Source organism: Suncus etruscus, chromosome 13, assembly GCF_024139225.1.
Source record: "Suncus etruscus isolate mSunEtr1 chromosome 13, mSunEtr1.pri.cur, whole genome shotgun sequence".
NCBI classification, from domain to species: Eukaryota; Metazoa; Chordata; class Mammalia; order Eulipotyphla; family Soricidae; genus Suncus; species Suncus etruscus.
In genome coordinates this window covers 94,233,335-94,376,815 of record NC_064860.1, presented here as the reverse complement: position 1 = coordinate 94,376,815, position 143,481 = coordinate 94,233,335, and the positions used below count along the sequence as shown (strand labels likewise).

General features: G+C 46.2%; 3 protein-coding genes and 1 pseudogene across 3 annotated transcripts; 3 read left to right on the top strand and 1 right to left on the bottom strand.

Moving 5' to 3' along the window:
• Window positions 1–11,429: 11,429 nt before the first annotated feature.
• LOC126025621 (thymosin beta-10-like) lies at window positions 11,430–11,691 on the top strand (annotated as a pseudogene).
• A 5,794-nt stretch (window positions 11,692–17,485) lies between these two features.
• On the top strand, window positions 17,486–27,869 carry VPS26C (VPS26 endosomal protein sorting factor C). Its single transcript, XM_049785402.1, has 8 exons — window positions 17,486–17,573; window positions 22,658–22,801; window positions 23,716–23,865; window positions 24,902–24,982; window positions 25,287–25,361; window positions 25,824–25,974; window positions 26,066–26,218; window positions 27,474–27,869. Exons 1-8 carry the CDS (start codon window positions 17,517–17,519, stop codon window positions 27,554–27,556), a joined length of 894 nt encoding a protein of 297 aa, XP_049641359.1. The 5' UTR covers window positions 17,486–17,516; the 3' UTR covers window positions 27,557–27,869.
• Window positions 27,870–41,389: 13,520 nt separating this feature from the next.
• On the bottom strand, window positions 41,390–110,012 carry TTC3 (tetratricopeptide repeat domain 3). The gene is made up of 46 exons (XM_049785616.1): window positions 109,848–110,012; window positions 108,897–108,939; window positions 108,427–108,577; window positions 104,197–104,284; window positions 103,139–103,192; window positions 101,662–101,782; window positions 96,018–96,103; window positions 94,057–94,151; window positions 93,884–93,946; window positions 87,899–87,953; window positions 85,508–85,670; window positions 84,236–84,281; window positions 82,973–83,093; window positions 81,448–81,511; window positions 80,912–80,972; window positions 78,506–78,593; window positions 77,252–77,386; window positions 76,956–77,036; window positions 75,268–75,380; window positions 73,876–73,996; window positions 72,741–72,863; window positions 72,126–72,227; window positions 71,493–71,585; window positions 70,880–70,944; window positions 69,165–69,304; window positions 66,694–67,011; window positions 64,567–64,818; window positions 64,069–64,115; window positions 62,453–62,509; window positions 61,070–61,143; window positions 59,933–60,097; window positions 57,661–58,642; window positions 56,645–56,710; window positions 54,192–54,341; window positions 51,960–52,099; window positions 50,951–50,961; window positions 50,658–50,715; window positions 50,070–50,166; window positions 48,031–48,131; window positions 46,450–46,540; window positions 45,769–45,870; window positions 44,525–44,814; window positions 44,288–44,402; window positions 44,039–44,158; window positions 43,386–43,484; window positions 41,390–42,010 (listed from the first exon to the last, which is right to left on the bottom strand). Exons 1-46 carry the CDS (start codon window positions 109,980–109,982, stop codon window positions 41,936–41,938), a joined length of 5,817 nt encoding a protein of 1,938 aa, XP_049641573.1. The 5' UTR covers window positions 109,983–110,012; the 3' UTR covers window positions 41,390–41,935.
• An 18,848-nt stretch (window positions 110,013–128,860) lies between these two features.
• On the top strand, window positions 128,861–138,524 carry PIGP (phosphatidylinositol glycan anchor biosynthesis class P). Its single transcript, XM_049785411.1, has 4 exons — window positions 128,861–129,127; window positions 134,635–134,707; window positions 137,383–137,501; window positions 138,306–138,524. Exons 1-4 carry the CDS (start codon window positions 128,962–128,964, stop codon window positions 138,434–138,436), a joined length of 489 nt encoding a protein of 162 aa, XP_049641368.1. The 5' UTR covers window positions 128,861–128,961; the 3' UTR covers window positions 138,437–138,524.
• The last annotated feature ends 4,957 nt before the right edge of the window (window positions 138,525–143,481 follow it).

Sequence of the window (143,481 nt, the reverse complement as noted above, 5' to 3'; positions counted from 1 at the left end):
TGAGTGAAACCATTCTGCGTTTTTCTCTCTCCCTCTGACTTACTTCACTCAGCATAATAGATTCCATGTACATCCATGTATAGGAAAATTTCATGACTTCATCTCTCCTGACGGCTGCATAGTATTTCATTGTGTATATGTACCACAGTTTCTTTAGCCACTCATCTGTTGAAGGGCATCTTGGTTGTTTCCAGAATCTGGCTATTATAAATAGCGCTGCAATGAATATAAGTGTGAGGAAGGGATTTTTGTATTGTATTTTTGTGTTCCTCGGGTATATTCCTAGGAGTGGTATAGCTGGATCGTATGGAAGCTCAATTTCCAGTTTGTGAAGGAATCTCCATATCGCTTTCCATAGAGGTTGTACTAAACGGCATTCCCACCAGCAGTGAAAAAGAGTTCCTTTCTCTCTACATCCTGCCAGCACTGCTTGTTTTCCTTTTTTGTAATGTGTGCCAATCTCAGCGACGTGAGGTGGTACCTCATAGTAGTTTTGATTTGCATCTCCCTGACGATTAGTGATGTTGAGCATCTTTTCATGTGCCTTTTGGCCATTTGCCTTTCTTCTTTTACAAAGTGTCTGTTCATTTCTTCTCCCCATTTTTTTTTTTTTTTTGGTTTTTGGGCCACACCTGGCGGTGCTCAGGGGTTACTCCTGGCTGTCTGCTCAGAAATAGCTCCTAGCAGGCACGGGGGACCATATGGGACACCGGGATTCAAACCAACCACCTTTGGTCCTGGATCGGCTGCTTGCAAGGCAAACACCGCTGTGCTATCTCTCCGGGCCCTTCTTCTCCCCATTTTTTGATGGGGTTAGATTTTTTTTCTTGTATAGTTCTGTCAGTACCTTGTAAATTTTGGATATTAGTCCTTTATCTGATGAGTATTGGGTGAATAATTTCTCCCACTCAGTGGGTGGCTTTTGTATTCTGGGCACTATCTCCTTTGAGATGCAGAAGCTTCTCAGCTTAATATAGTCCCATCTGTTTATCTCTGCTTCCACTTGTTTGGAGAGTGCTGTTTCCTCCTTAAAGATGCCTTTAGTCTCAATGTCATGGAGTGTTTTACCTACATGTTGTTCTATATACCTTATAGTTTCAGATCTGATATCAAGGTCTTTAATCCATTTGGATTTTACCTTTGTACATGATTTCTGAGCTAGGAGTAACCCCTGAGCATCACTAGGTGTGGCCCAATAACCAAAAAGAAAAAAAAAAGTCCCAATGGGTTGAAAAACACCCACAACTCTCCTCCAGTCCATACAAGCAGGGAATAGGAGGCATCGAAATGCCAAAACAAGCCCATCTCTGTTGGAAGGTCCCACATCTCTTACCCCAAAGCAGCTCTGCAGAAAGCCCCAGTTTTCCTGCCAAGAAGATCCGGGTGAGCTCTCTAGGCCTTGCTGCTGAGAGCTGAAACAAGCGCACACGCAGCCAGGGAAATAATCAGGGCTGCTGAGGACAAGTCAGAGGCAGGGCTCAAGGAATAGAACCCCTCAAGGGCCCCTTTATTCAGAGCCCAAAGAGATACCATTGGGAGTGAAGCTCTCAAAGTCAGTGGAGCCATGCAGGGACTCTGAATTGAGAGGTGAGTGCAGTCAGCTGGGGGTCTCCTTGTGAGACCCACCGTGTCCCAGCTACTCTTCAGGGGGAGAAAAAAGCAGAACTCAAGTCCCCCGGGTACTGGGGATCGAACCAGGATCAGTTGGTCGAACCTAAACGGCAGCCTATCTTCCAAACTCAGACTTAAAGACACAGCAGCCTATAATCACACTAGCTTCGGACCTTGGGAAGGACATGTAGCAGGGTGGGTGTACCACAGAGCACAAACAGATGAGTATGGGCTGTGCATGAAGGAGGGGGGGTTTCTGAGCACTGTTGGGTGTGACAGACCCCCCAAATAAACATTAAAAATAAATGGGGCTGGCGAGGTGGCGCTTGAGGTAAGGTGTCTGCCTTGCAAGCGCTAGCCAAGGAAGGACCACGGTTCGATCCCCCAGCGTCCCATATGGTCCCCCCAAGCCAGGGGCAATTTCTGAGTGCTTAGCCAGGAGTAACCCCTGAGCATCAGATGGGTGTGGCCCGAAAAAAAAAACCCATCAAAAATAACTAAAAAGGGGCCAGAGGGATAGCACAGCAGTAAGGTGTTTGCCTGGCACATGGCCAACTCAGGACAGACTCTAGTTTGAATTCCTGCATCCCATATGGTCCCCAAGCGTGCCAGGAGTGATTTCTGAGCGTAGAGCCAGGAGTAACCCCTGAGCACTGCTGGGTGTGATCCAAAAACCAAAAAAAAAAAAAAAGGAAAGAAAGAAAGAAAGAAAGAATAAAGAAAGCAAGAAAGCAAGCAAGAGAAAGAAAGAAAGAAAGAGAAAAAGAAAGAAAGAAAGGGGGCCCGGAGAGATAGCACAGCGGTGTTTGCCTTACAAGCAGATCCAGGACCAAAGGTGGTTGGTTTGAGTCCCGGTGTCCCATATGGTCCCCCGTGCCTGCCAGGAGCTATTTCTGAGCAGACAGCCAGGAGTAACCCCTGAGCACTGCCGGGTGTGACCCAAAAACCAAAAACCAAAAAAAAAAAAAAAAGAAAGAAAGGAAGGAAGGAAGGAAGGAAGGAAGGAAGGAAGGAAGGAAGGAAGGAAGGAAGGAAGGAAGGAAGGAAGGAAGGAAGGAAGGAAGGAAGGAAGGAAGGAAGGAAGGAAGAAAAGAAAGAAGAAAGAAAGCAAGAACGAGAAAGAAAGAGAAAACGAAAGAAAGAAAGGAAGAAAGAAAGAGAAAAAGAAAGAGAAAAAGAAGAAAGAAAGAAAGAAAGAAAGAAAGAAAGAAAGAAAGAAAGAAAGAAAGAAAGAAAGAAAGAAAGAAAGAAAGAAAGAAAGAAAGAAAGAAAAAGAAATCACTCCTGGCTCAACGGACCTTTGGGATGCAAGGATCAAACCCAGGTCCGTCATGGGTCAGCCGCATGCAAGGCAAACACCCTGCTTCTGCGGTATCGCTCTGGCCCCAAAGCACCTTTTTTTAGAACTGTTCATGCCATGCTGACCCATGCCTATGGTTAGGAACCACTTGCCACGGATAAAAACTCGAGTCATGCTGAGTCCAGAAGGTTCCATTCCTTCTTTTGCCTCTAAATGTGACCTAGTTCCTAACCACCATCCCCCCCACACACACACACACACCTTCCCCCCGTTTCTGTGGCACTAGAGGCAGGTTCAGGCAACACACAGCAGTTGTCACGGAAGGCATGCCTGTCATCTACGCCCTAAAAACCCTTCCTCTTCTTCAACAGCTGAGACAGAGTCAGAAAAGGCTCCAGGGCTCTCTGGGGGGGGGGCTGTCACACCCCATCACCCTCGATTAGGAAAATGACTCCTTTTTCTCCTGGAAGGACCTCAGCTTTGCGACTAGCCTTTCAGCATGGGCTTTGGAACCTGTATTCTCTGGGCTGGGAGTTCCACAACGAGCTCTGGGCATAGACTTGTTATGCATATCTATGTAACATAGAGGTTACATAGATATACATGTATATCTATCTATGAGGGCATAGCCAGGAGACAGTCACATCTTCGGGGGAAAGAATGGGAACTGGAACTTCTTATTTGGAAACGTCAGCAAGACTGCGTGGATGGACCAGGGTCTGGATGAGGAGGCGAGAATAGAGGAATAGTCTTCCTGGCCGGGCACAGTCTAAATCTGGTGAAAAGAATGACTTTTGGAGCCAGAGCGATAGCACAGCACGGAGGGTAGGGCGTTTGCCTTGCATATAGCCATCCAGGTTCAAGCCCCAGCATCCCATATGGTCCCCTGAGCCTGCTAGAAGTGATTCTTGAGTGCAAAGCCAGGAGTAACCCCTGAGTTCCACCAGGTGTGGCCTCAAAAAACCCCCAACAAAACAAAACAAAAAAGAATGACACTTTTTGGGGGGTCAGAAAGAAAGTACAACTGAGTGGGTACTTGCTTTGCATATGCTGCTGAACCAAGTTTGCTGCTCAGCTTCCCATAGAGTCCCCGACACTGCCTGATGTGTTTCCTGAGTGCAGAGTCAGTTGTAGCCCTGAGTACCACTAGATGTGATTTGCTCAAAACAAACAAACAGGGGCCGGGCAGTGGCGCAAGAGGTAAGGTGCCTGCCTTACCTGCGCTAGCCTTGGACGGACCACAGTTCGATCCCCCGGCATCCCATATGGTCCCCCAAGCCAGGAGCAACTTCTGAGAGCATAGCCAGGAGTAACCCCTGAGCGTTACCAGGTGTGGCCCAAAAACAAAACAAAAAACAAACAAACAAACAAGCAAACAACAGAATGAAAGCTTTGGAGAGAGAAATGATTCAATGGATCAGGCACTTGCCTTGTATGTGGCAGGCCAAGGTACAATCTCCGGCATTCCACATGGTCCCCCAAGCCTTGCCAGGAATGAGACCTGAATACAGAGCCAAAAGATAGCTCTGAGCACTGCCGGGTATATCCCAGACACAAAACCTGAAAGAACAACATCTTTAAACACACACCTGGGGCCAGAGTGCTACTACAGCAGGGCACGTGGTCATGGGTGGCAGCTTGGAAAACTGGTTGCCGAACACAGGGTTCATGGAGATCGAGCATCGCTTTTTTTCAAAGTGGGGTGACGCTGCTTCAAAGAAAGGCCTGTGCGTGCATTCGCTATGGAAATACTTTCTCCAAATACTTCGGGACTGGATCGGGCCTGCAGGAGCCGCAGCTCCGCCCCCTCCACCTTCCACTTCTGCCTGCAACGCTGAGAAGCAGGTGAGGTAGGCAGGATGGAGAGCACAGGCCCTGCGGGTCTGATTTTCACCAGTGTCATCTGGCGGCTCAGAAAAAAAAAAAAATCAGAGCTCCTTTCACAAGGGGAGCACTGCAGGGGCATGAGGCACTCCGTTTTCTAACCATTCCCTCATTAAAAAAGAAATCTCAGCTCCAGTTCTGTGCAAGGCCCATCCTTGAAGGCTCCAACCCCAGCACTAGGCCCCGAGTGTGGGTTTTAAGGTGCCCTCTCCCTCCCTGATGAAATCTAGAAACCTAGGGACCAGAGAGATCGCACAGCGGTAGAGCATTTGCCTTGCACGCAGCCGACCCAGGATGGATGGTGGTTTGAATCCCGGCATCCCATATGGTCCCCGAGCCTGCCAGGGGCAATTTCTGAGCACAGGAGCCAGAAGTGACCCCTGAGCGCCACTGGATGTGACCTCCCCCCCCCAAAAAAAAAAAAAAACAAAAAAAAAATCATCTAGAAACCTAAATGCAGGAGAGACAGACAGACAGACAGACAGACAGACAGACAGACACAGAGACTGAGACAGACAGGCACAGAGATAGAGACAGAGACAGAGTGCATGTTTTACAGGTGGGAGACCCCAGGTTCCATCCCTAGCACCTCATGGGCCCCTAAGCACCTTAACACCTGTGCAATCTTCCCAGCCCCAGAAATAGGACCACACTCAGTGCTCCCTGCACCATCCATGAAGGAGGAGAGCCCAAAGGGGAAAAAACAGCCCCAACAGAAAGGGGAATATATATATTTATGGTCCCCCAAGCCAGGAGCAATTTTGAGCAAATAACCGGAATAACCCCTGAGCGTCATCCGGAGTGATCCAAAAACAAACAAACAAAAAACAACAATCGGGGCCGGGCGGTGGCGCTGGAGGTAAGGTGCCTGCCTTGCCTGCGCTAGCCTAGGACGGACCGCGGTTCGAACCCCGGCGTCCCATATGGTCCCCATATGTTGCCAGGAGCAACTTCTGAGCGCATAGCCAGGAGTAACCCCTGAGCGTCACAGGGTGTGGCCCAAAAACCAAAAAAACAAAAAAAAAAAAACAAAAAAAAAAACAACAATCAACCAACCAACCGTGGCTAGGCAAGATTTCATCCCTGGTTTCTTGACAATGGGATAAGATTACCACATAAAAGCAAGATGCCCAGAATCTGAATGTCAGGGTCAGTATGTCTCAAATGTTTTAATTCTGGGACTAGAGTAAAAGCACAATGGAAGCAGCCGATCCAGGACCTAAGGTGGTTGGTTCGAATCCCGGTGTCCCATATGGTCCCCCGTGCCTGCCAGGAGCTATTTCTGAGCAGAAAGCCAGGAGTAATCCCTGAGCATCACCGGGTGCAGCCCAAAAACCAAAACAAAAAAAAAACAAAAAAAAAACACAATGGGACAATGGGTAGGGCATTTGCCTTGCACAAGGCTGGCCCGGTATCTCCTAGGGTCCCCTGAGTCCAGTAGGAGTAATTTCTGAGTGCAGAGCCAAGAGTAACCCCTGAGCACTCTTGGGTGGGCCCAAAAACAAAAAATTAATCCTAAAACTATAATTGCTTTTTGCTCTGAAATGCCAATTTAGCTGCAAATCTCGTGTTTTATCAGGAATTGCTGAATCTGGCTGATGCCACTGAACAGAGGCAATGTTGAGGGAAGGAAGGTTCGTGGGGGGTGGGGCAGAGTGATAGATAGCACAGCAGTAGGACATTTGCCTTGCACACGGCTGACCCAGGATAGACCTGGGTTCTATATGATCTATATGATTCCCCAAGCCAGAAGTGATTTCTGAGTGCATAGCCAGGAGTAACATCTGAGCATTGCCAGTTGTGGCCCAAAAATAAAAAATAAAAAAGAGGGGGAAGGTTCATGGGGTTGGAAGGGTTTTTCATCAGAAGCTTTGAGAAACCACACAGGGTCTGCCAGGCCCTGTGACAGAGAGTGCTAGTTTCTGTTCTCAGATGAAAAGATCTCACTCTCACTTTATGAGTCAAACCCATCACAGCAGGATTTTACAAGACCAGTTTTGAGGGGTGGTGCATATTACAGCCAGATAGGTGGTAATTCATGCCCCCCAATGAACAGGAAAAAGGGATGAGCAGTAAGGTGGGGCTCTGTGGGACTGGTTGAAAGGGGGTGACTTAGAGACTCCCAGAAAGAAACATTTGCTGGAAAGGCAGGCCCACTCTCTGAGTGTGGGGTCCTCAGGTGCCTGGAGAAGGTTAAGACTGTCCACTCAAGACATAGATTTTCCTCCCTTAAAAATTATCCTCCTCAAAAAAAATTTATCCTTTTCGGGGGCCAGAGCAATAGCACAGTTAGAGCGTTTGCCTTGCACACGACTGACCCTGGATGGACCTCAGTTCAATCCCCGGTATTCCATATGGTCCCCCAAGCCAGGAGCAATTTCTGAGCACATAGCCAGGAGTAACCCCTGAGTGTCATTGGGTGTGGCCTAAAAAAACAAACAAAATAAATTATCCTCTCAGGGGGCCAGAGTAATAGCATTTGGACCTGAGTTTGACCCTTGGCATCCCATATAGTCCTCTGAGCCCTCCAGGAGTGATTCCTGAGCACAGAGCCAGGATGAACACTCCCGGATGTGGCCCCCAAACAAACAAATGATCCTCCTCAATAAGAGAGAGTTCAAAGGGCTGAGCCCAGGCTTTGCATGCAGAAAGCCTGGTCTTTTTTGTTTGTTTTTTGTTTTTTTGGGGCACACTTGGCCGCGCTCAGGGGTTACTACTGGCTCTATGCTCAGAAATCGCTCCTGACAGGCTGGGGGACCATATGGGATGCCGGGATTCGAACCTTCTGCATGGTTCATGCTATCTCTCCGGCCCCAGGAAGCCTGGTCTTGATCCCTGGCATTATATGGTCTCCTGAGCACCTCAAGGGATCCCAAAGTGCAGGGCCAGGAGTAGCCCTCTCAGCCCTCCTGAGTATGCCCCAAAAACTAAACGTGAGAAAAAAAACAAATAAGCTTCCTTCCCTTCTGCAACAGGCCTCTGGGGTTTTCGCTGACCTCTCTGTCTCTTCTTTTTAGGGTAGGATGATATTTGAGGGTTCCCCTAGCTCAAAAGCAGGGATTCCACGTGCAAAATCCACTCCTTTCATTACTCTGTGTGTGTGTGTGTGTGTGTGTGTGTGTGTGTGTGTGTGTGTGTGTGTGTGTGTGTAGAGGTATTGGGCTACACCCAGTGGTGCTCAGGGCTTACTCCTGGCTCTGTGCTCAGGGATCTTTCCTGACAGGGCCCAGAGACCATATGGGATGCCAGAGATCAAAGCTGGGCTGGTTGCAGGCAGGGCAAGCCCCCTTCCCGCTGTGCTATTGCTCTGGTTCCCCATTCCATTTCTCGGGATACATAGCTCTCTAGCTTAATGGCGAGCTCACCATTTGTTTATCCATTCTCCACTCCATGAAGTCTTGGGTTGTTTCCAGTTCTTGTCTATTATGACTAACGCTGCTATGAATATGCAAGTTCAAGTTTTGAGCGTGGACATATGTTTTTATTTTCTTGGGCACATACTTAAGATGGAACATGCTGAGCCATATGGGAAAGTATATGTTTCACTTCATAAGGCAGCGCCAAACTGTTTTCCAAAACGACAATTTACATTCCCAGCACCTCATCCACACTTGGTGATATGAAACATTTTCATCTCAGTTCTAGTAATACATTATCTAATGTGTTTTTCATTTATCTCCCTAATGGTCAGTGATCCTATCATCTTTATGTATTTATGATCAACTTTAAATGTGCTGTGACCTATCTAATTTTTTCCTTTGGTGCAGTCCTCGAATCTTTGGATCATTCATAAATAAAATTGTATTACTATAAAGTTACACAGATGTTGTTGTTGTTTTAATTTGGGGGTGGGATCACGCCTGGCAGTAGTAAGGACTTACTTACTCCTGGCTCTGTGCTCAGGGATCACTCCTGAAAGTACTCAGGGAACCACATGGGATGCTGGGGATCAAATTGAGATTGGCAGCATAAAAGGAAAACAATTTAACCCCTATACTGTATCACCTATTCAAAAGTTTTATTTATTTATTTATTTATTTAGGTTTTTGGGTCACACCCAGCAGCGCTCAGGGGCTACTCCCGGCTCTACACTCAGAAATTGCCCCCAGCAGGCTCAGGGGACTATATGAGATGCCAGGATTTGAACCACCGACCGTCTGCATGCAAATGCCCTACCGATGTGCTATCTCTCCAGTCCCAGGTTTTATTGTTTAAATGCATGTTTTAGATGCAAATTCGAAATGAAAATGTTTACTGGGCCCGGAGAGATAGCACAGTGGCGTTTGCCTTGCAAGCAGCCAATCCAGGACCAAAGGTGGTTGGTTCAAATCCCGGTGTCCCATATGGTCCCCCGTGCCTGCCAGGAGCTATTTCTGAGCAGACAGCCAGGAGTAACCCCTGAGCAACGCAGGGTGTGGCCCAAAAACCAAAAAAAAAAAAAAAAAAAAAAGAAAATGTTTACTGATAATATTTCTCCTAGTACTTGTATTTTTAAATATACATATTATGTTTATAGATTCATTATTATATAATATTTACATATTATAAAATATACATATGTGTATGTATATGGCCACACCTGGCTGTGTGCAAGGCTTATTCCTAAATTTATGCACAAGGATCATTCCTGGTGGTGCTTGGAGGACCATTTTGGATGCATGAGATGAACTTGGGACAGCTGCATGCAAGGCAAGAGCCCTGTACTATCACCCACTGTACTATCACTCCCCACCTTCTTAAAGACATTCCCTTCCACTTCTATCCTCTCCCTTCCCTTTATTGGTCAATGCTGTTACAGTGAGCAGAGATTCACACATAGCTTCCTATTTGTGGTGCCCTTGTGTTTAACTGTGGCATTTTCTGGGGCTCACATGTGTCCCCACCAGGGGGTGCATTGCCGCCAGGCCAGCACATCTTCCTGGTTACAGTGCTCGCTGAGGACACATCCCTTTTTGTGGTACTTAGACACGACTGGCTGCAGGGCAGTAGAAATTGCCAATGGAGCTACAGATCACCCATCACAGAACTGCCAGATTCAAATAGCATTGAATGTGGCCCCTGTGTGGCACCCAAGGATTAGAATTTAGGCCCATATGCTGATCAGGCAGGCAGTCTGAGACATTACCCTCTTTCTCTGGTCCCCACTTCTTTATTTTATTTTTTTTTAACTTTATTGATTGATTAATTGGTTTCTGGGCCACAGCCAACAGCTCTCAAAGGTGACTCCTGGCTCTGCCTCAGAAATCGCACCTGGCAGGCTGTGGCCCCACATGGAATGCCAGGAATCAAAGTGGTTCCCTCCCAGGTCGGCCACATGCAAGGCAAATGCCCACCACTGTGCTATCTCTCTGGCTCCCACTTCTTTCTCAGTGTTTGGTTTTGAACAGAGGAAGTAAATTGTACTAATTTTTTTTTTTTTTTTTTTTTTTGGCTATGCAGCAGTGATCAGGGGTTCCTTCTGGCTCTGTGCTCAGGGATCATCCCTGGCACTGCTTGGGGTACCATATGGATGCCAGGGATCAAACCCAGGTTAGACGCAGATAGAGCAAACACCCTACCTTCTATGCTATCACTCTAGCCCCTGTACAATTTTTTTGCCCACATCTGGCAATGCTCAGGCCTTACTCCTGGGTTGCCAGGAATCAACTCCGAGTTGGAGACACGTAGTATACACCTCACCCAGTGTACTAATGCTCCAGCCCCCCTCCCTGTGCCTTTATTAATCCCCTTTTATAATCATGATTGTTTTGTCAGTCTGTAGAAATTTTTTGTTTGTTTGAACAGGTGCGAGGAAGACTGTCTCCAAGTATTCTTCCAGAAACTTTATAGTTTTAGGATTTAGAGCTATAATCTAGTTCAAATTAAATTTTACATATGCTGTGAGATAAGGGTCAAGGTTCTTTTTTTTTTTTTTTCAACTTATTTATTTCTTTTTTTGCAGGGCCACACCCGGTGACGCTCAAGGATTACTCCTGGCTCTGCACTCACAAATCGCTCCTGGCTCAGGGGACCATATAGGACACTGGGGGATCAAACCAAGGTCTGCCATAGATTAGTGCTTGCAAAGCAAACGCCCTACTGCTTGCACACTGCTCCGGCCCCTTCCCCTGTCATTTTTCAAATATACTGACAAGTTTGCTCTTCCAAATTTATTTGTTGAAAGCTTTGCTTTCCTTGTCAAATGGCCCTTAACACCTTTGCTGAATTTAATAAGATTTTTGGGCCAGAGCGATGGCACATTGGTAGGGCATTTGCCTTACACAGCTGACCCAGGACGAACCTTGGTTCGATCCCCTGGTGTCCCATATGGTCCCCCAAGCCAAGAGCAATTTCTGAGCTCATAGCCAAGAGTAGCCCCTGCATCACCAGGTGTGGCTCCAAAACCAAAAGCCAAAAAAAAAATTATTTTTGTTATTTTGGAAGAGTTTATTTCTGGACTCTAATTCTATTCCCTTAAATCACATGCTGTATATGCAGGTGCCTTGAGTTTGATCCCCACATGGTTTCTCAAATACTGTTAGGTAGTGACCCGCTCCTGATTCTGACCCTGAGCACCATTATTTTGTTTTTGTGGCCCCAAAATAAAATAATTTAAATATAAACATTTTTTAATATTATCTGTTTTTTGGGGGCGCGGCGTATATAAGGCGAGGGGCGGGCGCCACTCTTTTGTCTCCGGCTGCTGCAGCGCGAGTGGGAGCAACGGGACACGCGATCGAGCGGGATTTGACGGGTTGTGCCCAGAAAGATGGCAGACAAGCCGGACATGGGGGAAACCGCCAGCTTCGATAAGGCCAAGCTGAAGAAGACGGAGACGCAGGAGAAGAACACCCTGCCGACCAGAGACCATCGAACAGGAGAAGCGGAGTGAGATTTCCTAAGAGCCTGGACGGTTTCCCCACCTCTACCCCGACCCGCCCAACCACCCACCACCCCTGTTCCCTCGAGACCCCAGTTCGTGATTGTGGAGGAAGAGACACCTGCAAGATGGACACGAGCGACAAGCTGCACTGTGAATCCGGGCGCTCCCACGCGCGGGCGCCCCTCCCTCGACCTGGGGGGTGTCTCCGAGGGACCCCCGACCCTGTCTCCCTCTCTCTTTCCTCTCTTCCACCTCGAGACTGCCAAAACTCCTCCCCAGTCCACCCTGGGATGACCTAGACAATTCTTTGTGAAGAGCATACACATTTAGATTTTCCCATTGAAAATCATATCAAGAAACTGGAGAGATAGTTCAGCAGGTAGGATACTATAGGGTGCTGTAAAGTGCTTGCCTTGCATGCTGCCAACCTTGCTCAACCCCCAGCACTGAATATGGTCCACTGAGCACTGTCATGAGTAATTTCTGAGTATAGAGCTCTGAGCACAGCATGATGTGCTAAAAAAAATTAATTAGACAGGAACTATATTTGAAAATAAGACTTATAAGACTGGACATTTAAAATGACTTAAATCTCCTACTGAAAGATATATGTATCTCTTCTTATTTCATACAATTAATCTGGCCTGAATAGAAATCCTCACACCCAGTCCTGGGAAGATTAGGGGATGTGGGTCTGGAAGCAATGCAGACACAGAAAATAATCCACACCAAGTTAGGAAGATGAAACAAGTTCAGGAACTTCCACCACACGTAAGCAGCAAGCAAAACAAGCTGACGGCCACGCAAGCTGTGGAGCAAGTGGGGGAAATCTCTCTGACTTCTGGTCTTTATTGGGAAGTGTAGGCCGTCCCCCATGGGTGGGAAATAGGTAGGGACAGGGGGCCAACCCACAGGTTCTTCTCATCCAGGTGGGACAAAGGCATAACAAGAAGTCATCCTGATTAGGGTAAAAACCAGTGACTCCAATTTGTTTATCTCAAACATTTAATATACCGTATTTCCTGGCATATAAGATGACTTTTTTTTTTTTTTTTGGTTTTTGGGTCACACCCAGCTGCGCTCAGGGGTCACTCCTGGCTCTACGCTCAGAAATTGCTCCTGGCAGGCTTGGGGGACCACACGGGATGCCGGGGTTCAAACCACTGTCCTTCAGCATCCAAGGCAAATGCCCTACTGCTGTGCTGTCTCTCCAGCCTCATATAAGACAACTTTTTAATCCATGAAAAACTTCTTAAAAGTCGGGGGTCATGTTATACACTGGTATAAGGCATGCTGAAACTTACTCCAACTTCAGGGTTATGTGATCTGCCCCCCTCTTACCGCTGCATCCCATCCAGCTGCCAGGTGTCATCACTCAGTCCTCTGCTTGTCCTGATTCATCTTACATGGCACACAGAGAAGCTTAGTTACTGTATGCTGCATCTTATCCAGCAGCAGGGTATGTGGCTTTCTAGTGCTGTCTGTTCAGCTTTTATAGGACACAGAGGAGGATCTCTGTCTCCTTTTAGCTGTCCTATTAATCACTGTACTCCAGCCAGCTACTCTTGGAGGAGCCCTCTCTCCCTGCTCTCAATGTAGATCACAATTAAAAAGATCACAGTCACTCACTACAAATGACAAATGTAAAATGATTGTTAGCACTCCAAAGTCTAGCTTTATTAAACATATACTGTTAATCTTTGAGGGTTCTACTCTTTTTCTCTGACTTTTTAAATTTCAATTTGGTGTGCATTAAAAGAAAGGTAGTCTTTTTTTTTTTTTTTTTTTTTTTTTTTTTGTGGTTTTTTGGTCACACCCGGCAGTGCTCAGGGGCCACTCCTGGCTCCATGCTCAGAAATTGCTCCCGGCAGGCACGGGGGACCATATGGGACGCCGGGATTCGAACCGATGACCTTCTGCATGAAAGGCAAACGCCTTATCTCCATGCTATCTCTCCGGCCCAGAAAGGTAGTCTTATACAGCAAATATAGCTCAAACCCTATGTTTTAACAGGAAAAGTAGGAGGTCATCTTATATGCTTAGTTCTCTTATACGTCAGAAAATACGGTACTCAAAATATCCCAAGTAGTTTTTATTTTTATTGCTATGAAGAGTCCCTGTTTTCGCTATCTTTTCTAACTGGGCATAGCTTTATGGGGGATATATATGTAATTTCAAAAATTATAGAAATGTGGGCCGAAGCAGTGGCACAGGTGGTAGGGCATTTGCCTTGCATGTGCTAACCTAGGATGGATAGCGGTTCGATCCCCTAGTGGCCTATATGGTCCCCCAAGCCAGGTGTGATTTCTGAGCACAGAGCCAGGAGTAACTCCTGAGTGGCACCGGGTGTGGTCCCAAAACCAAAACCAAAAAAAAAAAAAAAATACAGACATGAACTCTGAATTGAATGTGCCCCCATCAAGTTAAATTTTTTAAAGTCTAAAGTCTTTTTTTTTTTTTTTGTTTTTTTTTGTTTTTTTTTTTGTGGTTTTTGGGTCACACCCGGCAGTGCTCAGGGGTTATTTCTGGTTCCAGGCTCAGAAATTGCTCCTGGCAGGCACAGGGGACCATATGGGGCACCGGGATTTGAACCGATGACCTCCTGCATGAAAGGAAAACGCCTTACCTCCATGCTATCTCTCCGGCCCCAAGTCTAAAGTCTTGGGCCCGGAGAGATAGCACAGCGGCATTTGCCTTACCAGCAGCCAATCCAGGACCAAAGGTGGTTGGTTCGAATCCCGGTGTCCCATATGGTCCCCCGTGCCTGCCAGGAGCTATTTCTGAGCAGATAGCCAGGAGTAACCCCTGAGCACCTCCGGGTGTGGCCCCAAAACAAACAAAAAAAAAGTCTGAAGTCTTTTCTGTTGTTGTTTTGTTTTGTTTTTGGGCCACACCCTGCGGAGCTCAGGGGTTACTCCTGGTTCCATGCTCAGAAATAGCTTCTGGCAGGCCCGGGGGACCATATGGGACGCTGGGATTCGAACCAATCACCTTAGGTCCTGGGTCGGCTGCTTGCAAGGCAAACGCCGCCGCTGTGCTATCTCTCCGGGCCCCGAAGTCTAAAGTCTTATGTGGATTTTCAGCCACATGGGGTGTGTGTGTGAGCACCCCAACCCTCATCTTGTTCAAGGGTCACCAATATTGCTGGTGAGAAGTAATTGTAAATGCAAAGCTGTAAAATCTCCCAGGGATCAATGGGGCCTTTTGATAGGGGTTGGGGGATTAGAATTCATTCCCTACTTGTTTACCAGTCAGGTAAGCAGTTCTTTGCCCCCCAACCCCACCCAGTTGTGCAGCTTACACCTGCCTCTGTGTTCAGAGATCACTGCTGGCAGGCTCAAGAGGACTCTATAGGGTGCTGGGGATCGAACCCTGATTGCCAGCATGCACAAGGTAAATGCCTTCCCCACTGTACTATTCGTCCTGCCTGCCACTTAGCTTCTCGCTGATTTCCCTGGTTTTCAGTTTAACACTTCAGTTCCAGTAAGAATTAAGAAGGGTGGCAGAATGGGGGCCGGTGAGGTGGCGCTGGAGGTAAGGTGTCTGCCTTGTAAGCGCTAGCCAAGGAAGGACCATGGTTCGATCCCCCAGAGTCCCATATGGTCCCCCCAAGCCAGGGGCAATTTCTGAGCGCTTAGCCAGGAGTAACCCCTGAGCATCAAACGGGTGTGGCCCGAAAAACAAAAAAAAAAAAAAAAAAAAAAAAAAAGTTGGCAGAATGAAGGCAGCTCCCAGGCCAGACAGAAATGTGGATTCTTTTGGGCTCAGATGGAATCTTCAGAAAAGGCTAGAGTCTGACATTGAGATGCTGAGATTCTGCTAAAAGCTAACAGGACGGGGTGCACTAGGAAAGACCAAGCAGATGCAGTGCCCACCCCCCGTGGGGTGGAATATATGGAGGAGGAGATCCCACCTACCCCTTACACAAAAGGAATGTCAAACTAGGGCCGGTTGGTCAGAAAACCAGGGATCAACTAAGAGACACCCTGCCCATCCATGGACAGTGAAGCGTTTCTTGCCTCCATTTGGAAGCAGCCAGGCTCTGAGGTTGTGAGTCAGCTCAGTAAAGTCCTTGCTCTTCTCACCCTTGCCTAGGCCCTGGGGAGCCCTGCCTCCAGCTAGGAGAAAACGTGGACAGGCAGAGTCCCATTTCCAGCCAATGAAACAGAGCTGGGAATTATGGTGTCCCCTGAGGGGCTGGTGAAGGGCTGGACCAGATCCAGAGAGCAGTGATTGGAGGAAAATGAGCCAATCCCTTAGGTTTGGGAACCAGCAACAAAACTGATGCCACTGATCACTGGTGGAGCTAAAGGAGCCCACGCTCCACCCCATCCTCGGAGCAGTTTAGCACCCGGAGAGAAGGAACCGAGATGTTCTGCTGTAGTGTTAGAATAAAGCCGATTTGCGGGTCTAGACTGCGGATCCCCGGATGGGGCTTCTTTCTCTGCTTCCCAGGGTTCCTCTGCTGAGATTGACAGAGTCTGGGGGTGAGGGGGAGAAAGGGATCCAGTTCTTGAATTGCAAACAGACTTAAAAGACTTTTATTTATCAGGTTCCTTAGCAAAGAACTGTTTTTTACACTGTTGAGATTGAATTTCCTGGAAGGATCGAGACCAGAGGGAAGCCCTGAAGGCGCAGAAGGCCTGCCGAGGAAGACGTAAATTTGGTGGAGGGGGGAAGGAGCGAAAACACCATCCGCGAGCAGCCCCGGTGCCTTCTGAAGCCACTGCAGCTGCGGCAGCAGCGTCAGTCGCTGACGTCCTCAGAGGCAGCTGAACTTCTCGAGGAGCTTTCATGCGTGATGGGAATGCACCAAATCGTTTTCAGACGGAAGCTAGCCTGTCATCCTAACGCGGTTTGAAAAAAAAAAATCACTGTCTGCATCAGCGAAAGAAAAAAATAGAGGCAGAAAGCAAAATGCAATATATATATATATATATATATATATATATATATATATATATATATATATATATATATGGAGCAATCAAAAGCACTTGCTTGCTGGGGTGGTCTGCAATCAACGCGATGGCCACCCCTCTCTCTGCTTTGGAGGAAAAATAAGTCCTGGTTTAAGTCACTCCCCAGGGTTTTCGTTTTAACTGAGCAGTGATTTTTCCCTTCCAGCACGGAGACCAATTTGCAGCCCCCCCAGCAATCCGCGCCCTCCTTCTCAGGCCCTGAATGGCCGGCCAAGAGGAGACCCAGCGAGTCACTGCAAAGCCTCGCAAACCTTGCAGAGCCGTGCAAGCCTCGCTCCTCCCTCGCTATGAATATGCTCGGCTATGAATATGCAACAGCCCGGCTGCAGGCTGCGCGCCGCGGGAGTGCCCCGCAGCCCGCCAGCCCGGCGAGGTCACCCCGAGGCCCGGAGACCTTGGCCCCGCCCGGGCCGCCGTGTCAGGGGAGGGACACAGGTGGAAAGAGGGCCCCGAGCTGGAGGGGACGCGAGGGAGACAGCGGGGGAAGGGCACGCGGCCCGGGGCACCAACGCCCCAAAGCCCGAAGCCGGGCTGCAGCGCCTGGCGCAGCACGGGACAACATCAGCGCAGGCGGCGCCCTGGACGCGGCCATGACACCGCTCTCGCGCGGGGCACGCCGGGAAACGCGCCCTTCCCACTTCCGGCCCGCGGGAAGGTGCTTCCGGCTTTCAAATGGTCTTCGCGGAAGGGGTGGGACTTGTCCGGCCACGCCCCTTCCGTCCGTTGGTGGGGGCGGAGCAAATCAGCACACGCCTCTGCGCCGGAAGGAGAAAGGCGGGCTCTTAGGGCACGTGAGGCGGAAGGGGCGGGGCGGGGAGGAGCCGCTTCCGGTCACGCGCGGCCGGAAGTGGTAGCGGAAGCCTCTGAGGTGTCGGCGATGGCGACGTCCCTCGATATTAAGATTAAGCGAGCGAACAAGGTGTATCATGCTGGGGTAAGTGAGGCGGGGTGCTTGTGTTTTTGTCCGGGAGGGGCAGGTGCGGCCGGCGCCAAGCACCCCCAAAGCCTGGAACGGTCGTGAGAAGCTCTGCGGGCGCTGCAGCACAGGGACCCCTGCGCGCTGTGGCTTCGCGGCTACGGTGGCCGCAAAGGGCCAAGTACGGAGGCCGAGACGGGCCAAGCTCTGCTCTGACACCGGACCAGCTCATTTAAGACTGAAATGAGATTTGTTTTGGGGAGAGCTCACGCCCGGCAGCGCTCAGGGGTTCCTCCTGGCTCGACGCTCAGAAATGTTTGTGGCAGGCTCGGGGGACCATATCGGGAAGCCGGGATTCGAACCACCGTCCTTCTGCATGCAAGGCAAACGCCCGCGCCTCCATGCCATCTCTCCGGCCCCAAGACTGAAATAAGTCTGAAGTTGGCCACCCATAGTGTTTTCCAGGCCACCGAGGTGGAAATCTGAGGGTGCTCAGACCTGGTATGGGAAAGCTAAGGGACCCGTTTGCAAAAGAGGGGGTTTGTGCGGGGTTCCCCTAACTCAGGCCAGCTTCGTCTTGGGCCAACATCTGGAGCTCCTCCACACAGAAACCAGAGCTGACATGACAGCCAGGACCGTCCAGGATACGCCTGATATCACTCACAGCAGCGCCATCAGGAGTGAATACCAGTGTATTGTGCACTAGACAGCACGCAAGCCCGATGGTTAGCTCCCAGGTGAGCCTGCAAGGTGACGAAGCCGGCATGGGCAAGGAATCCGGTGTTGGTCACCGCTCAAACCAACCCAGCTGCAAGAACCGCTTGTACCAGCAGCCCCTTACGAAGTTGCCACCTAACTCTGGAGTCTTTGCAAAATCTGGAGGCTCCTGACATACGACGTAAGACATAAGTCACCTCTGTCTTATTTCTGCCCCCAATGACACAAGTTCTGTACAGAAACAATAAGGATCTCCAAGAGGAGGAACAATTCTGTAAAGTTCTAGAGTCTGAAAATAATGAGAAGTAAAGGGAAAGTCGGTAAAGAGTGAAAACCCCTAAAGGAATTTAATAGCCAAGTCCAATGCCGAATATTCAGTGAATTTCAATATGATCTATTAAATGACTTTTGTATTGTCTTAAATATCCTGAGTGTGACATTCAGTTCTTGAGTGAATACATGTCAAAGAATTTAAGACTAACAGGTTTTAAATTGGCCACCCATAGTCTTATGTTTAAGTGTGGGCTAAGGGAGAAAGCAGATGTGGCAGAATATCAGTCATTGAGTCCCAATCCTTGACCTTGAGTTTCAGCCCCAATCCTTATCTTTGTTTTTTTTTTTTTTTTTTTTGGTTTTTGGGCCACACCCGGTGGTGCTCAGGGGTTACTCCTGGCTGTCTGCTCAGAAATAGCTCCTGGCAGGCACGGGGGACCATATGGGACACCGGGATTCGAATCAACCACCTTTGGTCCTGGATCGGCTGCTTGCAAGGCAAATGCCGCTGTGCTATCTCTCCGGGCCCCCAATCCTTATCTTTGACCTTGAAGCTCCAGTCCTGGACTTGAGCCTCTTCTTCTGATCCCTGACCTTTATTTTGTTCTAGTTTTGGGTTTGGGACCACACCTGTCGGTGCTCAGGAGTTACTCCTGGCTCTACTCAGAAATCACTCCTGGCCAGCTGAGGGGATCATATAGGATGCTGCATATGGCAAACACCCTGCCTACTGTGCTTTTAGTCCAGCCTGATCCCTGTCCTTGAGGCCCCAGTCCCCATCCATGACCTTGAGTTATCCATGACCTGCTAATCCCTGACCTTGAGTTCCTAGTCCCCATCCCTTCAACCAGAAGCACTGCAAACCAGCACTGCAATTGAGGTCCACAATTCTTTTTTTTTTTTTCTTTTCTTTTCTTTTCTTTTTTTTTGTCTTTTTGGGTCACACTCGGCAGCGCTCAGGGGTTACTCCTGGCTCTGTGCTCAGAAATTGCCCCTGGCAGGCACAGGGGACCATATGGGATGCAGGGATTTGAACCACTGTCCTTCTGCATGAAAAGCAAACGCCTTACTTCCATGCTATCTCTCTGGCCCCGAGGTCCCCAATTTTTGACCTTAAATCTCTCTTGACCCAGTGTCTGTATTATGATCTTTTTTTCCTTTAATATATTTTTTAAATGAAGTTCACATTAGACAGACATATATTAGAACAGGGATACTAACCGTGACTAAATCTCTCATGATTCTGTGTTTTGTTTTCCAATGGAACTGTCTCTGAGTGTTGCTAAGCAAGCCAGGCTAAACTGGTGGTCGGGAGCTGCGGGATGAGGCAGTGTACCTTGGCTGATGGCATCATCACTCCATCACAACCGTGCAGGGATCAAGCCATTTCTGAGGGTCCCTTTAGGACTTGTGAGGGAGGACTTGGGCACAGACGCAGCTCTCTGTGTCATCTGGTGGGGTGGTGTGTGTGGAAAGTGCCACCACACTCCGGCCTCTGCATCATCAAAATGTGTCTGTTCAAGACCCACATTTTCAAGATCCACACACACCACTCCACCAGATGACACAGACAAGACCCACGTAGTAATAGTCCAGACTCCAGAGGAATAAGTAATTTTCCCAGTGGGGGTCAGGTGATACTGTGGGGTGCATGTGGGGGGCTCCTTGAGGTGTGGCTTTTGAGGCTCATTCCTGGTCCTTGCACCCTGCTCTGGATCCAGGGACTAGGACACAGCTCCTGGTCCACTGATGTGCTGGAAGAGGTCCTGGGTTCCACTGTGCAGAACCTAGCTCGGCCCAGGAAGTTCAGCCCTCAAGTGATCATGGGGATGGGGCTGAGGCGCATGTTTAGATCTTGAGCTCTGGGTGCTGAACAAGCTCTTCCTCTGGTGCTACCTGATGATGTCAGAGGTTATCAGGCTCTTCCTCTGGCACTGCCTTATGTCAGCAGTTATATGTGATTCCAGAGGAAGGAAGGAGGGAGGAAGAGTGGGAGGGGAGATATAAATGCAGTGAGACCCACCATTCATCAAGGTCACGAGGGGTCCTTCCAGTTGCATCTTGTGCCTGTAGATCAGCACATGGTCACATTTTCTGCCTGATTCACTTGTCGATATTGATGTGAACAGGCTCCGTGAGATCAGGAAAGTGGGGATTTGAGAGAGAGAGGAGGGAGAAGGGGAAAGGAAGGTGGATGGGGGAAGAGATTTGTTTCTGGGATTCCTGGGCGTCAGTGGAGAGAAGCTCGCTCTTTTTTGTTTTGTTTTGTTTTTTTAGGCCACACCCGTTTGATGCTCAGGTGTTACTCCTGGCTAAGCGCTCAGAAATTGCCCCTGGCTTGGGGGGACCATAGAAGCTCGCTTCTTGAGGGCCTTGTCTTTTGGAACTTTTCTCACCTGAGGGGGAAGGCTGGTGCCTGCAGAACTTTGAAGGAACTCCAGGCTGATTGTCCTGTAGTGGCTCATGCTGTCAGGGCTCGTTTACTGTCCCCACCACTCCTGGGTCTGGGGATGGCTCTGAGTCAGTCCCAGTCTGCACCCCATGAATGGCACCAGCGTGGTGCCAGCCTCTGCTTGTAATCCCAGATCCTGAGGATTCAAAAGCACCACTGCTTGGGAAGAAAGTTTCCTTCCATAACATACTTCCTCGCTGGCCACACACCTGAGGAGGAAGTGCCTGGAGTCAAGGCTGTAACCATGCCGGTCTGTGGGCAAACCTGCCTTTCATTTCCACTCTCAAGCCTGAAGTATGGAAGAAGTAAATCTCCTGGCTGGAGCAATAGTATAGAGGTTAAGGCCTTGTACACAGACTACCGAGTTTCATCCCCAGCACCACATACTGTCAGCCAAGCCCCATCACAAGCTAGACCTGAGCACAGAGTCAGGCGTAAACCCTTAGCACCACTGGATGTGATGCCCCACAAAAATCAGAAATAAGAAATGGATTTTGTTGGGCTCTAACGATAGCAGAGCAGGTAAGGTGCTTGCCTTGCACACAACCCACCTGGATTTGATCCCCACCAGCCCCTATGGTCCCCCGAACCTGCCAGGAGTGATTCCTGATGTGACCTCCAAAGGGGAAAAAAAAGGCAAGAGATTCCTTGTGCTATAAAGGATGCTACAGATGTTGAGCTCTGGAGCCCAAGTCTGGTCTCAGGTGCCTCAAGGGTTTCCAACTCTGTGGGCTCTAACCCTGAGATCCTGCTGAGGGGCCTTTTCCCTGCCCTCCTATCTCCTAAACACACACTCCATCCACCACCCTCCCATGCATTTCTTAAGACTGTAGCTGCCATGGACAGTGACTGCTGAGGGGTCTGGTGGAGTCAGCCAGAACCTGGAAGGGAGTTTGGAAGAAACGGGAATCCAAACATCTCTTTGGGGCCTAGGGATTGTGGACAAGGTGGAAATGGCTAGGAGAAGCAGTGCTGTGGATTCAGGGAAGTTTCCTCGGGATGCAGTCCTCATGTGGAGCACTGCTACCCGAGCACCAGCTCTCACTTCCCTTTAGTGGATCTATCGCAGTGGCCCCGAAGGATGGTTCCACTGTGATTCCAGCAGCACCGCACACTGGAGGAACTTCATGGACAGCTGCCCTTCACCCTTTTTTCTTTTTGGTTTTTGGGCCACACCCGGTGACACTCAGGGGTTATTCCTCGCTTGTGCGTTCGGGCATCACTCCTGGCTTAGGGGACCATATGGGATGCCAGGGATCGAACCACAGTCCGTCCTAGGCTAGTATGCTCAAGGCAGTCGCCTTAAGCCCTGTGCCACCGCTCTGCCACTTTCTTATCGCCCTGTGTACCCCCAAATTCTTTCATACCAGGGACCAGTCAGGGCTGAGTGAGACTCCAGCAGACCCATGTGTCTAGTCACAGCCTGATTTTCCGGCAGGAATCACAAAGTGTCCTGTCGTTTTCACACTGGACGTAGAGAGGTCGTGCCACCTTGGGGCGAGTGGGGCCCTGCGGCCGCATCTCCCCTCACTGGCTCCGGGAAAGCAGACCTTGGGAGCTGGCAGGGAGAAGATTCTGGAAGACTGGAAAGGGCGGTGGTCCTGCCCAGCCCAGGCAACTCCTCAGCGCTCCCTGAGACCTCACGTGCCTGTCCCCGCAGGAGGTGCTATCCGGGGTGGTGGTCGTCTCCGGGAAGGATGCGGTGCAGCACCAGGGACTGTCCCTGACCGTGGAGGGCAGCGTGAACCTCCAGCTCAGTGCCAAGAGCGTGGGCGTCTTCGAGGCCTTCTACAATTCCGTCAAGGTGGGTGCTCAGAGGCCTGATGTGTAGAGAGGCTGCTCTTCTCTGGGAGACCCTAGGCGACCCTCTGTTTGAGGGCTCCTTGCGGGCTCTTCTGTGCCACCAGTGCAGAATCACCTGCCGGCCAGGAGCTTTCTGGGGGTCACTCGGCAGAAGCCTGAGCATCCGAGGGACTCACTCTCTCCAGGGGCCCCTAAACTGCACATGACTGAGGGTTTTCAGAAACCGACTTTCAGTCCAGAGAAACGGTGACCTGGGGCTAGCTGAGTGGAGCAGGCACTTCTGCTCAGGGATCCTCACTCAGTGCTGGAGACTTAGAGCCCTGCAGTGAGAGGGACATTTGTCCACCTGGGCCTGGCCCTCTGGCTTGCTCCTTTCTTCCTCCCTCCTTTTTCTTTTCTTTTCTCTTGATGTGGGCCACACCCAACAGTGCTCAGGGGTTTCTGCACTCAGGAATCACTTCTGGTGGGCTTTGGGAGGATCATGGGGGATGCCAAGGGTCAGCTGTGTGCAAGGCAAATGCCCTCCCTGTTGTATTATTGATCTGGCTTCTCTTCCTTCTTTTGTTTCCTTCTATTCTTTCCTTTTGTTTCCTTCTCTTTCCCTCTTCTTTCTTCCTTACCTCCCTTCCTTCCTCCCTCCCTCACTTTCTTCTTCCCAGGGTCCCTGGGGTGGGAGCCAATCAGGGTTTAGTGGGGTCCAACACACATACATACACCCAGCCCTCCTGCCATACTCCCTCTGCAGGGAATAGTGCCTTGTCCCTTGGCTGTGTCAGTGGGGCCTCTGGGACCTTCCCCTGGGCTGAGAAAGGGACCAGGTAGCTCGGGTCATTGTAGGGGGGTCGTGGGGGTGAAGCTCTGGGTTCTGGGCTCTAGAGCCCCAGACACACCCGTCTGTCTGTCCTCTTCTCACAGCCCATCCAGATCCTCAACAGCACGATGGAGATGGTGAAGCCAGGGAAGTTCCCCAGTGGCAGGACCGAGATCCCCTTCGAGTTCCCCCTGCTCGTCAAGGGGGGCAAAGTCCTGTACGAGACCTACCATGGCGTGTTCATCAACATCCAGGTGTGTCCGGGGGCCGTTGGGGGAGGCTGCACCCAGTAATACAGATCCAGCAGAAATCGGAGGTCCCGTCCCGGCCTTTGCTTTGCTTGGAGAACTGCCCCAGCTTCCTTCAGTCCTGTTTCAGCCCTATGTGCTGCTGTTTCTTCCATAAAATGACTCCTGATCCAGAGCGATGGCACAGCTGGGAGGGTGTTTGCCTTGCACGTGGCTGATCCGGGTTCGATCCCTGGCATCCTATCTAATTCCCGAACCTGCCAGGAGTAATCCCTGAGCACTGAGCCAGGAAGAGAGTCCCTGAGCGCCACCAAGTGTGGCCCAGAAATGAAAAATTACAAAAACACTTGAGATCTGGGTTTAGGTCCTCAGCAGTGATCCCGGAGAGCAGAGCAGGAGGAACTAACTCCCTGAATGCTGCCGAGTGTGCCCAAAAACCAGTCTTTAAAACCACAGAGTACAGGGGCCGGCGAGGTGGCGCTAGAGGTAAGGTGTCTGCCTTGCAAGCGCTAGCCATGGAAGGACTGTGGTTTGATCCCCCGGGGTCCCATATAGTTCCCCCAAGCCAGGGGCAATTTCTGAGCGCTTAGCCAGGAGCATCAAACAGGTGTGGCCCGAAAAACCAAAAAAAAACAACAAACCACAGAGTACAGTGGGGAATGCACTGGCCTTGCACAACTGCCTGGGTTCAATCCCCAGTATTCCAGCGCTAGGATAGATCCCTGAACATCACTGGATGTACCCCCCCCCCCACACACACACACAATGCTTTCAAATGTTCCTCTTTCCAGTTAAAGCACAAGTGCTGGTTGTAGGATTCTCTGGTGTCCCAGCTCTCCTGGGTATGTCCCTGGCGGCACTGGGCTGGCACAGGTCTCAATGCCTTTCCCCAGACACAGGAAGAGCCTCAATGTCCTGTTTCCGGAATGAGGCAGAGCCTGAAGTCGGCGCTGGACACCCCAGTGGCTGAGCTCCAGCCCGTCTCTGTTCTGGGCCGGGGGCCTGGCCCAAGCATTGACCAGCCTATCCCCACCCCCCACAGTATACCCTGCGCTGCGACATGAGGCGGTCGCTGCTGGCCAAGGACCTCACCAAGACCTGCGAGTTCATCGTCCACTCTGCGGTGAGTTCCTGAGTGCGTGGGGGGTGCGGGACCCTCTATTCCCGCCTGCACTGGTTGAAAGACACCTTCCCTCCTGCCAGGCTGCAGTGGGGGCCCTCAGGTCTCTCAGGCACTCTGGGAGCTGGGGATCCCCCCATGGGTCCTTTGGGGATCCAGGGCTGATGCCATAGTGCGCCTGAGCCCCCTATGATATGATAGATGCACATAAGGGTGCATGGATCAAGGCTGCTGGTGGGGAGGGGAGGAGGGAGAGGCCAGGCCCTGCCACCTGGACTCTGACCCTTGTCACCGCCTCCTGTCTCAGCCGCAGAAGGGAAAACTGAGTCCAACCCCCGTGGACTTCACCATCACCCCCGAAACCCTACAGAACGTCAAAGAGGTACGGAGACCCCGAGGCCGCACTAGGCTGCTCACCACCACCCGCTCTCAGCCTGGGCTGGGGTCCACGTGAGTGGGCTGGGGGGGCACATTGCTGCCGCTCGCCCTCCTCCGTCCTGTCTGCAGGGACCAGTCTCCCATTTCCCAGGATCCTGTGCAGTGACCTGCCCCATCTCTCGATGCCTTGTCTGCAGTGTCTGACCCCTTTCCCATCCCAGTGTCCTGTTTCAGAGCCTTTCCTTGGGTCCCCCTTCTGGCGGTGACCATTTCTCGGGGGAGTAGGTCTTACTGGGGGAGGAAGAGCCCTCCTCAATGCCCTGCAGCCAGCTTTGCTCCTGCCCAGTGCATGTGACCCCGGCCAGTTGGGCCCCCCAGGCTTCCCCATCAGCTCCTGGGAGCAGTGTGGGTGGGGGTGGGCCCCAGGATTCCCCCCACCCCACCTAGCTCCGCCTCTGTTCTGCAGCGTGCCCTGCTGCCCAAGTTCCTCATCCGAGGCCACCTCAGCTCCACCAACTGCGTCATCACGCAGCCGCTGACAGGCGAGCTGGTGGTGGAGAGCTCGGAGGCGGCGGTGCGCAGCGTGGAGCTGCAGCTGGTGCGCGTGGAGACGTGCGGTGAGCCACAGGGCTGGACCCGGGGGACGAGCGTGGCCCCCCGCACCTCTGCGCCCACTGAGCCCGCCGCACGTGCCCTCCTGCTCCCCAGGATGCGCAGAGGGCTACTCCCGCGACGCCACCGAGATCCAGAACATCCAGATCGCCGACGGTGACGTGTGCCGGGGCCTCCCTATCCCCATCCACATGGTCTTCCCGCGCCTCTTCACCTGCCCCACGCTCGAGACCACCAACTTCAAAATCGGTACGTGGGGGGCGGGGCTAGAGAGATAGCACAGCAATAGGGTGTTTGCCTTGTACGCTGCCAACTCAGGATGGACGGTGGTTCGAATTTCGGCATCCCATATGGTCCCCCAAGCCCGCCAGGGGCTATTTCTGAGAGCAGAGCAAGGAGTAACCCCTGAGTACTGCCGGGTATGACCCAAAAAGCAAAAAGCAAAAAAAAAAAAAATTGGTGCATGGGGCTCAGTACAGCGGGGAGGGAGGGCACTTGCTTGCCTTGGATGCAGCTGGCCTGGGCTTACTTCCCATCATCCCATCTGGTCCCCTGAGCACCGCTGGGAGGCATCCTTGATCTAGGAATAAGCTCTGCACACCACTGGGAGTGATCCCTGAGCGCAGTTCCAAGTAGCTTACAAGCACTCTCCAAGCGATGCCTGAGCACAGAGCCTGGAGTAAGCCTCGGTCACTGCCTGGAGTGATCCCCGAGTACAGAGCTGGGACTATGTCCCGAGTACCTCCAGGATTTATCCCTGAGCACAGAGCCAGGATTAAGCCCTGAGCACTGCCAGGAGTGATCCTCAAGTGCAGATCTAGGAGTAAGTCCTGAGTACCTCCAGGAGTTATCTCTGAGCACAGAGCCAGCAATAATCCCTGGCATTGCCAGGTGTAGCCAAAACAAACAACGAAGCGAGTAAGCAAGTGGCTGGGGGCTCTTCTTGTCAGGACGCTGGTCAGGGCTCTGACCTTATTGGTCAGTGGCTGGTCAGCGCTCTGCTGGGAGCACACGCTGCCTGGCCTGGCAGTCTGGGAGCTTCAGGACAACCAGGGCTACTGGGCCCTGAGGGCAGACCCAGGCTGGTGATGCCTGCTGTGCAGTGGCCTGGCCAAGTCCTGGCTCCTACCTCTTCCCTTCCCTGGTGGCTGTGACACAGTCCCTGTTTCTAGGCCCCCTGGTGGGCTTGTGCAGGGAGAGGCCAGCCCTGCTGGCCCTGCGGCGTCCACCTGCCACCACAGGCTTGTCCCCGAGTCCACTTGGCCCTGTCCTGTGCCCGCGCCGGCCAGCACTGGGGTCTCAGCTCCAAATGCCCTGTCTGGGTGTTTATCATCAGTCTTCCCCAGAACTGAGGTGCAGCTGGCCTGGGCTCTTCACTGCCCCCTGGTGGAACCTGATTTCCCTACACAGAGACTGGTGTTGCCAGGATTGGGGGCAGCTGGGCTCCAAGGCCCGTCTCCCGGGTCCCACCTGTCCCACCTGACAACGCCCCTTCTTTCCGCAGAATTTGAGGTCAACGTGGTGGTGCTGCTCCAGGCCGACCACCTTATCACTGAGAACTTCCCGCTGAAGCTCTGCAGGGTCTAGTCAGCCCTATAGGGGTTGCTGAGGAACCCCACCGCTACCCCCTCCACCATTGGGGCACAGCAGAGATGGAAGGATGCCCGCAGGGGCACTCGCTGTTTCCAGAGAGGGAACCCTCACAGGAAAGCGCAGGGGTGACCCGTGGAAAGGCAGCAGGCTCTCAGTCTGAGCATGCTGGAGGGGGGACTGTACCTTCAGCGCCAGGACGCCCAGAAGCATTGCAGAAGAGGAGGCGGGGCCAGGCCTCCTGCCCTTGGGAGCCTGCTGTACCCCATCCCTGGCCTCCCACTGACCAGGCCCAGAGCCCTGTGCACTGTTCGGGTGATTTGACAGAGACCAGCAAGTTTCCCCCAGAACTGGCTTCCCCAGGCTCCCACCCATGGGCCTGTGGCACAGGGCCCCCAGAATACAATGTTTAAAAACCTCCCATGCTCACTGGCACGAGTGGTTCTCCCTCTGATAACGTGTTCAAGTGAGAGTTCAAGCCAAAAAGCAAGGGGCACCAGAGTGATGAGACAGCGGCGAGGGCGTTTGCCTTGCACACTCCCGACCCAGTTTGATCAATCCTCAGCATCCCATATGGTCCCCTAAGCCCCGCCAGGAGTGATTCTTGAGTGCAGAGTCAAGAGTCAGACCCGATCGCCACCAGGTATGCCTCAAACCCAAACAAGGTCTTAGTGTTTGGGACGTTTCAGAAGTCTTTCATTTTTCGAGCAAAAGAAGAAACTGGAGACTTTGGAAGGGAAGTTGGGGATTAGATGTTTCATCTAACCTCTTCATGACTTCCATAGTGCTGCGTTATAAACCAGTGCTCAGGACTGACTCCTGGCTCTCTGCTCCCTGGTGGGATGCCGGGGACCATCGAGGATGTCAGGGATTGAACCCAGGTCAGTCATGTGCAAGGAAAAACATCATCCTATGGCTCAGGCCTTGAGAACCTGCAGGCAGGCCCTCTCACTCCCTTTCTTTGCAGCGGCCTAGCTTTCCCTGCTGCCCAGAATTTGAGGTCTTGGAGGGCCAGCCTGGGGGGGGCCTGTTGTTGAGGTTTAGGTCAGATGTGAGGAGCAGGGAGGTCCAGGACTGGCCCCAGGTTCCCGGCTCCAGTCCTGAGTGTGAGGCGTGAGCGGTGCCCAAGGACATGCAGATCAAATACAAGGCCCTGAGCTGGGGCTCTGCCGGGTCCCCCCACTTGCCCTGCTGTGACTCTGGCCTGAAATACCTGCCACACACGCTTCAGGCCATGAGGTTCAGTCCTCGGTGTGTCACCAAGCCACCCCTGTGCAGAGCTGACAGCTACTGGACCAGGGCTGGCAGCCCCCACACCTTGGCATGTGTCCATGAGCACCACCCTGATATGTATCAGCCCTGCAGTTTGCTGGCAGACACCCCCTAGAGGAGGTGTCTGGGGGGCCACGGTCTCCCACCGTCCCTGACCTGCGTGGTGGGGGGCATGATCCTGAAGGGTGTGTGACCTTGCTCACCTCCCCCCTCAGACTACCTGCTGCTCACGTCTGCACTCAGGCCCTTGCTCGCCTCCCCTTTCTGCTGGCCAGGGGCAGCCGGACAGCAAGTGCATCATTGCTCTCGCTGAGGAGCTGCAGTCTTCACAGAGGGCCGGACGACCCCAGACAGGCGTGGCCAGTCACCGCCTACCAACAGACAGACACAGGCTTCTCTGTGGAGCTGAGGGCTCTTCCTGCGCCTCGTTCCACCAGCCAGTGCGCAGCAGCCTCGGGTGAAGGATTTGCTCCAGCCGCAGCAGGGGCTCAGCTGCCCAAGAACCCCAGAGGGAACCGTCAGGTGGGGCCAGGCCTGTGCAGAGCACAGTCATATATCCCGGTTCTCGTTCCCAGCCCACATGCTCCGTGGCAGCCCGGAGGAAAGATGCAGACAGGACAGTGGTGAGCAGCCGCCCAGAGAGCTTTGCCAACGTTCACCATGGTGCTGAATACACAGCAGAGCAGGGCAAGTCGGGCCCCATGCAGACCACCAAGGGTCTCAGCTGGCAGTTTTGCATGAGAAATCAGAGTCACGGGGAAAGGTTAATTCCAGCCAGGGGTCATCGAGCAGCTTCTTGAGTCAGCCAAACTTCTCTCTGCTGCTTCCCTGCCACATTTATTTATTTTTTAGTTCTTTTTGGGTCACACCTGGCAGCGCTCAGGGTGTGTGCTCAGAAATCGCCCCTGGCAGGCTCTGGGAACCATATGGGATGCCGGGATTCGAACCACCGTCCTTCTGCATGGAAGGCAAACGTGTACCCTACCTCCATGATATCTCTCCGGCCCCCTCCTGCCACATTTATTAGCCAGAGTTTAACACAGACCATCTGAGGGTCAGGGTTAATGAAATTCAGGGCACTTGAGCTAAATTAATTCAGAAAAGTTGAAAGGAAAAAGGTGGTTGTTTTTTGTTTTGTTTTACTTTGGGGCCACACTGGGCGGTCCTCAGGGGTCACTCCTGGCTATGTGCTCAGAAATCGCTCCTGGCAGGGTCGGGGGAACCATATGGGATGCTGGGGATCGAACCCAGGTCCGTCCTGGGCAGCTGCATGCAAAGCAAACACCCTACCTCTGTGCTATCGCTTCGGCCTTAAAATAAAGTGATTTTACATGTGTAAGACAGCAAACCAGGGCCACCTCTCCTCCCTGACACCCAGCACTGCCCAGGGCCACTTCCTGCTGTGGTCTCAGCACGCAGGCAACCAAAATCAAGGGGATCCAATTTAAGGAAAAGAAGTCCAACTGTGGGGCGGGAGAGATAGCGTGAAGGTAGGGCATTTGCCTTTCATGCAAAAGGTCATCAGTTCGAATCCTGACATCCCATATGGTCCCCCAAGCCTGCCAGGAGTGATTTCTTTTTTTCTTTTCTTTTTTTTTTTTTTTTTTTTTTTGGTGTTTGGGCCACACCCGGCATTGCTCAGGGGTTACTCCTGGCTGTCTGCTCAGAAATAGCTCCTGGCAGGCACGGGGGACCATATGGACACCGGGATTCGAACCAACCACCTTTGGTCCTGGATCGGCTGCTTGCAAGGCAAACACAGCTGTGCTATCTCTCCGGGCCCGCCAGGAGTGATTTCTGAGCGTAAAGCCAGGTGTAACCCCTGAGCACTGCCGGGTGTGACCCAAAAACCAAAAAAAAAAAAAAAAAAAGGGGGGGCCGGGAAGGTGGCGCTAGAGGTAAGGTGTCTGCCTTACAAGCGCTAGCCAAGGAACGGACCGCAGTTTGATCCCCCGGCATCCCATATGGTCCCCCCAAGCCAGGGGCGATTTCTGAGCACATAGCCAGGAGTAACCCTTGAGCGTCAAACGGGTGTGGCCCAAAAACCAAAAAAAAAAAAAAAAAAAAAAACCCAACAACTGTGAGGGGCCAGCATGATAATATATGCCTGGGAGGGCACTTGCCTTGCATGCTGCTGACCAAGGTTCAATTCCCTGAATGCTGCTGGGTGTGGCCTCCCAAGAAATGTCGGGGACTGGAGAGTACAATGGGCAGGGCACAGGTGTTGTCCAGAGCCTACCCAGGTTCAATCCATGCATTTCATATGGTCCCTCAAGCTCTCCAGGAGTGATTTTTTTTTTTTTTTTGGTTTTTGGACCACACCCGGCGATGCTCAGGGGTTACTCCTGGCTGTCTGCTCAGAAATAACTCCTGGCAGGCACAGGGGACCATATGGGACACCGGGATTCGAACCAACCACCTTTGGTCCTGGACCAAAAAAAAAAAAAAAAAAGTATTGGTCCAATTGTTTTTTCTGCATCTACTGATGTGATTCATGGGTTCTGCCTACTATTATATTAAAATTTTGTATTACCATTACATTTTTTTGGGGGGGGCCACACCCGGCGTTGCTCAGGGGTAACTCCTGGCTGTCTGCTCAGAAATAGCTCCTGGCAGGCACGGGGGACCCTATGGGACACCGGGATTCGAACCAACCACCTTTGGTCCTGGATCTGCTTACAAGCAAACACCGCTGTGCTATCTCTCCGGGCCCACATTATTTTTTTAAAGATATTCAATCAGGGCCCGGAGAGATAGCACAGCGGCGTTTGCCTTGCAAGCAGCTGATCCAGGACCAAAGGTGGTTGGTTCGAATCCCGGTGTCCCATAGGGTCCCCCATGCCTGCCAGGAGCTATTTCTGAGCGGACAGCCAGGAGTAACCCCTGAGCACCGCCGGGTGTGGCCCAAAAACCAAAACCAAAACAAACAAAAAAAAGATATTCAATCAACCCTTAGGTAAATCTTAGTGGTATGTAATAATTTTTATATCTTTAGATCCTCAGTTTGCCAGTATTTTATTGGGCACTTTTGCTTCTGTATTCACATATTTAAAAAAAAATCAAGTGAGGGAACAGAGATAGCACAGTGGTTGGATGTTTGCCTTGCACACAGCCAACCCAGAACTGACCTGGGTTCAATTCCCGGCATCCCATATGGCCCCCAGAGCTTGTCAGGAGTGATTTCTGAGCCAGGAGTAACCCCTGAGTGTCACTGGGTGTGGCCCAAAATAAAAAACAACTTCCACGATAAAATGTTTATAATACTGCATAGGAAAACATATTTTCATCATTAACAGACACATGTGTTCTTAAAAACCGAGCCTTCAAATCAGCTGACTCAAAAATTACTATAGAGAGGCCCAAGCGATAACCACGCAGGGAGGACATTTGCCTTGTGTGCTGCTGACCCAGGTTCGATCCTTAGCATCTCATATGGTCCTCTGAGCCTGCTAGAAGTGATTTTTGAGTACAGAGCCACAAGTAAGCCCTGAGTGGATCCAGGTGTGGCCCCAAAACAAAGCCAAACTAAACAAATGCATAAGTAAACAGCTAGGCTCTGTAGCCTGCATGGGCATGTGTGTCCCAGTAACATGGAGGATTCCTGGAAAGTGGGTACAAGGCGCCTCCCCCAGACAAAGGGTCCCCCTCTGCAGTGGGCACAAAGAGAAAGAGCGGAGGCATCCCAACCTGGGCAGAACCAGTCCCTCCCATCTACGGTGGTGGCGAGAACAGGGCTTGAGCGCTCAGGAAAGTGGAGTTCCCTGCACACTGGCAGCTAATAATCGCTGTGGTGCACAAGGCATTGCTGACAGCTGGACAGGCCTGAGCTGGTGCTGGGGAGAAGCAAGGTTGGTTTGCAGGGGTGGGGTGTCTTTCTTTGGGAGACTGCCGCCTCACCCCGCCAGAATGGGATGCCACTTCAGGACACGAGGCGGGGAGCGGGCCACGGATTTGTTAGAACTGGCAGCAGGTAGGATTAAATTAAGCCTCTCTATTAAGCCAAAGAGAGGAACCGAATAGAGGCCTGAAGGAGTGGATTTGGGCAAGACAAACGCCTGGAGACAGAACTTGGAAAACAAGGCCAGAGGGAAGGAGGCACCCAGCGGACAGAAGGGCCCTGTTCCCTCCAGCCCAAGGACTCTGGGAGAACAATCCAGCCTCTGTTGGGCACTGAAGCCGGGTCAGGAAGAGCAGCTGTCTCTCCCTTTCAAGTGCCGGGAGTCCAGCCCGCCAGCCTGTCAGCAGGAAGGCTCTGGGCTGTGGAGGGAAGGTGGGATTCAGACCCGCTCTCCTTCCTGCCCTGCCCTGCTCAGAGCAGAGACCAGAGACAGAGACGGGCCTGCTCAGCTCATCAAGGCTTTCTGCACCCCCTCAGAGGCCCGGAGGGGCCTGCTCGGGGCAGGAAGGCCTGACTGTGTTTCTGGGTTCCGAGGAAGCAGAGTGTCATGGAGGAAGTGCTGATTTAGGAGCAGGCAGTCAAGGAAGGCCTGGCTAAGGGCTTAGCAGACAGGCCATCGGGGAAGGACCACCGGAGAAGGGCTTATGGGCTAAGTTGGTCCCATAAAGTGAGGGCCTACCCCCGAGCCCCCAGGTTCAGAAAAGGGTGTGTGTGTGCGTGTGCGTGTGCGTGTGCGCGCGTGCACAATCTACAGTATTTGCCTGTTATTTTCGGGAGGGGACACACCCAATGGTGCTCAGGGCTTACTCCTGGCTCTGCACTCAGGAATCCTGGTGCTCAGGGGATCCTCTGGGATGTCGAGGATCAAACCCTGGTCAGGCCGTGTGCAAGACAAATGCCTTCCCCGCTGTGCTATGGCTCCGGCCCAACATTTGCTCGTTTCTATCTGTTAATACTCCCACCACATCTGGCCAGAGGGTATGGGTTAAGGAACTCCCCCTGTGTAAGGCCACCGCTCTCCAGGTTTGGAAAACCATGTCCGCCCCCACTGCCGACCTGTGAATGCCTGATTCTTGGGGACAGGAGCAATGAGCACTGAGATCCCACTTAGTGCCTGTACTGATGAATAGTTTTGTGGGGAGGGGTGACTTACTTTTAAAAAATGTATCCTATGGCCTGGGAGGGTGTTTGCCTCTCACACCACCCACCTGGGTTCAACCCCTGGCATCACACATGGATTTCTGAACCCCACCAGGAATGATCTCTGAGCACAGTGAGCCCTGAGTACTGTTGGGTGAGGCCCCAAAACAAAGCACAGCTGAATTCAGGCTACCCGGGTGATGGGGCAACTGCCTTGAGTGGTGCTAGAAAGACGTGCCTCGGGCCCGGAGAGATAGCACAGCGGTGTTTGCCTTGCAAAGCAGCCGATCCAGGACCAAAGGTGGTTGGTTCGAATCCCGGTGTCCCATATGGTCCCCCGTGCCTGCCAGGAGCGACTTCTGAGCAGACAGCCAGGGGTAACCCCTGAGCATCACCGGGTGTGACCCAAAAACAAAAACAAAACAAAGCAAAAAAAAGAAAGACGTGCCTCGTACCCCCAAGTGTGCTTTTTCCACTGCACTGGCCCTGAACAGACTCAGAAAGGGCTCTGGGCACCAGGAAGTCACTGTCCATCATTTATATAGTTTTCCTCCCTCACTGGAGCCCGTCTCACTAGGCCTCCCAGGCCATCTCTTCAAAATCTCAAGACAAAGCATTGTAATAGGGGCAGCATGATGTCCCAGACCCTGCCCAGACGTGTGTCACACGAATGGTCCAGACTCGCCATTTGTCTGGCTTCAGCTTTGCCTTCATTTTGCTTAACCCTAGCCTCGAACCTCCACTATACTGGCTGGCAGTGTTGAATTGAGGGCACTGGGCAATCAAACCCAAGCCACAGCCCTCAGCCCCAAAGACACACACTGAACGTGTCTCCCCTCATATACACACACAGACACCCACAGATGGTGCCACCTGATATTCGCAGGGCCCGTATATTCGCAGAGCCTGTGGGCTCATCTGGGATCCCTCCTGTGGGGGATTGTTCCTGTTCCCCAAATTTACACGCACCAGGTTGAGGTTGGGCCGTGAATTTGTGCTGGAATCTTCAACGAGGCGGAGCGGCGGAGCGGTCATTCCTGCCGACAGTGGCCCCGTGGTCCACAACAGGGATGGAACAACACGATGCGGCCGCCTACTGCTGGACAGTGGTCAGGCTTTTAGGGAACAGCACCACGGAAACCCCCATCCCAGCCCTGCATTCCAATGGACTTGAGGTGGCCTGAGTCAGCAGTGAATGTTTGGATGGGAAAATGCTGATTCCAGGACCTGACACTGGGTTTTGGCCAGGCTGGGGAGGTTATTCCTGGCTCTGCACTCAGGAACACTCCTATGGGATGCCGGAGATCAAACCCAGATAGGCTGCATGCCAGGCAAATGCCCTCCCCTCTGTGCTGTTGCTCCAAACCCCATAAGGTTGTGATGACTATTTCCCTGATGATGGATTCTGGACGGTGAATACAGTATAAAATACCCGTTAAATATCTGGATATTTGTCAAGTGTCTATCATTGTTTCTAAATTTGTACTGTTTTGGAGTTTTTTTGTTTTTGATTTTTGGGCCACACCCTGTGATGCTCAGGGGCTACTCCTGGCTATGTGCTTAGAAATTGCTCCTGGTGGGACCGAAGAGATAGCATGGAGGTAAGGTATTTGCCTTGCATGCAGAAGGACTGTGGTTCAAATCTCGGCATCCCATATGGTCCCCCAAGACTGCCAGGAGCTATTTCTGAGCATATAGTCAGGAGTAAGCCCTGATCACTGTCAGGTGTGATTCTCCCCCCCCCCCAATAACAAAAAAGAAACCGCTCCTGGCTTGGGGGGACCATATGGCACACCGAGGATGGAACCACAGTCCGTCCTAGGTCAGCCATGTGCAATGCAAACGCCCTACCACTGTGCTAGTGCTCTGGCCCCTCTTCCATAGACTTTTTTTTTGGGGGGGGGGCACAGTCGGTGGTGCTCAGGGGTTACTGAGCTCTGGCTCAGAAATCAGAAGTCTGGCTCTACGCTCAGAAATCGCTCCTGGCAGGCTTGGGGGGAACATATGGGATGCTGGGATTTGAACCACCGTCCTGCTGCATGCAAGGCAAATGCCCTACCTCCATGCTATCTCTCCGGTCCCCCTTCCATAGTCTTATTGTGAATAATTTCGTTCAGTTAATGTCTTGTTTTGGGGTGCTGGGCTCCATATAGCTACGCTCAAGGATCATTCCTGGCAGTGCTCAGGGGATGATCAAGTCTGAATCCCTGGGCCTGAGCCATACCACAGTGGGGAGGGCGTTTGCCTTGAATGTGACTGACCTGGGTTCAGTTCCCGGCATCCGGTATGGTCTCCGGAGCCTGCCAGGAGTAATTTCTGCGTGCAAATCCAGGAGTTACCCCTAAGCCTTAACCCCTAAACTTCTGGATGTGATCCCCTAAAATATGTCTGAACCCTGTAACATCTCTTCAGATCACTGCTTCTTGAATATTTGTTCAGTGTTCATTTGTTTGCTTAGATCACTCCTGGTGGTGCTTGGGGACTATATGGGATGCCGAGGATTGAACCTGGGTTGGCTGTATGCAAGACAGGTGCCTTACTGCTGTGTTATCACTTCAGTCCTATAATTTGAAAATTCAATTTGTTAGTTCATCCTTAAAGTGGACACCTTTGTATCTGAGAAAAATCCGGCTATCCCAAAGCCAGGAAGGTTTCTAAAGCTGTACCACATAAATCCGCACATCTCATATAATATGGTCAAACCTTTATCCATGTCTCAAAATATGTCTTATATATAGAGGTTTTTATTTTCGGGCCACATTCAGCAGTGCTCAGGCCTTACTCTGCCTGGCTTTGATAGCAGAGTTGTGTACTTGTGGTAATTGACTGGTGGTAAATTCTGAATAAACATTTGATTTTTCATGTAAGAGGAACACTAGCAACTGCAAGTGAATTAAAAGTTTTTCAGGGGCCAGCGAGGTGGCGCTAGAGGTAAGGTGTCTGCCTTGCAAGCGCTAGCCAGGCATCCCATATGGTTCCCCCAAGCCAGGGGCGATTTCTGAGCGCTTAACCAGGAGTAACCCCTGAGCATTGAACGAGTGTGGCCCGAAAAACAAAACAAAACAAACAAAAAAAAAAGTTTTCCACCTCTGAGCCCGGAGAGATAGCACAGCGGCGTTTGCCTTGCAAGCAGCCGATCCAGGAAAAAGGTGGTTGGTTCGAATCCCGGTGTCCCATATGGTCCCCCGTGCCTGCCAGGAGCTATTTCTGAGCAGACAGCCAAGAGTAACCCCTGAGCACCGCCGGGTGTGGCCCAAAAATAAACAAACAAAAGTTTTCGCCCCTTTGGGGTACAGGGGTCGTAGGCCTTGAGGATCCAGCAGGCCTGAGACAAGTGTGTGGGTTCAAGTTCCTCTGGCGCACCACTGTTGGACACTGGGCCAGCCATGCTAGCTTTTGGCAAAGGCAGAGCCCAGCCAAATTCACTCAGAATCCACTGTCCACACCACGAGCTGACACCAGTAAAACTGGTTTCCAAATAGGTGATTTTACTTTTTTTTCTTTTTGGGCTACATCCGTCAGCATTCATGGGTTACTCCTCGCTCTGTGCTCAGAAATTGCTCCTGGCAGGCTAAGGGGACCATATGGATTGCCAAGATTGAATCTGAGGCTGGCCCGGGTCAGATATGTGCAAGGCAAATGCCCTACCCGTTGTCCTATCGCTTCAGCCCCTCTAATAGAGCTTTATTTATTTATTTATTTTTGTTTTTTCAGCCACACCCGTTCAATGCTCAGGGGTTACTCCTGGCTAAGCCCTCAGAAATTGCCCCTGGCTTGGGGGAACCTCAAGGGATGCCGGGGGATCAAACGTGGTCCTTCCTTGGCTAGCGCTTGCAAGGCAGACACCTTACCTCTAGCTCCACCTCGCCGGCTCCGTAGTAATATATCTTTTTTTTTAATCTTTAAAAATGTTTGTCTTTCACAGTTGCATTTCAGTAACATAGTGACATTGTAATATGGCTTTTATAAGAAAAATTAGTACAGATTCTGTAGATTTGGTTTTCAATCTGATTTACATACTTTTTTGTTTTTGGGCCACACTTAGTGACGCTCAGGGGTTACTCAGGGGTCACAGCTGACAGTGCTCCTGGCTCTGAGCTCAGGAATCACACGCCTGGTGTGCTCAGAGAATCTTATGGGATGCTGGGGATGGACCCCGGATTGATCTAGGGCCTAGATTCTAGGCACTGCGCTATTGCTCTAACCCCTTAATGTGTCTTGAGTTTCTTTTTTTTTTTTTTTTTGGTTTTTGGGCCACACCCAGCGGTGCTCAGGGGTTACTCCTGGCTGTCTGCTCAGAAATAGCTCCTGGCAGGCACGGGGGACCATATGGGACACCGGGATTCGAACCGATGACCTCCTGCATGAAAGGCAAACACCTTACCTCCATGCTATCTCTCCGGCCCCCTGAGTTTTTTTCTTTTAGAAGTTACTTATACCACCAAATCCCAAAGAACTTCTAGGCCCTGATCATAGCAACAATGACAGTGCCCATTTATGCACTCAGTTCTGTGCAAAGCACCAATGGAACTAATTTTGGTGTTGTTTTGAATTTTTAGCCACACCTAGACGTGCTCAGGGATGGCTTCTAGTGGCACATAGATGGATCGTGTGGGATGTGAGGTTACCCCTCCCCTAATGCCCTGTTAATGTCACCTGGATGGTTAGACCCACCCACACCCGAGAGGGGATCTGAGGATTGGAATAAAGGTGTTGCTTGGGGAGGGGAGGGGAAGGGAGAAAAAGGAGCAAGAAATCATGGAGAGCAGCAGAGAAGCTGCTTGGAAAAGGCATAGCATAGAAGCCATATGAGGAAATGATGGCGTTAGGGCCATGAAATGAAGCTGGCTGATCCCTGAAACTTTGCTTGTGATTTTTTTTTTTGTTTTGTTTTGTTGTCACATCCGGCAGCGCTCAGGGATTACTCCTGGCTCTACGCTTAGAAAAGGCTCCTGGCAGGCTCGGGGGACCATATGGGATGCCAGGATTCGAACTACCGTCTTTCTGTATTCGAGGCAAATGCCCTACCTCCATGCTATCCGGACTCTGCATGTGCTTAGCCTTATCCTGTGCTTTCGGACCCACTGGAAGGGGCTACAGGTGCTGGGCCAAGCCAAGAAGGCCTCACCCCAGCCTAGGACTTTATATTTTATATTAATTCAACAGTGGGGTACTAGGGATTGAACCTGGGTTGGCTTCTTGAAAGGCAAGTGCCTTCCTTACCTGCTGTACCATCACTCTGGTCCCCGAACATTACCAGTTTTTGCTTTTGGGGTCACATACAGCCATTTTGCTGGCTTACTCCTGGCAGTGCTGTGCGTGGGGGACCCTATGGGATGCTGGAGATTGAACCAAGGACAGTGGCGTATAAGGCAGATGCCCTCCCCACCGTTCTCTGGAGCCCCAGCATTATTCCTACTTGCTGGGCCTTCTTGCAGAGTCCCCTGTAGCTGAACCTTATCAGGTACATATTCACCAGCCCAATCCATGAGCCCCTCTCTTTTTTGCTGCTGAGTGCCTAGCTCAGATGTGTAGATGTTGTCTGGCCTATCCACCCCAGCAAATTATTCAAGAAATGGTGGCACTGGGCATCTTGAAAGAGCAAATCTCAGTGGAGAGAAATAAGAAACTGAAAGGCACGGGGCAGGACATGCTCTTTAAGTAGGAACGGATTAGATTTTACTCAAGTTTGATGGAAGGGTTTTTTTCTTAGCCACAGCTGCTATTGTGCTCAGGGCTTACTCCTGGCTCTGAGCTCAGAAATTACTCCTGGTGGGGCTTGGGAGACCTTATGGAGTGCCAGAATCCAGCAACCACACCGTAAACTCTCCCAACAAAACTGGTATTTTCAAAGAAGTGATTTGTTCTCCTACTTTGTTTTAGGCCAATCCCAGTGGTACTCAGGGGGGACCCTATGGGATGCAGGAACCCAGATTGGCCACGTTCAAGGAAAAGTGTCCTCCCCACTGTCCGTTTGGACTTGTGCTGACAACATCCCTTGAGTCAGTCGCAAAGCACAGCTTTGATCTTGGCTCGAAATACCCCCAAGGTTGCTGTCCAGGTGCATTCTTAGAACATTTGATCCTCCTGCCAGGCCACCTCATTGCTTTATACTACCTGTCAGCTCCACTCATTAAGAATCTCACCGTGATGAGAGAATTTCTCCCTTTGAGGGTTGGGGAGGGTGTTTGCCTTGCACACACCCAACCTGGACTTGGTCCCTGGCATCTGTCAACTGAACAACAATTCTCACTATCTCTGGCCTCAAACAATATAAACTTTCTGAGCTTGGGTGAAAGAACCAATCTCGTGAATTTGAATCCTTTCAAGTGTAAAAGGACGATTTACATGATCCAACCCCCGAGATGCCCAAAGACCCCGAGCTGACTTCTTCCCAATGAGGTTCCCTGGCAAAGGTCTGCATGGTGCGTGCTACAGCACAACGTGCACCGGGAGCAACGGGGAAGGACGGGACACACGACAGTAGGCAGAGTTTGGCTTATAATGAACTTTATTGGGTCACGAAAAGGATGTATATAAGGCATGTTCACAAGCACTTGTGTTAGGAGCCAAGTCTGCCCTTACTCCGCAGGGGCTGCTGGAGAACCCTAATCCCTCGGAACCAACCTTACCCTTCTGGTTGGTTCTCCATCGTGTCGGTCGATGTGCAGATGACGTGTGAGAAACCTGGACAGACTAACTCACTAACACAGCACAACTCACTGGAGGCGAGCGAGGCAGAAAGGGGTGTAGCACTGCAGCTCGGGAAAAGGGGTTTGGGGGTGCTCTGAGATAAAACACAAACCACACTGGAAAAACACGCTGAGGCGTTTGAGAGAAACGGAATGTGTCCTGAAGTCACATCTGCACGAGTTGACGCCCGAAGGCTGGAACACGAGTGCTAGAACCGGTTCTGTGCCCGGGTCGTGGTACGAGACTGCATGCATCACTTTTACACGAACCAAACACGGACGACGGGGACAGGGGCGCCTCAGGATTGTCTACGGACCCAAAGGTCTCTGTTTTGGTGCTGGGAAGAGGTAGGGGTAGGGGTAGGATGGGCGGAGAGAGCGTGGACTTAAGGGGCTATTGGTGCTTACTAATAATAAATGTCTTACGATACGTTTCCAATATCAGCAATATAGTGTTAAGATAGGAAAAATAAGCACTTTAGAAGACTAGTGAAACTAAAAAATATAAAGAATAAAAATGATGAAGTAACAAAATGAAAAAAAAAATCAAAATTGAAATCACGTGTACAGACTTGACTCTTGGTCTAAACCAGTAAATGTTTCCACGTGAATCACAAACGATTAAAACGATCATGTGGTTGGTCTACGCCTGCATTGTGGGGGTAGGGGTAGAGGTGCGCCACCATCGTGGGGGGACCATCAATTCCAGAGTGCTCCAGGGTGCACTCGGTGCTGGGGATCAAACCCAGGGCCTACCCTTGGCTGGAGTTAATTCTCCAGCCCCTTCATCACTAAAATGCAGGATCTTTTCTCTATTTTTTTTTGGTTTTCTTAGGCCACACCTGGCAGTGCTCAGGGAGGACCCTATGGGGTGCCAAAGATTAAATCAGGGAGTGCTATGTGTGAGGCAAGTGCCCCAACTTGCTGCACTGCCGCTCCGTCCCCTTAAAAACGTCAATTTGTTTGTTCTTTTGAGGAAATACAGACTCGGGTCGTGTGAGTTGGGCAAGAAGATTCAGACCACAAATTCTATCAGGGGTGCTTATGATCCCCCCTTTGGAGGCAGCTCTGACCTCAAAGAGCCTCTGTGGGAGCCCCGACAGTGCAAGACTGGGAACCCCCGGACTCTCTGAGCCACTGTGTCGCTGTGGTCTGAGTGCTGAATCTGAGTGGAAAAGGGACTAAGCAACTAAAGGATGGATGAGGCTTCAGCTTGACCCCCGGGAGCCGGAGAACCCACCCCCCAGTGGTGGGGCGGCTGTCGGGGGTGGTGATGATGGTGGTGGTGGTGGTGGTGGTGGTGGTGATGGCACTGACTCCTGCATTCCACCCAAGCTGAGCCCCACGGGTGCTTTGGGGGGGGGGGCGGGGTGTTTATTCTTCATCTAGAAGGTTGAGTTCCAGGCACACAGGGCAGTCACTCTGTTCCTGAAGCCACTGCCTGAGGCACTGGGGAGGAGAAACAAAAGTCCAAAAGTCATTTGTTTTGTCTTTATGAATTTTCGGACCACACCCGCACGGCAGCACTCAGGGTTTACTCCTGGCTCTGTACTCAGGAATTATTCCTAGCAGGCTCAGGGGACTATATTGGATGCTGGAGATTGAAGCTGGGTCATTGTGTGCAAGGCCAATGCCCTCCCCCCACCCCCACCCCTACTGTTCCATACCCAACAGCTTTTTTCTTTTCTGGGTCACACCCAGCGTGCTCAGGGGTTAAGCCTGGCTCTACACCCCGAAATCCCCCCTGGCAGGCATGGGGGACCATATGGGACTCGGGAATTCAAACCACCATCCATCTGCATGCAAGGCAACACCCTATCTCCATGCTATCTCTCCGAACCCATAGTGTAGTGATGATCACACAGCTATTTTCAAGGCACCAGGACAACGCCAGACTCCATTTTTCATCCTCCCCACCTCAGCCTTGCCAATGGCTCGTTAGCTCTTGGCTGGCCACTACTTTTCTTAGGGATGTCCTATGTGAGCTCAGACTCGGCCCCCTCTCAGGAGGCAGTCGGCCAGAATAGCTAGCCCCATCTGGGGCAGAGCAGGGAGGTTGTCTGCCTTGCACACGGCTGATGGGATGGACCCGGGTTCTATCCCCGGCATCTTGTATAGGGAGTCTCCTGAGCAGAGGCATGAGTAAACCCGGAGTGCTGAAGCCTCATCCCCCACATTCTTCCTAGGTAACTTGACCTTACCTGCAAGACCCTGCCCATTTCCTGGGAGGGGTCTTGAAAAAGGTAGATAAGGCTTTGACCAGAGGGGATATTAGGGTCTTTTGCCAGCATGGAGGTCAAAGGGAAGATGGCTGAAAGGAGTTAAGATGCAGGGCTAGCTAAGAATGGCTGAATGCTTGAAAGGTTATGATATAGGCCAGACATGTGGTGAATAGGGCTTCCTGAAACCTGCCTGTGAGTGAGTTCAATACCCGTCGCTTTCCTGGACCCCAGACCTGCCAGTTGATGGGGGATGAAGCCACGTGGCCATGGGCTAAGAATAAAGGCATCCATCCTTCTCCATCCAGCTCCATCACTAATTATTTAATTCCATCATTATTTAATTCTACAAGTACTACTAGGTGTGTGGCCCCAAAACAAAAGGAATCCCAGACACCCAAAATACCAATGTCTGAGAGAAGGCCCTTTTAATTTTAAAAATACCTCCCAGGGCCAGAGATTTAGTCCAGCAAGGGGGGCATCTGCCTTGCACACAGCTGATCAGGCACCCAGAGGGACCCTTAAGCTCCGAACACCACCCCACCAAACCAAACACGCTTCCCACTAAAACTCACGTTAAGAGGAAGGTCAAAGAGAATTCTTACCGCTTTGTGGTATTTGTGTCCACAACTCAACACACGCATATTTTTGGAATTGTTGAAAACTTCCTGGCAGATTTCACAGAAATTATTGGCACAAAGACTCTGTGGGAAACAAACATCGGATTTAATCAAAATCATTTAAGTCACTCAATTCTGTTTTAGACCTCAATTCTTCTTAGAGAGGGTTTCAAACACTGCCACTTCATAGCAGGTTAAGTTCTTTTCAATCAGTTTCGCAGACTGTTCTCTTGAACAACCTCCCTTAAGACAGGGGAATAAATAATGAAATCGACTAACTCTGCACCCCACTCTGAGCCTGATATCGGGAGACCAGAACCAATGCACCCTCATCCCGGATCTACCGGGACAGTCCTACTTTCTGAAGCACCCGCTCAGATTCAATCAATCCAAACCACTCCGGAAGTCCACACTTCCTTAAATGGAGAGCTGGTCCCCCAGGGCTCTCCTCACTGTACTATCTCCTTGGCCCCACACAAATTATTTTTAAGTAGGAAAATAAACAGACACGGAATCCCTCAAGACCTGCCAGGAGTAACGTAACCTCTGAGCACTGGCAGTGTGGCCTAAACCTCCATCCCACCAAACCAAACATCCCACTATCAAGAAACGCCAAGAAAGGGCTCCTGAGCTCTCACCCGCTGCCCTCTCCTGTGCTCATGGGCTCCAGCCGAGGCTCCAGCTGCAGAGAAGGGCAGGTCTTCGGGGTCGCTGGCTGCAGCGGCTGCACCAGAGGCCGACTCATCCTCTGAATCAGGCTGCAGGGAAGACAAGGTCAGCTGCCCCGAAGTGTGCCACCCACCAGACGAGCTGCACCCTGCACCCTGCTGGCATCCGGGTCCCATCCCAGAGGAGGTGACCCTTGTCCGCCCCGGGGAGAGAATGACCTCATCCTCCAACATGAACTCAATCACTCGCTGCACAAATTCCTCAGTGCTCAATTCCGACAGCAACATCATGTCCCTGTCATAGACTTCTTCAATGAACTCAGCCAGCTGGGCACTGAAAGAGAGGGGGGGAGAAAGAGGGAAGCTTCCTGTTGTCAGGAACGAGTCCACGGTTGAGATTAAGCCCGTAGCCAAAGTAGCAAACCCAAATACAGGCCACTGGATAGTGATCTATACCTGCTGAAACACGGGAACAACCCATAGAGCTGCTCCATGACGCTGGACATAGACAGGCGTGGATGCAACATCTCAACAGGCTCTAGGCGCTCCTGGCGGACTTCAGTTAGAGCAGTAGGGTCTGTGCTGGCTTCATCTACGGTAGGAGAGGCTCCAGCGAGGCCATCGCTGGCAGAGGTCACACAAGACTCTTGGGGAGCTGCTGCTTGGTCCTCGGTCCCGGGACTCACGGCAGCGGCAGGGGCCTGATCCTTGGAGCCCGACGACTCAGCAGTCGGCTGAGGGCTCACCTATGGAAGGAAAAATCCACAGCACTGGTCACTCTGAGGAAAACCCCTGGGCAAAGCTGACCATGGAGCACGACAAGGAGCCAGGGTGCTCAGTGCCCAGTAGCCAGCCCCACCAGGGTCTGTCTGTTTTTTTTTTTTTTTGTTTTGTTTTTTTTTTTGGGCCACACCCGGCAGTGCTCAGGGGTCACTCCTGGCTGTCTGCTCAGAAATAGCTCCTGGCAGGCACGGGGCACCCTATGATGGGACACCGGGATTCGAACCAACCACCTTTGGTCCTGGATCGGCTGCTTGCAAGGCAAACGCCGCTGTGCTATCTCTCCGGGCCCGGGTCTGTCTTGTTTTAAAGAAAAGAAAACCTACTGTTGGGGCCTGTAGCATATGAAAAAGTTTCCATAAGATGATTTTTGGAATTGTATATAAAAGTGTTTCCTAAAAAAAAAAAAAGTGTTTCCTTAGGATTGTTCTGTGACTATTGCCCCACCTAGCCCTTCCAGGTGGGGCGCTGTGGAGTTGGGAATAAATAGCTTGAGGGACAGGAGTGAGGGGTCCTTTCTGAAAGCTGCTGGCTGCAGGAGGATTCTTTGGCTCTCCTTGCCCGATCTTTTAAATCCTATCCTTCTTGTCTGTGTGGATTATTATTACCAAGGTCTTCCCCCGAAAGGGGACAAGGGGATGGGAAGTAATTTCTCATTCTGGGGACTGTTCTTGGATTCACAAATACCCAGCAAAGTTAACAGCGAAGATACATTGCAGGGGCCGGAGTGATAGAACTGTGGGGAGGGCAACTGCCTTGCACGTGGCTGACCCAGGTTCAATCCCCGAACACAGGCCTCCCAGGTGTCAGTCCCTTGACTCAATCCCTTGGTTCAATCCTTGGCGCCTAAACTTGACAAGCAACAAAACTTGTCCATCATCCTTTTTCTTTCCTCCAAATCAAAAGATGTGATGACTTACCTTGCGGCAGGCAGGAAAGGACAGCTCGGAGACCTGGACTTTAGAAAGGTCACTCAGTCGAGAGCCATTTTTAATCCTCTTAATTTGCTCCTCAAACTGGGCCTGTAGGAGAAGGAGAGGCAGGTAAGTATTTCTAATAGATTCCTTCGGGAAAATCATGATTATCAACTAGGACTGACTTCTCCTTCTTATACATCACAAATGGTGATTAATCCTCAAGAAAGAGAAATGAAATCGAAAACACGCCACTAATGACTTCTCCAAGTCCAAAGTAAGACCTCCGTCGCCAGAATTTTTCAATGTGATGAAACATATCTACTGTTATCAAGACGAACAGGCTCAAGAAAAGGATTCCTGCCTTGGGCACATGTTTCTCTGGATATCCCAGTCCCCAAATGCCTTTTCACAGTTGAACATTTCCACCTGACACAGGCTCCTGGGAATTGTACCAATTGCATCATTTAGATTCTGAGAGAAATAGAAGGTATTCTTTTTTAAAAATAAGTATCTGGGATTTTGGGGGGTCACACCCGGCAGCACTCAGGGGTTACTCCTGGCGGGCTCAGGGACCATATGGGATGCTGGGAATCATACCGGGTCACATCCCGGCTCAGATACATGCAAGGCCAACGCCCTACTGCTGTGCTGTGGCTCTGGCCCCAAGTATTCTCACTAACGTACCTTTGCTTTCTCAGTTTCTTTCTGGACATTAGAGAGAAAAGATTCCCAGGTCTGTATGTCAGAATCGAGATCTGGAGAGGCTGCAGAATCACTGAAAAGGCAGGGAAAAAAAAAAAAAAAGAGAAATTAGAAAAAAAAAGAGAAATTATTAATTTAATATTGAATGAACACTACAAAGGCCAATGATGGCTGGAGGGCTAGTACAGTGGGGAGAGGGATTGTCTGGGATGGGGACAACTTGGGTTCAATCTTCAGCACCTTATATGGTCCCTGAGCCCCACCAAAAGTGACTCCTGGGCCCGGAGAGATAGGACATCGGTGTATGGTTAGAATCTCGGTGTCCCATATGGTCCCCCGTGCCTGCCAGGGGCTATTTCTGAGCAAACAGCCAGGAGTAACCCCTGAGCATCCCGGGTGTGGCCCCCACAAAAAAACCCCCAAAAAACCCAAAAACACAAAACAAAACAAAATAAAAAAGTGATTCCTAAGCATGGATCCAGGAATAACCCTTGAGCATCACCAGATATAGCTATGAATGTGTCACTAGAGCAAGAGTTAACATGATCAATCATATCATCTGCATATTCATTCATTCATTTACTTTTGGGGCAATACCCAGCAATGCTCAGAGCTGATTCCTGGCAGGTTGGGGGACATCTGGGATGCCAGGGACCAAACCGGGGTCTGCCACATGCAAGGCAGATGCCCTATCCACTATACATACTGGCCATATGCACAATTTGGGGGGAGGGGTGTTCAGACCACATATAGCAGTGCTCAGGAGACTATTCGGGGTGACGGGGATCAAATGAGTTGACTGTACACAAGGCAAACATCCCACATGTAATATTACTCCAGCCCCTACATGTACAAAATTTTGTTTTATTTTTGGGGCACACCGGTGATGCTGAGGGGTTACTCCAGGCTATATGCTCAGAAATCGACCCTGGCTTTGGGAACCATCTGGGATGCCGGGGAACTGTGGTCCATCCTTGGTCAGCAGCGTGCAAGAAAAACGCCCTATTGCTGTGCCATTGCTCTAGCTCCAGTATGTACTATTTAAAAATAAGTGTGTGTGTGGTTTTTGAGTCACACCCGGTGGCACTCAGGGATTCCTGTCCTTCTGCCCTTCTGCATGCAAGGCAAACAAACCACCTCCATGCTATATATGGAAAATAATTATGTTGAGGCCAGAGAGATAGTACAGCAGGTAACCTGCTGTTGACTGGCCTCCCCAAAATCATTTTATTAATTTTTTCCCTAATAGCAGTGAAGTTATTCCCCCCAAAAAGATCCACTTATCAATGTAAAATCATAACTAGATGATCACTTTTGCTGATACATTTTGATTTTGGTGTTTTTTCTTACAAAAAAACAAATAGCCTCGTGGGATGCTAGGGACTGATTAAACCTGGGTAAGCTCTGTGTGAAGCAAACACTTTCCCTGCTGTGCTATTGAACCAGCCTCTACCAATAATCTAATTATTGAAGTGGTCCTGATGAAAACAACCTCCCCTCCCCCCAAAATCAGTTCTGATTTCTTTGCAGAGATGCAGGAAGACCAACAGGGCTGTCCGTTACCTCCTCTTGAGTTTGAGGTTGTTCAGATAAGCTTCAGCCTGGGACTCCATGACCTGTAACTTGTACATTTCAGTCTCTTTCCAGGTTTCAAGCACAGCCACCTATGGGAAGATGGGGGGAAAGGTTGTTCAAAATAGAAACGCCAATTTTATTTGTTTTGTTTGTTTAGGCCAGGAATTATTCCTGGCTTTGTGCTCAGAAATCACTCCTTGCAAGCTAGGGAGACCATATGGGATGCTGGGGATGGAACCCAGGTTGGCAGGGTGGAAGACAAATGGTCTCCCTGCTGTCCTGCTGTGATCACTCAGGGCCCAAAAGCCAATTAACTATATGAAGACTGTTAAAACTCAGTTTTCACCTTCAAGTTTCCCCTCAAATGACACCCTGAGGACATACCATTAGCACATCATCATCTGCATTTTCACACAAGGTCTAGATATGAAAAGAACCTGACAGGAAAATGACTACCTTAGGTGATGACTTTCCTCTCTTTTTGGTTTGAGGCCACACCTGGTGGTGGCTCTGATTCCTTCTGGCTCTGCACTCAGGGATCACTCCTAGCAGGGTTTGAGGGACCATCAGGGCATCAAACCCAGGTCGTCCCTGTTCAAGGCAATTAAGTGCCCTACTCGTTAAACCATCGTTCCAGACCCTAGTGATCATTTTTTCCTCAATTAGATCACTGTGAGAAATTAGAATTAAAAATATGGGGCCAGAGAGACAACACAGAAGTAGGGCATTTGCCTTGCATGTAGCTGGCCCAGGATTGACCTGGGTACGACCCCCGGCATTTTGGTTTTTGGGTCACACCCAGTGGTGCTCAGGGGTTACTCCTGGCTATCTGCTCAGAAATAGCTCCTGGCAGGCATGGGGACCATATGGGACGCCGGGATTCGAACCAACCACCTTAGGTCCTGGATTGGCTGCTTGCAAGGCAAACGCCCCTGTGCTATCACTCTGGCCCCAACCAGGGGTGATTTCTTTCATTTTTGGGGGGTGGGGCACACCCTGCTGCACTCAGGGGTTACTCCAGGTTCTGCGCTCAGAAATCACCTCTGGCAGGCCTAGGAGACCATATAGGATGGAGGGATTAGAAATGGTGTCCGTCCTGTGTTGGCTGCATGCAAGGCAAACATCCTGCAGCTGTGTATTGTTCTGGCCCCCAGGAGAGTTCTGAGTGCAGAGGCAGGAGTAACCCCTGAAAGCCACTGGGTTTGGCCCCAAAACAAAACACAAAAAGTTGAGTTGAGTTTCAGTCACATAATATTCCATCATCCATTCTACCACCAATGCCCTCAGTTTTTCTCCTGCCTCTCTGGGTAGACACTTTCTTCTCTCATTTTCCTTGTAGACACTATAGCTTGCAGTACTGTTACTGATGGGTATCCTGCATATCACTTTACTTCCTTGTAATCCCCAATTCTTGTCCAGTGAACTAACTGCATGTGTGAAACGAAAGGCCTTCTCTATCTGGGGCCCACAAGCTGAACCCTAAACAAATAAAAAACATTCTTTCTTTTTTTTTGGGGGGGGGCTACACCCAATAGTTGTCAAAAGGTACTCCTGACTCTGTGCTCAGAAATTACTCCTATTTGGGGCCGGAGCAATAGGACAGCAAGTATAGCATTTGCCTTGCATGAGGTTGACCTTGGTTCAATCCGTGGCATCCCATAGGATCCCCAAGCCTGCTACAGTACTCCCAGAGTGCAGAGTCAGGAGTAACCTGACGGCTGCCGGGTGTGGCCCCCAAATGTTAATCCTGGCAGGTTAGGGGAACCCAGTGACACTGGGTGTACCTACCCAGCTGCAATGCACCCGCAGTTTAGTCAATGAGGTTCCCATTGTGTGTCTTCCCCCATCACAGGGCAGGGCTTGCACACTGGGTCCCAGTGCTCACAGAATTGTACAATCCTTCTGTGCCAATGCCTAAACACATGCCCCCAGAGGCCCTGTCCTGGCTGCAAGCCTCATCCCTCTTGTTGAGGCACTTTCCACAGGGGCACTGCCCTATCTGTGTGGTCACTGGGCTCCTGACTCACCTCAGCAGACATGGCCCGTTGAAGACTCTCTTCGTAGCTGTCTTTGCCTCTCTTGATGCATTCCTCCACCTGCGCCTTCTCCTCGGCGAATATGCGACTGCAGAAGGAAGGAACAAACACCCGGGCAGGCAAGATTCAATTAGCCAGGGTATCAGCGGAAGAGAGTGAATTCCATCAGCTTTGAAATGATGCTACAGATAGGGCACATTCTTCTTTAAAATGAAATATATTTTGTTTACTTATTATCATTATTATTTTTGGCTCTTGGGCCAAACCTGGTGGTGCTCAAGGGCTTCTCCTGGCTGTGTGCTCAGAAATCACTCCTGACAGCTTCGGGGACCATAGGATGCTGGGGACTGAACCCGGGTCAGATGCATGCAACACAAATGCCATCCCTGCTGTCCTATCTCTCAGGTCCCCAGGACAAAGTGCTGTTGGTCCCTAAAACTCCACACCCCATCTTTCCAGGATCCCACCCCCAATGCCACCACAGCTCTGCTCCCAGAGGGCCATGTGCACCATTGGGCAAGTGTCATGTACGGGGGAGGCCTCAATCGCCCTGCCAATGTAACAGTGGTTTCTACTTGCCTGATTTCAGGAGCCTCATCCAGAGAGGATTCCTGGTCCTGATCATGGTTGTCATTTTCTGCATTTTCCTCAGTGAGCCTATGGTAAGGACAACCACCAAAATGCAATTCATTTTCAGGGATTCAAAAAAAAAAAAAAAAGGCTTGCACAGAGAAAATGCTCACAGATGAACATCCCTTTATTTATTAATTTTTTTGGGACACACCTGGCGGTGTTCAGGGGACCCTGTGGGTTGCCAGGAATTGAACCTAGGTCTGTCCTGGATTGGCCATGTGCAAGGCAAAATGCCCTACTTCTGTGGTATCTCCTCAGCCTCACTATATAATACTAGTGGGCTTTATTAGACATCGCCTGTTGGAGTAACTGGTTTTCACTCGATTCAGGACAATAATTCTCTGCTGGTGCTTGTCACTAATGAACTGAAAGTACCTCTGGACTGGTCCCTACCCCTACCTGTTCTCCACCGAAGGGGTTGGGGGTCTTTCTCTCCCCAATAAAGACCTCAGGTCTCAGGGAGAAGCTGCTTGTGTTTTTGTTTCCACGGCTTGCTGGTATCTTTTGCTAGTGAGTGGAAGGAAAGCTAGTAGTGGAAGTTTCTTGAACCTGTTTTATACTCTTCAACCCTATGTGGATTATTTCCTGTATCGGCATTTCCTCCAAACCCACACCCCCCAATCCTGAGGGATTGGGCCACGAGGCTTCCACTTCAATTGCCAATAGGCAAGAATCCAGAAAGGCTGTCTTCAGTACCTTCCAATATTGTGCAAAATATGTAAGATAGAGGCTAGGTCCCTCACTTAACCGAGAGGAAAAGAGAGGTTGATTCACGGGGATGGGTAAACTCTTATGTAAACTTGCAGAGCGAGAGGTGGTCCTGGTTGACCAGTATATGCTCTGGTTCCCCTGAATACATGGCAGGCTGAGGAAGTAACTTTAGCTGACATCATTCCCAATGCATGTTCCGTAAGAGACAGAAGGGTCATCGAAACGTTGACTCTAACAAAACTTGAAACTAAACATTGAAAATGCTAAGAGTCAAAAATACAAGCTGTATTTCTTGAGGACAGGAGTGATAGCACAACAGGGAGGGTGTTTGCCTTGCTGACCCAGGTTCGATCCCCGGCATCCTGCAGGGTCCCCTGAGCCTGTCAGGAGTGAGTTCTGAGTGCAAAGCCAGGAGTAACCACTGAGTGCCACCAGGTGTGACTCCAAAACAAAGAACAAAAACCAAAACCAAAATATAACCCTCATTTCAAATACAAAAAGAACAATCAAAACCACGGGTTTCTGCTTGTCACTCACGTCTCACTGGAAGTCAAAAATGTCTTCATCTTCTTTTTGAGTGCTTTGAGTTTGTCTTGGATCTCTTCCTTCTCCTGCTCCCATTTTTTTATTTCTTTCTCCAAATCTTGAAGGAACCAGTTCAATTCTGTCTTTGAAATCTGAAACAAAACAAAACACATTTTTAAAACATAATCTTAAAGTAAATGAGGAAGATTGACTTTTTTGGTGTGTTCTGTTTCAGGACTGGTCAGTGCTTGGGATTTTTGGGCGAGAAACAGAGCCCAGGGTTTCACACAGGCAGAGCAAGTGCCCTCTAGTGGACCACATCCTAGTCAACGCTAAAATATCAAATCAAATAAAGGAGCCAAAAGCCTAAAACTGTGGTGGAAAATGGCTTTATCTGTGACTCAAGATTTTCAGAACAGCAGCTAGCAGTGAGTGCCCTGTGCAAACCTGGGAGACAATATCATACACCAAACAGGGTCCTACACCTCTGAAAGGCAGTTGGTTCGAATCCCGGTGTCCCATATGGTCCCCCGTACCTGCCAGGAGCTATTTCTGAGCAGACAGCCAGGAGTAACCCCTGAGCACTGCCGGGTGTGGCCCCCCCCCCAAAAAAAAAGAATGAGGTTAAGAGAGAAAGGCAGATGGTGTTTGCTCTGCACGCTGCTGACCTGGGCTGCAGCCCCCAACACCCTAGGTGACTGATCCCTGAGCACAGAACTAGCACTAATCCCTGAGGATAACAGGGGTCATGGCTGGGCAGCACAGCAAATATCTTCCACGGGCAATGCCCTGGCACTGTCAGGAGTGATCCCTGGATCCCTAAGCATAGCTGGATGAGGCTCGAAGCACCCCCAGCCATTAAAAACAAATCTGAGGACCAGAGTGATAGCATAGTGAGAAGGGCATTTGCCTTGTATGCAGCAGACCGGGTCTGATTCCTGAGCACAGGGCCAGGAGTTACTCCCCAGAGCCACTGGGTGTGGCACAATATACAAACCACCCAAAATTAAAATAAACACAACAACTTCTGAACCCGAGAATCCTATAGAAGTTTGTCTCTTTTCAAAGGCTCATCCATGGAAAACGAGCAAAGCTCTCCATGTATAGTGTTGTGTATCTGTTTCAGTGGGTACAAAGGAAACCTTCCCTGTAGGGTATGTCTCATCATGAATAGGAGAAAAGAACCGAATCACACACCAGCGTGAAAGACTCTACCCAGGGACATTTCAGCTCTGCACATCTGCTCAGGGCCCTGAGACTCCGCCACCCCACATACTGTGAGTGCTCCTTGCTCAGACTTTAGGCCTCAGGCCACGGACATCTATCCTGGCCTGATCAAACTGCTCCAGAGGCCTGCAGAGGGGACTCAACACTCTTCCTGTGTCTGAGTATGGACCAATGACCCACCATCCCAGCCTCTGCCTGGAGTGTCTGTTTCTAGCTCGGTCACATCCGTGACTGTGGCCAGTGGCTACAGGCATGCTGGCTGCTGTTTCTCTGCTATTCCGAGCCAGTGATGTTATCTAGCCCCAGCCCTGTGATTGGGGGGACAGGCGAACAGGTCAGACAAGGGCATAAGAACCTACTTGGCAGAAATCCAAAGGAATGAGGTGTAGGAGTCATGGAAAATCTTACAAGTGCACCAGGCAATTTGGACGAACTGCCCTTCAATGACATGGCAGCTCACTATGTTGACCATGTAGAGAAGTGAATACGCATATTAAGTCCTTTCCTTTTTTGGGGATGGTGACAAGGGTGTTTGGGCCATACCTGGTAGTGCTCAAGGTTTCCTCCTGGCAGGCTCAGGGAATGCTATGGGATGCAACCCACGTTAGCCACTGAGCAAGGCAAACACTCTACTCCTTGTGCTATCACTCTGGCTACTAGGGCTTTTCTTATATGGCAAAATGTCAATTTTTTCCCTTTCTTGGGGGGTATGGCACAATACCCAATGGTGTTCAGCACTTACTCCTGGTTACTCAGGACTCACTCCTGGTGGTGCTCAGGATACTATATGGGATGCTAGGGATCGAACCCAGGTTGGTTGTTTGCAAGGCAAACACACTCCCCACTGTGCCATTGCTCTACTCCCCTGGAGTTTGACTGCATGGCAAAAAAGGCCATCACACAAAAGCCACAGAGATACATAGACAACACAAGAGGAACCCTGTTTTGTGCCCAATTCAGCTGTCGAGGGTAATTAAGTTGCAGCAATGAGCTCCTCAAGGCGATTCGGCCAGTTACCTTGTTTTCTTCCAAGTTCCTTGTCAGCTTTTCTTCCAGATCCTTGGTCTCTTCTGAGCTCTGCAGTTTTTTCTGCTCGTAACTGTTGCAGGCTTCCTGCAGCTGCTGCTGCAGAATGTAGTACTCCTTTTCAAGCTGTGAAATTTCTCCCTAAGTGTCAAGGACAGAGTCACCAATGAAAGGCAGTTTGTTGATGGGCCTCTGTCTTAAATAACTCTCTTAAATAAAGCCTAAACTCTGCCATCCTATCAAAAGCTCACTATTCTGGGACTGGAGTAACAGTACAGTGGGGACGGCGTTTGCCTTGTACGCGTCCAACACGGGTCAGTCCCCAGAACCCTGTATGTTTCTTTGAAACCAATAGGCGTGATTCCTGAATGCAGATTCAGGATGCTAGATGTGGCCCAAAAACCCAAACCAAACTAACAAAGAGTTCACTATTATACCTTTTGCTACTTGAAAATGGAGTCTCTTCTTCTAACATAGTCTGTACAAGCTGCATTATTTATCCCTCCTTTCCCCTTTTAGTTTTTGGGCCACACCCAGTGATTCCCAGGGGTTACTCCTGGCTATACGCTCAGAAATCGCTCCTGACCATATGGGTCGTTGAGGAATTGAACTGCAGTCTGTCCTAGGTCAGTCATGTGCAAGGAAAATGCCCTACGGCTGCGCCACGGCTCTGGCTCCCCCCCCCTTTTGATATTTTGTTTTATTTCTTTAGCTTTTCCTCTTTACACAAGCTGTTGGTCTTTGGAAAGTTCCATATCCAAATAGCCTTCCTGAATTCTTTTTTTTTTTTCCCATTCTGGGCCACACCCTGCAGGCTCAGGGGACCATATGGGTTGCCAGAATTCAAACCATTGTCTGTCCTGGATCTGCTGCTTGAAAGGCCATGCCCTACTGCTGTGCTATCTCTCCAGCCCCTTTTATTCTTTTGAAATGCTGGGATCAAGTTAAATAAAGGTCTACTCACTGCTGATCAATGCAGCCCGTCAACTCTCACATAATGGTTCGGATATCATTTGTTTTTGGTATTTTTTTTTTGGCTACACCTGGTGGTGCATTCCTGACTCTAAGTTCAAAAATCACTCTTGATGTGCACAAGGGACCATATGGGACACCAAGGATTGACCATGTGTTAGTTGCATGCAAGGCAAATGCCCTCACTGCTGTACTCCAGCCTGGCAACCGTCAAATTTAATATATTATTTAGGATATCTGTTCACTTTTTTTGGGGAGGGGTGTTTGTGTGTCTTTGGGCCATATCCTGTTCTACCTGGGTCCCTGCAGTGCCAGGACTCTGAACTCAGCCCTCCTGCTGCAAATAAACAGAGGCTTTTGATATGAAAAATGCCAGCATTGTGAGAACATCCATCTAAGTCAAGAACAGAATTTGGATTTGACTGAAGACATTTTCAGCAACTAGAGTTGATCGAATTAACTATTAATATCTATTAATGTTGAATGGTGACTATATTGATATTCCGACCGAATTATCCATTAAGTGCTGAGTCTTTGCAATACATTCCACATTATTCATGTGAAGACACTGTTTATAAATGAAGTCTCATTTATACAGTTGAAATAGTAAAACCATCATCCTTTGAAATAAATGAGCTATGAAGAAAATTGCCTCCCCAAATTCCAATGTTTTTATTGACTTTTGTTGTACTCGAATGCTTATTCCAAATGTTTTTATACAGAATTAGTAGGCTCCAAATAAATTTTACCCTGTCATTTCTACCAAGCTAATAAAAAGTTAGTCAAACAAATAGTTAATTTGATTTTCACTTTTGGGGTGCCAGGGGGTCGAACCTTGGTCCATCCTAGGTCAGCACGTGCAAGGCAAACGCCCTACTGCTTGTGCCACAAACCCAGACCCTCTTTTTTTTCTTTCTTTTCTTTTTTTGGGCCAAAGCTTGTGATGCTCAGGGGTTATTCCTGGCTATGCGCTCATAAATCGCTAATGGCTTGGGGAACCATATGGGACACTGGGGAATCTGTAGCTCGGCCTGGGTCAGATGCATTCAAGGCAAGCACCTATCGCTGCGCTACTAGTCTGGCCGCTCTTTTTTGGCTTTAAGCTCATATCTTTAAAGTGGAGTGCTGGAAAAATAGAGCAGGGAGGGTGTTTGCCTCACATGCAGACGACCTGGGTTCAATCCCCGTCATCTCATATGGTCCCTGAGACTGTAAGGAGTGATTTCTGAACTTCTGAATATTACTGGGTATAGCTTCCCCCCAAAACAAAGTAAAGCAGTAAGCTTTTATTAAACAAAATTTACACAGAAAGGTGTGTGTGTGTGTGGGAGAAAGGAGTTCAAGAAGGAACATGAGCTTGAGTAAGCAGAAGACAGGAAAAGTAAAAATGCAAAAAATAAAAATAACCAAATCCCCAAGAGACAGAGGGATGAGCTCGAGGGAGCCAGCCACCTTTTCAAATGGAAACTCACCAGTTTGGCCTCAAAGGGGCTGAAGGGCTCAGTGTTGATTTCTTGATCCACCAGAAGCAAAGACACCTGCGGGACAAAACACACCATGTCCAGTTGTACCCGAGAAACAATTCCATCCCCAAAGGACATTAACCAATCTGTCCCTGGGCCTGAGGGTCAGTACAGCAGAAAGGGTGCTTATTTACAAGTGGCTGACCCTGGGTTCGATCCCCGGCACTGCAAAGGGTCTGCCAGGACTGATTCCTGAAAGCAGAGCCAGGAGTAACTCCTGAGCACTGCCAGGTGTGTCTTACTCCGCCCCCAAAAGCTACAATACTATTGATTCTAGGAGGGGCAATTTAGATAAGACCTTCTGGTTTCCTAGAAACCTTTATATGAGTGAAGCAACAGAAATGAAAAACCTCTGGCATCGCTCCCCAGTCAAGTGTCGTGGGAAGCAAAGGGGAACCCCGAGGGTTTTCAGGGAAGTCTCTCCTCATGGTGTCAACACCAGAGTGACCCAAGGGGCTCATCCTGGTGAGGAAAGGTCTGTGTGTGTCTGGCCTTCCACTCCATCAAGTGGCAGGAGAAACTGGGGTGACAGCCCTGATCTCTCCTGTTTTCCTTTCTCTTGTGAACTCCCTGCAGGATGCACATGTCCTCTTCCTTCTCAGCACACCCAAGCTCAATCTTTAGGGTAGGCACCCTAAGTTGGAGGACCCCAGAGAACACAGGGCTAAGGCCAGTGTGGTGCCATCTTTCAGGGCTGGCCAAGGTATCCTTTTCCTCACGCACTTCTAACCCTTACGAGATGTTCTGGCTCCCTCTGCTGCCCGCACTGTCTCAGCTGAGTCAAAACTGGAGCCAGGAGAAAAGGATCCAAAGACTCTTAAGGGGCTGGAGCAATAGCACCCCCTAGTGTTCCCTGAGCACCACAAGAGTGATTTCGAGTGTAGCAGCCAGAGTAACACCTGAACACCAGCAGGTTGGCCCTCAAACAAAGAACAGACACTTAAAAAAAAAAAAAAAGGAATCACCTGAATGGCAGCCACTTTTGTGGGTGGAAAATCTGCTTCTTGGCACTGGCTGGCCGACTCTTCCATGATGCGTGGAGGCATGGCCGGTTTTGCCAAGATCTGTATCTTGCAGGCTGTCTTGTCAGCAGGGACTCCCTGGGCACTCAGTGGGGGACCCTCTACACAGGGCGCAGCTGTCTCCTCTGCTGCGGCGCTGGCCACGAACATGGGGACCACGGGCACGGGCCTGGGCATGGTGTACTCGGTGGGAACTGCCCCTGCCACGGGGGCGCACACACTGGCATAGGTGGGCATGCTGGTGATCACGTTGATGTAAGTGGGGGGCGTCTGGGCAATGCCGAAGCCCCGGACGGGGACATAGGCGCAGTAGCCCGAGACCACCTGGGGTTGTGCCCAGTAGGTGGGTGCCACGGCCTCAGATGCCTTAACTGGAGAAGGGCAGGAGACACACTGGAGACCTGCGTCTTTGGCACTGGGCAAGGGGGACTCAGGAGTGACCCCAGCTTTGGGGGGTGCAGCCTCGGGGAGTGATCCAGAGGCAGGACCTGATGTAGCTTTTGGGGATTTGGGCTTCGGAGCCACTTCAGATGCTGGCTTGGGGGGACTCGCATTGGCAGGTGCTGCTCTGGGCAGCTCAACGGCAGCTGGGGCCGTGGGCTTGACATCGGGTTTGAATTCCCGAGCGGCTGGATTAAGGGGGAGCTTGGCCCTCAGATACTCCCCGGACTTGGCTGTGATCTCCTCGACTTTCACCTTGATGTTCCTCCTCTTTCGCTTCTTCTTGAGGCGGGATGCGACTTTCTTCAGTGCGATGCAGTTGTCGATGAGCACGAAGCGTGGGCAGGCCAGGAGAAAGGCCTTGAGGCCGCCTGCCTTCTCCAGGATCTGCCGGGTCTCCTCAGGGAAAAACTCATATTCCTCGGAGAACATCTTGTTGCTCATGTCCAGGGGGCCGTGCTCCTCCAGCATCTGAGAAAAGTAGCTGGGAAAAGGGGACATTTAGGAGTCAGAAAAGGATGCACTGCGATGGAGCTTCTGGAACCCAAAACTCTCAACAGAACAGGATTTCCTAATGCTCCTTAATAAAACCAAGATGGGGGGGGGGCACAGAGCGCTAGCACAGTGGGGAGGGCGTTTGCCTTGCACACAGCTGACCTGGGTTTGATCCTCAGCACACCACTGGGTCCCCAGAGCCTGCCACGAGTAACCTGCGTGCCACAGGCGTGGCCCCAAACAAATAACATCGCTTTTGGGTGTGTTTGGGGGCCACACCCAGCAAAGCTCAGGGCTGACTCCTTTCTAGCTCTGAGTCAGGCTACTTGTTTGTTTTTTTCCTTGGGTTTTTCGGTCACACTCAGCAGCACTCAGGGGACCATATGGGAACACAGAATTCAAACCACTGTCATTCTGCATGCAAAGCAAAAGCACAACCTCCATGCTATCTCTATGGCCCCGAGTCAGGTTATTTGTGATCAGTGAGACCGTATCACTACCATCACGTAATCACAGCACCTTGGATTTAAGTAACATGGAATCAAAGTGGGGTCACCCATGGTTGGTGCATGCAAAGCAAACACCCTACCACTTTGCTATTGCTCCGGCCCCAAGAAAGATCATACAAAGAAAACTAAGGACGATGCCATGCCACCAGGCTGAACTCAGGAAGATAAAGTAATAATAAAGGATGAAGGAAATGTTTTCTCAGATGTCTTAACTAGTTTTCAAATTAAAGTGAGGTTTTTGCTGTTTTATTTTTATTTATTTTTTGGTTTTTGGGCCACAGCTGATGACACTCAGAGGTTACTCCTTGCTATGGACTCAGAAATCGCTCCTGGCTTGGGGGACCATATGGGACGCCGGAGGATTGAACCATGGCCTGTCCGAGGTTAGCGTGTGCAAGGGAAATGCCTTACCACTTCCGGCACCACTCTGGCCCCTCTGCTATTGTTTTTGGGCATTCCTATTGTGGTCAGGGCTTACACCTGGCTGACTCAGGCTCTGGCTCCTCACATTAAATTTCTTGAGCCTACTTTTATAAGTGAAGTAGAAAAAAACTTTAATTGTTTCAACATTTCATCATTAGGACACTACACTCAATTGCTAAGAAGCCTCGATTAACTTTGTGTACAACATGACCAAAAGCAATCAAACTGCTTTTCTCTCCGGGGTGGTAAGTCAATCAATGACTCCATTTAACAAAGACGGATGAACAGAAAAAATTGAAACTCTTTGGCTGTTTCAAATGACATGGTGGGAGAGTGGAAACACTCACTCATACAGAGTCGAACATTTCTGCTTTGGGTTGATGTCCCAGAGTTTCTTGTTGCGGACGACATATTCGCCGCTGTTCTGCTGCTCATACAGGGCTTCGAATTCTTCCACGTCCTGCCGGAGATGCTCAGGGATCACAAATGGGCCTGAAGAACTGGCAGTGGATCTGCGGGTTAAAACAAAGCCGATCTAGTGATTAGTAACATTCTAGGCACACCCAATTTCAAGAATAAGAAGCCATGATGGAATCCCACTTAGCTGGAAGGAAAGACAGACTTGTGTCATCAGCTGAGATGGAGACCTTCAGGCTGAATAAAGTGACGCTGAGGGAGAGGGACCTGAGGGAGAGGGACCGACAGAGTGGCCTGGCTCATATCTAAAGAAAGAAGCGTGGCGTAGCAGGGGAATGATTAACAGGGAAAGAAATGAAGAGCAGGAGAAATGATTCCAAATAGGAAGAGTCCTTTGTGCGTTCGCCCAGGAAAGGCCCTTGCTCTGCCTCCATGCCACATTCTGACCTGGCTAGGGTGCCAATCATGGATCCTTAGAAGACACAAGCCAAGCCAGAGAGAGATAAGATAAGCAATGTCAGCAAGGCCAACTGAGGCACAGGTAACATAGAAAAGGCAGGACAAATGTGATTTTAAAGCACAAGAAGTGAATTCCACCAAGTTCCAAACACTTGCAAATGAAACATTTAGGGCTGTAATGATAACACAGTGGGATGGTGTTTGCCCAGCACGCAGCCGACTCAGATTTGATCTCAGAGGTCACATAGGGTCCCTTGAACCTGCCAGAGATTCATTTCTGAGCAAAGAATCAGGGTCACCCAAGTACCACTGGGGATGGCCCCAAAACAAAGTAAAATTTAACCAAATATTCATTATCACGCACTACTATTTTATGTAGATCTTCCTTGGTTTTCCACATTTCCCTACCATGGTTTTCCTACCACATCCCTCCCTTAAGCCCTTGTTTTTTCTAGTCCCTCCCCCACTTATCTTATGTAGTGGCCTCCCCTACCTGATTGGCAATGATGATTCTACGACTATCTGGGGATCCCAGAGTCCCTAGTTGATAAATACTGATAAAACTAACTTTCTGTAATAATAATAAAAACAGAAAAAGTACTACTTACTTATGGTCTTCGCCAGAGGTGACAGCATCGTTATTTGTTGTGACTGAAGCTGTTCCAGATCCAACTAACTTGGGCTGGTTTTAAAAAAAATAAAAACAGCAAACATGACCATGATTTTCTACCCTGAAATAATGCTCATAGAAACGTGTACAGAACGTTTAGACATATCTAAGATTTCTTGTGACTCTGAACTGATAAAAATAGAAATTTTTATAGCCAAGAATAGACCCAGATGAATACTGAGTCACTTCTGGTGCTTTAAAAATATTTTTAATAACTCTCAGTTTGAATTTACTTTTTTCTTCTTTTCAATTTAATTTTTTTAGGTCCTGGCGGCGTTAGGTTACTCCTGGCCCTGTGCTTAGAAATCACTCCCGGCAGGCTCAGGGCACTTTTGGGGATGCTGGAGATGGAACCCAGGTTTGTTCCAGGTCGGTGTGCAAGGACAACCCCCAACACTGTGTTATCGCTCTGGCTCCTTTTTTATGTTTGAGCAGCATCTGGCAATGCTCTTCTTGCCAGTGCTCAGATGATCATTTAGGGAAGAACCTAAAAATCCTGCCTACTGTATGTACCATCACTCTTGGCATCTGACTTTCCATGTCAGACATCTAATCAAAGATCAAAATGAACAGTTTTATGAGAACATAGGTGATACTTCCGTATTCTGAATATCTCTTCAGTTTCTTGTCAGTTCTTATCTGATCTCTGATTTCTGAGTCCTGCAAACCTATAATTTCTAAGGGGCTCAGGAGAAGAGGGAAGGGACCCTATTACTTAAGAGCTTCTGTCAAATTTAGATAGTAAACACTTGATCAACAAAAATGATGTCGATCAAATCAGCCCAATACTAGCCAAGTTCTTCTGTTTTGTTACTACATATGGTGCCCTGGGCACTACACCAAGAGTGATTGCTGGGGCCGGGGGGTGGCGCTAGAGGTAAGGTGCCTGCCTTGCCTGCGCTAACCTTGGATGGACCTCGGTTTGATCCCACAGTGTCCCATATGGTCCCCCAAGCCAGGAGCGACTTCTGAGCACATAGCCAGGAGTAACCCCTGAGCGTCACCGGGTATGACCCAAAAACGAAAAAAAAAAAAAAAAGAGTGATTGCTGAGGGCAGAGCCAGGGGTAAGCCCTGAGCACCACCAGGCCATCCTCCTCCATGATAAAATTAATATACACAGGAGAGGAAAGATAATACAGTACAGTAGGTAGAGCATTACCCTTAAACACAGCCCACCTTGGTTAGATCCCTGCATCCCACAGGACTCTCTGAATCCTACCAGGTGTGATTTCTGAATGTAAGTCCAGGAGTAACCCGAGTACCACTGTACCCATCCCAATATTAATCCCAATATTAATATATACAGAAAGTACCTGTACCTTTAAATCTTTCGGCTTCTTTTTCTTGCCTTTGTTTTTTGGCTTGGGAGTGCTCAGCTAAAAAACAGGGGAAAGAGGAAAGTTAAGAAATATTCAAATAGCATCAGTGAAGTTATCAGTAAAGATATCAATCAGATTGGCTTAAGTTATATGTATATAACCTTTTAATAAGCATATAACTATATGTAACCATATGTAGCACATCAGCCATAATGTGACTGTATTTACAATGGAAAAAAAGAAAAAATTTAATGAAGTCCAACGAGGAAACTCAATTAAAACTGTACAGGCATTTTAAACTCACTTCCAATGAAGTTTATGGTACCTCAAATAATAAGGCTTATAAAATAATTCTAGTTATGTGCTATAAGCATTATTTTCAGGCGGTGCTCAGGGATTATTCCTGGCTTTGTGCTCAGGACTCATCCCGGCAGGCATGGGGGAATTCTCTGGGATGGCAGGGATTAAACTTGGTTTGGCTGCAAGCAAGGAAAATATCCTCCCAGCTGTGCTTCTATCACTCAGACCTCCACGCTTAGCATTTTTGTATGTCTTTAATTAAAGCCAAATAAGAAGAGTCTGTGTATGAGGCTAAACTGAGGCACAAAAGTAGACTCTAGAGAAGAAGCATTTATGTCCTTGCTAGGTGTATTAGCTGTTTATAAATAGCATTAAGATAAAGTTTTAGAGATAGCATGGAGATAGGGCGTTTGCCTAGCATGCAGAAAAACAATGGTTTGAATCTCAGCGTCCCATATGATCCTCTGAGCCTGCCAGGAGCGATTTTTTAGCGTAGAGCCATGAGTGTTTGCTCTGCTGGGTGTGACCAAAACCAAAAAAAAAAGTTTGCAATCATCTAGGCAATGGTCCTCAAACTACGGCCCGAGGGCCACATACTGTATTTATTCCCATTTTGTTTCTTCACTTCTAAATAAGATATATGCAGTGTGCATAGAAATTTGTTCATAATTTGTTTTTACTATAATCTGGCCCTCCAACAGTCTGAAGGACAGTGAACTGGCCCCCTGGTTTTAAAAGTTTGAGGACCCCTGAATTCTAGAGAGCTTCAACGGTAAGCAAGGAAATGACTCAGGGACTCCTTTTCCAATTTCTAAGATATTATAAATTTATTAGCTGGAAAATTTTGGGAACATTTGTTTCCCCTTAACCTCAGTGTGTGTGTGTGTGTGTGTGTGTGTGTGTGTGTGTGTGCGCTATTGCAATAATTCCAAAAAAAAAAATAAAATAAAATAAAATAAAAGGAAGAAAAAAAGATAAAAAGATTAGGGTTAATTTTTCAAATAAAACAGTACTCATTATTCCAAATTTGATTCGGAATACTCCCCTGGGGAAATAAAAAGGTTGGTCTGGTAAAGCCAAAGAATAGTACAGCAGGGAAGAGATTTGCCTTGAATGCAGCAGACCTGGGTTGGATCCCTGGCATTCCATAAAATCCCTTGAGCCTCCCAGGAGTTTTTCTGAGTACAGAACCTGGAGTAACCCCTGAGCACTGCTGGACATGGCCCAGAAAACAAAAGAAAAACACTGCTCTGGGTAAGACTACATTCTGCAAACACAAATTACAAGGTGACACTTGGTGTGACCAAGCAACTTACCGGAACCTCCCCACTGTCATGTTTCCTCAGCACGGTACAGCGACTGTCTGTTGGAAGAGACACAGGGCTTGGTGAGAAAACGAGTTTTGGATATATACTTCACCAACAAATAAATAAAAACATTGCAGAAAACCACCCCAGGTGCTAGAAACACCTTCTACATTCTATATTTGATCTATTGATCTGGGGATCGCACCTGGGTAAGCCATGTGCAAGACAAACCTCTCTACATGATGTCCACTCTGGCTCACCAAATTATCAGTATTCTCAATCCCTAAGTTTCCCAAATAAACCAGTTATACCTTAATACTTTTCTCTGTGTGTATGTGTGTGTGTGTGTGTGTGCGCGCGCGCGTGCATGTGCCGTGTGCAAAGCAAATCCCTCTCCACTATGCTATTGCTTTGGCCCAACATTTGTTAAGTAAATGAAAACACCAAGTCCTCACTTCCCAGATCTTCCCATCAGCAGATGAAAGTGCTAAAATACAGATCACATACCCATTACATCAAAGAATTCGTCCAGAGCACTCTGCAATGCCGGGAATTTTTCCCTGTTTTCCTCCAGGAGCCATATCAGAAATCTTGCCTCCTCTGAGGACGATGGCTCAAAGAAATAATCCAGCTGCTTGCCTTCAATGGAAGCCAGTTTATGGCCATACATCTCATTCCAGAGAAAAGTCATGATGCTGAAATCAATATCCTTCAGAGATGCTCCGTATCGTAAAAGAAAAGGTCCTGTGGCATCAAGGCCTGAAAGAAACACAAAACCCAGATGAGATGGGAAAGTGTGAAAGTACATGGTTGGCTGCTGAAAGGATTTCCTTCAGCCTACTGCTGTGGATGCAGGGAGGAAGGGCCTCTCATGCATTCACTGCTGGTGGCAATGCAGACTGGTGGCACAAGTGGTAAGGCGTCTGCCTTGCCCATGGTAGCCTAGGATGGACCGCAATTAGATTCCCCCAGTGTCCTGTCTGGTCCCTGAAGCAAGGAATGATCTCTGAGTGCAAAGCCAGTGTCAGCGGGTGTGGTTCCCATCCCCCCCCCAAAAAAAAAGCTAAAAAGTGAGCTCCCACTTGATACAGCAAATCTGCTCCTAGGAATATATCATAGGATCTCAAAAACACAAGGCAGAAAAGCCCTGTTCGCTCCTATGTTCATTAATGGAAGCAATATTTACAATAGCCAGAATCTGAAAATAACCCAAGATCCTAAATAGACAAGTGAATAAAGAAACTGGTATATCTACACAATGGAATACTATGCAACTGTTAGGAAAAAATAAGTTGTGAATTTTTTTTTTGAAGTTGTGAAATTTGCTTAGACACAAATGAATATGGGAAGTATGATGTTGAGTCATGAGTCCCATCGAGGTATGGGATGTAAGAAAAATATGATAGTATGGCACATTAATATCCAGAGACAGTAGGGACGAGGGTAATGGTAAAAAGCTTGCCACAAAGAGAGAGTGCAGTGAGGGTACAGAAGGGAGCACTAGGACAGGAGAGTTGGGAATGATCACTCTGGAAATAAACTGCGTGCTGAAAGAAGATAAAGTGACATGCATGTTACTTCTTCATTAGGTATAAACCTAAGTGTCTAAAAGTGGTCGGTGGGAAAGAGAGATGTATGCTTCAGAGACAGGAGGGGCAGGGACAGCAGGAGGGAATCTGGGTCATTGGGGTGGGAAATATGCCCTTGTGAAGGGTGCTGGACATGTTAGGACTGAAACACAACCATGAACAACCCTAAAACTATGTATCTCATGGTGATGGCAAATAAAGTATTTAAGCAAACACCCTTCACCCCCCGCAGCTTGGATTCTATCAAAGGACAAATCCCACCTCCTACTGGGCAGGAAGTCTCACATGTTCACCTAAATATACCAGGACCAGGGTTGGGTGCTCCTGCCCAGGTAGTGTGAAAACAAGGGTACTTTCCCTCCATCTCCCGGAGCCAATTAAAGTGAGAACTAACTTTAATTCACTTAACCAACTGACTTAGGACAGTCCTGGCCATGTGATCACCGAAGAGTCCTTTTTCAGGCCCAGAACGTCTCAAGGGGCCACTTACCACGGTCAACCAGCAACTCTGGTACCACCTCTGTGATAAACTTGTTTTAGTCGAGGCAAAGTGAGGTAGCACCAGGATGCACTCAAGAATCACTCCTGGTAGGCTCAGGGGAACCATATGGGATGCCAGGGACTGAATCCAGGTAGGCTGTGTAGAAGGCAAACAGCCTCCCTACTATATTATTGCTCCAGCCATCCTGTTTTATTGGGGGAGGGCCACACCCACTCATGTTTAGGGGCAACTCCTGGCTCTGCACTGAGAAATCACTCCTGGTAAGCTCGAGGGATCAATCATATGGGATTCTGGGGACCAATACTTGGTTCAGCCATGTGCAAAGCAAACACCCTACCCACTGCATAATCTCTCTGCCCCCCCATTTTCTTTAAGGAATTTAAAAATTTCAAAATCCCAGTTATCCAGCCAGCAAGGGCGCCAGTTTCCCACATGGTTCCTTACGCATTGTCAGGAGTCATCCCTGAACACTATACCAGGGGTGGCTGCAAAACCACAACCCCACAAAAATAAACCCCATTTCTCTAGAATTAAGTGATATACCAAAGCCATTGAGCTTCTGGATCCAGGTCCCAAGTTTTGGCTCCACTTCTTTGAGTTCACTCAACACATGCACAAAGATTCTCGTCTTCACACGGTTATTTTTCTCAATCAAGAAGTGAATGACATAGTCGACGGCTTCCTTGACGAAGTTGCGGCTGGAGAAGCAAGTGGTGTAGTCCTCAGTGGTCAGCACCTTCCAGGACAGCAGCTCCTTGAGAAGCTTGGTGGGGTTCAGGACGCCGGATTTGATCTTGTCCGAGTACTGCCTGATGCACTGCAGGATCCTGTCATCCAGGCACTGGCATTTCTGGGCTGCTTCTGTGGGCAAGGAACAGCCAGTGATCATGAAAGGCAGAAAAAGGGCCATGCCCCAAGGTACTAAATCAGAAATAGATACAGGAACATTAGAAAACAAAGCCTGGGTGCCAGAGAGAGAGCACAGCGGTAGGGTGTTTGCCTTAGATGCTGAAGGACGGTGGTTCGAATTCCGGTATCCCGTACGGTCCCCTGAGCCTGCTGGGGGCAATTTCTGAGCGTAGAGCCAGGAATAGCCCGAGTGCTATCGGGTGACCCAAAAACCGAAAACCAAAAAAAGAAAAGAAAAGAAAAGAAAAGAAAAGAAAAGAAAAGAAAGAAAGAAAGAAAACAAAGCCTGGTGCCGGAGTGAGAGCATGGAGGCAGGGCATTTGTGCTGCATGCAGAAAGGCAATGGTTCAATTTCCAGCATCCCATATGGTTCCTGAGCATGCCAGGAGCAATTTCTGAGCATAGAGCCAGGAGGAAACCCTGGCTGGGTGAGACCCTCCCACCCAAAAAAAGCCTGGTGTGACATGATGCTTGGTTATTTTTGGTCAAGGGACAAGAAACATAAATATACATATATAAATGTGGATAAATATGTATATAATAGAAATATGGGGACCGGAGATAATGGCACAGCAGCCTTTGCCTTGCAAGCCGCCGATCCAGGACCAAAGGTGGTTGGTTCGAATCCCGGTGTCCCATATGGTCCATGGTCCCCTGTGCCTGCCAGGAGCTATTTCTGAGCAGACAGCCAGGAGTAACCCCTGAGCACCGCCCGGTGTGGCCCAAAAACCAAAAAAAAAAAAAGAAAGAAAGAAAAAGAAATATGGAACAAGCTCAATTACATCACACACAAGGGCCTTTTATCTCACCTCACAATCATGCAACATCTAAAATTAAGATAGATTTCTCCAGCAATCTGAAACCAGTCGTGTCAACTAACTTTTATATTTAATATATATTTTTAAAATATATTCCACATGTAAGGTAGAGGGATTATGAATTCAATATGAACAAGTGTTTGGTGGCTACTGCTGTTATTCACGATATTGTGCGATTTCCAGCTGTACATATATGGAATCACAAATGCAAAGCTGGAAAAGGCTCAGATTTTCAACTTCCCACTCTCAGAACTCATTGCCAGTCTTTAATTTTTCAGTTTTTAAGCTGAAATCACCCTGAGATGCACCGTTATTAAAGTTGGTGATCGTTGAGCTTTTGCTCTATGTTCAGTACCCATCCCTTGACCAGCGTTCAATACTTGCCACCAGTGTGCCGAAGTTTCCCTCCCACCTCCAGCCTGCCTCTAGGACAGCCATGTTTCCCCTCTCTATTCCTTTTTTCCCTGAGGCACTGTTGTTTCTTATATTGTCACTGAAGGGATGTATGTATCATGCCTGTCATGTTCCTTCTTTCCAGCACCCAATTCTATTTGATGACAAACATGATTGTGATTAGGTTTCAGCCTCCCACCCCCACCTGTACTCTAGACAGGCGCGGTCTCGGTCCTTCCTTGGCTAGCGCTTTCAAGGCAGACACCTTACCTCTAGCGCCGCCTTTCCGGTCCCATCAGCACCCAATGCTTATCTGGAGTAATCACAGTCATTGTGGTCCCTTCTATGCCTACCTTTCCAAGCTTGCCAAGTTAAAATAAAAAATATTTGTTGGAAAATATTTTGGTAGTATATTACTATCAATGATTTGTGAAACACTACAGGAATGTTAGATGAAAAATAGCAAGAGGAAAGAGCTTCCTTGCATAACAAAAAAGCGAGGGAAATTTCCAGTGTACTATGTCATTATGTGTCCAGAAAGTGTTAAAAAAATTCACAAGGAGGATTCCCATTTGAACCAGGGAGTGAAAAGCAGATGAATCTAACCGAGAAGGCTTGCGAACTCCAGAGCAGCTTCTGTATCTGATCCTGGCTTTATTAGTTCACATAATCCGAAACTCATTTGAAGTTAAAATGTTTGAAACATTAAATTCCCAAGCTAGTTTACAGAGCCCTATCACTATCTAATAATCATGTTAGACATTATAACTTCATGGTGATGGTGTTATCAGTTAACTCAAGCCTAATCAAGTCACTACAATGTCCCAGGAAGAGGAACGTGTTTTCGTTTATTGTGGCCATAACCTGGTTCTCATCATGTCCACCTCCACCTACCTTTCTTCTGCTCTTCCTGTTTGGGGGGATTCCTTTCCCGCAGATCCTCTTCCAATCGCTCCTGGGCTAATTTCTTTGCTTCCTTCTTCTGGATCTTTCTCTTCAGCTTTTTTTCTTCTTTCAGTTTTAACTTCTCCACGCTAATGAACATTTTCAGTTAGTCATCATTTGCTTTGGTTTAAAACCCAATTCACTAATTAGCTTTCTCAAGTAGTTTACAGAAATAACTCTCAATATAACTGGGCCTGTATCTTCTGCTTAGTATCAAAATCTGATAGTACAGCAAATGACTTGCAGGGATGATAACCTAGATTCAATACCTGGCATCACACATGTACAAAAATAATAATAAAAAGAAGGAATATATGACACAGGCTATTAAAAATGAACATATATTACCAGTGACTTAGTCTAACTAAGGGTACTTGTTTTATAAAAATAAGATTCATACTAATTAACAATGTCCCATACAGATGTTATTCTTTTTTTTTTTTTTTTTTTTTTTTGTGGTTTTTGGGTCACACCCGGCAGTGCTCAGGGGTTATTCCTGGCTCCAGGCTCAGAAATCGCTCCTGGCAGGCACAGGGGACCATATGGGACGCCGGGATTAGAACCGATGACCTCCTGCATGAAAGGCAAACATCTCACCTCCATGCTATCTCTCCGGCCCACAGATGTTATTCTTATGCCTGTACATTATTCCTTAGGATAATCAGAAATACTGAAAACTGTTCCAGGGACTTAAAGGAATAATATGCGGGGCCGGCGAGGTGGCGCTAGAGGTAAGGTGTCTGCCTTGCAAGCGCTAGCCAAGGATCAGGACCGCGGTTCGATCCCCCGGTGTCCCATATGGTCCCCCCAAGCCAGGGGCAATTTCTGAGTGCTTAGCCAGGAGTAACCCCTGAGCATCAAACGGGTGTGGCCGAAAAACCAAAAAAAAAAAAAAAAAAAAAAAAAAAAAAAAAAGGAATAATATGCACATTTCCCATGCCAGAGGACTGGGTTAGATTCTCAGTACCATTTAGTCCTGGGGGTGCCAAGAGTAAATTCCCAGGGGCTGAAGTGGGAGGGTAGGGGAAGGGCATTTGCCTTGCAAGTGGCTGACTCAGGTTCCTCCCCAACATCCCACAGGATCCCAAAGCCTGCCAGGAATAATTTCTGAGCACAGAGCCAGGAGTCACCCCTGAGTACTGCCAGGTGTGACCCCAAACGAACCAAAAAAATAGTGTGGGCCTTGGGCCTGAGAGATAGCACAGCGGTAAGCCATTTGCATTGCATGGAGCTGATCCAGGATGGATGGAATTTCGAATCCCAGCACCCCATATGGTCCTGTGTGCCAGGAGTGATTCCCCACTCAAAAAATGTGGGCCTTAAGAGCAAAACCAGGAGTAACCTGAGCATCACTGTTAAATCTCTCACCCCAAAAGAAGAAACCATAAAAATTATGCTGCAAGGTAATATGGTTCTCTCTCTAACAAAATTTCACAGCGTCAAGCATCATAATATTACCTTTAAATTCAATCTGTCAGTCACACTTGAGAATTTAACCATGCTTAAACTAATTCTCTTTAAATTTTAAATGCCCATGGAATGTATTTCAAAACCATTTATTCAAACTATGTACAGTTTGAAAAGAAATTCAGAATAACTGTTTATAGAGAATTATCTCTCATGAGACAACATTAGCTTATTGATATGTTTTAAAAATATCTTACCTAGAACACTTCTGCTTCAGAATAGGCTTTGGAGTACCTTTCTCTTTTACGACTTTGTGTTCAAACTTAAAAACAAAACAAAATAGAAACATCCAAAATTTGTCTCATATTCCCATGAAAATAACATAAGGCCACAAATAAAGAGCATTTCATAAACACAGTGTTCAACTGGGTAAAGAACAGCGGTAAGACAAACTTTCAGCAAAATAATTTTGCAGAAAGTGAACAAGTATGTAGGCACAATTTATGAACTTATAAAATAGTAAGCATCAGCAAATAATCAAATGAACTATAAACATTATTAAAAATAACCCTCTGTGGTTACTGGTATCTATCGAAATTCGAGGTAAGTTCTATATGAAAATGTTTATGAGGGCCCGGAGAGATAGCACAGCAGCGGTGTTTGCCTTGCAAGCAGCCGATCCAGGACCAAAGGTGGTTGGTTCGAATCCCGGTGTCCCATATGGTCCCCCGGGCCTGCCAGGAGCTATTTCTGAGCAGACAGCCAGGAGTAACCCCTAAGCAACGCTGGGTGTGGTCCAAAAACCAAAAACCAAAAACCAAAAAAAAAAAAATGTTTATGCATTTTGGTCATCAGTTCATGGACACTTACTTCACATTTAACTTCTCCGCCGCTGCTATAGATGATGATCTTGGAAATGATTCCTTCGCAGTCAGGGGTAAGACAGATTCCCTGCAGGAAGTCCTATTTCAAATAAAGAGGAATATTAGTCGCTCTTATGATCAATGCACACACGTAGATAATTTTAACCACCAGGAGGTCAAGAGAAGAATTCAAGGCTGCGAAGCCCCTTCTTATGGCTCTCTCTGGGCCTTTTGGAAATTTCTCTAAGGGGGAAAGAGCCACTGCAGAGCTGGCCATGGGATCTCTTTTGGCCAATTAGTGCCAGACTAATACCAGGTACCCTTTGTCCAAGTCACTGCTTTTAGCAACAGAGCAGGAACAGACTCTGATGTCAGCTCCCCCACGTCCAACAAGAACGGGCCCTCCATAATCCCAACTCAGAAATGCCATCGAGGGTCCACAAGAGCCCATCCTTGCCCCAACTCTGAAGATCCACCGGACAGTAAATACAACACAGAAAAGTAAAGTTCCTTATTCCAAGAAGCAACGACGTTGGGTCCTGGGTCTTCAGTGGGTCCCAATGAAAACTCAGATCCTGTTCCACATAGGGACAGCCACATGGACCTGGTTTGGATCCCAAAGACACTCGAGGGGACCTACCTTGTCGATTTTGTCATTGTAGGTGGTGGTCTTCAACTTCTTCCAACAATTCATGTGAAATTCAATCTTACAATACTGGCAGCAGCTGATCCGAATGAAGCCCTGGAGGGTTAAATGTGGGTTTTCATCAGTGTCACAGAGGTAGGACCCTTCTCTGAATTAACAGTATCAGGCACCCCCCTATAATTTCTATAGTCTTTGGCCTTTATTTTCATACTATATATTTGAGGGGGGTGTTCAGACCACACTACAGCACTCAGGGGTTACTTCTGGTTCTGCGCTCAGAATCACTTCTGACAGGTTCAGGGGATCAAATGAGATGCCTGGGACCGAACCTGGATTGATCCCACGTTAGCTGTGTGCAAAGCAAATGCCCTACCACGAGCTATTGCTCTTGCCCCTACACTACTACATCTGTGCTCAATTGGGGACCCTATGGAATGTTGGGAATTAAAACCAGATTTGCCATAAGGCAAAGGCAGAAGCCCTCCCTGCTGTTCTATTGCTCCACCCCCCCCATCAAGTACCTTTTAATGAATAAAAAAAATCTCAAGCGGGGGAAAAGAAGTTTCAAGAATCCAAGTTCATGTCCCAGTACTTCTGTAATTAACGTACCTTAAAATCAGGGTCTGATATGTAGATCTGGATTTTGGAGTATCCTCGGCACTGCTGATAGCAGCAAATAGCATCAGGTACTGGAGGGAACTTGCATTCCTCAACGAATTTTTCCAATAGCATCTAGAAGAGAAATCAACAAAACCCATACTAGAGCCTTGTTGTATCCATAAATATGATCACAATTTCAATTATCTCTTGCCATCAAATGTTTTTTTTTTAATTTTTTAGCTAAGAACAAACCACGCCAACTTTCCTGTTTTTATGAAGTCAATAAAGAAATGTTGAGAGGGAAGGGGGAGGAAAGAGCATATCAAATTTCCATCAAAATCAAAATCCTAAGTACTTGTTATAATCATAAAACCATGACTTCTACACAGCTACTGGTCTTTCTGATAGTGCCAGTTTAGTATGTTTGAGGTTTTGATTTCCATTTTTATCTTACATTTCTTTTGTTGGTTATTTTTGAGGGGGCATATCTAGAGGTGCTCAGGAGCAAGTACTGAACTGAGCCTTGGGGCAACATATGGGATGCCACAGATCGAATGCAGGCCAGCCCAATATGCTCCCTATGGTCCTTAATTTAAATTTCTTTGGAGATTGTGTGATAGATATATTTCAATGATATTGGCAGATTTCCATTCAGACACTGGAAGGCTAAGGATGTGTCAGGTGTGGCCCCAAAGATTCCTAAGTTGTGTTGGTCCCAGAACCCCACCATGAGGAAGAGCCAGTTAAAAACCAAATTGCTGGTGCTGGAATGATAGCACAGAAGAGTTGGGCATTTACCTTGCATGCAAGCTGATTGTTTTTGACATCTTCAAACACTGATTGTCTAGCAATGAGGAGGAAAGCAATTGCATCCAACACAACATGCTTAACAACACAACTATGGAGGTACCAGAGTCCTAGGTTCACACCACACCCTGGTTCTACCCTGTTCTAGGCCTTTAACCATGAGCAACTCAGTTCATCATTCCCATCTGCAAATATTAGTACACTTCACCTGTAAGGGTCAGTTTAAGGCAGGAGTGTGTGACGGAGACAAAGGGAAAATGCATGAGGTAAGGAGAGACCTGTGAGACCGTGTCTGCCAGCAGTGAGGAGGCAGCATTTGGCGGACGGCAATTTTTACCTTGATCTTTCCAGGCTTTGTCTCCTCGATCACCACATTGCTTGTGGGCCAAGTCAGAACTCCAGGGAGGCGGCAAATCAAGGTCCGGGCTCTCTGGAAGTGATCCAGAGCTTCCAGAAACCTGAGGCCAGAATGTGAAAACGAGGTTAAGATGGAACATTTTCTCTGCCTGCAGTGATGGCAACTACTGAGTTGCTAAGAAGCTACTTAAGATGCTAACTACTGCTAGTTCGAGAAACCACAACACAGAAGTGTTCCATGTGATAAATAACAATCTTTCCTATGACAAGGTGCTCTTAGTATAATTCTCTCATAGTAAGAGAAATGAGGTGTAAATTTGCCTGGACCCTGGCTTCAACAGGGAGTACAGCACAACCAGTGTGCCTAAAATGGTCAGGGCAGAGCCAGAGATAGCAGAGCAGGGTGGGCATTTATCTTGTATGCAGCCAAAGCAAGTTGGATACCCAGCATCCCAGAGGGTCCCCTGAGCATTAGCTGGAGTAACCCTTCAAAGTCCTGAGCACCTCTGTGACACAAAAACAAAACACAGACCTTATAATGTCTTAGATTTTTTATAACTTGAGGAACAGGAGTGATGGCACAGCAATAGGGCATTTGCCTTGCATGCGGCCGACACAGGACCCGAGCCTGCTGGGAGGTATTTCTGAGCAGACAGCTAGGAGTAGCCCTTGTGTACAGCCGGGCATGGCACAACACCTCCCCCTGAAAAACTTAAAGAGTTTGAATAATATAATAGCAACCAATTCCTATAGTTCACTCAATCACAATAAATAGCCGAAGGGTCAGACTGCTCTGTACCTGACTGTTCAAAAGCAGAAACGAGAAAGAAGAACACACTGGTCTAACTTTAATAATTACGATCGATGTGAAAGTGCCCGCTCCTTTCTAATTCTTAGATTTAAAAATTACTATATTATGGTTTACAAGGCTGTTCACAATACTGTTAGTTTCATTTTTCAGTTATAAAGTCTTTCAAAATTGAGTTTCAGTCATACAATGTTGCGCATTGTTAACTGGGGCACATTTCCGCCACCAATGTCCCCAATATTGAGTTTCAGGCACACAATGTTCCACAGCCCTCACCAGGGCACATTTCCCGAACAATGTCCCAGTTTCAATCCCTGTCACCTGTGTGCTTCTGGGGCAGATACTTTCCTTCTCCCTCTCACCCCTTCTTTTTTTCCCTGCAAAATTTGTACTGATGGGCTATCATGCATATCATAAAATATCCCTTCTTTGAGAGAACAACATGCAAATATGCCTGAAAGAAGATGGAAAAGAATTTCAGATAGGGTGTTCAGAGTCCCTGAGACCGAAGGGTCCCTTGAGATGCCCCAGGTTTAGAGGTCAAGCTGTGCAGGTGCAACTCACCTGTTTTTCTTCAGGTACACTTTTCCAATCCCGCAGTAGGCCAGGCAGTCAAGGCCCTCGCTGGGGTAGTGTTCGATCATCCTCTTGAACTGGTTCTCAGCCTCTGACAATTCCTTGGATGGTGAAAGTCAAACAATGACCTCGTTAGACCCAACATATTTTATCTGAAGGTTGGCTCTTTTGCAGGTTTAAAAAGAAAACACCCTATGGAACTATGACAAAGTGATATACTCTGCCATTCATTTTTTTCATAATCCCTGTTGTGTATGTAAATATTTTAGGGGATTATTATGTTACTGACCCTACCCTGATCAGTGACTGTTCCCTACCCTAGGGTGTGACCTGGCATTCGGGGTGGCAGACGCGTGCTTCTAGCTGAAGGGGAAAGACCTCATCGTCCATCCCTCCATCAGTCAACCTCTTCAGGGGCTGACTTGCAACAATCCCCTGTATCCGGACCACAAGGATACTTTAAGAACAGAATCAAATTGAGCCCAGTTCGATAAATTTTGAATGACTGGCCCTGAGCCCCTAAAACCAGACACACTTTCCTTAATATACACAGTGGGTTTGGTGTACCAGGTGAATTGTCTGATACCAGGAATCTCAATGATTTGTCATCATGCTGGGTTGGCCAATAGACGAATGCTGGCTTATAAACAGCCTCTTAGAACACAGAGTTCAGGCAGGGTGCATGTGACCAACCTAGGTTCGATTCAGAGCACCATGTGGTCTCTTGAATACCACTGGACACAGCGCTGGGGAGTCCTGAGCACCTCAAGGATTTAAGCATGTCCAAGAAGGTCCAAGGAATCCCTGGTCTGTACCCTTGGGACTGACATTGAACCACAGAACTGGTTTGCTGAGAAATGCAATCAGGCCCCCATCCCAAATGTCTGAGCATCACTTGGGAGATAAATAAACAGATAGTTAAGTGAATGCTCTTTAGTGGCAGGAAGATGGTGCTTTGCTCAAATGTCTCTTTGGCAATGTGAAGCCCTGAATGCCAGGCCTGGATCCCCTAATTTGCTGGGACAAAGGCATGTTAAGAGCCAACAAGCTCTAAGGAGATCACAGTTGGGGTTGAGCCCTGATCTGGCCAGGGAACCCCTGAGCCCAATTACACTCCAATTTTCATCCCAAAACTTAAAATCTGCAGAACTCCTAGTATAGTACTGTACTGTGTGTGCAAGTTTTCAAGGAGAGTAACTAGTGATGGCAATGACACGTTTATACGCATGTCCTGATTATATGCAGGCAGCCTGTGCTATCCAGGCCGCTACCACTCCTGACTAAACTCACTCATGGCCTGAAAGTAGACAGAGGGTTCCCACGAGTCTGCCTTTCAGGACAAATACAAACAACTATAAACAAACACAAGTCACGACCCCATGTGGCCTAAACCCTGTGGTATCACACCAGAGGTTGACATTCCCTCACATCTTTTCTGATTTCTAGCATCATTTATCACACATTTAGGACCTTGACTTGTTATAAAACCAATGTCAATTGCCAAAAATAAACTTTACCAAATAGGAACACAAACGGTATATATTTTCTTACAAAACACACCATAGACTAGCAAGAGAGAATAAAATGGAAAACCGGAAAGCTATTTTTACACATCTTCTAAAAGCAAAAACATTTTTGTTTTTTAAACTGTTTGTTTCTTTCTAGATTTCACCTACCTCAGGCTGTCCTATTCCAAGGAGAGAAATGGCCAGTCCGTAGACGACCAAGACGTAGTTGATCATGGCTAGGTTCAGTTGCTGTCAATGAAAATATTCCAGTTGAATATCATTTGGCCTGATTGTAGCAGACCACCTTTTTTAACCAGATATAAAAAGTGTGATAAAAATGCTCACAAATTTAGGGTAAATGAAAAGATAATATTGTTACATTTTAAAACTTATTGTAAAACACAGAAAATCACAGTGTCAAGGAAAACACGTGAGTGTTCAGAATGGGCGAGAGGTCTTGGTACCTTGATTTTCTGAGGGTCCAGCCCATTGAGCAGCTCGTTGAAGGCCTGAGCGGCGCTCCGGCATCTCTGGTCCAGCAGAGCTGTGTAACCGTCCTGGATGAGGCTCCTCAGCATCTTCATGATGTTTGCAAAGTCCTACAGAAACCAAAGGCCACAGAATGTAGCAAGAGGCAATGCTTGAGCGTAGCCGGGTATGGAACCAACACCAAAAGCTAACAAAGAACAAAACTTTTTTTCCTGGACAAGTTCTGGTGGGGCTTCAGGGGATTCTTTGTTTGTTTGCTTGTTTGTTTTGGGGGGGTCACACCTGGCAGCACTCAGGGTTTACTCCTGGCTCCATGATCAGAAATCACTTCTGGAAGACTCGGGGTAACATATGGCATGCCATGATTTGAACCAATGATCTTCTGCATGAAGGGCAAACGCCTTACCTCCATGCTATCTCAATCCGTCACCACTTTTATTTTTGGGCCAGAGCACAGTGAGGACGGAGGTTCGAATCCGGCATCCCAGATGGTACCCTGAGCTGCCATAAGAAAACCCTGAGCGCTGCTGGGTGTAACCCAACCCCCCAAAAAACAGTTGTTCAAGATGTTTTACATTTGTTCCCTCAGGCCAAAACTGGATACTGAAAAGGGCATAAAGTATACACATGGTACCCCTTCATTAAAAATAGTTCAAGCCAGTGTCTAAAAGTAAAGAAGAGAGAAGTAAAATGCCTACTCGAAGGCAGGCAGGGAAGAGGTTGTGTGGGAGGGGAATTGAGGCCACTGGTAGAGGGAAATATGCTCTGATAAAAGGTGGTTTTTGGGGCTGGCGAGATGGCGCTAGAGTTAAGGTGTCTGCCTTGCAAGCGCTAGCCAAGGAAGGACCAAGGTTCGATCACCCCCAAGCTAGGGGCAATTTCTGAGCGCTTAGCCAGGAATAAACCCTGAGCATCAAATGGGTGTGACCCGAAAAAAAAAAAAGGTGGGTTTTCAGGGCCGGTGAGATTGCATGGAGGTAAGGCATTGCCTTCCTTGCAGAAGGTTGGTGGTTGAATTCCAGCATCCCATCTGGTCCTCCCCGAGCCTTGCCAGGAGCAATTTCTGAGCCTGGAGCCAGGAGTAACCCTGTGCGCTGCCAGGTGTGACCCAAAAACCAAAAAAAAAAAAGGTAGTTTTCATTCTAAAACTGAGTATAATCATTATAAGAGATACTTAAATAATTTAAAAAAAACTTTGAATTTTATATGATCCAAAGTTTTTCCATTACCTGGTTTGCAGCTCTGGAAGATTTAGAAAACTGATTCTCCAAGAGGGTTTTTAAATCCATAGGTAGAGTTGTTTCTGAGTTTGAAGCACTAAAAAGGAAAAGCATTTTGTTTTAAAATTAAAGAAAAATAAGAAAAAAAAGGGTCTGTCAACATCAAGAAAAATCATTGATGAAAGATGGGTTTTCAACACACAGCAAATGAAGATTCAGGAGTTTCCAAGCAGAAACGCTACAAAATGGCAAATTTTCCCTTCATCTTACAGGCCGTGAAAATAGGGATAAAAGTTTCTATGAAGTCACAGATGGGAGGGCTTGTAGGTGCTGACAGAGACAAAACTGGTATGGTCCCAAACTTGCCAGGAGCGATTACTGAGTGAACAGCCAGGCATTAACTGGACCCCCCCCCCAAAAAAAAAACAAAAACCAAAACCAAAAACCAAAGTCAGGGGCCCGGAGAGATAGCACAGCAGCGTTTGCCTTGCAAGCAGCCGATTCAGAACCAAAGGTGGTTGGTTCGAATCCCCGTATGGTCCCCTGTGTCTGCCAGGAGCTATTTCTGAGCAGACAGCCAGGAGTAACCCCTGAGCACCATCGGGTGTGGCCCAAAAAACCAAAAAAAAAAAAAAAAAAAAAAAAAAAAAAAAAAAACAAAAAACCCAAAACCCAAAAACCAAAGTCACAGATGAAAGATGAATTAGGTGCCAAAGATAAGCTTTGGGGGGAGTTGTAGCACAGGAGGGAGGCCGTTAGCCTTGCCCATGACCAATCCTGTTTAATCCAGGCATCCTTTAGAGTCCCCAAGCCTGCCAGAAGCCATTTTTGAGCGAGGAGTAACACCGGCGAACCGCAGGTTGTGGTCCCAAAAGAAAAAACAAACCACAAGAATGAAGACTACTGCTGGGGCCAGAGCAAGTCAGTCAACTGCCATGTACACAGCAGACATGGGTTCGATCCCTGGCATCCCTGAGGGTCCCCAGAACACTGCCATTGGTGATTCTTCAGCCCTGAGTACTGCTAGTTATGATGCTCCCCCAAAGGGAAAAATAAGAAAAAAACAAACCTTTCAGAAAACACAATTAACCTAAAGATTGAATATCCCTTGACACCAAAATGATCTCCTCTGGATATACTCTTATATTTTAAAGATTTTTTTTTACTGAGACCATGGTGAACCACAGGTTCCCCAAGTTGTAATAGTTGTATTTCAGGCATATAGTGACAGTGAATTATTTAGGGTCATTCCCACCACCAGTGTTGATCTTCCTTCACCATAGTGCCCAGCATGCACCCCACACCTCCGCTCTCAGCCCCCCAAACTACCAGTTCAACAGGTCCATTTTGTGTTTAGCTTGTTATAGTCTGGATCGCTTGACTCCACAGTTGCTGACCTTGGCTTGAGTATTTAGAGCTGACCTTTTTTTTTCCACTCAATGCTCCCAAGACCACTTGGTCCCTGGGTCCCATCCACTTTTTTCTTTTCTCAATTTGTCGGAAGACATAGAAATATGAGGCAGAATAAAATGATTCAAGTTCTAAGGTTCTATGAAAAAGGCAGTAGGTCCCAAACAGAAGATATAAATAAAAGTAAAAGAAAAAAGAGGGGCAGTTGTGGCAAAGATTTTTTTTTTTGTATAGGCAGAGTAAATGTTGAGTAAAGGTGGTTGGTTCGAATCCTGAAATCCCATATGGTCCCCCGTGCCTGCCAGGAGCTATTTCTGAGCAGACAGCCAGGAGTAACCCCTGAGCACTGCCGGGTTTAGCCCAAAGACCAAAAAAAAAAAAATGTTGGGGAATTAAAAAAAGTTTTTATAGTATTTTGCAAAATACAAATATGTAAAGGTAGCTGCTACGTTAGAAAAGGAATATAAGGGGCCAGCAAGGTGGCGCTAGAGGCTAAAGTGTCTGCCTTGCAAGTTCGATCCCCGGTGTCCCTTATGGTGCCCCCAAACCAGGGCGATTTCTGAGCGCACAGTCAGGAGTAACCCCTAAGTGTCAAACAGATGTGGCCCAAAAAACTAAAAGAAAAAAATATATAAGCATCTGATTCTAGTTCCATCCTGGCAGCTCATGGTTCCATCCAAAAAACTAAAAGAAAAAAATATATAAGCAGCTGATTCTAGTTCCATCCTGGCATCTCATGGTCCCCTGAGCATCGCCAGGAGTAATACTTAAGTGCAGAGCGAAGAGTAACCCATGAACACTGTCAGGTATGGCCCTACACCAAATAAATAAACAAAAAACAGAAAATAATACAGACCTGGAGTCTGAGAGAGCACAAAGTGATGAGCGCATCTTAGCAATACTAAGGCCAGGATTCGAGAACCCAGTACTATGTACCCCGATTCCTGCTGAGAGCAGCCCCTGAACACCCACTAGTGTGGCCCCAAACCAATAAACAAAACATACCTGAATCTCTCCGCTTCATTGTTTCTGGATCTCTGTCTTCCCTTATGTTTTGAAGTCTGGCCTGTGAATAAATACAAAGGTATTTGTACCTGAAATCATATCTAAAAATCAACACAATGGGGCTGGAGTGACCAGGAGTGATCTGTAAATGCATGCCACCAATAAATCCTTGAAAACCAGTGGGTGTGCCTCGCCCAACCACAAAAAGCAAATCCAAAAATTATCAACATGTCTGGAGGCCCCTGATATTAATAAGTTGGAAGGTTGAAAAATACTAATTATTGGAAATTATGCAACAAAGCAGGAGCTTTGTCCATTTCTTTTGTTTATAGTTTCAAATTTTAAGTTCAATCAATATTAACCAGATACTTGAGCACTGATTTCCTAGAGATTTTTAACACCTTCATGAAAATGTGTATTTTAAAGAGGAGCATTTTAACCAACAAAAGCGTGGCTTGTGCAAATTTTAGGCCCAGTAAACAAGGGGAAAAACTAAACAGATTCAGTGACAATTCCCATGCAGAGAAGAAACTCACCTGAGGCCTGTCCAATATCAGAATTATAGCCAGAGTCATCGGATTTTGACGAGTCGTTCCCCATCTGACCATTAAAAAGACGAGAGATGTGAGAGGCAGACCATGTGAGCCAGGCTCCTAACTACCTAGTTAGCTCTTAGACCTGAAGTAAACAGAATTCAAAGCTAAGTGATGGTTAGAGATGGCAATGTACACTATAGGGTATCTTGGTGATCAGGAGGCCAGTGGTCAGCAAGCAATTGCAAGAAACATAGCTCAGATATCTGCCCTGCTGCACCTCTCCCTAACAGAATGAATCTAATAGAGCGTCTTGTCAGATTTTTAGTAAGAACAAACAAACAAACAAAAAAAAAGTAGTGGGGCTGAAGTAATATAGCACAGTGGGTAAGGCTGGTTTGATCTCATATGGTTTGCTGAGTCTGCCAGGAGTGATTTCTGAGTGTAGAACCAGGAGTAAATCCTGGATCCTGTAGATACCCAGGTGTGGCCTCAAAATCCAAGGGACAGAAAAAAAAAAAAGAAAATAGTGAAGGATAAACAGTTCTTGAATCAGCCCATCAAATACAGAACACCATTTTTTCTTATTTCCCCTTGTACAAGGATGACCTGGGTTCATCTCTGGCTTTGCATTTGGTTTTCTAAGGCTGCCAGTAGTTATTTCTCAGTGTAGAGACAGAATAAATCCTAAAGTACTGGCAGGTATAGCCCCCCCACAAAAAAAAGTAGGGGTATCAACGTGCATTTGGTAACATCTACTAAGTTTTGAGTCCACATCAATGCAGACCATTGGGGATCCCCCACCGCCATAAGTCAAGGAAACCACCAGACAAATGTTCATTGAGGATCTCAGCAATAAAAGCAAGAGATGGAGCAAGGGAGATAGCACAAGTGGCAGAAGACAAGCCATGGACAGGAATGGTTCTACAGACCCTTCCTGGAAAGGTGAGGTCTCCCAGTGGGCCTATCCATCTTATCACTGTGGCTGCCCAAATTCAAAATCAAAAAAAAAAAAAAAAGGCCAGAGAAGCTACAGGAAGAAATGCCCTGGATATTTGGGAAGAATATGCTTTGCTGGCACAGCATAGGCTAACTGGTTGGTTGGGACAATGCCAGTGGTAGGTTGGTTGCAAAATTAAAAAGAGAAAAGGCCAAAAAGTCCTGTAAGGGCCAAGATGACAAGGCCTGGTGTCTGTCACTCACTTTCGAGGGACCAACAAAGAGAAGGATGGAAGAAAGCCTCCGAAGATAACTTCTTTGTATAGCTAAATATTTTGAGGAAGCAAGTGTGAGAACTCAACTCTGATGTCAGAAAAAAACTCTGGAATGTAGAAGTCTTACCTAGCAGTAATGTGTGTGTATGTGTGTGGGGGGTAACCAGATTATTTTAATAAAATACTATTTCTCCTAATGTCACTAGACTTATCACCAAAATTGTTTGCTTTCAGTTATATAATTATTAGTATAGAAATTATAGATTATCTGAACTCCAGTGACATTTTAAGTTCTAGTTTTGAACAATGCCTACCCTTGAATTATGACGACCACCACTGGCCATTCTGGGATTGGACTTCCTGGAATCTTTTCTACAATCCACGAAGTTGAGTGAAGCCGTGAATGCAGGTGCTGATAAAGTAGAGATGTAGGCCCTGAGGAAGAATAAAAGCAGGAGTCTTTTACTCATAAATGATATGAGTTTTTTTTGTATGTGTTTGCTTTTGGGCCACCTCTTGTGATGCTCAGAAGACTCTGGGATGCTTGGGGATAGATCAAACCTGGGTGGGTCGAGGGCAATGCAAACACCCTCCCTGGTGTACTATCATTCAAGCCCCAAAAGTGCATTTTTGGAAAGTCCTTTCAATCAGCAGTGACCACTTCACTTCCTTGAAAACATGTTACTACTTGCTTTGAGGGTTTTTTTTTTACAGTTCAATTCAGCATAGTCTTTCTGTATCAGTGACTACAACCTTATATTCAACTTTTTTTCCCCTTTGGTTTTTGGGCCACACCCAGTGTGCTAAGGGGTATTACTCAAAGCTCTCTGCTTAGAAATTGCTCTGGGCAGGGACAGAGACTAAGAGATGCTGGGTTTGAACCACCAATTGGTCCTGCTTGCAGCTTGCAAGGCAAACGGCCTACGCTGTGCTATCCTCTCTGGCCCTTCCAACTATTTTTTAATTTGGAATTCAAAACATTTCAGAAGAGATTCAGAACAATCATTCTAGTAAATTAGAAATTAGAATGACATTCTCATTTCTAAGATTCAGTCTCTCGGTTGCCAATCTTCTTTATACATCCGAGGGATATGGTGAAAATGAAAAGATGCATCAATTTTAATCATCAATCAAACAAAAATAGAACACTACTTTCTGCTTTTCCCCCCTCCAAACTTCTTCCTTCACGGGTGGATTCCATTCTTTACCTATGTACACAGTTTGAGAAAACAGCAAGCAAAATATATCTGGCAATTCATAGGTCACTTATGTACAAAAATTTCAAAATCCCTCATTCCTCCACCCAACTTCATTGTGATTGCTAATCAGAATCTCACAAAAGGATTTTTTACTTTTGGTCGGGCCACATACTAGCTCTGCTGTGCTCAGGTATGATGCCCAGGACTCAAGGGACAGTTTGGGTTGTTGGAATGGAAACGCAGTCTTTCTGCAAGGCAAGCTCCCTCCCCACTATAGTCTCTTTCTCCAGCCCACAGCACACTACGGATTCTTGAGTTCATACAAGTCAGAACCAGGGCAAATAATAACCACTGACCTGAAAAACAATAGGAACTCACCTGCTTTCGTAAAAGGCTTTAATTGGATTCCGATTTGTGGCTCGACCTAGAAAAACCAATCACACCACACACAAAATCATCAGTGCATTGGCAAGACACACTTTTGATCGAACGTTATAAATTCCCTGTAAGGTGGTAGCAAGAACAGCAAATGCAGAAGAGTCAGCCTGATAGTTCAAGGTGACTTTCATCGGAAGATGGTGTCAACAAAACATGCCATGAGTCTGACAGATGCGGCAAGTTATAAACTGGAATCAGAGGTGGTGGCACCAACACCTTCAAGGAGCTCACCAGCTTTCTCAGCGTGCTCAGAGATGTTACAGAACTATTTGTCTCAGCTCCATAGGACCCAAACCCCAGAGAACAAGCAGGAAAAAGCAAGAAACCTGAAAGTACAGAGGATGAAGCTAGAGCAGGAGGAGGAGGGAGTTGGCTTCACTGGCATCCCATAGGGTACCTAGAGCACCTCGAGGAACGACCCTGAGCACAGAGCAGAAGTAACCCGAGCACCACCCAGTGAGGCACAAAAACAAAACCAGATAGAAATGAACAAACAAACAAACAAGCTGGAAGTGCGGAGTTAAGGGAATTTCAGATACTGGAGAAGAAAATGACCTCAGGCAAGAATATAGTGCAGGTAGATTGAAAAAAAGAAATCTGGATTTCCCGCCCACATCTCAATTTCTCTTGTGTATGTTTTCAGCAGGCTCTAGAATGGCTGAGTCCTTTTCTTCCTGAACTAACTTTCAAGAACGAAGAAACTATTTGTAAAAGACTAACTTTACTCAAAAAATTGAGAAGGCTTTTTTTTTTTTTAAATTTAAACATTTATTTATTCATTTTGTTTTTTGGGGGGCCACACCCAGTAGCTCTCAGGGGTTACTCCTGGCTCTGAGCTCAGAAATCGCTCCTGGCAGGCTTGGGGGACCATATGGGATGCCGGGAATCGACCGGGATCCATCCAGGGTTGGCTGCGTGCAAGGCAAACGCCCTACCGCTGTGCTATCGCTCCGGCCCCATGAGAAGGCATGTTTTGCTGCAAGATTCGAATCAACGTGTCCCTGTTCCAAATAGAAAAGGCAAACTCACTGAATTAAACATCATACAAATGAAATATTATACAGTAAAGATGGAGAAGTTTAATAAGTGATTTAAGAGAACATAAAAAAGGTGGAAAGAAGTTGTCGAAGTTCCTTCATTAGCCCAAGAAACCCACCTTCCAAAGACGGAAAGGGAAGCAGACTGTAAGCGAAAGAATCTTAGGTGAAATACCTTGCAGGTCTTCTATTTGATTTTGCAACTTAAACTGCTGCTGAGTTAGATCCTTGATCCCCTCAGGGTCATTCCTACAGAGTATTTGAGCCTTTATATTTGCTTGTAGGGCCCAGTCAAGCTCCCCCAGCATAGAAAGAGCATCACAATAACGATAATGACCCTGTTCCAAAAAGATAGATTTTATTTTTCCCCTCAAAAAATAGGCTTACAGCAAAATTAAATGAGCTTGTAACTGCATCTATGACTTTAAATGTTAGTTCAGGATTTTATTAATGAGGAACAAAACAAAAGAGTTAGTGCCCCTGAGAAAACGACGTGATCCAAGGAGTGAAATGAAATGGAACATTAGGACACAGGATAATCTGTAACCTGAATACCTGTAATTGACCAGAGACCAGTATACCCTCAAATCCCTAAGTGTTTATTATATGTTACTAGTTAAGAATGTGATACAATATTACTTTGTGCCTAAGAGTCGAAATTCCTTTTGAAAAATCACAATCACCCCAATGTAATTTAATATTTTTGCACGACACTTTCCAGGAACAACATCACAGCCTGTGAACTCTGAGAACAGAATCACTGGAAGGAGCAAAGACCCCGCTGCAAGTGGAACTGAGGGGGGCCCCAGAGTCAGTGCTGCAGGGCGTTTTCTTCTAATTATTCCCTTCCAGCAAGTTTTCAATGGTTCCAGCTAAACTTTAAGAAAACACCTCAGGGTCAAAGAGGGCACAGTGGGGAGGGCGCTTATCTTGCACATGGCCAATCCATGTTCCATCACCAGCATCCCACAAAGTCCCCTGAGCACCAGGAACAGCCCCTAAGCACATACCCAGGAGGAGTCCCTGAGTGAACAAGAGCAGTGAGGTAGAAGAAATAATGGGGGTAACCCAGGAGGCAGAGCAGAAATCATAGCAGCTGCCTTTGCCAAGAGTAAACACCACCTTAAGACTGCTTTATGGGGAGACCTCGGAGGACCTTCCAAGTGGACTGTGACCATCTCACATCTCATTGCTTTATCGAGGAGCCCTGTTAGTGCAGACACACACCGAAGCTCAACCCTGATTTGTCTTAACTCCTGTCACTCCCCAGGACCCCAAAAAAAAAATCACTTGGCAGTAGTTATTCATCTGAAAGTTGTTCTGCTCTCTACCTTTGGTTTTCTTTGTTCCGAACATGTAAAGACCAGGAGGAAGTAGACCCAGATTAACCAGGAGAGCTGGAAATGATCATTTTGAACAAGAATTGGGTGCTGAAAGGAGATAAAGTGATAGGCATGATCCCGACCCTTTAAGGAATACTGCAAACCCATGTCTAAAAGGAGGAAAAGAGAGAGAAAGACAAGAAAAATGTCTGCCTCAGAGACAGGCAGCAGGAAAACTGGGACATTAATGCAGGGAATGTACCCTGGTGAAGGGTGTTGGACATTGTAGGGCTGAAATTGAATACTGAACAACTTTGTAACTGTGAAAAAAAAAAACCCAATTGTATTATGAACAACCCTGTAGTCAGTGTTTAAAGTAATTTAAAAAAAACACAGTAAATTAAAAACAAAATGCCTAGGCAGAATTTCTCCTATATAGAATGTGTATGTATATGTCTAACTGGCCTATATTTTACTGAGTTTCTAATTTCCTTTAGATCATTGTATACTGTGGATATAAATTCTACCAGCTCTGTATGTTAAATGAACATTACCTTCTCCCCAATATTTCATTCAAGTTGCCTTTCGACATATGGAATTGACATAGTCAGATTAAACCCCACCTTATTTATTTATTAATTTTTTGATTTTTGGGTCATACCCGGCAGTGCTCAGGGGTTACTCCTGGCTCTACCCTCAGAAATCACTCCTGGCAGGCTCAGGGGAGTATATGGGAGAGATGCTGGGATTCAAATCATCGTCCTTCTGCATGCAAGGCAAAAGCCCTATCTCCATGCTATCTCTCCAGCCCCAACCGTATTTTTTTTAACACTGCATAATTTATTTATTTACCCCAGCCCACAGTTATAAAGTTAGTAAGTTAGGTCTCAATCCATAGGGAATGAACATGCACTGCAATACCTCACTAAGGTTTCCCGGGTTTTTGTTTTTGTTTTGTTTTGTTTTTGGGCCATACCCGGTAACGCTCAGGGGTTACTCCAGGCTATGTGCTCAGAAGTTGCTCCTGGCTTGGGGGACCCGGGTTTTTGTACTTCATCAACTCCCCAGATCTATAAAAGAACTGCTGAGCCAAGACTCTACCCTGAATCGAGAGTACACTGGCAACTTCTTCAGCTCTAAATAATCTTATCCATTACTGTTCACCAATTTACATCCTCTGAAAGATTATTTTTTCCCTCCCTTCTGTTTGTCTGGGACTAACAGAAAATACGAAAGAGTCCTACCTTGGTCCAACCACTCTTCAGAATGGTTGCTCGCTTTCCATCACCGAGAGCATTTCTAAAAAGAAAAAAAGAAATAACGTTTTCAAACAGCTCTGTGCAGTAGTAAGTATACACGCACATTTCGCTGTGCTTTCTGTATTTCCATAAATATTACCGAGCACAAGTGTTTTCTTCTGATTTCTAAAAAGCCCTAAGATATGTGCCTTAAAAAAAAAAACACCCACTTAGGAAATATGAAAAAGGGAAGAATGTTCCCTAGAGTCACAGTCACAACTTGCAGGAGTAACTTTTTCAGGAGTATTTCCTGCATGTATTTTCTCTATGCCTACCTCGGGATTAGTGCTTCATAGTTTGCATAATTCGTGCATGTCTGCAAGATCCTGATCTCCAAAAATCTAACTCAAAATATCCCACCTCCACCTACAGACATCAATAAAGCAACAGCAGACAAATTGAACGCTGGAATGTGAAGTTGGGGTTAAGTCCAACTGTATAGGACCAATGAGACGTTATTAACCTGCCTGGATCCACTTCCTTTAAAAAGAAAATAAAATATGAAAAAATAAAGTAACAGGGCCAGGGTGACAGTACAGTCATAGGGCATTTGCCTGACATGCTGATGACCAAGATGAACTGGGTTCGATCCGCAGCATCTCATTTGGCTCCTTTGAGCCTGACAGGAGTGATTTTTGACTACAGAGCCAGGAATAATCCGAGGGCTGCCGGGTGTGGGCCCAAAACCAAAATAAATAATTAGTCTATAAAATGTAAACAGTATGTCATTCCTGTTTTGAATATTTACATATCTACAGAATTATAAAACAAAAACAAGCAACATTGTGTTTTTCTAAACCACCAAGTACTAACAGACCTAGCACCTTAACTCTGTTCTGGTCTGTCATCCTCTCAAGTACTTCCTCACTTGGCTCAGTCTTCAACCGCCACTCTTCAGCCACTTCCACTCCACAGCAATTACCACTCAAATCTCTTACACCCCCCAATCACAAATTCACATATTACACTCTCTTGCCCCACCCAGGCTTACCCACTGACTCTAAATATTCCTTTGGGATTGCTTCAGTGAACTTCACCTGCACATTAATTCTCAGAGGTAGTTCTGTATCAATCCCACTCTCTGTTTTCTCCACTACTTTTATCTCAAGAGCCAAGCCCGAGGGGTGGACAGATTGGAAGATCTCAAATGTTCAAAATATTAAAGGTTCCACCATGATTACATCATCAGTCATCCCAGAGGCCCACAAGACTGCACAACAATCTTCTTAAAGTCAATGGGGGGGGTGGGGGGATTGGTCAACCCGGCAGCACTCAGGGATTATTTCTGGCTCTACGCTCAGAAACTGCTCCTGGCAGGCTCGGGGGACCATATGAGATGCTGGGATTCAAACCACCAACCTTCTGCATGAAAGGCAAACGCCTTACCTCCATGCTATCTCTAAGGCCCAAATAGTCATTTTCTAACTTGCTCATTCTTTTATTTTTTGTTTTTGGGTCAAACCCAGTTTCGCTCAGGGGTTCCTCTTAGCTTCACGCTAAAGTGTGTGGGCCAAGAAAATAGCATGGAAGAAAATTTGCATGTATGAGGCCTTTGGTTGTATGAAGCCCTCGTTCTGCAAAAAGTATTAAATAATAGGGAGAATATCACCCAAAATTTTAAAAAATAATTGATTTCTGGGGCCGAAGTGGTGGCACAAGCGATAAGGCATATGCCTTTCCCACACTAGCCTAGGATGGACTGCAGTTCAATCCCCTGGCATCCCATATGGTCCCTAAAGCCAGGAGAGATTTCTGAGCGCATAACCAGGAGTAAGCCCTGAGCATCAACAGGTATGGCCCAAAAACCAAAAATACCCCAAAATCAATCACCAACTAGGTAAAAAAAAAATAAAGAGCAGAGCAAGGAAACCAAGATATCACACTCACATATATAGAAATAAAGATGATTAATTACAGATGTTCAAGTTCTGCTCTTAAATTCAAAATGAAATTAAAATCAGGAATTAACAAAATCTGCCACAAATCACAGTTGGGAATCTCATGCCTATTAGATACATAATATTTAACATGCAAATCATGAAATACTGAGCAGAACAGTAAAAACTTAAAAAATAATTTCCATTATCTTCCAGAGGAAATGCCAATTTCCCCAAAAAATTCCTTGCAGTATTTACATTTCCCCCTTACAATATATCACATATCAACCAATGTGAAGCAAAGACCCTTATTTTTTGTTTTGTTTTGTTATTCGGTCATACCCGGCAGTGCTCAGGGGTCACTCCTGGCTGTATGCTCAGAAATCGCCCCTGCAAGGCACCGGGGACTATATGGGATGCTGGGATTGGAACCACTGTCCTTCTGCATAAAAGGCAAACGCTTTGCCTCCATGCTATCTCACCAGCCCCAAGACCCTTATTTTTAATAGGCATAAACTTACTCCGTATTACAAAAGACACAAGCAACAGGTACTAGATACACCGATCCTTTTTGCTGCATTCTCCTTGAAATTGGCATTCCCTCACTGTCCTGTTCTATAACTTGGCAAACCATATGTGAGAAGTGAACATCTGGAAAATCAGAAGCCACATAGACCCAAAGGCTGCCTGCGGGATGAGCAGGGGTACAGTGTGGTAGGACATGGACTGTACCTTGGCTCCCTCCAAATCCATTCTAAGAATTCCCAGTAAGACACTTGGAGGCAAGGAAAGAAATTAGGTAACTTCAGCTGGGTCTGTCTCTCCACTATGACAGTCATTTAAGCACTGTGTGGAGATGTGGCATGAAAACCAGCCACTGTGCTCACCTCAGAACCAAGCACTGTGACAAATGTACCTCTCATCTAGGACTGCTGGGTCCCTGTTTTAGCCTAAGAACACTTTTCATTTCTCTCGCTTCAAAATTATGGTTTGTGGTCTTGGGCATGCGGGAGTGCGCATGCGCACACATACACCGACACCTATTTATTTAGCAGTAACAATCATACATACACAGACACAGGTTTTCTGGTCACACTCTGCAATGCTCAGGGGTCATTCCTGGTTCTACACACAGAAATCATTCATAGCAATGCTTGGGGATCAAACTTGCATCGCCTGCCTCCAAGCAGACATCCTTCCTGCAGTTCTATCACTCTAGCTCCATCACATGTATTTCTGGGGCTGCTTTTCAGTCCCCATTTCAAGTATACAGAAAAAGTACAGAAGATCACAGCATCTGAATGAAGAGACAAGTGCCAAGTTCAGCAAGTGTCATGCAAGCTGAGCTTTTAAGGCCACACTGTGTTGGGGGTCTCTGCAGAGGAAGCATCGGCGAGTATCGGCCGGGCACAGGAGCATTCTTCCTCCTTCCTTCCCCTCAACTCCATCCTCTTCTCGCTGCTATTCCCGGAGATGGCCGATCTTCAGGGTTTGCCAAGGCCCCTGCATTGCTAAGTTATTTGGAACACACATAGGAACGGCGGATCCAGCATTGTTGTTCTGCACATTTTACAATGTTACACAACTTAGCTCTTGAGCTATGAATGGCACTGTGTCGTACGAACCCCTTGGCAACTTACTTTTACAGGCAACATTAAATATTGACTGTAGCATAAATTCCATTGCATGAATATACACTGTTGACTCATTGAGCCATTTCCCTTGAGAGGGACATGTCTGTTTCCAGTGCCTTATCTCTACAAGCAAATGTAACTGCAAACGCTTGTATGCATCTTTTGGGGGACACGTTTGGGATAGAGAGGCTCTGGCCTGCTCATCAGGGACATCTTTACCTTGTCAAATTTCTCTCCAAAGTGACCGCACCAATGTATATTTTTTGCCATGAAAAGCTCCCTTTATTCTGACATATTCTCAAACACAAGAGATCCTAAGTTTTTGCCAATCTGAAGAGATTTGAAAATCTTTAACCCCAACATCCTGGAAGGATTAATCATGTTTACTGACCATTTGGACCATTGAGTTTTCACAAGTTTTTCCACTTTCACATGATTTTGGAGTCTACCAGAAACACTGTATTCAGGCCACCTAAACTCACATTTTCAGCTGGAAAAAGAAAAAATCTGGGTGCATCCGAACCCACCACAGTGTAGACCTTTCTGTGATTCAATTTTCCCCCTGTAAAGCGTATTTAGCGCCTTGCATTCAATGATTTAGAACAGGTAAGCCCAGCAAGTGCCAGTCAAGTTGGACTTTAGGTCTCCTCCTTTGTGTCTAGAGCATGATTCTCTGGCTCAAGAGGATATCTGAGCTACGAATAACTTCTGAGCTCATGCCAATTCCTCCTCAATCGAGGATTCTCTCTACTGTGGAATCCCTAAAAAGTTCTTCATCCACGACTAAGAAACAACAGTGTTCAAGGAAGATGGGAAACACCAGCACAACCTGCAAAACCTGGTTTAAGTGGTATCAGACTAGTATCAGTTATGTGCTGGCAATAACTAACAAGAAAATTAGGCCGCTGATTGACCTTGGACAAAACTAGTATGATTTTGAACTAGACCGTGAGAAAGGAGGCACCAGGGTGGCTATCCAACCACTATCTGGACAACACTGTTTTTTGGGTTTTTTTTTGAGCAAATTTTGGGCCACATCAGGTTAAATTATAGTTAAATTGCTTGAACTATGGATCCAGTCCTGAATAGTTTTTAAAATACAAAGTTCTTCTCTATCCCATCATTTAATTTACATCAACCCAAATTGTATCGTTTTAGGTATAATCTCTTCTCTTGGACAGAGAAAACACGTGTTGTCAAGTCTTGCTTTTAAATATAGCCAACAGAAATGGCAGATGCAAACAGGAACTGGAGAAATTACACCATTCTATTCTAGAGAGTCCAGGCCAGGCTCTAATTCAGAAGCCTTATTTATTGTTTACTTTAAGTGCTAGGTCTCAAATAGCACCAAGGGTGGGGGAGAAAAGGAGAGATGGAAAAGGCAACCACAAAGAACCAAGGATAAAATTTGGGTTCTAGGACTGGCTTTCAACAATATCTCATGTCCTATTCCTTTTCCTTTTAGAGGGGTAGGTGGATATCTACCCAGTAGTACGAGGTATCAAACCTGGGTCTAAAGGATCTGAAGCAAGAATCCCCCTAATAGCCAGCCATTTGGTTTTCCAGCTCCAATGAATGGGATGTATTGGTTTTTTTGTGGCTAGTGGCTTTTTTTGGGGGGCCGTACCTGGCAATGCTCAGTGGTTCATCTATTCTTGAAAACATCCTAAACCCTTGTTAGAATAAGGTTGCATATAACTAGCTGGAACAGTATATACTCTCCAATATTCTATATTTTTTAATTTTTACTTAATTGTTTTGGTGGGGGGCCACAACCACTAACACTGGGCCTGTGCTCAGGAATTACACCTGGTAGGGCTCAGAGAACTATATGTGATGCCAGAGATTGAATGTGGTTGGTTACATGCAAGCAAAACCCTTCCTGCTGTGTTCCAGCCTGTGTTCAATATTCTTATTACTGACAATATTTTTGAAAATTTAAAAAATTTTTGACAGAGGGGGTCAACAGAGGTCAGATATAAAAAAACATTATTTCTCAACTAACGAAATTTAACACAATGAAACTATACAAATCGAGAACTATAGAGATTAATAAAACAAAAGAAAGCAACAGAGATGTTAAAAACACAAATTTTTACACCATCAGATGAAGGCCATTCCAATTTTAGCATCCATCCTTATTAAAAGCATTTGTCTATTCAACATTAAAATGGGAAATACCACCATGTATCCATTATGGACGTTGTGAAGCATAAAAAATCCGTAAGGTGCTTAACATGTCATATCCATTGAGAATGGCAACAGCTATTCCAGGTGTCAAGAGTACAGAGAACCTCTTCCAGCATTTAACTTGATTGCCAAAGAAGTTAAAAGAATTTTCTTGCATACCTGTCAAACAAGCAATTCTCGCCAACTCAGTACTTATCAGTTCAGCGTCGACAGAAGATAAACCAACTTACCTCAACTGTCCAGTGCGAAGAAAACAAAGCGCTCGGTTACCGTAAAGAACGTGATTTTCCGGACTTTAAAAGAAATAATGTAGAATCAGTAAAGATGTGACACCTAAAACAAATGAGTGCACAGAAAAGAGGAGGCACGGACACACATGCATGGGGATTGGATTTGCTCTTACCTATACTCAATGGCTCTGGTGTAATAGATAATAGCCATATCAAATCTTTCTTTGGAAAATGCGTCATTTCCTTTGACCTTCATGACTTCCCCTTGCTGAGAAATCAAAGTGAAAGAACACACATTAACACCAAGACATTCAACAACCCGACATGTAAAATAATTAAGGATCCTGATCATCTTTAAATCAGAAATAAGCTGAGGGATTATTTATATATAAAGTGAGGATGCACTCTCCACTATTTTGGTTTATCCAAAAATCTGTTTCCAGGCACTGGTGCGATAATGATTAGGCATTTGCCTTGCACATGTTCAAGCCTGGGCAGACCCGATTGATTCTCGGCATCCCTCATGGCCGTCCCCCCAGGTCCTCTACCCCCGAGCCTGCCAGGAGTGATTTTAGTAGTAACTCCAGAGCACCTCCGTGCGTGACCAATCCCCCAAAATTCATCTCCAAGGAATAAATCCCGATAATTTTGTTATAAGAATATTAAAAAAAAAGAATATTAAAAAACAAAACTTAGGGTGCCAGAGCGGTGGCGCTAGAGGTAAGGCATCTGCTCCAAGTGCTAGCCTAGGATGAACTGCGGTTTGATCCAACGGCATTCTATATGGTCCCCCAAGCCAGAAGTGATTTCTTAGTGCATAGCCAGGAGTAACACCTGAGCGTCAAAAGGTATAGCCGAAAACCAAACAAACTTAGTAAAAGAGTATATATCTCCTTATGTGACAGGCTCACTTTTAAAGCTATTAAACTTGCCATATGGTAAGGGAAAGAAACAGATGTCAGGCAAACTATTCCTTTCACATTAGACAGTGTGATTATTATTCAACTACATTAAGTGCTTAAAAAGAATACATAACTTGTTGCCATACAGGCAATGCTGATTAAACTGTAAAAAAAAAAAAAAAGAAATGAGCTAAGTGTGTATGTGTGTATATACACACACATACATACATATATAAAATAAATGGCTATACACAGTATGGAAATTTCACGGCAAACTCAAAATTCAAAAAAATTAAGGTAAATACAATTACATGAAAAACTTTTTAAATTACATGAACAATTTTCCTTCTTAAATTTGGTTATAAAATATATTTCCTTTAAGTAAACTGTATGTAAATTAATATCAAAAAGCTATTGTTGCCACGGAAAATCATACTTCATACAATAAGTAAAAATCAGGGCCAGAGAGATAGCACAGTAGTAGTGCATTTGCCTTTCATGCAGCTGACTCGGTAGGGACCCAGTTCTATTCCTGGTATCCTATATGGTTCCCCAGCCTGGCATTGGCAATTTCTGAGTGCAAAGGCAAAGAGTAACCTGAGCACTGCTCCGTGTGGTCCAAAAACAAAAACAAAACAAAACAAAAAGAAATTACTTCTGGTGGTGCTCAGGGGAACTCTATAAAATGGATATCAGAGATCGATCCCAGCCAGTCATGTGCATCTCTCCATTTTGTTAGCAGAGCAGAGCAGGCTGGTGGTAGGATGAACCCAGCGCAGGTGCTGCGTGAAGGGCTCAGGATGGAGAGGAGAGCACAAAGTATGGGTCTATTTTGAGAATCCATCTTACCTTCTGCCAGGTACCTGTGGAACCCTGTTAAGACAGGCTTGCACAGAGCTGGGAGGTGAGCACCTCTGGATATTGCTCAGAAACCACTCAATAAAGTTAAAAAATAAAAAACTAAAAATCTTTTAATTAAAAAATATTTTTTCAGGGGCCAGGGAGCATGGAATTAAGGCGTTTGCCTTGCATGCAGAAGATAGGTGGTTCGAATCCCGGCATCTTTCTCTTTTTTTGGTTTTTGAGTTACATCAAGCAGCTCTCAGGGGTCCAATGTTACTGAATTTTTCAGTATCTTCTGTGTTTTCAGGAAACAGCTATACTGAACTTAAGTGTTAATAAAATTTCTAAACAGCAAATGTGAAGACAGATTTAAAAGTATTTATTCTCACCTCGATACACTCCGGACAGTTTTGTATTTTAAAGTCTTGCAGCAAATTGTAGCTTTCTGTCACCACTTTAGTTATGTGGTATTTATCTATATTTTGAGGAGAGAAAGAACATTTGTTTAAATAACTGCTATTGGAGACATTCTCCTAATTCTTTTCTTAAATAATAATATCTTTATTTGGGCCCGGAGAGATATAGCACAGCGGTGTTTGCCTTGCAAGCAGCTGATCCAGGACCAAAGGCGGTTGGTTTGAATCCCGGTGTCCCATATGGTTCCCTGTGCCTGCCAGGAGCTATTTCTGAGCAGACAGCCAGGAGTAACCCCTGAACACCGCCGGGTGTGGCCCAAAAATAATAATAATAATAAAAAAATACCCTTATTTAAGCACCAAGATTACGAACACCTTTGTAGCTGCGTTTCAGTCATAAAAAAAGAACACTCATCTTTACCAGGTCAACATTCCCACAGCACATGCCTGTCACTGAGACAGGTATTCTATTTTTCTCACTCACTCTGTCGTAAGTTGTTAGTGTAGTTATTTCTACACTACTTGAACGTTATTTGAACGTACCACTCATTGTGGTAAACTTCATATCATGGGCCTGACCTTCCAGTCCTCTTCTCTATGGTCTCTGTGTATTATTATGTCTTTTATTTTTCATAAAATCAACATGAATGACTATTTTGTGCTTATCTCTCTCCCTCTGACTTATTTCTTCAGCCACTCATCTATTGAATGGCATCTGGGTTTTTTCCAGATTCTGGGTATTATGAATAGCAGTGCAATGAATAGAAGTGTGCTGAAGGCAATTTTGTATTGTGTTTTTATGTTCCTAGGGTATATCCCTAGGAGAGTTATCGCTAGATCCTATGGGAACTCAATTTCCAGTTTTTTGAGGACTCTCCTTATTGTTTTCATAAAGGCTGAACTAGATGGCATTCCATCCGCAGTGAACCAGACTCCCTTTCACCCCACATCCCTGACAGCAATGTTAGTTCTTGTTCTTTGTGATGTGTGACAGTCGCTATAGTATGGGATCATACTGTGATACTTTGTAAATGATGTTTCTTATCATCTTTTCCACATGTACAAATAAATCTAAAAACAAGCAACTAATAAATATTTCAGAAAAGATTACATTCATTGCTTGTTATGAATGTCCTATTTCTAATTTAAAAGAAACTGACTTACTGACACTTCGGGTTTCATTCTGCAACAAAAGCTCTCATATTATACAATCCAAATAAGGTCCTTAGCTAGTTAACCAGATTAGTAGGATGTACCTGTTACATCATCAACAAAAAGTATCTGAAAATGACTACTAGAAAATCTAAATTCTTTTTTGGGGGATGTAGGGGGTTAAGGTTCAAACCTGGCTTTGTCTCAAGTCAGTCACACACAAGGCAAATATCCTACCACTATGCTATTGATCCAGCCTCAATATTCTTAATATATTTAGAAATATACAAATATACCAAACAAAACTACTTATCTATTAATTTAACAAATGAGGAAATTAGAAATTTGGGAGTTTTGAGCCATACTTAGTGATGCGCACTTGCTCTTCACTCAGGAATAATTCCTGGCAGGCTCAGGAGACCCTATGGGGATGCTGGGGATTGAACGTCCACTGCGTGGAAAGCAAACGCCCTCCGCACTATGATATTGTTCTTACACTAAAATAAGAATGTTTTAAGAATCTTAAATTTACTGAGCTCACAATCCAGCTCCACAGATTTATTTTTTCTGATAAAAGATGCAAGCCAGGCTCTGAACATGCCTGTGTATACACATCTCACAACTGAAAACTCTGGGTCACCCTAGAGAGGAATGAAGCCAAAATGATCCAACCCCACAGTAGCCATGACTGTTGCACCCACATCTGGTATGCAGGATTTTTTTAAACTAAAAATTCTGGGGGTCTTCTTTAAATGATGGCAGGAAGGATATACCCCAGAATTATAGAACCCTCGACAGCCACAGGCACAACCTTTAACAGATCCTGGGATTCCTAAATCATCGTGGCCATATTCTCATGGGACAATGTAGGAGGGAAGGCGGTAGGGTGGGTATTAGAATAAGGAAGGAATGCCAAAAACAACTTTATTAGGAGCAAATCTGTAAAGTATGCTTTTTAAATAAAGTAATAAAATCTTTATAAGAGAATCAATATTTCAAATAGTATGGCAAAAATCTTTAAGTTCTTAAAAATTTGATTAAAAGACTGGCCAATAGTTGACCATTGATGAAATGTGAAAATTAGACATGAAAAACACTATCCTGGGACCAGAACCATAGCAGACTATGGAGGGTAGTTTCTTTGCACTTAGATGTCTGGAATACGATCCCCAGTATCCTATATGGTCACCTAAGCCTGTCAGGAGTGATTTCTGTATGCAGAGCAGTACCTCTAAGCATTGCTGGATGTGGTCAAGAAAAAAAAAATTAAGATTCAAGGACAGCTAAGGATGGTGAAACCAAATCAAGAAAAGGCAGCAAATAAGATTGCAGCATGAACAACAAGGCTTGGCCATGAAGAGTCACGCCTTGCCACATAGGTTCGACTAAAAACAGAACGAAAAATGAGGCTTCATGTCTTGAAGTCTTACTTACATGAGCAGGTTCTTTCCAAGGCAAGAGCCAGGGAAGGGCACCAGGAGAGCCTCACTGACGACACTACCTGTGCCTCTACCTATCAATGCCAAGGCTTAAGGGTAGCCAATAGGCTGTTGTGGACTGGCCCCAGAAGGGAAAACTGAGGCCATATCTCAGAGATCGCTTCCCTGATAAGCGAGGGTAGTATTTCTCAAGCTTAGCTTATTGATAGTTGCAAACATTGATTTGGTCTAAATATGAATCTTCCTTCTGCTATTCTAAGTATGTATATTTTGAGCATTTAGCTTCAGATGGAAGAATTAGTACAGCAAAGATGGCCTTCATTAAATTATCCCTGTACCGGGACAAACCACCATCAAGAGAAACATAAAAAATAACATTTACTCAAGTATAAGCCGAGTTAGCTGAATTTTTCTGGCACAAAATTTGTGTCGAAACTTGAACTCAGCTTATACTCGGCTCTTCCAGGTTATTTGATTAGGTGCACGTGCACCAAATCAAATGCATGTAGTTTCCAGTCATCTTCTGCCATCTGCTGGAGGGGGCGGTGGTGCTTCAGCTCAGTCCACAAGTCGAAGTTGCCGAACTGAACTGGATGGCATTGAACTATTTAGCCCACAATATTCTGCTCTTTGTATGAGACTGACAGAAAACTCTGTGATGATGACAATGTCTATGCTGTTTCCCTCACAATCAGATACAGCTAAAGCTGGTTGGACATACAGATGATGAGGATGAATCCAGTTTTGAAGGATTTCAACCTGTGTGATTTAGCTTAATTACCTGTACTTTATAAAGTTTTAAAATTGTTGCTAGATTACAGTGTTTTTTTTGTTTTTTTTTTTTTTTGGTTTTTGGGCCACACCCGTTTGACTCTCAGGGGTTACTCCTGGCTTGGGGGACCATATGGGACACCGGGGGATCGAACCGCGTTCCATTCGCTTGCAAGGCAGACACCTAACCCTAACCCTAACCTTCCCGGCCCCTACAGTTTTTCTTTAGCAATAAATATTGAACAACAATTACCCTATTATTGATTCCTCAAGTATTGTGGCTGCTGCATTTTCCACCTTGGCTTATACTCAATTCACTAAGTTTTCCCAGTTTTTAGGTTAAAATTAGGGGTGTCGATTCATACTCAAATACATAAGGTAACTTTGTCATGCTCAAAGTGAAGTTAGTCTTTTTTTTTTTTTTTTTTGGTTTTTGGGCCACAACCGGTAACGCTCAGGGGTTACTCCTGGCTATGCGCTCAGAAGTCGCTCCTGGCTTGGGGGACCATATGGGACGCCGGGGGATCGAACCGCGGTCCGTCTCCTAGGCTAGCGCAGGTAAGGCAGGCACCTTACCTCCAGCGCCACCGCCCGGCCCCGAAGTTAGTCTTTTAAAAGATGATCTGCATCTGTAAGCTGATGCTCACCCAGATCCTCACCCTTCATGGTTTATTTTTGTTTGTTTGTTTTGTTTTTTGATCATACCTCACGGCGCTCAGGAGTTACTCCTGGCTCTGTGCTCAGAAGTCGCTCTGGCAGTCTTGGGGACCACATGGGATGCCAGGATTCAAACTGGGGTCCTTCCTTTGTTGGCCGTGTGCAAGGCAAATGCCTTACCGCTATGCTATTGCTACGGCTCCCAAAAGGAACCCTTCATAGGAACACCTGGAAAACTTGCTAATCTTTTAATTTATATCAGAATTGACACCCAGGGTTCTGCCCGAGACTAAAAAATTTTGAGATCTTAAAATTTGTCCTTTTGATTCCAGAGAAGCTTCTGTTTTTTAATTGGAGCTTGCTAATTGTTTGTTGTGAAGAAATCTGTAGATCCAACAGCATGTACTGATAAGCTTTTTGTTAACAAGATGTAGGTGATCTCTCCAAAGTAAAAATGTTTAAATAGATCACTGTAACATTCAATAGAACAATTCAAACTGACACCCAATACCACAGTGTGGAATGTGCCTCTGTCATTCTCATCCTGCAGACTCCATGTGACCCACTTTCCTGAGGGATCAAGAATCTCCCACCCGGGGCCGGAGAGATAGCATGGAGGTAAGGCGTTTGCCTCTCATGCAGGAGGTCATCGGTTCGAATCCCGGCGTCCCATATATGGTCCTCCCGTGCCTGCCAGGAGCAACTTCTGAGCCTGGAGCCAGGAATAACCCCTGAGCACTGCCGGGTGTGACCCAAAAACCACAAAAAAAAAAAAAAAAAAAAAAAAAAAAAAAAAAAAAAAAAGAATCTCCCACCCTCAAATCTACCTCTAATTAAAATGCTCTAGAACCAAGAAAACCTGTCATTAGAAGATATTCTATATGAAAGATTCTGTTGATCACAATTGTTTCAATAAAATTAAAAAAATATAATCTAGTGTTCAATAAGCCCACCAGAAAAACTTGTATTCATAGGGCCAGAGTGATAGCAAAGCGGAGATGGTGTCTGCCTTGCACGCAGCTGACACAGTATAAGACCCAGCAACCCAGAGGGTCCCTTGAGGAGCACTGCCAGGAGTGATTCCTAAATGTAGAGCCAGGGGTGAGCCTCGGGCACCACTGAGTATGACCCCACAAAAGAGCAGAAAGGAAACTTTTCATATTTCATTTCTCTCTAAAATGTCGATAATCAATAGTACAAAATGTTCTTCTGTCCTTGTTTGCCAAACGGCCCAGGATTCTTCACCCTTGTCGTGTAACAGTACTGCTAATTCTCAATGCTTTCAGGGAGGAAACATGTAACTAATAACAAGTTACATGAAGCTGTCATCATATAGAGGAATAAAGAGTTCCAGCAAGGAAAAAAATTAAAATTTTGGTCTATTATTATCTTACAAATTATATCTGGAGGAACAGGAGTAGTCTCTATCTTGGATTCCATATGTCAAAAAATGTATGACCTCAATTGGCTAAAATTTCAAAAAGTTTAACACTATAGAAATCACAGGAAAACAGAAAAGTTCTAACTATGTATCTCATTCAATTAAAAATGTATTAATGAAAAAGTTTTCTTCAAATAGCAATTAAAAATATACTTACATTCGGTAAAGAAAATACTCAACATGGGCCAACAATTGTCAATGGCTCCCAACTTAGGCAGAATTGTCATATCACCAGTATATTTCACCCAGTTCAAAGCTTCTTCCATGGCCAAGATTTTCTATTTCAAAAAGAAACAGGATTTGAGGTTAATTTCAAGTTTCACTAGAGAATTATCACTCTACCTTAACTACTCATGCATTATCACACAGCCCAGTGTGCTAAACCCCGGCGGAAAAGCGAACAGATAGTTACGAATGTTAGTGAGACATTCAGATAATCCCAGGACCTGTGCAAAACTCAAGAAATTTCTGGACGATTAGGGCCTGAGGTTGAACGTGGCAAACTGTCCCATAGATGTAAGCATTCAGGTAGGGACTGATCCTGGGTTCTGCAAGCTTATGGGAAGGGCCTGTCCTGGGCAGAAAAAGTCCTGTTTGGGAAAAGCTTTGGTCTAGGAAGAAAAGATACTGCTAGGGTAAATTCAAAGGCTCAATTAGGAAATCACCTTCTAGGGACAGTGTGGGCCCCGGCCGGAAGTGTCTGGCCAGAGAGCCTCTTCCAAGAGCAAAGCATTTCCATAGGCTGAATCAAGACTGTTGCTGATCTGTCCCCATTGATTCCCTGTCTAAAACTAACCACCCCCAAGCCTTTGTTCTGTGCACTAAGTGTTTTTTTGGGCACACATGATGCTAGCTCAGGTGTTACTCCTGGTTCTGCACTCAGAAATCACTCCTGGCAGGCTGGGGGAGGGGGACCATATGGGATGCTGGGGATCAAGCCTAGGTTGTCTGAATGCAATGCTGCTGTACTATCTCTCTAGCCCCTATGTACTAAGTTATGAATGTCAGAGGTATGAGAGAACAGAGGATGAATCTAAACTAAATGGCCAAGACCACTTTGTGCTGAGCTGTTCAAGCCACAGATCTACCTGGACAAATGACTGAATTCCTTTCACTCTTTGAGTCTGACCCCAGTAGACGAAGTCAAAGGTAGCCGGCTGGGTTGGTTTAACTGTGGCCCACAGATCAGGTGGCAAGAAAAGTGAGTAATACAAGGAGAATGAAAGGTCTCCTCAGTTCCCATCATAACTAGTCTGACCTCCAGTCAGGATCCAAAATTGAAAGTTAAAACTATGGGGGCCAGCACAATCAATCTCCAGCACAGTACAGGGCCCTCCAAGCAATTCCAACAGAGATTCTGAGTACAGAGCCAGGAATAAGTTCTGAGCACTGGCAGGTGTTGCCAAAATAAAAAACAGGAAATTAACTTATTAGGAACAGAGAGATAGTTTTCCTTTTTTTTGAGCCATACCCAGTAATGATCAGGGCTATTAGAACTGATTCCTGAGTGCAGAGCCAAGAGTACGTCCTGAGTACACCACCAAACACAGACATCAACATCCTCAAACACCAGTCTGAGGACCATTCTGTGCCCTAATCCACAGGGCAATGTGCCATGATCTAAAAATACTTACATTTTCAATTTTGTAGCCAATTCGCAGTAAGCTTCCGATAAAGAATGGATCATTCTGCAAAACAGAAAACAGAAAAAAAAAAAATGAAGCACGTATTTTCACTAATCCAACCCATTACTAGTGGACAAAAACTGCCGTACTTAAAATATTGATTACTCTCTAGAAATACTAGAATCCTGTCCCATTCACCGTGGAAGGGGCCAAATGTAAGAATTTAGAAATAATCTGTGACTGGATCCTACTTGAAGATTAGGGCCAAAGTAGATAGCACAGCAGGCAGCGCACCTGCCTTATGAGCAGATAACCTGGTTTCGATTCCCAGGATTCTATCTGGTCCACCGAGCCCCACAAAAATTATTCCTGAGCACAGAGCAAGAAGTAACCCTTGAGCATCATTTGGGGTGGCCCAAAAGACACTATTCAAACTTTAATTAGACTAAGAATCTCTCAATTATGTGGGTTTTAAGGTTCTATGCATGCATAGGAAGTGAATATCAGTATTACCTTTTGAAATAAGAAAATAAGTGTCTTTCAAAGAAAAAAAAAGAAAAAAGAAAATGTATATAATGCTAATTTGACCTGATGAAATTGACCCCAAAAGTCCGGGCTTATTGCTCAGTGTGTGTCTGGGTTCATTTCCTACAGCACGAATCAAAAGAATTTTGAATAAATATCTAGTGAATGACAAAGTTTATCCTGGGTTAAAAAAAAATTAGAAAACACTGTGGAGGTAGGACTGTAAGTAACCTGGTTTTGTTACCAAGATTCCTAGAAAGCCAGAAGCAGAATTTGAATTGCACTTTCTCTAGTGGTCAAGGAACAGTGTCTGTTCTTAAGGTGGCACTGGCAGAAATGACAGTATAGTACTGAACTCAACCGTTGCACAGCACACCCTACTGGATGGAGAAACCACTGCAGGGTCCTCCAAAGAAAATCACTGCCTACTTAACACTCAATGTACCAAACTGCGAACTTGAGGCTAAATTAAAAATAAGTTATATCCATGTAACTATGAATATTCCAGAAATCAGGGGGAAATAGCCACAATCTGTACTTACCACAACTCTCTTTATCAAATCAACAATATCTTCCATCAACTCAATATGCTGTAATTTCTTCAAACTCATCTCAGGAGCTAGAGAATCCCTAATTTGAAAAAAATAGTGGTTACTATTAATATTATTCAAGGACAGGTCCCCTCAGGCATTTCTCAGGAAGGCCCAGGAATCTCTCCCAGTGATTCTCAGCCAACCAGACTGGTGGTCATCAGTGCAAAGGTTCTGGGGGCCAATAACTTGCAGCTGGTGGGGAGGGAACCTTCCAGGCTATGGGGACATCAGTCCCCTATTAGAAACATGCCTTAACCACCAGACTATCTTTTTGGCTCTTACATTTAATTGGGGCTCAATTAATAATCATCATTATGCTATTTACTATTACAATATATATTTATATTATAAATCATCAGTAATATTATATAAATTATATTTAATAACTTCATACTTAGCTGTATACTGCATATCAATTTCACCTGAATGATAAAAAGTTCTCTATTTCTTTACTTTAGGCATCAAGCCTAAGTTTTGGGGCCATACTCAGTGGTCCTCAAGGGACTATCTGGCATGCTAAGGATTGAACTGACTGGCCATATGCAAGGCAAATGCCTTGCCCAATGTGCTATGGCTGCGGTGCCTCAGGGTGTTTATTTAGTCTTTTTCTCCCTTCTGTAACTATATTTCTAGGCACGCATATTAATATTCCCTTTCTCCAAAATCTTCCACTTAAGGGTTTTCATTATTTTTAACTTTTTTTTTTTTTTTGGTTTTTGGGTCACACCTGGCATCACTCAGGGGTTACTCCTGGCTCCACGCTAAGAAATTGCTCCTGGTAGGCTCGGGGGACCCTATGGGATGCCCGGATTCAAACCAATAACCTTCTGCATGAAAGGCAAATACCTTACCTCGATGCTATCTCTCCGGCCCCTTAACATATTATTTAATACATATCTTTAAGAACCATAATTACAAACATGTTCATAATTGGGTTTCAGTTATATAAATAAAAAAAAAGAATATCCCCCTTCACACCCAATGACCTCCATTTCCATTATACCACCTCTTGCCTATATTCAAGACAGGAATTCTATTGCTCTCAATAACTACCACTGTCAGTGTCGTTGTCAGTGTAGTCATTTCTCCAACTGAACTCACCACTCTGTGGCACACTTAAAATCGTGGGCCAGATCTTCCAGACTTCACCTCTAGTATCTCTGTGTATTATTACAATAATGTCTCTCTCCTGACTTATTTCACTCAACATAGATCCCATGTCCATCCATGTATAGGAAATTTTCATGATTTTATTTTCCCTGATGGCTGCATACTATTCCGTTGTGTATATGTACACTCATCTGTCATCAGGCATCTGAGTTGTTTCAAGATTCTGGCAATTGTAAATAGCACCACAGTAAATATAGGTGTGCAGAAGGCACTTTTGTATTATGTTTTTGTGTTCCTAGGATATATCCCTAGAAGTGGTATTGCTGGATCATACGGGAGTTGAATTTTCAGCTTTCTCAGGTTTCTCCATACTGTTTTCCATAAAGGCTGACAAGATGGCATTCCTACCAGCAGTGAATGAGAGTTCCTTTCTTCCTACTTCCCCGCCAGTATTGATTGTCCTTGTTGTGATGTGTTGGTACACATCTCTGTGGTGTGTGATGTTGACTCATTCTTTTGATTTGCATCTTCCATATAATTAGTGATGTGGAGCATTTTTTTCAGGTGTCTTCTGCCATTTGTATTTCTTCTTTGAGAAATTGTTCATTTTCTCTCCCAATTTTTGATGGGGTTAGAATTTTTAACCTTGTTAAGTTCTGTTAGTACCTTGTATATCTTAAATATTAATCCTTTTTCTGATGGGTGTTGGGGTAGTTTCTCCCATTCTGTTGGTGGCCTTTGTGTCCTCATCACTATTTCCTTTGAAGTGCAGAAGCTAATTTTCAGCTTAATATAGTCTCATCTGTTTATCTCCACTTCTACTCGTTTGGACAGTGATGCTTCCTACTTGAAGATGCTTTTAGTCTCAATATCACTGAAGTGTTTTACCTATGTGTTCTTCTATATACCTTATTATTCCATGTCTGATATTAAGTTCTTTAACCCATTTGGATCTGACCTTTAGGCATATTAGACAGAGGCCTGAGTTTGCTTTTTCATGTTGCTAACCAGCTGTCCCAGCACCACTTGCTAAAAGATGCTTTTCATGCTCCATTTTGCATTTATTGCCTCCTTATCAAAAATTAATTGGTTGTATGTCTGGGGAACATTCTCTGAATACTCTAGTCCCACGATGGTGAACCTGTGGCACGAGAAGGCCTTACAGCTGGCACGAGGGAAGGTCCGCAAGTAAGATATATGTCGCATGCCGCATAGTTTTTAGATACTAAAATCTTGTTATTAAGGTTTACTTGACACGCTGGCACTGATATGAATCTGTTGTTTCTTGAAGTGTTTTGGTAGAATACTAGGGTTTTCTATATATAATATCGTGTCATCTGCAAACAGTGAAAGCTTGATTTCTTCCTTTCCTATCTGGATGCAGTTGATATCCTTTTCTTGTTTAATTGCTATGGCAAGTACTTCTAGTACTATGTTGAATAGGAGTGGTAAGAAGGGGCAGCCTCTTCTTGTACAAGATTTCAGAGGAGGCTCTTCAATTTCATTTATTATTTTTATTTGATTCCTATCAAATTATAAGCATTAATTTTTCCACCCTACTTTTTTTTGGCTTCTGTTGTTTTGGGGCCACATCTGACAGTGCTCAGGACTTACTCTTTCTCTGTGCTCAAGAATCTCTCCTGGCACGCTCTGGACACACTATGAATGCTGAGGATCAAACCTAGGTAAGTGGTCTGCAAGGCAAGCACTTCCCCATTATGCTATCACCTGGGCTCTACTCTTTCTTTACCTACATTTTATTATAGCAGCAGAATTTATCAAGTTCTTCATAGCACAGTCATCTCAAACATTAACTACTCAACCTCCTATCCCAATACCAGTGGGACCTTCCCTTCCCCAGATTCCCCAACCTTCCACCCACTACCCTAGCCTATCTCCAAAACTTAGATCAACAAGGGACAATTGGAAATGACTGTTCTGTATCTCCAGTCACCATATTCTTTAAGCAAGAGGAAAGCTAACCAGTCTTCAGGAATAAGCCTTCAGAAATATAAGCCTCCCACAGAACTTGGCATTCTGCTATTCTGGGCAATATGCATATCTGTTGATAGCTTGGATTGGTCCTCCTCATATTGCCTTCTAAATAGATGTCTTTCTAAATAGATGTCTTTCTAATAGATGTCCTCCTCATATTGCCTTCTAAATAGATGTCTTTCCATTGGTTCCTTTGGTTGACATGTTAAAAAGATGTTTCTTCATTGCCTTATTTGGCTTTTTCCCCTCACCTTGGGGGTGGACCTTGTTTTTCCTTTTGTCTGTTCAGGGTTTTTTGTTTGTTCGTGTTTTTTTTTTTTTTTTTTTTTGGGAGGTTACACCCAGTAGTGCTCAGGTGTCACTCCTAGCTCTGCACTCAGAAATCGCTCCTAGAAGGGACAGGGACCCATAAAAATTGCCGGGGCTTCTAACCATCATCCGTTCTTATCTGCTAAATTTGCTATCTCTCCGGCCCCTGTTCAGGGTTTCTTAAGATTTATTTCATTTTGTGCTATTACTTATTCTTCCAATTTATTTTAAATTTTCTTTATAGAATTAAGTAGAGGGAGATGTTGATAGAGGCCTTTGGAATGGTTCTCATATTGCCTTCTAATTAGATGTCTCTCAATTGGTTCATTTGGTTTTCCTGTTAAAAATGTTTCCCCTGCTTTGGCCACAATAAAAATTAAAAAAAAAAAAAAAGATGTATCCCTGTTGCCTCTCTTCTGGCTTTACCCTCTCTCCTAGGGGGTGGGGGCTTTGGTTTTTCCCAATAAAGGCTGCTTTGGCGGCCTAGAGGAGAAGATGCCGTCTTAACTCATGCATGGTTCCATGGAGTGGAACAACTGGCTTGTGGGTGAATGAACAGCTTGTGGTGTGAGTTCCTGGCCTGCTATTCCTTCCCAAAAGTGTGTGGATTATTTCCTGCATCAGAATTCCTGCTGGACCTGCCTCTTTTGTCCTACATGGATTGGGGCATGGTGATCCTACTCCGTCTCTGTGGATTGTGGAACACAACCCACCATTTCACATTATCCACCCCTTCTGCAAAACCAGTAAAATGTGGCAACTTACGTAGGATCCACACAGGGGTGAAGTCGCGATATGATGGAACTGTTCTCATTTTGAAACAGAAGTGGCCAGAAGATATGGACCTTAATAGCATCGCAGTAATCTTGCAGGACAGAAAGTGGCTTACTGCACCACATGTTACAGATATCATACTCTTCGTGGGAGAAATAAGTTTTCCATTAGTAATTTTGTCTTATGTCAGAGTCAATAGATTTACTAAAGAGGTCAAAAAGAATGGGTCTGGCGAGGTTAAGAACTAAACGGGCAAAATATATTAACTGTTAATGGTTAAGTATTATCTATGACTATCAAAACCAGGGTTATGGTTTGTAGTAAAAAAAAAAGGAATAAAAGAGTAATTCTCTCAAAATTGTTAAGTCTGCGATTGTTAAGTCTACTACTATGAAGGGAGGAAGGGACGACCCTCCCTTGATGATCTTTTAAAGAATTAAAATGAATACCTAAGTACTCACCTAAGTTTCTCTCACTCTGAACATAATCTTTATACTGCATGTCCTACAAAGAAATAAACTTTTGATATGTATCTGACAGTGCAAAAGTACAATTCCTGATATGCAAGATGATTGTTTGTAGTAAACTAAGAAACCTCAGGACACATCACTTAAGGTATGCTTTTGACTCTGACACACAAGGTCCTTCCTCATGGTGTCTCAAGTCTGTATCTGGGGCTTACAGCTCCCCTTAGACAGAAAGCCACCATTCAAGAGCATCCATTTTACATACAACAATGCTCAATTCCTCTTGGTTCTAGGCTCAGGAGTTGCTCTTGGTAATGCTCAAGTGACCTTCTGAGATGCTGACCCTGCATGAGCAGCATGCAAAGCAAATGCCCTCCCCATTGTGCTCTCTGGCCCTCTAAAATTTTTTCTTTGTTTTTGTTTTTGGCCACATCAGACAGAGCTGAGGGGTTATTCCTTGCTCTGCACTCAAGATTAACTCATAGCAGGCTGAGGAGACCGTATGGAATGCCGGAGATCGAACCTGGGTTGTGTACATGCAAGCCAAGCGCCCTACTCACTGTGCTCTCACCCTGGCCAGCCCCCAGAAATCCCTTTAGAAGCATCATCCTTCCTTCCCTGGAAAAGCTCAACAGCTTTACCCAGTTAATTCTGCCTCGAAACCTTCGTGTATTTTTTTTAAGTTTACCTTAAAAATTCTCATCACATCCACCAAAGAAAAAAATAGTACTAAATAACTCATCTTACTGAGCATCTTATGAATGAATTCAATATGCAGTGCATATTACATATTTTAAAGACTTATCAAGGTTTTCATTTTGTAGAGTAGACCACATGTATTGAATTTTTTGTTCAAGTCCATGAAAACTAATCAAAGTGTTGTGTGTCAATTCAAGCTGACAAAGGAATGATCTTGAAGACGAAGGAGTAGAGTCTACTTACCACACCCTCACAGTAACGCTGTCGGCCATACTTTTTGGATGGATATTCCGGATTAGAGGTCCCATCATCTGTGTAAGTGCCACTTTCAGCCTTGGGACACTCGGCCTCAGTTTCACTTCCTCTTGCACACTCAGCCATGGTGGATGACCCAATCTGAGGGTAGCAACGAAAACTCCAGTCAGTCATGAGCTCATCAGGGCGCCACAGACTCAATGTGCATCGTGGCTCCTATGGCAAGTTCGAGAAAGACCTAGAACTTAGGTCCCTGGAATCAACTCCAGCAGCAATAATGAGCCCTGAAAGATTCTTAGGCATTTTTTTCCACCTTTGGTTTTGTGACATACATGATGATGTTCAAGGGACCCTATGGGATGCCTGGGATCGAACCCGGATTGGCCATTTGCATGGCAAGCACATGCTGAAAGATTATCCTTTTCTGCATTTTTGCTCCCTACTAACACTCTTAAATACCAGTTTCATCTTTTTATTTTATTTTTTTGCCTTTAGGTTCAGAATCTTCCTCTCCTTTCTGAACTATCTTATAACCTGTCCCCTTTAGAGGGAAGATAGCTTGCAAGCATCTGACTTATCTTGGCATGTGGTCGGCACATGGTTGATAGCATCTGACAGATGAATTAAAACCATCCCTCCCTCCCCTCGATTCTCCTTTATCCCATCTGCCTGACTGTCTTCTCTAAGATATGCCATTTAACCATTTTGCCCTACAGAAATTCTTTCATTCTCAACTTCATGGCAAGAACCAAACCCTGGCCTGGCGAGGCAAACTTCCTAACAGCAACCAACTTGTGGCCTCCTGGCCACCTTATAGTGGACTTCTACTTTGAACAAAGGATCAAAGGGTGAATGTGGTCAGCTCACACCTACGGCTCACCTGATCATTCCCCTCCTCCTAACCATTGCTTAGGCTCAGACTGTCTTTGCTAGTCTGGAAAGTCAGTCCATGATAAACCAGTGTTTTTAAAAGATTTCAACATGACAATGGGGGGGAGGAGATTTGGCTGAGAGTTTTGGATTGAGATTTCATTTTTATTTTCCTAGAGGAAATTTAACAATAAAGATCTAACTATCAGAAAACAATTACAAAACCTTAACCCTTTTCAAAAAATTGTTTACTACTTCTAGCTCTTACACAAGTAACAGCTTTTTTCCCCATATAACATCACCAACACCAATGTTCAATTTTTCATACCTTTCTGCTTCAATGGGTTCCAGAAACCCAGATCACCATTCATCAATGAACTTATCAATTTTTCTCGAATATAACATTATCATGCCTATTGTGTTGTACAGACGCCTCCTCTCAGAGTGAAAGACAAGTAATCTTTCCTATATCATAAATGATCATAAGTGATCTCTCCTATCCCTTACACTATTGCTCCAAGCATTCATGATCATCAGAGCTAACTAACTTTCACAGCCATTTTTCTGCTGCGACCAATGATGCACAGCATGTACAATGACGTATAAGCAAGAAATACTTAGGAAAAAGGAATCTGTCCCAGTTACCATCTCACACATCCCAACTACACAGATATGTTTACCTTAACATAATGGAGCAACTTTCCCCAGAGCTCCCCTCTCTACCCAATCCTACCATCTCAGATGCAGCAAGGCCCTGAACAGCCAACTCCAAGCCACACGCGCCAACCTAGCAACCAACCTGCTTCAAAGGATGAGGTGCCCTGGACATACTTGGGGGTTTTCCTTTCCTGAGGCCACCCTGTAGATAAAAGACCAGGTCTGTACCAATTCTGCAACCCTTGCCCTCGTGGCAGTACCTCTCTGATCCGAGCCAAGAATTAAGGCTTAGGTTTCTATTTCCCGCAACAAACATTTTATTTTTTTACTTTATTTTAGTTGTTTGTTTGGTTTTGGGCCACACTTGTGGTCCTCAAGGCAATCACTCGTCAGGCTCAGGGATGCCGGAGATCAAACCAGGGTTGGCTATGCGTAGGGCAAACGCCCTCCCTGCTGTGCTATCCCGCTGACCTTAAGCATTCTCAACCTCAGCAAGAATTCTTCCCTTTTCTTCCATTCAAATCCTCACTTCCTCATCTACTTTAGTTCCTTACACCTGGGTTCCCATTTGTACTGCTATTTCTATCTACAAGGGAAAACTGCTTTCAGTAAGCTCATATTGTCTTTTTTTATTTTTTGTTTGGTTGGTTTTGTTTTTTGGGGGCCACATTTGGCAATGATGGATTCTGGGGATTGAACCTGCGTTGGCCACTTGCAAGACAAGCGCCTTACCTGCTACGCTATGGCTCAAACCCTCCACTAGTGTACTTTGGAGACTAGCTAATTGTAATATGCGGAATGAACTGCATTTCTTTTTTTTTTTTTTTTGGTTTTTGGGCCACACCTGTTTGACACTCAGGGGTTACTCCTGGCTATGTGCTCAGAAATCGCCCCTGGCTTGGGGGGACCATATGGGATGCTGGGGGATCGAACCGCGGTCCGTCCTATGCTAGCACTTGCAAGGCAGATACCTTACCTCTAGCGCCACCTTCCTGGCCCAGCACTGTATTTTTTAAGCTCAGAGAATGTGGGAATCCGGGAAGAAAGGCTGGAGAAAGTAAATACCATACTTTGAGCACTTAAGAGTATATATACTGTGGGATAGATATATGCCAGAGAAATGCATATACTGATACTAACTCCCCTTTCTTTTTTTCTTTTTCTTTTTTTTTTTTTTGGATTTTGAGTCATACCTGGCTGTGCTCGGGGGTTACTCCTGGCTCTATGCTCAGAAATTGCTCCTGGCAGTCTCGGGGGATCATATGGGATGCCGGGATTCGAACCAAAATGCCCTACCTCCATGCCATCTCTCCAGCCCCACTAACTCCTTTTTCTATTGTTTTTTATTTTGATTGGGTCACATCCAGCAGTGCTCAGGAACTACTCCTAGTTCAGTGCTTGGGAGTCACATCCAGAAGTGTCAGGGATCAAACCTAGGTCTTCAGCATGCAACCAGATCCAGACTGCTGGAACGTCAGGGGGAAAATGCCTGGCCTCTCTGACATTAACACCAATCTAGGACCACATGCAGAGCACAGTCAGAATAGTTCTCAAGCCTGTTGTCGTTTCTTTGGTTGTTTTGGTTTGGTTTTTTTTTTGGGGGGGGGGGCACACCCAGTGGTGCTCAGATATTTATCCTGGCTCTGTGCTCAGATATAGGTCCTGGCAGGCTAGGGGAACCATGTGGGATGCCAGGGATGCAACTCGGGTCCCTCCCAGGTCTGCCGATTGCAAGACAAATGCCCTACCACTGTGCTATCTCTCTGGCCATGTGGTCTTGTTACTTCACCAATCCTTTCTGATTAACCAGGGACCACACTGAATGTGCTAAAAATGGTGCTTCTAGCAAGTACTAGAATTAGCATCTGTTACTACAGATGTAAAAAAAAAAAAAAAAAAAAGATGGATTTTATTTTTGAAGTCTACCTCAAATGCTACATCCCAAGACAAGTATGTAGTTTCCAACTTAACTGACACTCGACACTTCATCATCCTCTTTCTCCTCTCAGAATTCTTCATTTTGGACTCCAAGTCTACCTTCTTCTGCTTCTCTGCCTATTCTTCCAGCTGATCTTTCTCTGCCTCCTTTGAGGGCTCATCTGCTCTCCATGCCACCCAATGGCCCCGTTCTTTTCTTCTGCTTACTCTCTCCTGAGGTCTCATAACTTTCAGCCCCCACACCAGAGCTGAAAACAGCCCTTTCTGCTCTGCGTTGTTCGGGCATAAACCCTATACCCTGCTAGTTGCTATTTCGATGTGCCATTTTATTTACTCTATTTCTGCAATGGGGCTCACCTGCCTTGAGTGATACCAACAAGGGATCTGATGTTTTCAGTTTTGTGTTTGTTTTTAGGCCATACCCAGCAGAGCTCAGGAATCACTCCTGGCAGTGATTAGGGAACCTATAGGATGCCAGGGATCAAACCCAGGCCAACTGTGTGCAAGGCAAATGCCCTACTGACTGTGCTATCACTTGGGCCCCACAGTTCAAATTTTAACTTACACATAATAAAATTCAGTAGAAAATTTGTTACCAACAAGAAATCTTTCATTAGGAAGACTTGTTGGTTTTGGTTTAGAGCTAAACCCAGTCTCACTTGGGGGTTACTCCAGGCTCTGTGCTCAGAAATTACTCCTAGTAGAGCTCAGGAAACCACATGGGATGTAGAGTCAAATGTCCTACCTGTTGTGGTATCACTCTGTTTTTTCTTGATACCCAAAATAGACATACTAACATTAAAATGCTCAATTACTTTGGATTCCATGAGTTATGATCAGCTAATGGGTTGCCCTATCTACACTGAGTTCAGAAAAAAGGGAACCTATTCTTTGTGTTTTGTCCATGTTTCAAACCTAAATCTCTCTAGGCAACATTGGCACTTGACCAGAGAGCTGAAATAAAAGTATTCAGTCACCCCCGAGACCCCCCCAAATCACAAACCTCTAGCTAAGAAATAAATCTGACAGCCAAGAAGGACAAAAAGTAATGGTAAAGGTGACAATGAATTAGATAAACAGAAACCAGAAACAAAATGAAAAGAACAAAAATGCAGTAAGTAGCATAATAGCATGTAAACAGCTTAGCTAACGACTAAAGCTGATGAGAATCCTTTTGGAAGAAAGTCACCCCAAATCAGACCCCCACCAAGAAAGACCAACCCAACTGGAGTTCAAAATCAGAGAGCACCAAACACAAGGGGCTGAGAGAGCGCACAGAGGGTAAGGGGTTTGCCTTGTAGCCAGCAGGCCCAGGCTTAAACCCTGACACTTCATATGCCCCTCCACAGAAAAAGATATAGGGTCAAGGCCCACGAACAGAGCCTCAAGTAGGCCCAGGGCACTGCTGAGTGTACCCCAAACCTGTGCACCCCAAAAATGAGAAAGACAATAGAAAAAAAAAATTTTTTTTTTTGGTTTTTGGGCCACACCCGGCGATGCTCAGGGGTTACTCCTGGCTGTCTGCTCAGAAATAGCTCCTGGCAGGCACGGGGGACCATATGGGACACCGGGATTCGAACCAACCACCTTTGGTCCTGAATCGGCTGCTGTGCTATCTCTCTGGGCCCAATAGAAAAAATTTTTAACATGTTTGTAACCATGGTACTTAAAGATACTTAAAAAAAGAAAAGAAAAAAGTTTTAATTGAAACAAAAAAACTTAAAAAATAATAAATTTAGCTCAATTAACATTCTATAGTCTACAGAAAAACTCATAGATGAGAAAGCAAATGCAAAAACATCCAATATGAGGATTAATCCACTGACTATCTGAAAGAGGAAAAAAATCAGAACATTGTGCTTGCCTTGCATGTGGCTGAGGCAACATGCATGGGCTTCAAAATACCACCAGGGGTCAGTCATGAGCACAGACCAAGAAATGGCCCATGAGTAGTGTGGGCTGAAAAATTGAAAACGAAGATACTGGGTACCACAGTGGGTTCGGTATTTGCCTTGCATGCAGCCAACCCAGGTAAGATCCTGGCATCTCATAGGGTCCTCCAAGCTTACCAGCAGTGATTCCTGAGCACAAGAGCCCAGAGTAAACCCCCGAGCAGCGCTGGTTGTGATAATAAATAAATAAAATAAAAAATAATAAAGCAGAGTGTAGAACTTTTAAAAATTAAAAATTGCTAACTTAGGGGCCAGAACATACAACAGCAGGTAGGGCATTTTGCCTCGGACATGGGCCACTGGGGTTCAATGACCTTGGTGTCTCATAGGATTCCCAGAGACTGCCAGGAGTAAACTCTGAGCACCATGAGGTGTGGCCCAAAAACCAAACAAAACCAAACAGAAAATACAAAAAAAAAAAAAAAAAAAAAATAAATATATATATATATATATATATATATATATATATATATATATATATTACTGAAACAAAAAGACTATGTGGATTCAGGTTAGGATTATACTGAAAGTAAAATAAAATTGACCTGAAAACACCAAAGCAATACCAAGTGTGGCTGGCTCCAAAACCAAATTATTATTATTTTTGTTTGTTTTGGGGCCACACCTGTTTGATGCTCACAGGGGTTACTCCTGGCTATACGCTCAGAAGTCACTCCTGGCTTGTGGGGACCATATGGGACGCCAGGGGATCGAACCGCAGTCCGTCCTACGCTAGCGCTTGCAAGGCAGACACCTTACCTCTAGCGCCACCTTCCAGGCCCCCCAAATTATTTCTTAAAAACAATAATAAAGCAAACCTGCAATTCACTGCTTTCACGTATGGAACAAGAGACTTATGCAGAGAAGTCAATTGGAGAAAGATAAATACAGAACAATGACCTCTCCTCTATGGCACATAAGGGAATTAAAAGCAGCCAATGGTAGCTGCTCCAGAATAAAGGGACAGAACTGAGATTGCCAAATGGGTGGAATGGAAGAGATGGGAGAGAACAAGATATTCTCAACTTGTGCATAAAAGCAGGTAACAAAAATCTTTAAATTTGAGAAAGGGTATCTATAAATTCATCAAGTGTTAACGAGGTACTATGCCCCGAAATCATCGGTTCCAAGGAATAATTGTAATACCTTCCATTTATCTTAGACCTAACAATGTGCCAGCACAATAAGACAAGAAAAATTAAAAGGGAACATTGAAAAAGAGCCCAACCAATTACTATTTGCAAATGACAGTTAACATTAACATTTCCACCCCAAAGCAATTATAGAAAATATATTAGAAATGTTAATTTTTATTAAGAGGATGGTTAAAGATCGATAATTTAAATCCTACTCTTTTTTTGTAAGTCTAAGCAGAACTTTCAATAATTTCAATTAGAACAGCAAGGAATACTAACACACACCAAGTCAACATTTAAAAAATAGATGGGGGGATCACAAAAACGATTAGAAGACATTAAAAGCCAAAATAAATAGGAATACATACCATGTTCTCTCAGACAGGAAAGCTCAAAATCTGAAAAGATTTCAATTCTTCCCCCAACTGATCCAATTCCAATTAATTCCCTTAGGGGTTTTCGAGTCACGTGACAAGCCGATGCTTGAAACAAGAGCAAAGGTCCAGAGAACTGCTGAGACTCAGGCCACCCAGATTATCACGACTGCTGATAAAAACTAGAGTGTTAGCCATCGTGACAGTGGAGGATCACAGAGACAGGAAAGGGGGCACACAAAGAAAAGCTGGCAACAGACCCACAGAAACTAAGCATGTACAAGGAGGGAAGTGGTTTCAGCAGATCTCTGGCAAACAAGGGTCAATTCAATACATTTTATGACGATGACTCATATCCACATGGGGTTGGAGGGTTGGTGGGAGAAGATGAACATGGATCCCTACCTCACACCATAGACAAAAATCAATCACCAAATGGATTGGGAAGTTAAAAATGTGAAACATCATTAAAAAATCATTTCTAAAAAAAGAAATAGAAGCATTTGTCATCTCAGGCCAGGAAAAGTGAAGTCCATTGATCACAGTCAAATAAAAATAAGAACCTTCAATTCATCAAATTACATCACAGAAGTGTAGAAACCAAACATTGAACTGGAAGACAGTATTTGCAAGGGACATAACCAGTTATGGGATTAGTGTGTTCAAACGATTCATTTTAAAGGATAATTCAGTAGAAAAAACAGTTATAGATATGACCATTTCCCAAGAGGAATCACAAGACAAAGATACTCAATCATCAAATGGCTTCAAAATGCATCAGTAATCAAAGGAAGAGACAGTAAAGGCAAAATGACACATCAGTTTAGAACCCCACTGAGGACTAAAACTGTTGGGAGACAGAAAGAAAGCCATGTTAACTCAGACATACTGCTTGCTGCTCTAAATAGGCAAATTAGAAAAACTGACTGTCAAAAGTTTAAGCTTGGTACAGCCACTTTAGAAAACAATTCGGCATTAATATTTGTGACCCAGAAGTTCCAAGTCTCATATATTGCTTACCACAGCAGTATTCATTTCCCCACCCAACAAGTCGCCAAAGAAACTTTTATAAATAGTAGAGTCTCCACATTTCAATGAAATCTAAATTTCTAAAGTCTCAAAAGCTACAAAAAATAATTTTCCGAAGCATCATGATGACATTTTGAAATAAAACTCGTAAGAGTGTTTAAATCATAATACGGTAGAAAAATACGTAAACGAAAACATATTTATATATTATAAATGGTACATAATTAAAAAAATACTATATAGTCTAAGTAAGATGTATATTAAAACAGTTCATTTAAATCCTAAGTATATAGTTGAACAAAAATATATTAATATATATTATATGATAAAATTTAGTTAAATTATATAAATATATTAAAACATAAATGTGTGATACACAAAATATGTAATAAAATAGAAAAAAGTTCGTTTAAATTATGAGCATACAGTAGAACAAAAACATAAAAATATTAAGGTATATTTATGTACAATATATAATAAAGTATAATAGCAATATATCAATATATATAAATATGCTTAAAATATAAAATATATATAGGATGAAATACAGTAAATAATGAATTTTATAACAGAATATTAGATAAGTAAATTATGAGTATATAATATAAAGTGTATGAAATAGAGAAGCTTGTTTAGATTATAAGCATACAGTTGAACAAAAATGATGTATGAAGTATAGTATTTGAATTTATATACAATAAAAATAAAATATAATACATACTATATACATTAGAAACAGAAATATATTAACAAAATAGTTTGTTTTACTTATAACCATACAGTTGAACAAAAATATAGAAAATATATTTATATTTTATAAATATAGGACAAATAAAGCATAGTAAAATATTATGTAGATGTTATAAACTTACATATATTTATATATTTATATTATATATTTTGTAATTATATATTTATTATATTATATATAATATAATATATTATTATGTATTATATTTATATGTATATATTTATATTATATTTTGTAATATTATATATTGTTATAGCATTGTTACAGTTGAACAAAAATATATATTTTTTATATAGAACATAATAAGTAAAATATATAGATGTTATACATTTATATATAATATAAATGTTAACTTCATAGTATATATTTTATTATAGTATATGTTAAATATTATAAATACTGCATTTTTGGGGGGGGGTTTTGGGCCACACCCGTTTGACACTCAGGGGTTACTCCTGGCTATGTGCTCAGTAATAGCCCCTGGCTTGGGGGGACCATATGGGACGCCGGGGGATCGAACCACTGTCCGTCCTATGCTAGCGCTTGCAAGGCAGACACCTTACCTCTAGCGCCACCTTCCCAGCCCCAAATACTGCATTTTTATAACATATTTATAAAAACTATAGTTTGTTTAAATTATAAGATTTGGGCCGGAGCAATAGCACAGCTGCAGGGCATTTGCCTTGCAGGCGTTGACCCAGGCTGGACCTCTGCTCAATAAATACCCTGTGTCCCATATGGTCAGTCCCCAAAGCCAGGAGCTACTTCTGAGCGCAGAGCCAGGCGTAACCCCTGAGCATCACGGGGTGCGGCCCAAAAAACAAATAAAAGCATTAAGCTGAACATAAAATGATCTACAAAAATATACTTAAATGTAATATGTAACATATGATAAATTATATGATATATTAAAATTAATAAAAATAAGTTAAATTATAAGCAAAAATATGTAAAATAAAATATAATAAAATATTATGAATAAATATATATTAAAATATATATGACTGTTTTAATTGTAAGCAAAGTTAAATGAAAATGTAAAATATATTTATATTTTATAACTATATTATCGAATATTAACTATTTTATGAGTTCATTTAAATGAAAAGCATACAGTTTAACAAAAACAAAATATAATAAAACAATAAAATTTATATAGGGGCCAGAGCCATAGAGTTAGGGCATCTGCCTTGCACGCGGCCACCAAGGACAGACCAGGGTTTGATTCCAGGCAACCCAGATGTCCACTGATCCTTCTAAGAGCAACTGCTGAGCGCAGAGGCAGGAGTAATCCGAGCACTGCCGAGTGTGGCCCCAAAATAAAAAATTATGTATAATTATTATACATATATAAAATATATATTAATATGTGAGTGTAATTAAAACCATACAACTGATCAAAATAGGATATATAATATATATTTAAAATATAGAAATATATAGAGAAGAATTCATTTAAATTATAAGTCTACCAGGGCCGGAGTGCTGGCACAAGTGGTAGGGCATTCGCCTTGCATGTGTTAACCTAGGACTGACCGTGATCCCCCAGGATCCCCCAAGCAGGAGGGATTTCTGAGTGTGTAGCCATGATAAGCATACAGTTGAATGAAATTAATAGATAAAAATACATATTCATGTATAATATGTATTAATATATATTAAAATGCAGTATTATATATCATATAAATTATATAGAAATGCATATTAAAAATACAGAGAAGAGGCCGGAGTGATAACATAGTAGATCTAGCGTGTTTGCCTTGCACGCAGCTGACCCAGGACAGATCTCGATTCATTCCCCTGGGCCCCATACTGGTACCACAAACCAGGAGCGATTTCTGAGCTCATACCCAGGAGTACCCAAGTGTCGCTGGGTGTGGCCCAAAACCCACCCCACCAAAAAAGAGTTCGTTTAAATTAAAATATATTTATATTCTTAAATATACAATTTAAATAAAATATTGTTTATATAATATATCAAAATATGTTTGCTTAAATCATAAGCAGTTGAAAATATATATAGCAAAATATATTAAAATGCAATATTTTAAATATATTATAAATATGTAAATTTATAGAATTTGTTTAAATTATAAGCATATATTTGAACAAAAATATATTTATATATAATAAAATATAATTAAATGTTATAATTTATAAATATTTTCTAAATATATAAATATATATAATGTTAAGGAGTTCATTTAAATGATAAGAATATGGTTTAAAAAGAAATATATTAAAAATATAGAAGTAGGGATGTGGAAGTAGGAGTGGTAGCACATTGGCATGGTATCTGCCTTGCACGCAGCTGACCAAGGATGGACACGGGTTCAAACCCAGCATCCCATATGTCCCCCCGAGCCAGGAGTAACCCGCGTGCTGCTGGATGTGGCCAAAAAAATAAAAAATGAGAAATAAATAAATACTTAAATATAATACATTATATAAATGTAAAAATATATAGAAGAGTCCATTTAAATTATAAGCATACAGTTCAACAAAATGATATAATATATACACATGTGTAAATATATAAAATAAAATATATAAAATGTAACAAATGTTATTTATATAAATATATTAAAATATAGAATTATTAAACTAAAATACAGATAAACAAATAATGTATATAAATACATTTATATAATAAAACATAATAAAGTATAATTAAATATTATATATAAAATATATATTTAAAATAGAGTATTTAATTTATATGCAGGTTAAAATATATTTATACATAATATGTAGTAAAATGTTAAATGTGTGAAAATATTACATATTAAAATTATATAAAGAGTTTGTTTAAATTGTAAGCATAAAGTTGAACAATATATAGGGGCCAGAATGATGGCGTAGCGGCAGGGTGTTTGCCTTGTACGCTGCTGACCCAGGATGGACTTCGCTTGATCCCCTATGTCCCATATGGTCCCCTAAGCCATGAGGGATTTTGAGCACAGCTAGGAATAACCCGTCACGGCTGTGGCCCAAAATAAAAAAAAAATAATACTAAAATATATACATATATTTATGTGTAATATATGAATAGAGGGGTAAATATATAATAAATAAAATATAAGATATAATTTATAAGTACATTTTATAGACACATTAAGATGTACAGAAGTTTGCTTAAATCATAATACAATCGAACAAATAATATATAAAATGTATATTTATATTTTTTTCTTTTTTTGGGGGGTCACACCCATTTGATGCTCAGGGGTTACTCTTGGCTAAGCCCTCAGAAATTGCCCCTGGCTGGGGGGGGGGACCATATGGGACGTCAGGGGATCGAACCACGGTCCTTCCTTGGCTAGCCAGTTCTTGCAAGGAAGACACCTGACCTGTAGCGCCACCTCACCGGCCCCATATATTCATATTTAACATATAATAAAATATAAGTGAATATAACAAAACATTACATAAGATATATAAAATATATATATTTAAATACCAAGGTACTTTTATTGTCTTTTTCGGGGGGAGTCACACCCAGCAGCACTCAGGGATTAGTCCTGGGTCTATGCTCAGAAACTGGTCTGGCAGGCTCTGGCATCCCATATGGGATGCTGGGATTTGAACCACTGTCCTTCTGCATGCAAGGCAAATGCCCTACCTCCATGCTATGTCTCTGCTCCCAAGATATAATAAAAGATTTTTAATTATACATACAGTTAAACAAAAATTATAATATTTATAGAATAAAATATAATAAATTATATATAATTTATAAATATATTAAAAATATATTTCATTTATATTATAAGCATACAGTTGAACCAAAAATATTTATTTCTTAGAAATATATAAAAATATATGATAGTATACAGTTGATCAAATATATAGAACTATATAAATATATTCATACCTTATATATAAAATGAGTGTTTAAATTAAAAGTATACATTTGAACAAAAATACATAGATATATAAATGTTTATATTTTATAAATATATAGTATATGCAATAAAATATAAGTAAATGTTATATAAAATACCTAAACATAATAAATATAAGTTTGTTTAAATTCTAAGCATATAGTTGAATAAAAGATATATGTATTCTTATTTTATAAATTACATAATATATAATAAAACAATGAATAGAATATAATGAATTGTATAATATATTAATATATATCATGAATATATAAAATATATTAAATTTATTTAAACATGAGTTCATTTAAATTATGAGTTGATTAAAAATTATAAGTGTTATATACTTAAGTATATATTTATATATTATACAATTAAATAAAATATATTTATTATATACTATATTTATTGCAGATAAATATATAAAAATAAAATGTATCAAACCTTATGTAATAAAACGTTATATATAATATATGGATATAATAAATCTGTAAAATATAGAGAAGTGTACATTTTAATTATAATAGTTTATATTTATAAACATACAGCTGAGCATAATATATAAATATATTTATATTTTATAAATATACATTAGATAATTATATAAAAGTATTATATAATAAATATGAATAAAATACAGAAAATATTGATTTAAATATATAGAAGAGCTCACTTATAGTATAGGCACAGTTGAAGAAATATATAAAGTATTTATATTTTATAAGTATATAATGTAGTAAAATATAAATTATACATAATATAATATATAAATATTATGAATATATAAAAATAGATTTGTAACTTTACAAAAGTAAATTCTAATTGGCAATTAAGTTCTTGATGGAAGAATAGAAGGAGCCATCTTGACTAAAAGAGATTTGCCAAAAAATAAGAATAAAAATGAATTTGCTTTCTTTAATTAGGCATCTCGACTCCTTTGAAGATCTGAGATTTAGATTTTAGAAACGTGGAGACTCTAAAGTCATCGTGCATTAAGCGTGCGTTGCAGTTAATACATTAACATTAGTGTTCACGTCACGTATGCCTAGCACTCTCCTGAGATTAGACCCAGGGGGAAAAATTAAAGAGATGTCTGCAACAGTGCAAAGATTTCCACAAGGTACTACTCTAGAGACTACTCAGATGTCCATCAACAGGAGAATGCATGGACGTGTTCCAGTCACCTACAGGGTATTGCACAGCAACAAACATTCAAGATTTACATCTATACTCAGTCTTAATGCTGAAGAACATACATTGCGTGACATAAACAAGCACCAGAAACCCACATCCAGGTATTTCTTTAACTCAAAACGACAGCAACCGTACAATACATTGTTAAAGAGACGTACACATCTGATCAAAATCATCTTTTGCAACGAGAAATGCCAGTTTGATAGCTATCTCCCTATTGGAGAGCACACGGGTTATCTTCAGGCACTTTGATAACCAGAGCAGGCGAGCAATGCATGACCACTTTTTATTTCTGCTTCACAACCCCGTATGTTCCATGTATTTGGATATATCCTCTACACATTCCTTGGAGAAACCATCATTCACCATCGGGAAGCATGAGTGTAATTACCTCTTTCTCCATTAGGGGAGCATGATACGCACCAAAAAATCATTCTGATCTCAGTTACCTAGGAACCACCAAATACGCATGTACAATGTAAATCTTGATCAGAATCACATATGAGGCTCAAGGGCACTAAGTCGGTCAGCTGCGAGAGAAATTGTTAAGTGATTCACACAGGCTAAAAGGCCAAGGCGAGCAAGTTTAGCCACAAGGTCAAGTTCTAAGGAAGCGGTCAGTAAGGAGAAGGCAAGTTTGATAGATTTGACAAGGTACAAATCTGGCAAGGTATGTTACAAAATTGGATATTCTTCACCCAATAATACGATAAGTGAAAACCACTAATTTGGAGTGTTTTTGGTGGTAGTCGTGCAATCGGGGGAGGGGGCAAATACCACCTATTCTCTGCAAAATCTGGAGGGGCATTTCCCCTCGAGGGGGAAATTTCTTCCCCATATTTCTTCCAAATATGTGCAGAGACAGATGTTTATTGCAAGAGTTTTTTTTTTTTCTATAAAGAATAAAACAGGGGGAACGTCTTCAAAGCCCATTAATGGGGCAAATAGGCCAACGTATGGTATATTCACACAATGGAATTAATTCTGTACCATCCATTAACATGGAAGAACCAGAGAACATCATTTTCCGATTTGCTCATTGATACATCTCAAAAGGCGATGCTAATTAAACAGAAAAGGCAAGTTGCACAAAGACATCGTTAAAATTGTTCCGTATCATTCATTAGGATTTAAAAACACACTGCGTTGATTGCTCACGGATTATGCATGAATCAAGTATAAAATCTGGTGTGCATAAGGATGTTCCTTTTATGCCTGAAACCCAACTACAAACATGCTTGTAATCATAGTGCTCAAATATATTATTTAAAAAAATAAAATCTGGTGTGCAAAGGATTGACATACACAAATCGATACTGCGACTAATTCTGGAAGTATTTGCAATTTGATTTTTTTTTTTGCTAAATTTTTGGGGGGTTGGTTTCGGGGCCACACCCAATGGCGCTCAGGGGTTTCTCCTGGCCCAGCGCTCAGATATCAATCCTGGCAGGCTTGTGGAGGGGGGGGACTCTATGGGCTGCCTAAAAATCGAACCCGGATCCGTCTGGGGTAGGTCACTTGCAAGGCAAACGCCATAGTTTTGTGTCATCGCTCTAGCCCCCAAAATTCGATTTTTAAAAAAAAAAATTTTTTTTTTGGCGTAAATTCGGCAAAAATCACTGCCTATCTGTAAATCTGTTAAGTCTCAGATCGGCTATTCTGTATTTCATAGGTGAAGAATTTGAGAAATCAAAAGAAAAAAAAGAAAAGAAAAATCTAGAAAATTCGATAGAAGAAAATTGCGCGCATGCCCCGAGGAACAGCGCCCCCCATTCCGCAGCAGCAGCAGCAGCAGCAGCCTTGGTGCGCCAAGCATGCAGCAACCTTCCAGCAAGGGGCGGAGCGAGAGGAGGAGCCAGCGCCCTACCGTGTCTCCCCGCCCACCAGCCCCGCCTTCCTGGCCCCCTAGCCCCCTCCCCCTGCACAGCCTATCTCTCCAGACCCTAAACCTCATTTCCCGTGGGGGGGGGCAATATGGAGGGAGAGTGGGGGGGAGGAAATTCCTAAGGAGAGGAGACGCAATCGCTCCGAAGGGAGGGGTCGGCGCTCCAATCTCGGCCATGGCACCAGGCCCTCTGCGCGCAGGAATGTCTGTCGGGCTAGGATAGAGGCGTCTATGGAGAATGTGTGTGCGTGCGTGTATAGATAGGCACAAATGCGTAGATAAAAATCTAATACATATATATATAAAATCTTAATTGGGCGTGATCGCCTCGGAACCGTTAAATCCTTGCGAGGAGGTTCCGCGCCCCACCCACCCACCCCGCCCCGCCCCACCGCTGGCACGCTTGGAGATCTCCAAGGATTCGGTCCCTGGGCAGGGGCACAAACCCTAGAACAAAAAGAAAATTAAAAGGCTGGAATTCGATGCGAGTGGGGGGGGCGGGGGTCCTGAGCGTCCCCCTCCCCTTCCCAGCCTGGGCCCTTGGGGCGGGGGGGGGGGAAGCAGCGAGGAGGAGCCCACCCTGGCGCCGTGCCAACGCCACGCAACAGCTGGGCAGCTGCGCGCGCCCCTCCCCAGCCCCGTTTTGCGCAGAGAGCGCGCGGGGCGGGGCGGGAGGCGCCCCCCCCAAATGGCCTCGTGTGTCGTCTCCCCTTCCCCCAAGACCCTCGAATCCCTCCAGCCCCCCCCCGTTTCCCTCCGGGGGGGTCCCACTTCTGCCACTCGCACAGGTGGTCTGTGCGCCCTCGTCCTGTCCTGTCCTGTCCGTCCTGTTCGCGCCCCGAGGTGGGTTCCCCGAAGGTTCGCGCCCACCACTCTCCACCTCCCCCGGGGACGTCTTTTAAGATCCCCCCGAGATTTGGGGGGGCCCCGCATGCAGGCGCTCATAAAGAGCTGGAGGGGGGGTCTCGCGGGCAAGCGTCCAGCGCGCCCAAGGTTGGCACAAAGGGACCCTCCCCCACCCCAAAAACCCAAGCCCCCTCCCTCCTCCTCCCGCGCACACAAAGGAAAGTGGGTGTGCGCGCCGAGACAGGCGGGCGGGGACCCCGAGTCTCAGGAGGTGCGTCTTGGGGGTGCGCAGGCACACAAAGGGGCCCCCCCAGCCCGACCCCGCACCCGGGGGGACCCCTCCCTCCCCTCCTCCTCCCGAGGCCCGCGGACAAAGGGGAGACACCCCCCGAGCCCAGGAGCTCGGAGCGCGACGCCCCCAGCCGCGCGCACACCCCCCTGGAAGGACGGACAGACGGACGGACGGACGGACGGACAGCCTGCCCGGCGGCGGCGGCGTCGAGCGAGGCTCGAGGCGGCCAGCGCACGCGGGCGGCACACGCTCCGAGCACCCCTCGTCGTCGACGCCGACGCCGCCGCCGCCGCCGCGCCCCGAAGTCCTCGTCCTCGTCCTCGTCCTCGTCTCTGCCTCTAGCGTCGTGCGCCGCGACTCACCCGGGGCCCGCCAGCCGCTGGCGAGCGAGCGAGCCTCGGCTGCTGCGGGACGGGAACGACGGGAGTTGCAGGAGCCGCGGCAGCTGATGCTGCCGCCGCCGCTGCCTCCCGACGTCTGGCGAGGGGCGCGCGGTGCGCTCGGACTCCACGTCAGCCAGGGCGCGCGCGGGGGCGGGGCCGGCGTCACGTGGTCTCTGCGCAGGCGCCCTGGCGCCCGGCGCCCCTCCCCCCGCGCCCGGCCAGCCGCAGCCCCCGCCGAGGGGCCCCGCGAGGGTCGCACTGCGCCTGCGCCGAGGCGGTAGGCGAGGGTGGGGGGCGGCCCCGAGGGGCGCCTGGGCCTCCGCTCTCCCCGCAGCCCCCCTCGCTGGCCCCACCCCGCCTGCCATGCGGCTCCCCGGGATAGGAGGACCTCAGGAGTAGAAGCTTCCAGAAGGCCCCCTCCCCGCGCGAAGAGGGGGGCGGAGGGGCCCGCGGAGGGGGCTCGCTCCCGCCCGCCCCCTCCCCTGCCACGGGGTCTCCCGCTCCCCTCTGCAGGGGCTGTCTGGCTGCAGCAGGAGTGTGTGCGTGTGCGCGTGCGCGTGCGCGCGGCCCGGATGGGGGGGCTGCTGCGCGTGCACGGGTGGGGGCTGGGGGCGCCTGTCCGTGATGGGGGCTGGGGTCTGCCCGAGGGATCGAGGGTCCGCTCGGGCGCGTTCCCGAAGGATCAGGGTTCTGTCTGTCTGTCTGTCTGTCCGGGCACACCCATTAGGGATCCACCGGGAGTGCGGGTCCGCTCGGGGGTCTCCACAAGAATCGGGGTGCACCCAGGGGGGTCGTGCATCCGCCCTTGCAAGCCCTCGGGGGTCGTGCATTTGTGAGGGTGCAGCCTTAGGGAGGGGGTTCTGCTCGGCGCCTCCGAAAGAATCGGGGGTCTGCTCGCCACACCCACAGGGATCGGGGGTCTGCTCGGGCAGTCTCCACACAATGGGGTGCATCCATGGGGGTCGTGCATCTGCCTGGGCGCCTCCCTAGGGGTCGGGGGTCTGCTTCGGCACGCCCTTAGGGGTCGTGGGTCTGCTGGGGCGCCTCCGTGAGAATCGGTGGTCTGCCCGGGCGCGCCCTTGGGGGTCTTGCATCTGCTGAGCGCGCCCATAAGGATCTGGGGGGTCTCTGCTTCGGCGCGCCCACGAGGAGGGTCGTGGATCTTGCAGGGGCGCCGAGGGTCTTCCTCGGGCAAACCCTTACGGAGGAGAGGTCTCCCTGGGCACGCCCACGGGGGTCGTGGATCTGCTGGGGCGCGTCGCTAAGAATCGGGGTTCTGCTCGGGCACGCCCATGAGGGTCTTTGCAAGCGAGGGTCTCCCTCGGCCGCACCCATAGGGTCAGGGGTCCGTCTGCTCGGGCGCGCCCATAGGGAAGGGGTCTGCTGGGGCTCATCCATGGGGGGGGTCATAGGTCTGTCTGCTCGGGCGTGCCCCCCATGAGGGTCGAGGGTCTCCTCGGGCGCACCAGATCGGGGGTCTGCGAGCAAGGGGGTCCAAGGGGATCGAGGGTCTGCTTGGGCACACCCCTGGGGGTCTTGGATCTGCTCGGGCGCGCCCGTCGGGGTTGGGGTCTGCTGGAGCGGGCCCAAAGGGATGGGGGTCTGCTCGCGGGCCTCCATGGCGCATTCCAAGGGATGGGGGTCGGCTCGGGCGTGCCCTTGGGGGCTGGGAACCTGGCTGGGCGCGCGCTCCAAGGGCTCGGGGATGAGGGGACAGCTGTGCGCATGCACTCCGGGCTGGGGGCGCCGCTGAGTGTGCACCGGAAACTTGGGGGCTGGGGCGCGTGTTCCAGCGGGCCGGGGGTGCCTGGTACACGGGGGGCCCGGGAGAGGGAGAGAGGGTCTGCTGCGCGCATGCACAGCCCACTGCAGAGCCGCGTGTCCATAGCAAAGTGGTGAGGTTATAGCAGACCAATGGGGAAGGAGCCCAGCAAATCTCTGACGCTCTGTGTTTCCTTCCCCCCAGATTGCCCAAAGCCCCAGGGAAGAGAGAAGAAGATGGTGGAAAATTCACCGTCGCCATTGCCAGAAAGAGCGATTTATGGCTTTGTGCTTTTCTTAAGCTCCCAGTTTGGCTTCAGTGAGTACCATCTTCTCCGACAGACCCATACTGATCTGGGGATCTGTCGGGGACCAGAAAGTGACTGTCACCACTTCACCTCCCCAAAGAGACCTCTGGCCCCTTTGGAAACTGCCTGAGGGGGACACGTGTTGATTCCAAGTTTAATGTGCCGAACGCTACCCTTAAAAAATGTAACCTTTCGGGGCCCAAGAGGTACTGTCCTTCACAGTAGGGAGGACATTTGCCGTCCTTCATGTTGCCCACCCAGGTTCAAGCCCCGATATCCGATATGATCTCCTGAGCACCGCCAGGAATGACCCATGAACACTGTCAGGAATGGCGCAAAAACAAACGAGCAATTTCATCTGAGCCAATAATTGTACACCCTAGCAAGGATTGGGAAGGGAATTAAACCAGTTCCACTCTGAGGCAGATAAGTGTCTTCTGGACAGAGAAATCAGGGCACAAATCACGCTTCCTTCAGGCTAGGCCCGAATTTCAGCTCTGAAGGCTGCCTCGTGGCAGGGAAGGCCTAGAGTTTGAGTGAAAGCTGTGGCTGGGGAGTGTCTTGCCAGGAAAAAAAGGGAGGGAGGCCAGAGAAGTGAGGCCCACTTGAGGCTCGACCCCCAACATTCCACAGGCCCCTTTCTGCAGGAAGGACAGGATGTGGAAGCTCAGGGAAGAGCGGACTGCCCCCTAACCTTCTTCTGGGCCCCACATCCTGGGCCTCCCAGGGATGAGGCAATGAGAGGAAATGAGTGAGGGGAGAATTGGGGGAGGCGGTCCACACTGGAGAGGTTCTTTTTTTTTTTTTTTTTTTGGAAAGCAGAGGGCTGTGGAGAGAGCTCTGGGACCTCAACCTCTCTACAGCCAAGCAGTTGAAAGGGGGCTGAGGCCTCTCTCTGGAATGCAGAAGCTTGAGGCCTTCAGCTCCTTTCTCAGCTCTGTGGACTGAAACCCTTGACTCCAGCTCCCTGAGAATTTCAGTTCTCGTCTGCAAAAGGGTGGTGGTGTTGGGTGCAGAGTTGATACCAAGGCCCTGCACCCTCCAAGTGTGTCTGTCCCTAAATGTCCAGCTGGCACTGAATCCTGGGACCCTGGCCTTTAGCCCCCCCAGAGAATCACGAGTAGCCTCCAGGCCTCATGAGCACCAGTTGGAAGACCTTCCCCCCACAAAATGGTGGTTATGTTTATCAAGTGCTTATTATGCATAAGACCAAGTAGGTATTAATACCTTTGTGTGCATGTGTGAGGTATTTGGGTCATACCTGACGGTGCCCAGGTTACTCTTGGCTCTGTGCTCAGAAAATACTCCTGGCAGTGCTTGGGAGACCATATGAGATGCTAGGGATCTAACCCGGGTTGTCCACATGCAAGGGAAGCCCCCTCCCTGCTGTGCTCTCTTTCTGGCCCCGGTATTAATACTCTCATCCTCATTTTACAAATAAGATTACTGAGGCCCAACAGGTCAGTGTTACGTGCCCAGATCACACGGCCAGGAAATGGTACAGCTAGCAGTTGAAGCCAGACTGGTCTGCTTTGCTTCTCAGCCTCTATTTGCTAGTGTGAGGAATGTGGGGAAGAGTTGGCACAATTCAGCAAAGCTTTTGAAGCAATGTCAAGGGCCAGGGGGTACTGGTGCTCACTTGGCTGTTGCTTCTGTATGATCATTGTCGTCGTCATTTCAGACCTAGAGGACAGCGGGCAGGGTACTTGGCCTGGCCAGTGGCTGACGCAGGCACAATTCCCAGCATCACATATAGGCTCCCGAGCACAACCGGGATTGAACCCTGAGCACCACTAGGTACGGCACCAGAACAAAATAGAATCATCCTTCACATCAATTTCTGTCGTATAGAGCAGTTGAAGGTTGAGAAACTGGACAGGGCAAGGCAACTTTAACCTTCAGTAATAGGAGTCATCAGGTAAGGAGGTTTTCTTGCACATAGCCAACCCAGGTTCGATCCCTGGCATCCCATATGGTCTCCCAAGTACTGCCAGGAGTAATTCTTGAGTGCAGAGCCAGGAGTAACTCCTAAGCGTAGCTGGGTGTGGATCAAAAAAATAATAAAATTACAGTAATACTCATGACCTATAAACTTAGTCCAATGTTGGGGCCCCCTTTGATCCCCTGTGCTTCACCAGAAGGAGTGACCCCCTCAGCATTGCTGGGTGTGGACCCCAAACCACAGATAATCTCAGTCCATTTTATCAGCATGGTCCTTAGCTGCAATGCTCATTGGGGGTTGCGCACGGCTGATTGTTACTTGAGCTAGTGGCACTCTTGGGTGGTGCCCATACACTCTGCCCACAGTGCTCACCAAGGGCCGACATAGTGCTTGCACACCAGCTCACTGGGGTCACATGTCTTAGCCATAGTGCTCACTGAAGTGCTGTGCACCCTGTGGTTGTTGCCAAGGGAGGGCCTGTAATCTATCACAGACAGCAAAACTGCAGGGGGTGGTACTTGGTACCTGGAGTGGCCATGGGAATGGATTTCTAAGCCTTACAATTGTAAGTCAAATATTCAGAGCCCCAATAGCAACGTTTTCCTGCCTCTGAGCTCCACAGTTCCACAAGCAGATTTTGTTGTTGTTGTTGTTGTAGTTAGTGTAGTCATTTTTCTAACTGCACTCACCACTCTTTGTGGTAAGCTTCATATTGTGGGCCAGTCCTTCCAGTCGTCATCTCTGTTGTCTCTATTACAATAATGTCTTTTATTTTTCTTAAATACCACATATGAGTGAGAACATTCTGTGTCTCTCTCTCTCCCTTTGACTTATTGCACTCAACTTAATAGTTTCCATGTCCATCAGTGTATAGGAAAATTTCATGACTTCATTTTTCCTGACAGTTGCGTAGAATTTCATTGGTATATGTACCTCAGTTTGTTTGTTTTTTTAGCTACTCATCACTTGTCGGGCATCTAGGTTGTTTCCAAATTCTGGTTATTGTAAATAGAGCTGCAATGAATTCAGGCTAGGCCCGAATTTCAGCTCTGAAGGCTGCCTCGTGGCAGGGAAGGCCTAGAGTTTGAGTGAAAGCTGTGGCTGGGGAGTGTCTTGCCAGGAAAAAAAGGGAGGGAGGCCAGAGAAGTGAGGCCCACTTGAGGCTCAACCCCCAACATTCCACAGGCCCCTTTCTGCAGGAAGGACAGGATGTGGAAGCTCAGGGAAGGGCGGATTGCCCCCTAACCTTCTTCTGGGCCCCACATTCTGGGAGACCATATGAGATGCCTTACCGCTTCATGCACCCGCTCTGGTTCTGTATTTTTTTTCTTTTAAAGTTCTGTCAGTACCATGTATATCTTAGATATTAGCCCTTTATCTGATGGGTATTGGGTCAATAGTTTCTCCCATTCTGTGGGTGGCCTTTGTATCCTCATCACTATTTCCTTTGATGTGTAGAAGCTTCTCAGTTTAATATAGTCTGCTTCCACTTGTTTTGAGAGTGCTGTTTCCTCCTTGAAGTTGCCTTTAGTCACAATGTCATGGAGTGTTTTACCTACATGTTTTTCTACATACCTTATGGTTCTGAGTCTGATATCAAGGACTTTAATCCATTTGGATTTGACCTTTGTGCATGGCGTTAGATGGAAGTCCAAGTTCGCTTTTTTGCATGTGGCTGACCAGTTGTCTCAGCACCACTTGTTGAAGAGGCTTTCCTTGCTCCATTTTGTGTTTCTTGCCCCTTCTCTGGTTATTTTTTCATCTGTGCATTTGAGATCATAGTAGCAACTCACAGATGAGTGGGAGAGGAAAAAGTAACTATGAAGTTTCCTGCGACCACATTTGGTTTCTTTCTGTCCTCTCTTCTGGGAGCTCCTGAGGTTCAGGGCCCTAGGTCCTTTCACTTAGAGTCTTGACTAAGCACCAGACCCCAAAAATATTCATCACTTTTGTACTTTTTTTCTTTTTCGGGCCACACCCGTTTGATGCTCAGGGGTTATTCCTGGCTAAGCGCTCAGAAATTGCCCCTGGCTTGGGGGGACCATATGGGACGCCGGGGGATCGAACCGTGGTCCTTTCCTTGGCTAGCGCTTGCAAGGCAGACACCTTGCCTCTAGCGCCACCTCGCCGGCCCCCCACTTTTGTACTTTTTTGTTTTCCCCCATTCTTGTTTTTTTTTTATATTCATCTCAAAGACTATCTCAGGGGACCCAGAAAATGGCTCAGTGGCTTAAAAAAAGCATCTTCCTGGCAAGCAGGACAGAGTCCCAATGCCACCACCCCTCTGTGCCAAGGTCATCTGAACCTTCTGTCTCCCTAGCCCGGGCTGTTTTTTCTGTGTCTTGTCTTCGTGAGACTGGGGATATTCCCATGCAGTGCTTTTGTGGGTGTCTGGGTTCTGCTTATAGCCTTGCTGCTGTATAGGTCGAATGAGACAGTTCTTAGGGCAGGCAGCACTTCAGCCACCAAGGACCATCGCAGGCCACGCAGGAGACCATGCAGCACCAGGGCTCACATTGGGGGCACCCACATGACATGAAAAATGACCAACGTGAAGGAATTGTATGGGCACTGCAAGAATGAAATAGAGTGAGGCGCGAGAAGGGCTGAGGGTGAGGGCAGAGCCAGCACATGACACTCTCCAGCTTTCTGAGCCTCTTTTCTCTGCAAATGGCAAAAGTTGCTGTTTTTATTGTTGTTGTGTTGTTTGTTTTGGGCCACACCTGTTGATGCTTAGAGTTTTTTCCTGGCTCTGAATCACTCGGGAATCACTGCTGGCAGTGCTTAGGACCCTATAGGATGCCAGGGATTGAACCTGGGTCAGCCTTGTGCAAGGCAAACACCCTCCCTGCTGTGCTTTCGCTCAGCCTCTCGTTTCCATTGCTGAACTATTCAAAGTCATGCTGTAATAAACAGTGGGATGAATGTTACCCTGTTTTGGACGGGGAGGCCCTCCCAGTGATCTTCCCAGCCAGGTCAGCGGCTCCAGGTGAGAGTCACCAGAAGCAAAAGGTGCTGAGCAAGGGGTTGGAAAGTATTTCCAGGGCCGCATCAGTGATGCTGGGGAACCAAGTGGGGTGAGGGAGGGATCGAACTAGGTAGGGCCAGTGTTGACATTTCCTCTTCTGCAGATAGATGCCCCAGAAGCAGAGCTGCTAGAACCTGCGTTTATTCACTTCTTGAGGACGTTCCCTTCCCATTCCCAAAATGATCACAGCGATTGACCTTTCCACCCGACAGTGCTTAGGGTTCACTCCCAGTTCATTGCTTGGGGCTTATTCTCAGGGGCCCGGGAGCTGAGGGGAGACCAGGCAGTGCTGTGGATCAGACCCACATCTCCAGCTTGTGAACCGGATCTCCATCCCTTCTAAGGACCTCTTCAGCCCTTGTGTTACGTTCTTGATACCACAATTTTTGAAAAATGAATGACGTGAGGGAAGAATGAAACAGAGTGAGGCGCAGAAGGGCTGAGGGTGAGGGCAGAGTCAGCACAGCCACAAAGGGCCCCTTTTCCTCTATCTGGGCCTTGAGAGATAGGGGATGCCTTACTGATGAGCTCGCTTTTCTCCTCCGCAGTGCTCTATCTCGTGTGGGCGTTCGTTCCTGATTCTTGGCTACACTATGTCGGACTGACCTACTGGCCTCAAAAGTAAGTGTGGTCTGTTTTTTCGATGAGAATATTGTCATTTTTTTAGAAGGATGGAATTTTTTTACTTAAGGCTGTTCAAATCAGGCCAGAGCAATATAATCCAGTGAATAGGGCGTTTGCTTTGTATGCAGTTGACTTATGTTCGATCTCCAGTATCCCATATGTCTCCCCAAAGCACCATCAGGAGTGATTCCTGAGCACAGAGCTAGGAGTAGTCCCTGAACGTTGCTGGAATTGTCCAAATGAATAAAAAGAATATTCAGATGTAGAGCCAAGGAGATAGGCACTTATTTTACATGCAGACTACCAGGTTTGATCCCCAGCATTCTGTAATCTGCCCTGGGTCCTGCCAGGAGTGATCCCTGAGCATCACCAGGTGTGGTCCAAAAACCAGAGAGATATAGAGGTAGAGAAGGAGGAGGAGGAGATAATAATAATTAAAATACTCAGTTGCTGGGGCCGGCGAGGTGGCACTAGAGGTAAGATGTCTGCCTTGCAAGAGCTAGCCAAGGAAGGACTGCGGTTCGGTCCCCCAGCATCCCATATGGTCCCCCCTCCCAAGCCAGGGGCAGTTTCTGAGCCCTTAGCCAGGAGTAACCCCTGAGCATCAAACGGGTGTGGCCCAGAAAACCAAAAATAAAAATACTCAGTTGCTAACAAGTATATAATGCCAATAATTTTTTGTCATGCTTTTGGGCCACACCTGGAAGTCCTTAGAAATCACTCTTGGTGCATTCAGAGGGGACCATATGGGATGCTGGGGATTGAACCCAGGTTGGGGTTTGCTAGGCAAGCGCTCCATTGTGCTATCGCTCTAGCCCCAGTTACAATAATTCTGAAAACTCTTATTATATGGGTGAAGGAGAGAGTCCGAGTCTAAGGCACTTGTTCTGTATGTGTTTCAGTCCCTTAGTTTATTCCAGCACTGTATGTGGCTCCTGAGGACTGCCAGGAGTATGCTCTAAACACTGCCGGGTATGACCTCAAAACCAAAGATCCCAATGGCCCATGCCCAGGGAGCTCAGCTGGCTGACTGCCCACTTGTGTCGAGAAGGTCTGGACTCATACCTGGTACCATGTGGTCCTCTGAGCACCACTTGGTACTCCCGAGTACCAAGCCAGGGGAATACTTTCTGAGCACCACCAGTGTAGCCCAAATTAAATATATCAGGGGGCCAGATCAAAAAGACAGCAGAGAGGGCACTGGCCTTACACATAGCTGATCCAGGTTTGATCCCCAGCGTCCCATAGAGTCCCCAGAAAACTGCCAGGAGAGATTACTGAGAGCAGAGCCAGGTGTTAGCCCTGGAGCATTACTGGGTATGGTAACCAACCATCCAACCAGTGATCAATCAATGAAATATAAACTGTTCCCCTGGCCCAAAACTGGCCATTGTGAAGAGGACTGGAAGGAGGAGGGGGCCAGAGTGATAGCACAGTTGGTAGGGCATTTGCCTTGCATATGGCAGACCTGGGTTCCATCTCCAGCATCCCATAGTGCCCCAAGCCTGCCAGAAGTGATTTCTGAGCACAAAGCCAGAAGTAATCTTAGAGCACCACTGGGTGTGGCCCAAAAAAAAAAAAAAAAAAAAAAAAAAAAAAAAAAGGAAGGAGAGGGTAGCAGGGCCTTAGAAGGAAACCAAGTGGGTCTCCATGGTAGGAAGTTAGAGGAAATTCCTGAAACTTGAAGAAAGACCAACAAATGCTTAGCACAGGAGAGAGGCGGAGGCGAGTGAATGCCAGGAAGGCGCCCAGATGTCGGCCCCCGGTCCTTATGGGGTCCAGGGCACAGAGGTCAGTGGGGTGGGTTGCAGGCAGCAGCTGTTCAGTGTAGCCCTTGCAGGACTATTTCACATTTTAGGATCTTATATTACTTAGACAAAAAATATTTTATTTATTCATTTGGGGGCCACATGTGGCAGTGCTCAAGGGTTATTCATGGATCTGAGCTCAGAAATCCCTCCTGACAGAGCTACAGAGGAACATATGGGATGTTGGGGATCAAACCCGGGCTGGCCACGTGCAAGACAAACACCTTAACCTTCTCTACTGCCTCTCCAGCCTCTTAATTTTTTTTATGGGTGTTTTTTTTTTTATGGGCTACACCCAGCACTGCTCAAGAATCAGTCCTGGCAGGCTCCAGGGACTGTATAGGTTGTCAGGTATTGATCCCGGGCCTGCTGTGTACAAGGAAAACGCCCTCCCCACTGCTATTGTTTGGGGGTTGGAATTATAGTACAATGAGTAGGGCACTTGCCTTGCATGCAGCAGTCCTGGGTTCAATCCCTGGCATCACCTATGGACCCCAAGCCCAAGCCAAGAGTGATCCCTGAGTGCAGAGTCAGAGTAACTCCTGAGCACTGCCGAGTCTGGTCCCCCCAAATCAAAACAAAACAAAAGTTAGTATATGTTTTCATGATGGACAGTGAGGACAGTGACTCCTTTAGAAAGTCCTGTAGCTGGGACAGAGTGATAGCACAGTGGTAGGGTTTTTGCCTTGCATGCAGCCGACCCAGGACAGACCCGGGTTTGACTCTGACATCCCATATGGTCCCTTGATCCTGCCAGAAGCAATTTCTGAGTGCAGGGCCAGGAGGAACTCCTGAGCGCCCACCAGGTATGGCCCAAAAAACAAAACAAACAATAAAACAGAACTGGTTTTCCTTTCTCCGCAGATACTGGGCTGTGGCTCTGCCCATCTACCTCCTCATCACCATAGTAATCGGCTACGTTCTCTTATTTGGAATAAACATGATGAGCACTGCACCCCTCAACTCCATCAATACCATCACAGGTAAATTGACGTCAAGGCTGGTGCTGGGACATAGAGGAGCCAAAGATAAGCAACACTCAACTGTTCTCAGGTCTTATTCCTGGCACGCTGGAGGACGGTGGATGGGGATCATTTGAGGAGCCAGGAACCAAACACAGGCTGACCACTTGCAAGGCAATCACCTTTCCCCCGTAGTATGGCTCCAGCCCCCTTTTTGCTTTAGTTTAGTTTTGTTTTATTTGGGGACCACACCCGGTGGTGCTCAGGCTTCACTCCTGACTGCATTCCTGGCAGGCTCGGGGATCTTATGGGATGCTATGTTGGCTGTGAGCAAGGCAAATGCCCCCCCCCCCCCGTGCTATCACTCTGGCCCCATATTCCCTGCTTTCTTGACTAATATTAAACAATTTGTACAGAAAAGGAGATGGTTAAGTTTGCCTAAGTGATGATACCAACGGATTTGATAGCTTTGGCACATTTTTTTAAATACATTTTATAAGCCACATGGGAGGCTGGGAATCTAACCCCGGTTTGTCCCGGGTTGGCCACGTGCAAGGCAAACGCCCTACTGCTGTGCTATCTCTCCGAACCCAGAACAAAATATTAATATTTTAATGAGAGCCAGGTAGAGCCATGAAAAATACCTATTTTCATTCTACTCGGAGTGTTTTTCCCAAGGCAGCATTGGAGTTGCCTTCCGATTTTGATCATTACGGTGTGTAGTTGTTATTCCAAACATCAGTATCATAAAATGACGTGGTAGATCTCCATAAGCCCCGGAGATGAGGGAAAAATGTCTGGGGTCAACAGTTTCTTGTCTTCTAGATAACTATGCTGAAAAACAACAGCAGAAGAGATACCAGGAAGAGGCCATCCCAGCACTGAGAGATGTACCCATCAGTGACGTAAACCAAATGTTCTTTCTTGATGCTACAGACGTGTACCCCCAAAACTGATCTGTGCATAGAACCAAATACTTCTTTTCAGTATCGGCACCATAATTATGGCCATGATGAAATAAAAACACTGCATTATTTAGCACGCCTTTTCTTTTCCTTTCTCTTTGTTTTGGTTTTGGGGGACAGCACATGGTATGGCAGTGCTTGGGAATTATACCAGGTTCTAAACTCAGGCATCACCTTAGGAATCATTCCTGGCGGTGCTCAGGGGACCCAGTGGGAAACCGGGGATCAAACCCAGGTCAGCCACATGCAAGGCAAGAGCCCTCCCCGCTGTGCTGTCGTCACTCTGCCCCTAGCATACCTTTTTAAGTCTGTCCAGAGAATATTTGCAAGTGCAATACTTCGCAAAGGGCAATGTTCATTCTAACGTTACTCTTAGAGACCCAGAATTTATTGGGAAGGTGCTTTTAATGTGTGTGTTCTTACCTCCTGATTCATGTGTGGAACGCATGATCTATCTACCTACCTAGTCTATCGTTTATCTACCTATCTACCTTATCTACCTACCTACCTAATCTATCTAATCTATCTACTTACCTACCTAATCTGTCTACCTAATTTAACAATATAATTTTATCTACCTGCATACCCACCTAATCTTATCTACCTACTTACCTAATCTATCTAATCTATTTCTTTACCTACCTAATCTTTCTCTCTATCTACCTAATTTATATACCTATTAATCTACCTACCTACTTTTATCTAATCTACCTACCTACCTAATTTATCTACCTACCTAATCTAATCTACCTACCCTACTCTAATTTACCTACCCTAATCTACCTACCTACCTGCTCTAATCTATCTACCTACCTAATCTAATCTATCTACCTAATCTATCTACCTATCTATCAGTCTACCTATCTAATCTATCTACCAACCTACCTATCTGTCTGTCTACCTACCTAATTTATCTAACTACCTATCTAATCTACCTGCCTAATCTATCTACCAATCTACCTACCAACCTACTTTATCTAATATATCTACCTACCTACCTAATTTATCTATCATCTATCTACCTACCTACCTACCTACCTATCTAATCTACCTACCTAATCTATCTATTTTTCTACCTACCTACCTACCTTGTCTATATATTAAATTTATCTATCTAATCTATCTCCAGTCCCTGGCAATACAGGTACATTTCTAAGGACTGATGGTGTAGTAATAGCAAATTTGAGAGAAGAGGCGAATGAGACAGATGACCAAATAGGTAAAGCTTCATACCTTGCAATGACTGGCTCAACATCTAACACCGGGGGCCGGGCGGTGGCGCTGGAGGTAAGGTGCCTGCCTTGCCTGCGCTAGCCTAGGACGGACCACGGTTCGATCCCGCGGCGTCCCATATGGTCCCCCAAGAAGCCAGGAGCAACTTCTGAGCGCATAGCCAGGAGTAACCCCTGAGCGTCACAGGGTGTGGCCCAAAAACCAAAAAAAAAAAAAAAAAAAAAATCTAACACCACCACCCCCAAGCACAGAGCCAGGAGTAGCCCCAAGTACCATCCAGTGTAACCTCAAAACCCGAGTAAAAAAATTTTTTGAAGAATTTCCAGAAATGGTGGAGGAATCAGACACTAGTGCCTCGAGGGTATGGAGAAGGACTGTGGCATGCATGAAATGCAACCATGAACAGCAACATAAATCACCTGAAGAATGGAAATAGAATTTCCAGAGAGGGGCCTGGGTCTAGCTCAAACGTGCTGCCTTGCAAGACCCCAAGTCCGATCCCCAGAACTCCCCCTCACTCTACTCTTTAAGGCCCAACTCGATGTGACCATCTGCTTCCCACTTGACTCTTCTAGCTCAAAAGAGATGAGGCCTAAGTTTCTATCTGTCCCTCAGTTCTTGCAAGAGATAGGCTCCCTTCTCCACATTGACTCTCCCTTTTTAATCTTGATTTTGGGAGTCACACCCTGCAGTGTGCAAGGACTGCTCTAGGCTCTGTGTTCAGGATTGTTCCTATGAATTTCTGGGCACCAAATCTCAGCTGCAAAGTATGTGCCAAGCCTTCGGAGTCAGCTCTCTGGCCTAATTCTCTTTTCTTTTTTGTTGTTGGGCAGCTTGGGGTTGGGGGAGAGTGGGGTTATACTTGAGGTATTCAAGGGCTGGCTACTCCTGGCTCTGTGCTCAGGACAGAGCATATTGTACCACTGGGAAGGGCTTGGGGGACCAGAATGATGCCTGGGATCCAATCAAGGTTGGGTGCATGCAAGGCAAGTACTTTAACCACTGTGGTCTCTCTCTGGCTCTCTTCCTTAAAACAAAACAAAACTCTCAAGGTCCCTTCTACACATAGGATAATAGTTCCAAAGGAGCCAGAGCGATAGATAGCACAGCAGGTAGGGCATTTGCCTTGCACCTGGTTGACCCAGGTTCAATTCCTGACATCCCATATAGTCCCCTGAGCACTTCCAGGAGTAATTCCTGAACTCAGAGCCAGAAGTAGCCCAAGTGTGGCTGGGTATTGCCCTCAAAACAAACAAAAATAGAATCCCATAGAGTGCTTGGGTATGTGTATTCTATTTAGAAATTAAAATAAGAACAAAACGAGTCATTTTTTGGGTAAAGAATAAAACCAATACCAAGCTAATATATATATATATATATATATATATATATATATATATATATATATATATATATATATATATATATTGGTTTTTGGGCCACACCCAGCGGTGCTCAGGGGTTACTCCTGGCTGTCTGCTCAGAAATAGCTCCTGGCAGGCACGGGGGACCATATGGGACACCGGGATTCAAACCAACCACGTTTGGTCCTGGATCGGCTGTTTGCAAGGCAAACGCCACTGTGCTATCTCTCCGGGCCCCAAGCTGATACATTTAAGCCAAAAAAGTTTTATTTTAGTTTTTGGGCCACATCCGGCAATGCTCAGAGGTTACTCCTAGCTCTGCACTCATAAATTAACTCCTGGCAATGCTCAGGGGACCCTATGGGATGCCTGGGATCCTTGGTTGGCCAAGTGCAAGGCCAACACCCTCCCTGCTGCTGTGCCATCACTTCTGGTCCCTTCAGTAGCATTCTTAAAAACTTTTTCTGGGACCAGAGCAATAGCACAGCAGGGAGGGCCTTTGTCTTGCAGGGGAACGACCAGACCCAGGTTCGATTCCTGACATCCCATAGAGTCCCCGAGCCTGCCAGGAGCAATTTCTTAGTGTAAAGCCAGGAGTAACCCCTGAGAGCTACTGGTGTGGCCCAAAACCAAACAAACACACAAAACTTTACTGTGGTTTTTGTTGTTGTTGTTTTTGTTTTTGCTTTTTTGCAAACTGACGTAATAGAGAGAGTCTAGTGGGATTATTCTGATCCCTGCCCTTCTCGTTGGTGTGATGGGAGACAGCTGCATCTGGGAGCTGCCCTGTGGATACCATGCACAGCCTCTGGAATATTCCACCACAAGGGAAAGGAGAGCCTGTCCGTGTAACCATGGCGACGGAGCTGGCCCTCACAGGGCATTGCACATGTATATGAGTGCGTACATGTATGCAAGTATGTACATGTATGTACGCATACCTACTTGAGTGCAGAGTGGGGAACCTGGGGAGGGCGTGTGCATCCCCTTCTCAAGCTCCCTCTTCTGCTTCTCCCCCCACCAGCCCTTGTGTCACTGTGACCAGGTGCGTGTTGGCACCGTGAGATGTACCTGGAAGGCGAGGGCCTCAGCCCCCGTCATGAGTCACCCCGGAGCCCAGTCGCCCACACTTCAGCATCCTTAGCTTGTTCTGAGCTCCTGGGGGGACCAGCAGGAGGGAGCTGCTGTCACCATGGAAACGGTGCGCCCTTGACGCCAGGACCGGCCTGCCTGGCAGAGCAGTGCCCGCCCCCGCGCGTGGCCCCCTGGCCCCCACTCCTCGCTCCTGGCCTTTCAGAACCAGCCGCCCACACCCCAGCCTTGCCGTGGACGGGGGCGAGACAAAAAAGACAAAATTGCTTCCATTATGGGGCCTGTGCTCGGCTACCGCATTTCCTGCGGCGAGCAAACCTGGGAGGGTTTGAAGTCCAAATTATGGCACAAAAGGAAATGGAAAAGGCCAGTGTTTAAAATGTTCCTTTAAAAAAATTTTTTTTTAAACAGTACCCCCATACACACACCCTCCCGGGAACGGATTTACTATGAAAATTAAGCAGAAATAGGAAAATCATGTAAATGAAATCAGTAGAATTCAAACAATTTGTCTCCTGGTGGTCTTCATTGTGGGGTACAGGACATGTGGCAGCAGTCTGAACTCTTCTCCCCAAAACCAAACTTCTCTTCTGTCTTAGTGGAAAGTTTCTGAAACCAGCACCCTGGCTGTCTGCTGGTTAGACAGACATCACCCCTAACACATACATACATGCCCACCCCAAATTTCTTTGGCATCCTATTTTCAAAAAGTCAGTGGTTGGACTGGAGCAATAACGGGGAAGGGTGTTTATCTTACATGCAACTGATCTAGTTTGCTCTGCAGCACCTCATATGGTTCCCTGAGTCTGCAGGAGTAACCCCTGAGGCAGAGCCAGGAGTAACTCCTGAGCACTGTCAGATGTGGCTCAAGAATAAACAAAGACCAAATTAAAAAGTCAGTGGTCGGGACGGGAGAAATAGCATGGAGATAAGGTGTTTGCCTTGCATGCAGAAGGTCGGTGGTTCAAATCCCGGCATCCCATATGGCCCCCTGAGCCTGCCACGAGCAATTTCTGAATGTAGAGCCAGGAGTGACCCCTGAGCGCTGCCTGGTGTGACCCAAAAACAAAAACAAAAGTCAGGGGTCAAGGCCAGAGTGATAGCACAGCAATAGGGTGTTTGCCTTACACGCAGCCAACCTGGGATGGACCTGGGTTCGATTCCCAGCATCCCATATGGTCCCGTGAGCCTACCAGGGCAATTTCTGAGTGCAGAGCCAGGAGTAACCCATGAGTGCTGCAGGGGTTACTCGTCAGTAGTCTACACAAAAAGTCAGTTGTCTACACAATACTGATAGATCCCAGAAACCCCAGGTCCAGGCAGTGCTTGCAACCCAATCAACACTCT

Coding starts and splice junctions, on each gene's coding strand:
- TTC3 (XM_049785616.1), bottom strand. CDS start 109,982: ATGGCTGAGTGTGCAAGAGGAAGTGAAACTGAGGCCGAGTGTCCCAAG. Junction 103,193..104,196: donor ATTTGATAAAGAGAGTTGTG/GTAAGTACAGAT, acceptor TCTGTTTTGCAG/AATGATCCATTCTTTATCGG. Junction 78,594..80,911: donor AATGAAGCGGAGAGATTCAG/GTATGTTTTGTT, acceptor TTTCCTTTTTAG/TGCTTCAAACTCAGAAACAA.
- VPS26C (XM_049785402.1), top strand. CDS start 17,517: ATGGCGACGTCCCTCGATATTAAGATTAAGCGAGCGAACAAGGTGTAT. Junction 22,802..23,715: donor CCTTCTACAATTCCGTCAAG/GTGGGTGCTCAG, acceptor CTCTTCTCACAG/CCCATCCAGATCCTCAACAG. Junction 25,362..25,823: donor CCCTACAGAACGTCAAAGAG/GTACGGAGACCC, acceptor TCTGTTCTGCAG/CGTGCCCTGCTGCCCAAGTT.
- PIGP (XM_049785411.1), top strand. CDS start 128,962: ATGGGGAAGGAGCCCAGCAAATCTCTGACGCTCTGTGTTTCCTTCCCC. Junction 129,128..134,634: donor AAGCTCCCAGTTTGGCTTCA/GTGAGTACCATC, acceptor TCTCCTCCGCAG/TGCTCTATCTCGTGTGGGCG. Junction 137,502..138,305: donor CTCCATCAATACCATCACAG/GTAAATTGACGT, acceptor CTTGTCTTCTAG/ATAACTATGCTGAAAAACAA.